The sequence below is a fragment of the Chelon labrosus genome (genome assembly GCF_963514085.1).
Source record: "Chelon labrosus genome assembly, chromosome: 11".
NCBI lineage: Eukaryota > Metazoa > Chordata > Actinopteri > Mugiliformes > Mugilidae > Chelon > Chelon labrosus.
The window spans coordinates 20,959,701-21,103,879 of NC_140344.1; the positions used below are offsets into that span (position 1 = coordinate 20,959,701).

A 144,179-nucleotide genomic window follows, 5' to 3' on the forward strand; every position below is an offset into this window, starting at 1 on the left:
CGTGGTAGCGGTAAATTTCTGTGTCATTACTGCTGGCTAGTTAAGATTGTCAAAAACAAATCAACCAATAAAGAAAAGCATTGACAAAGAGCACTGTCGACTAATCATATATAGGATTACAATTTCTTCATGGGTGGATTATGAATATAATCACATTAGAAAAATCTGTTTTCTAATTTGCTTTGAGCTTTAAGTTTGGGCGCAAACAACTTTCTGTTAAACTACTAAAATTAAACGAGTGTACGCACAAAGACAATCTGAAAGGTAGGCTAAGTCAAGGTGCACAAGAAACTGAAACTGAATTGCTGCTGCACTTTAACATCTAGTTCACGTTTTCCGGCAAATCCAACGTGGATATGCCTTCATTCTGTGACAATATCTACATTAAAGTCTATGGTTTTCATATATATTTAGTTTAACATTTGGGTAAATAAGCTTGGTTGCTTTAATTGGTACCGTATTCTCCTGTTAAGTAGAAAGTCAGTTAGCTTAGCGTAAAAGCCACAAACTGAAAAAAGTCTCTGCCTTTAACCAAATAATAGTTTGATATATAGCACAGTGTAAAACATTATTTTCCCACAGATTATCACTCAGATTCTAGCTTTGGGCCAAGACAGTTTTTATGCTAAGCTAACTTTCTGCTTGTGGTAGCTTTGTATTTACGATACACAGACGACAACATGATGTTGTCCTGAAAGCTTTGTTTAGAACTTCATCACAACATCAGTTGTACTGTTCTCATGTATTTTTGAAGGGAAAATATGCCATGCCATCATTATGGGCTTGTTATGTAGAAAGTCTAGAACCAGGAGATGATTAGCGTAGCATAAAAACTGGAAAACTAAGATGCGACTGGTTCTGACCAAGAAACTATTTGCTAAAAAGCACAATGTAAAACTGTAACTTTCATTTTTTTTTTTCACTTTGGATTTTGTTAATGTCAAGATTAAATCTTTCAGAGGTGCTGGTAGTGGGATTTTCTTATTTTTGTACCAGGCTAACTTTGGGTCGAGCTAGCTGTTTGCTTACATTTTATGCTAAACTAACTGGCTGCTAGTTGTAACAAAAATAAAGGGAAGCGCACATACCCCAAATGTCAAGCTAATAATTAGGAATCTCCTTTACACCCATGGCGTCGTCATGAAGGCATTGTTCAGAACTTCAACACATTATCAGCCAGTTGGCGAAAAAAGAGCAACCCATTTAAAAGCCCTTGGTACAGCAGGTTAGTAACAAGGTAAAACCTAATCTAAATTCACATATCCAACTATATGCAAAGGTACAATGACAGTTGCTTGGCTTCAAGCACATTTACCGTACAGTACTAAGAGACATTCAGAAATGTCCAACAAAGCGGTAGGTTGATAAACTGGATTAAACGAGTAAGTGTGAGGGGGTCATAGGTTGCTGTGTCTGATGACTTTGTGAAGCAGTGAAAATCCATAACTTGAGGTACATTCATAAAACGTCAGCCCTTCGGCTTGATAAGTTCAAGTAACAGCCTTTCCAACGAGCGAACAAGACGTGTAGTGTATCTGTACGTAGCTTTCGGTGAACTCATTTCCCTCGAAAAAGCCCTTTCACACATCTTCCTTTGACTTTTCTATATCTTCATTTGGTCTTCTTGAGAGATTCAGATTCATTTAAGCAAACAAGGGGCTTGCTTTGTTCCTCCTTATCAAGAGAGCCAGCAGCAACTAAGAATTTAAAGACTGTAGAAATGCAGTATGTAAACACACAGATTTCTCCGGATCTAAAAAGAAAAAAAAAAAAGCAGGACGCAATCGAAAAAGTCCGGAAACAAAAAAAATCAGCCGAGAGGTAAAACCGATTAACAACTTTTTACAAAAGGAAGAAAAAAAATTCACGAGAGAAAAAGAAAAATACAAATCATTTTGAACTGTAAAGTGCAAGTATAAAAAAAAGAAATCTTCCTACATTTCATCTCAAGACAGAGCCTTGAGACAGGGTCAATGGTCTTTAGTGGAAAAGTGCAAATTGAGAATAGCACAAGTATATTTAAAAAAAGAAAAAAGAAATTGATTCAAAACAGTAACAGGATAAGTCAGGTGACTCAGTAGATCAGTCATGTGACTCAGCTTCTCCGTAAGAAAACAGCCACCTCCGCCAGGGGTACAGGGTAGTCCTGTAGAAACGTCCCCCCGTCGAACACCTGCGCGTTCCGGCTGTCCTGCCATTGGAAGCCCCCGTCGGGTAAATAAATATCCCTCTGCACTGCCCCCTTCTCCACCACTGGTGCCACCAGGACCTGGAAGCACACATGCACACGTAAGTTTGGTAAAACAAATTTCAGATGTCAAGGAGATTGTACACTTAATTAGCAAGACATCAAGTTACAGCCGGGGGGTTGATTCATGCCAAGTATATCAGACGCCGAAAGAAGGAACTCAATCCCCTCCCACCAGAACACCGTTAAGTCACCTCGTCTCCGATGAGGAACTGGTCATCGATGGTGTAGGTCATGGGGTCGTTGGGACTGAGCCACCACATCGGCCGGTAGATGGGGTTTCCCGTCATCTGCCACTCCTCTGCATACTTTTCTATCAGCGGTACCACATCCCTCTGGTGCTTCGCTATGTAGGTCCGAGTTAGGTTTAGCACCTATGGGTCACCAGTGGAGACAAGAACATATACTGTAAACTTGAAGATTTATCAGGAAGGAAGTGCTACTTGTTCAGAACTACTTGTGCCTTTCGCTAATATCCTGCCAAATATATTTTCAAGAAATCTAGAGCAACTGAGAACATGAAGCCAAAAAAAACAAACTTTTCTTAACCTGAATCCTTCGCCACATGAAATTCAGGACGAGAAAAATATTGACAATAAGGTCTGCTAAGGACATTTGTGCCCTGTCTACGGCCAGACTCGCAGACGGAACCTAAGAGCAGCTCATTGTTGACTTAGCGGCTTCAACAACTGTCCAAGTCTTCCTCCTGTCTCCCTCAGCATTCCTAGAAGGGTCACATCCTCTTCGCTGTCCCATGACAAAAACAAAACTCGACCGCATCTATAAAAAAAATGTATTTTTATGAGCTGGGATTGAGAACATTTGTAGGAATGAGCTTGAATCACAGCCCGGGTTTGAGTGGATCTTTCTCTAATTGAGAAGCCAGGCATGTGTGTGGGTTTGAGGTTTTTATTGCTATTTGATTCCAGTGCTGCCGCTGTGACCTGTCTATGACTGACTGAAGTCTCACCCCTGCTGGAAATAAAGGTGCGCCACGTTTAAACTTTAACGGTAAAATTCCCATAAAAGAGCAATTTATCACGTGCAATGCGGCCGCCTATTCTCCGCTTACTTCCTCTGGGTTTATAAGTTGAAGGCCATGCAAGAGACCCACATGGAAAACATTGCTGCTGTCAAACGTCTGGCTGTCCAAAAGGCCTATTTTTATCACGCAACACAAGTCACAACCAATATATTTTGCTGCCTCCATCCTCTCCTCGTGGAAAAAAACAAAAGTACAGTCGATCACTCCCACTTGTCACACTTGTCAATTACTCATGGAAATCTTAATTGCCACAATAAAGTATTTTTCCAAGACTTGTCCTCAAATTCATTATCATTCCTGCTGAAGTAGCTCTTGAGTGTGAGAGTGCGCCATAAATCTAGAATAGGGATTGTAATTCAGAACAGATGGGAGTCTTCATCCTTTCAAGGAGTAGGAACCTGAGCTCCGGTACCACATTGTCAAACGTATCAATACCTGTCACCAGAGACTGCTGGTTTTGTTTTCCTGCTGTGTGCGGCCAATAGCGCATTCCTGATATCCAGCAGAGAGGGACAGGGTAAAGTCCAGCCTCCCCCTGCTGACGGGGAGAGCCAGGTCTGAGTTTTGATCAGGTCTCAGCAGTCCTCCGGCTCTTTTGCAAAAAAACAAAGGTGGGAACTTCCCGACACTCACCCTCAAATCTGAGGGGAGTCCGCAGGGTCAATACTTCTCTAATGTCTTTTTTAATGTGGGATAATCTCCCACTCCCTTTTAGAACATCTAATTGCCCCCATTCTTCATTTGATCTCACCCCAAGTGAAAATCTTGTTAACAAGTCCGTAAAAGAATGTGAACCCACCGTGTTGTCACTGTTGTAATTACATTTAATACCAATTACGCAGCTACAACGTCCCCTGTGACTACTCTCGGAGTCCTGAGTGGATCATAGCCGGTGTTCTGGTTCACGGCTGCATACCTGGTCTTCTCCGCAGACCCAGGGTGGTGTGTGGAAACTGATAACGGGGAGAAAGGCCGCGATCTCCAGCCAACGGATGAACAACTCCTCATCTGTGACCAGGTCCCCAGACAGAGAGCCACCTACATAGAGATAGACAGACAGACGGACAGAGTTGGTACACTTACTGGCTTTTGAAATGGCCAGAACTAGATGTAAACATTATTATGATGTTGTGTGATCTGGGGAGAAGTGAGTCTCGTTTCCTTGTGATTATTCTTTAATTGGTATTTATTTTCCATCATTAGATGAAACTTATGAATACACATCACATACTTTCATTTCAGTGTCCCAGTCAGGATTTTGTTATTAAATTTATTTATATTTATTTTTTATTCATTTTTACAGATTGTCTTTTGGACTACTAGCATTGCATGTCGTATTCTGGTGGCGTTTTTAATAATGAAACCTTTGTAAATGCAACTTGCACACATTTTAAAATTTTAGTACTATTCTCACGCTAACTGAGAAATGTCTAAAATGTCCGTCCGTGCGCAATTATTATCAGGCCATTTATTCTGCCTGTGCTACTGGCAGCTCCCTGTTTTCTCCACTTCAAAGTAAATAGTTTTCTCACAGACATCAGCTGTCTGTCTGGGTGTGATCCACCATCGGAAGAATTTGGATTATTTCAGGAATACGCCAGAAACCAGAAGATCAGATGTGTGTTCTTTGTCTGCTGTAAAAAGGGGCACGTAGAGGCAAAAATGTCATCATACGATTACGAGTGAGGAAAGTGACCCGTAGGCTGTGGTATTACCTACTGCATCAGGAATGAGGAAGTTGTATCCCAGCAGAGTGTGGTGCAGCAGGGAGGGAATGATGGCCCTCAGACCCATCGAGCTCCAGTCAGATTGCAGGGGGGTCATCCTCACAAACAGCGGCTTGTGGCTTGACCTGCGTCGCAGAAGGAATCACAATAAACATGCTTTAATATTCCCGTTGACGGAACAGTTGACAAATATAATATGATTAAGGGAATTACCGTGTCCCTGCCGTCATGATGGTGGACTCTCCTATCCTGGTGGCCAGGTCGGCCAGCAGGCTGATATACTTGTCTCCAGTCAGAGCCTGTGGTGGCCGCAAGGCCTGCTCCTCGAACAGATTTCCCTCACCCCCCTCCAGCGTGATGTACTCCATTCCTAAATGGGCCTGCAAGGATCCCACCCTGTCCAGGAACCAGCTCACGGCTCCTGGATTTGTGATGTTCAGCTTTACGCAGAACTTTCCTCGCCACTGACTCAGCACAGGGATCTGTAGTTTGAAAGGACAGACGGATTTCATTTTACACTGGTATTATTTTCCTCTACAGCTCATCATCAAATTGTTAACCTCAATGTCTTTGTTGTTGTAGTTAAAGATTGTCTGGGTTAGCCAATTTTGAACTGGATCTATTTACTGAAACTGGTGAATGGAGACGGCTTGCAATGCACATGGAACGTATCCACCTTGAAAAAAGTCTATGTCTGGTTTCTCGTGAGCTGAGGAAACCTCACAGTAATGAGAACTGCACATGACATGAAATACGCAACTCTGCACCACAGTGACAACCAAATAAAGAAACATCAGGTAGAAAAGTTTAAACGTTGAGTGCCGTGATCACAGCTTAGTGCTTTACAGGATGATAGATCTCACCAGCTGTCCCTGAGGGGCAGAGGGGAGACTGAGCCAGTAGGCCTCGGTGCCGTCGATCAGGGAGGTGTGGAACTGTGTGGTGTCCACGCCCAGGAAAGGGGACAGGGTGATGGAAATGTTAAAAAGCTTGACAAGTGGGAGGTCCCTGGTCAGTCTCTTGGACATCCCCCTTTTCCTGCTGTTGAGGTAGTCATGGTCCTGCAGAGACAGCGAGATACACAGAAATACTATATGACTGCACCAACATGTGGCCAGGCATGTGATAATATAACCCCTGCAAGAAATGTTTGACATATGTTATAATCCTCTGGGATTTAGACATTAGATTTCGGGTTACATAACAGTGGAACAAAACCTCTTAGGAATATAAAGACTGGTCACAGGAGGTGAACTAGCTGTGGGAACAGTGGGCAGATTAGCACATATTGTGCAATTTCCCAGAATTTTCCCTGATCTTTTATTTGTTCTGTTTTTTTTGTGTGTTTTTTTTTTTTCTCACTAGAAGTCAAAAACAAAAGCTAAACTTGGGGCTATTTAAATTATTATTATATTTTTTTTTAGGGAAAAAAAGCTACTTTATTTAGTGTTTCACTAATAAACTCCTAGCCGTGGTGGACTTATTAATAAGCCAAATTTTCCAATGCCAGCCAGTCATTCCAAACTAATATGGAAACTGGAAAAGAAAGATCGCAGTGTGACTGATAATTTAAGAATACTTGTAAAGCTGGAGTGAAAGAGGGGGATCATTGTTGCCAGTCACACTTCTGTAACAGCCTTACACTTCGCGGACAACTCAGAATCCATAAGTTTCCATGCAGGCCTATACGCTTGATTTCTACCCTATAGCTGTAACTGAACACAGCTGGAAGATGTAGAGCCAGCAAAAGTGGTGGTTAAATATCTTTGATCTACCAGAAAATGTGAGATTCTAAGCAAATGGTGTTTCTCTCCCTCTCTTGGTCGTTTCATACCTACAGAAATGGTAATGGTAACATGTTATTGCATTGTACGTGTATATAGAGATCCCTAAACTCCTATTTGGTGGACTAATTGTGTGAAACTCCTCTGTCTTTTCTTCTGTAGCGGGGTCAGGGTCAGATCACAGCATCGAGTCCGCGCCAGGATCACCTGCTCAAGTTAGTCTTGGCTGAGATCCCTTCGAATCTCAACGCACACGATTCTTTGCCATCCTAAAGTTACCACACTGAGAGCAACCTGAGATCTGTCAGGAGAGGCTCTGTTTGTCTTCTCTCAACTATATTTGTTTTGTAATGGAAACATCACTGTGTGTTGACATAGATCCACTTCACTGTAGTCCGATGGTTTTGTTTCAGAGTGGGTCGCAAAAACATTTGAGGTGAAATTATAACAGAAAGCTCACATGTCGCAATGAGTAGAAAAACATCACATGGTCCTAAAACACACTACCTGTGGAAAAAAACACTTGAGAAAACTGAAAACATATGCCGTAAGATGACAACTACACCAGTCAGGCATAACATTATGACCGCCTGTCTTATATTGTGTAGGTCTCCCTTGTGCCTCCAAAACAGTTGTGACCCATCAGAGAATGGACATGGGCCTTCTGAGGGTGTCCTGTGGTGTCTGGCAACAGGATGTTGTTAGTGGGGGCCTTTGGGTCCTATGGGTTGAGGGGAGGGGCCTCTGTGGATCATCCCACAGATACTTGATCAGTTTGGGATCTAGTGAATTTGGAGACCAGGTCAACACCTTGTGCTGTATTTCATGTTTTTTGCGTTAAACCGTTTTTGTGTGTGTGCTGTGTCAGGCTGCATCCTGCTGGGGATGGCTGCTGCCATCAAGGAGAGGATTACTATGGGGTGGTGGTGCCTGGTCTGGTCTAGATGGGTGGTACATGTCTAAGTAACATCCACACGAACGCCAGGTCCAAAAGTTTCCCAGCAGAACATTGGATTATCACAAGATGGTCAATGATATTTACTTCACCTCTCAGTGGTCATGATATTGTGGCGGATCAGTGTATATATCTGGGGGTATAATTCAGGTGTAGTTTGCAATCTGAATTTGGTTTCTGAACAGTGACATTTCTGTGAACCTCCCTCCTGCACTGTTCAGCGCTCTGGAAGAAAACTCTATCATTTCTATCCCATGCCAATTCTGTGCCTCTGACCAGTTAACCCTCACCAACTTCACAGCACTGATGACTGAGGAGGAGGATTAAGAGAATCTACAACTACAGTGTGCAAGAAATTAAGAAGACGCCAAGGAATACCATCCCAAACACGAAGCAGCATCATGTTGTGGGGGTGCTTTGCTGCAGGAAGGAACGGTGCACTTCAGAAAATAAATGGCGGCATGTCAATATATTGAAGTAACATCTCAAGACATTAGTCAGAAAGTTAAAGCTTGGTCGCAAATGGACTTGCACAAGGACCCCGGGCATGCTTTCAAAGTTGTGGCAAAAGGCTTAAAGATGTCGAGGCATTGGACTGACCATCACAGAGCCCTGACCTCAATCCAAGAGAAAATTTGTTGGCAGAATTAAAAGAAAAACTTGTGAGCAAGGAGGCCTACAAAGCTGACCCAGTTACACCAGTTCCATCAAGAGGAATGGTCTAAAATTCATGCAACGTATTGTACGAAACTTGTGGACGGCTAATGTAGTGATCCTGGGATTCATTGTCAGAAATTGTGACAAACTGTGTGGAAAAAACAAATAAATGAGTTTGGCTAAGGTATATGTTTCTATTTCAAAATTATTAGCACAACAAAAACCCAATCTGTGGCAGAGCATGTACCATATCAGAGAGGAGGGTGGTGGAATGTTCATTGAGGCTGATGACTCCCTCCCCCAGCTGGTGTCTCCTCAGACGATTAGAGAAGGTCCTCAGCTCCCTCTCCACCTTCGGCCCCGAATCCACGTTGGCGAGCAGCTTCCAGAACGGCAGCCTGCAGAACACACAGAGGGATTTTAATCACACGTCCTGCTGGTCTTGATAAATTCTACTCCATGGCTCACTAAATACCCACAAAAGCCTCAGTCATTGCTTAGTGACCCTGCTGACGCACCACTGTTTGACACGCTGGTATTATGACAATAAGAAATGAAGCTGGGAAATCTCCTCTAATCTGGATCGAAAACTGAACTAACCACAGTGTTTTCATGTCGGGCAGCTCCCTGCTGTGCTCGAAGAGTTGTTGCACCGCTTCCTGGTGAGCAGCTTTTACGTTGTGGGCCACGCACACAGTGTACTGCAGAGGGAGTCGCTCCATGCTAGGCAGCGACTGGAGGCAGAACTGCTGCCTGCTGTCCACGCCGATCTGCAGGGGAATATCAGGAGATACAAGCACCGCGACACCTGCGTGGTAGGAAGCAGACAGGAGAGTGTACGGGACATTAGTTTAGTACACTGTGGTTTTTGAGAAAGGAATAAATATCTATTTAGGGAGTCACAGTGCAGGTAACGCAAGGTTATAAGACCTCAGAGTGTTTGAGTAGCGCGAGCCTGAGACGGTCCATCACAGATTCCTCTTATATGACATAGTGCGCAAGTGTTACTGAGACCAGGATGAGTATGACGGATGGAGTGTTGTGGGAGGTTGAGTGTACGCTGTGTCAGCTGATATTGCTCCACTCAGATGTAAGAAAAAACACTCCCCAGAATGAAATATAGCAGTATGCGGTTGGATGAGTTTACCCTGGGACTGCTGGCCACTTCTAAGTAGGCAAGTTACAGCTTACACCAAGGACAGAAGAGTCAGGTAGCGAGGAAAATCACATGAATAGTAAAAACTTCATCTGGCGTTATCTGCCCATTTTCTTTTGCTCCTGCTTGATCTCTGCTGTGACTGAATTAGACAACTTTAACCTCTTAAATCCAAACCTCCCAGATGAGGGACTAACTCGAGTTCCCTCCACTGTACGCAAAACGTTTCAGAGGCCTCGTGAAATGATTATACGTATAGCAGAAAATTCTGTCCACAGATGTAGGTGCCCTGCAAGGAATGCCTTGTCCCTCTCAGGTTACCCATACCCTCCCCACTTCTCCCCAACCTAACTCCCACCTTCTTCCTCCCAGTTTCAACTACCACCTCTTTCTCTCTGCTCTGCTCTGCTCGGTGCTGGGTCTGTGTCGTTTTGAGGTCAGCAAAACCCACGCCAGTATCGATCTGAGCCACCGGCCCAGACTCTAACCCCCGGCCCCTTGTGTGACTTTGTTTTTTTGCACAACAAATCAAAACTGGGATTTGAGATTTCTAGCTTATCAATGGACAGATTACAGAGTCTGAGAAGCCGGTGAGAGTCTGTCTCACTTGAGCCCCCTTCTCTGGTTTCAATGGGCTTACTGTTCTCATGCGGCCAGGGACCAGGAGCGGGCAGGATACTCATGTACCAGTTTATAATCAGATTAATAGTTTCAGAGATCAGTGTTTAAGTGCTACATAAAGCCCGGTGAAGAGCCTTCGGCCTCGGGGCGATTCTCACGTGTTTGCAACGGATAATGTCAAAGAGATACTGGTAACACCTCAGCTGCCTCTCACAAGGTATTAGGTCACCTCTCGACTGCTTCTTACAGATTCATAAACGGTGGATAAACTTGAGATTTTTGCCGGGAAACACTGTTATCTTTGATAAATTTTGTCCTTGTGTGAATATATAATATAGTGCAAGGAATACAATTGTCAAATAAAGCAAAGGTGACATGAAATGGTATATTTCTATATAGAAAGTGGAGAAAACGTTATAGCTTAATGGGAGGATGATAGTGGAACGCAGGCAGTGGAAATAGAGGCAGCGAGAGAACACAAGACACCGAGCAGCCTGGTAGAAACAATGTGCAGATACGTCGAGCTGCAAACAGTGTGTTTTACCAAAGTGCACACGGGGTGGAAAGTGGAGTTTGGGTTTGCAAGCATGGCTTCTCGAGTCATATTCCGTTTTGATGGGAAACGACACTGCAAAGCCTCAAGGAAATGGGACAATCTGATCCAGAGCTGCTGCATCTATTATTTCCATCTCTGATTAAACATGCAGATTTGGAAGTTAAGTATACTAAATCCTTCCCTAGTGTGTTTATATAATTCTAGTCAAAAGACTTTGCATGTGTGGGTTTTTGCTCTCATGGAACTCACATAGAAAAATAATAATAATTCTGACCCTGGTTTTATGAGTGTTTGCTGGATGCGCATACAAGACGAGAGCTATTGGTGTCATATAAAGAAAGTTAAAAAGTTTTGAGGCAGTCAGCTACAGCCAAGGTGGGTCAAGTTAACGGAGAAACAAGTGGAGACCCTGTTTTTATAACAACAATATCTTAAGAACATTTTCTTTTTTCAAAGATCCAAGCTTTCCATAAACTATTTTCCACTAGCCCTCGACAGCGAAATTAAACGCCCGACTGAAAGTACACTCTCACCTTCAAAGCGACAGCAAATTTAAAGATGAATGAAGTTCATCGGGCACATTTGAGTGATCTGACACACGCATTCCTCAACTTTACAGCTGTTGAGCGAGCACACAAATCAAACGGCCTTCACAGGCACGTGAGAATACATGCATGCGTCCTCTCACTCATTCACACGCACATTTTTATTTAATGGGGAACTGCAGACTTCCAAGAAAAACAGAGCAGGACTTATGGGACCATAAAGGCTCTGCACTTCCTCTCACTCAGTCTGAGCTGAATGTTCGGAGGTAGTAGCTGAGGGTGACCCCGTGCACCTTCTCGGGGGTCAGGAAAGTTTTAATGTGGCATCTAGGCCCTCTGAGAACGTCTGGAAAGAAGGAAAACGCTGCCGCCTGACTCCCTGCTGCTGTGGACCAGATGGGCCGCGTTCCTTTACCTGTCATATTCGTACTATTATTTATGATGCCCGTGCGTGCACGCTTACCGACCTGACTGGGCTTGGCAAAATGTGCATTCAATCGCTAACTCTGTGTGTGTGAAAGTGTGTGTGTGTGTGTCCAGGCACGCATTTCCTTAACAATGGAAATTTCGTTTCTGTGCCCAACCACAAGAAATTGATGGCCACAAAACTGGGCTCTTGCCATGGTAGTAAATTTCCAATCCCACTTATTGAAAAAATAATGAAACACTAAAGAGACTTTTCTCTGCTCTACTCCTGTCATCAATCAGTTTTATTGTTTTAAGTGTGAGACACTGTGTCCTGCACACACATCGCAATGTGTCCTTCTCTCTATCAGTAGATTAGAAGAGACGATCCCGGACATGAATACTCGAGAGCTGATGTAATATAAAATTTTCTTTTTGCTCCAGCTTGAGCTGTTAAAGCCAGCACACTGTTGAAGTCATATCAGGACATTTCCTGGTCTTTTGTACTGAAGAGAGGAAACAGAAGTGACTTCAACAACAACAACACACAGGTTACAAGTAGATAGAGACTGTTCCAACTATCTAAAAGTCTCTCTCTGCTCCCTCTTGCCTTTTGTGCTTGATGGAAAGTATAAGAGGTCGGCTGTGGAAAATATTCTGGGGTGATTTTCATACAGTAGCTCTCTCATGCGGGAGATGACAGCTTGTTTCTAACAAAGCTTTAGTTGGCTAAGTGAGTCATTCTTGAGGTGTTTCGCATCGTAGTCGCCCGGGAGTGCCGAGGTTTCAGGGGCAGCTGCCCAGGGTCCTCCAAGTGACCTCTTTAGCAAAACAAGGTAGTGTTTTGAGGAAGTGCTTCTTTCCTTTTTATTTATTTCTTATAAACTCATATATGTGTGGTTGGTATAAACACAATGCTGAAGAGATTTTCGACCAGAGGCTTCATAAAAATAGATTTTGATCTTCGACATTCACGTGCATCTAAAAATTTGATTTTTTAAAAAATCAAATGAGTAGTTTTTAAAAACTTCTTCTCTAGGATTGCTTTGCACGCACAGACAACTGTTGAGTAACGTTCAAGTTTCGACTATCGTTTTTGTCTTCTCGCAACCCCGCGGTGGAAATATATTTTTAGTTTATCGTTCCCGTCCTTGCTTTTATTAAGCTGATTGATTAAGTGTCATTATCTGAAAGAGAAAATCGAAATCCGCGACGGCTGCATAACTTTTATCCCTATCTCTCTGTTGTGCTTGGCCGGCTCCCCCAGAGACACTCAAGTCGAGTATCATCCCACGTGGAAAGACTGAGTCAGAGATAGAACCGAAGACAAATTAGGGAGGTAGTGGGGTGAAGATGAGAACAAAAAAAAAAAATATGATTAATCCGTCGGCACATAGAGAATATGCGAGTACGCATTGTATGCACGGCCATACACAGTGTGAGTGCATGCGATTCTAATATATAAGGGCTGTTTCATAAAGTCTGCATAAAGATAGAGACGGTAGATATATTACTAGCTGACTGAGCACAACAGGGTGAGATAATATCAAAGGTTAAAGTTGGCGCTATCAATTCTTAAGAACCCAAGTCCTCCGTTTGTACGTCATCTGCTGAGGAACATTTCGTGAGAGTTACGCGTCTCGTGCAGCACAAACCGTCCGAGGAACAAGGAGGTGGGATGAATGCTTGTATTAGAAAAAAAAAAACCAAGAGAATGGAAAAAGAAAAGTTGGCAAAATATGCTGGTCATCGTGCGCCAGCATCCCAAAGTAAGCACAGTGTCTAATCTAATACAAGCGTTCAAATTCTTAAATCTTTTGTACGTTTTGTATATGCTTCTTTATTTAAATAAAATGCATAGGAGTAGCAAACGACAGAACGGTTAAAATGTGAACCAGCCATTGCTTCTGTTTTCAATGCAATTCTCTTTAACACTGTATTCATGGACGTGGATTTTTAAGCACATATAAGAGCAGAAGTAAAGCTTAAATTTATGCTGGAAATACAGCCTTATATACGGTAGTACACTGATAAAGTTGTATTAAAACGGCTAATTAAAGACTTGAATTGATCTCAAAGTCCTTCTTCTCAAGGGTTCCTCTGCTTCCAGTTCAGGTTGTGGCCTCAGTGATACCTAATCTGCCCAGTTGTTTTTGTATGGATAAAGACAGGTGGGACTGTGACAAGTTCCTCCAGTTGGCAACACTCTCAAATGTCACTCTTCTTCACGGGCTGCATAACTCTTCTGTCCCTTCTCCCTCTGCTTTGTTCTTCTACCTCTTCCTCGTGTTCTCTCATCCCTCCTCTGTGCAGCGCGTTGCCTTCGGTGTCTGCTCTGTCGCTCTGTCACTCTGTCAGGCTCTTTTTTAATCATCCCCAGGAGTGCTCTTAGATTAGTAGTGTCAGTCACAGCTCCGTAGTGCCTGCCGCATTTATAATGCGCTCCTGTGACTAACTAGAGCCGGTGAAGACAGGTCCAACCTCACGTGGTCAGTCAGTGGGTTCAAGCAGCTTAATATTACATCGAAACTGCAGTATGTTTGCTGCCCCAAAAGCAGATTCAAGAAGAAGATCGGAGGCTTCGTCCTGAAATGCAGATTTGTCCGTCCATTCGTTATAAATAATATTCACTAAAATGATCATATAATGTGGTGGTTCTTTGACTTTTTTTATTACTTCTGGAGAACTGCCTTCTTTGAAACGGTTTCAGGGAAAACTTTTTTTCACTCAAATGAAAGCCAGTGCAGGAGAGGTGCACTGGGCTTTCTCTTTATTAGTCATTAGAGTTAACTGTGAGCTCAGCTGGAGCGGCATAAGAAATCACTTGCAGCATATTTATAACAGTATACACTATATGAAATTGCACGCTTAATTCAAAACAGCGGTTCGGATATTTAAAACGTGGTCAAACACACCAGATCCTCCCTTTTACAAACCACTGTTAGAGTGTGTCAGGTGAGGTCAGGATTTCTGGATTGCTATCTCCATAATATTTGATAATCTGAGCTCATGCTAATATACATTTACCCCTTATTATTTTTTCAGCCACTCTAAAATCCCATTCTCTGCGTATTCTGTTCAGTCTTTCTTAGAAACACAAACGCCTAACACAAAACGTGGGTATAAATCACGGTTAAAAAAATAAAATAAAAAGATTTATTTTAAGTGACATTTCGTTGCTGCATTCAATTACACTCGGTCGATTTACGAGACAAAATAATAACCTTTTCACTGCCAGAAACTAGGAACAAATCAATAATTCAATTAGGTCTTCACACGGTTGCATAAATTCACAATTTCCCATAATGATCTTGTTTACTATCCAGCCATAAATGTGGACTTTTCTTCCATAAAATCAGCTATAATTGTTTCCTGTCCCAGCACTATGAACCATAACAACAACGCAGTTATGCCTCCACCGCACTGTGCTGTTCTGTTTGTTGCAGCCAAAGTCACACTACGGTCTGAAATGCGACAGATCGGATTGTTTTTCTGAGCGACTGGGCAGAGGATGAGGATGAATCCTGCTGTTTCTGGCTGGGATAAAGAGAAAGAACTGCCAGTTATGGCCTTGTTTATGTAGCAAGGAGAGACGGGTTATGAATATTTATGTTTCAACTCTTAATGGAAGTCTCATAACCTCTCTTGACTTTCTTGATGCTTGGAACTCTTTTAATGACTAGTCACGAGTCTTCACAAACAAGTCTGACGAGCATGGATCATTTTTATTGTTGTTGTTGTTATTTCGCATAGATTTTAGTATTGTTCGTAGTGGAGTTCATCAATTATTTATTCAAGGTAGGCAGACAACATGATGTGCATAATTGCACTACAAATAAAACTGAGATTGCAGTTGGAACATATAGCCCTAGCAAACCCTGGCACTCATACGTCATGCAAACTGCTGTGATTGCCAGTAAGAAATGAAGGGAAGTCATTGATCTGCCATGTTGGTAATAATCCATACATGGATTTAAAGATATCCTGGTTCAAATACATGAAAAGTGATTAGTCTGAGGTAGAAAAGGTCAGTTGTGTCTTGCAGTGTATCACTGGACTGGGCCTGGTGCTCTATCTATCATGCCTGTCCTATCTGGTGCAGGGGGAGAAGGAAAAAGAAGAAGAAAAAGTACAAAGCAAGTTTTTGGTGTGATTTAAGCACGATTTATACCTCTGCAGGACATAGATGAAGTAACTTACGCACGTAGCCTACGCCGGCGCGAGACATTCATACTTGTGCGCTCATCAGTCTGGCTCGCTCTGTTAAAACGGTAGTCGACACTGTGTCTTTTTTGTCAGGTCGAGTTATTTTTTTGTTTCTACTTCCTGCTTCACTTTCAACAATGGCCGAAATTTCGATGAAGACGAGTCGTACAAATGTTTGTATCTCCGAACCTCCTCAGTTAACCTTTCCTCGTTATATTCCATCTTTATGTATTCAAAACAATCAATTTGAAAACGGCGGAGATGGAGAAGCAGCTGAAAATACTTAAGCAGAAACACGCTACTACCAAGCGGACCAATCGCAGCTCTTGCGGTCTGCGACGCCGCGACGTGTAGTTACATTTCTGGGGAGGTGCGCGCCAAGCTACGGCGTTAGAGTCTAAAATCGCGCAGTGGCGTACATTCAATCTTGGTGATTTTTATCTGAATACTTTCAAGCACCTTGCAGGGTCTTCTAAAATTTGGTCCCATTAGCTGAATCTGAAGCTCGACAGCCTGCGCGTCCTTGGGCTTCTTATCATTTCTAACTGTAACAGTCTGCAAAAAGAAAGAATGAGACATACTACAACATACATCAGCCCTGCCCGGGATTTTTTAAGGAAAGCTGCACGTTATGCAATTCTTACAGCCAAACAAAGACATCCTTGAACTTTAACGCAAGCTGTCATGTTAAATATACCTTTAGTGCTCCAACAGGCATCGCTGCCATTGCTGAGCATCAGCTTGCTATGTCTGGGGCTATGCACAGTATGTGTCTGTGAGCGGTTACTTGGCAACTTTCAAACTGTTGTCCTCCCTGGGATCTAATCTCATCTGTGTGCGTGTTTTTTTTGTTTGTTTTTTTCTGTGCAAAGTTAAACGGAGACACGAAAGGGTTACGGGGTGCTGATAATTACTGATGTCCTCTCATAAGGTGGAAAAGGGCTTTAGTCATGTGACCCTCTTGTTAAGCTGTTATGTAACGTCCCAAAATGTGCACGAGTGTCACGTGTGTTTCGTGTGTGCATTTCTTTCTGTCAGTACGTGAATTAATGTGCGCGAGAAACAACCAGTGAAGTCGGAACGGATGCTTGTTTTTACCACCTGGTTGCCGGATGTCCTGTCCCTGATTGTGGAATTTTAATTTCCCACAATTTTTCAAGACACTGACCTTCACTTCAGGCAAACCTAACCTTTCCTTTAAGCCAAATAAATCCATGTATGCACAATAGGATTTTTCAGTCAGTCTAATGATAACTATTAAAATCTTTGGAGAACACAGATTGGTCAGTTTGAGCAGTAGCTCTGAAACCAAACACCACATTAAGAGAACTGGAGAGTCCAAAGATCCTGGGGTTAATGCTATACTCTACCACACACTACACACGTTCCTCATCAGTCACATTAACCATTCACATCCGCTCGAGGTCCCTGCCCCCCGAACCCCCACCTCTGCCCCCAGGATAAAAATCTAACACCTCCAAAATAACCTGGTGAGTTATAAGAGTCAGCAGGGCCCTCATCCAAACTGCCCTTTTAATAGAAACAAAAGGCAATTACCCCAGTATCCCTAAGAGTTAATTTAAGATGCTAAAGGTGGTTTGGTTCCCTTTGTGTTCTAATCTCTAAATTAATAAACCGAGATGCCGCAGACGGTTTTGTGTTACGTTCTATTTGTGGGCCAGCCGGCCTGTCCGCTCACTGGGGTGTTTTTTTTCGGGGGATGCTGCTTCTGGAGCCATTTTGCTCAGAGCACGCACAAACACTTACACGAGGTTGTGAGGGGGTAAGAAAACCCACTACAACATCCACAGGGATTCCCTCATGCCCAGGGATTCACACCACAAACTGTATACTCACTGATGTGGCGTCAGATTACCGAATCCCTTGTTCTAACCCTGCACCAATGGCAAGTGTGGACAGACAGCTGACCCTGAGTCATTTTAAAGATTTGAAATGCTCTTTCATCCTGTAGTAGACCTACGTGTGGAGTGGAATCACAACAACTAGTAAGTCTCAGCTAGATGATCAATCCCACACGAGACCTCCTACCTGACGAGCCCAGGAAGTAGCGTTCCAGGGCGGAGCCGAAACCAGAGGGATTGTCCTTCAGGTCGCTGACAAAGAAGGGCTGCATCGTGGCGTTCTGATCGTTGATCGGCCAGGTCTGACCCCGCACACTGGCCCCTCCATACCAGGACACGTTGGTCATGGAGAAGCAGTCCTGAAAGAACACATGCACGCAGCCATACGCAAAAACAAAGTGAGAGAGAAAGGTGCATTAGGAGCACATTCAAGTGTGAGAATGGTAACTAACATATGAAATCGGTGGAGAGCAGATTTGCTGAAAAGAGCAACTGTGCAAAAGGAAATACTGTAATAACTGAGAATTAAAAGAGACACATACTTCTGACATACTCACATTAAATGCTCAATAACATGTGAGTGTGTGCCAAAGTTTGTAAGCACACTCCATGCACTTAAATTATGACTCTGAATTTAATTTCTGAGTGAGTATATGGTGGATTTATTTCCAGTGCCATCGCATTGTAGTTGATATCTTAGAGCATGAATGAACCCGGATTTGAAACACGAAGGCGAGACGGATTAAATGACTAAAGTTTTTCTAACAGAAAGCTCCAAGACAAGTGTGCAGACTGGAAGCTCGTTTATTTCACATCAGCAAATCTGGCCGCTGTTTTAAGGATTCTCAAAACAGTTGCCAAGTGGTCACCTGAGAGAGCCCTGGGCAGGATTTTCAAAATCAGGAAAAAATAAAGGGGACTTTGGTTCGGAAAGATTTACTGTGAGCAGTCGCGCCACATGACAGGGCGAGGAATGTTCCAGTGGGGACAGATTAACCTCCTCAAATGCTGCAATGGTTAAATGCCTTTGATAATTAAGCTGGTGGGGGAAAGTACAGTAAGTACCATGCATGTAGGAATCCACAACAACTGGGATGAAGCAGATTTAACATGACGGTGTAGTCATTATTTTGGTGGCCGTAAATGGGGACATAAGCAATAACATCATGTTAATTCATATGAGGCATGATTCTGTTGTTTTAGACCATTTTGTGCATATTGGATTTCAAAACAACAAATCAAAATCACAAAAACTAAACAGAATTCGTCTAGAATCATATCTGACTAATTGTTTAAAGCCAGATTCACTCATTTCATTAGTTCTTCATATTAAACGTGTTGTTGAGGGATCAAGAAGTCTGGTTGGAAAATGAATAAAGTTGCCAGGTTGATATTGTGTTGCCATATTTTACAAGAAGCCTGCATCACTATCAGAAAATAGCAGCTGCAGCAATGCACCATCATCAGCCGGTTAACACAAACTGAAAATTTAAAAGACACGAAAAGCTCCCGAGTCTGAAACGTGCACATTCTTGCACTTTACATTTTGCGTAAATATTGCATTTTACTGTCTGGACTGGCTCCCGATTGCACACCTACCTTCAGCTCCACATGACAGTGCACCGGCGTCCAAGTCATACTGTAGCACTCCGTCTCCTTCTCCTCATCCACCTCCAGCGAGATCTTCACCTCGGCCACCGAGTCCCACGTATAGCAGAATTCGGTTTTATTAAGCCAGCACAGGTTCCTCACGAAGGGAACCTCGACGTCGGGGTTCCCCACGTTCCCCACGTCAATTTCCACGTATGTCTTTTCCTCCGTGAGCGTCTGTATGACCAGAGAGTGGGTTCTCCTCTCCCAGATCAGTCCGCTAAAAGTCCCCCTGAGGATCCAGTTTTTGTTGGGCTGGTCCACCACTTGCCAGTATATGATCCCGATGGTCATTACAAAGAAGACGGCCACCCCGAGACAGGCTATAGCTCCTTTCCAGGTCTCGTTCATCTCCTTCAATCCCGTGTCCCATGTTACCTCTGGGATGGGGCTAGGGTTCCTATTTCGAGCGTGGGGCATGTTGTTTTTGAGATCAGCAAAGAATAAAACACAAAAAAATGCTGCAGAAATCTATGTGCGTCAAAAACTTCTGTTGCCTCATCATGTCATGGTGTTTTTCAGTGAGTGTAAACCAGTCTACTTTTGATCTTTACACCGTTTACACTGCTGTTTTTTTTTTGCGCAACTGTGCCAGCAACAGAGACCTGTCATGTAAAGAAAGCTGTGAGAAAAAAAAAATAATCCCAGCGAGGAAATAAAACGGCATGAATGAATATTTGACTTACCACATGCTGCTGCTGTTTTAAAAGAGCTGGATTTGTAAATTGCATTGGCTGCAGTGAGCTCATGAGCAGCCCCAAGTCGGGTTTGGCAGCAATGCCTACGAATAGCTCCTAAGACGCCGTCTTGCTTGCCCTGCACTTTCTGACGTAACGCCGGGTTGTTTCTTCAGGGGAAAGGTAGAGAGAGGGAAATGGGGGATCAGGAGGGTTTGGCAGAGTCTTGGAGAAGCCCGCCGGGGTGAGGAGGCCACGGGCGGCGTGGAAGGGAGGGACCCCCATGCGTGCTCGCAAAAACTCTCCGTGCGCTCTCCGTGCGTAAAGACTGTGCAGGCTTGTCATCTGGTGGTTTGGTAGACGGCGAGGGGCGCCAATTGGACATGGCAAGCTCCGGGCACATGTCATGCCCCATCCAAATTAGATTCAGCGGTGTTTAACATTTTAATTTAATTAAAGGGTGACGTCTCGTACTGATATTGAAACCACAAGTGCAAAGATCGAGCTGTGGGATATTATAGATCAGCGATGTCCTCGTCACGTGCGTTTAGTTTAATTGGGTCTATCTAATAGGCTTATTAATCAAATTGGCCAATAAGGTTAAAATCAGTTTTAAATGTCAACTAATACTTCCATCTGTGAGTTGGACACAGGGACATTCTGGCATGTGGACGTTAAACAGATTTGGACAGTTTGTTTTGCCCAGCTCACAAATTGAGATGAGTCCCTTTTAAACCATGAACTCTGGGCAACCCATAAACTGTATTTCACTTCATACTCAAATCAGCTGTATTTACAACACATGACCCCCGCCCCCCAATCTTATACCAGTTCCCATTGAGAACCCAGAATATAAATATAAAAAAGCACCAGTCCAGACCAAATAAATCAAATGACTGACACCAAACAGCCTACTCCAGAATTGACTTCTTCATATCCATATTTCCTATTATTGTCAGTTATGTACAGTTTATGGTCTGTTACCAACTTCTGCAACAACAACAACCCCGTAAAACTGTATGGAAACATCACATTGCAACACTGAAAGGTGACTCAGTTGTCAGGAAAACCACATGTGCAATCGTGTAATTTCAGAACTTAAAAAAGCAAAATAATTAGCCCCTAATAAATAACGTGCAACGAATGAGACAGACTATATCTGTGTCACATGCAACTTGTTGTTTAGCCAAATATTTCTCTGGCTTGTTGTACGCGTGTTGGATTTATAGTGGCACTGACAGGTTCTAGGCATGCTAGAAGAGTCACGTGCAGCAAAAACCAAATCCCGAGGCAACGCTAATATCTGTGCTGGATTCGGGGTGCGTTGTGATTCATCACAAGAGGGCAGGAATGGTGTTTATAGGTGCCTCAAGGATAGCGGGTGATGCTGCGATTGGTCAAAGGTGGCATTCGCTGGCCTTCGGACTGTCAACGTCTATTGTGTCTGAAGTACTGATGTCAACACAGTATAGCTGGACTACCTGGCACCTTCATGGACGTACAATAACAAAAACATGTTTAACTCCCAGCTCTCACAGAAGCATATCATTAATTATAACTTTGTGAAACCTAAACTGCACCGTGTTCGTGTTGATTTATCTCAGTTCTGTGTCACTGTCCATTTATTTCAACACGCCTCTCACTCTAGCATGGCTCTATTGGTATCCAACAACAACTTTATCTGACCCAAAAATAAGACAAGAGGACTCATGGCTTGAACAATGTTGTTATGTTTGTAGGTTAAAGTCCTCCGTGGTGCAGCGTAGCAGCTATCCCAAGAGTGTCAGTTGACATACCTTGAAGATCAGTTGCCCCTGTCCCTGTTTATGCGTGTCAGTCCCCCCCCCCCAACTCCCGATCCATCACATAACTCTGGCAGAGGCAGAGACACTGGATAAGGCTGTGGGAACCTGTGTGAGCACCCTACCGTATTAAAGCATTCCAAGTGTGGTCTACTTAAAAACCTCTGGAAATCTGTGTATGACTTTGGGATGATTTTGTGTCAAGATTTCAGACACTAGATCGTGAATTGATTCTTGGCGGAGAAACAAATATTCTGCCCGTGCCAACGTTGAGTGTGGGGGACAAAAAAGCTTCACAGTCGGTTAGTGTGTCACTCTTTCTCATGTGATGGTCTTGGCTTTCTCACGGTGAATGAATGAGGTCAGCATCTTCGGTGACAAAGAGCTATATCGGCCTTAAGCAGTTTCAAATGTTGCACATCATACGGTTTATCCGTGCATGCGTACTGTACGTGCTCTGTGGGTGAATAAGCGTTTGCGTGTTCAAACTCGCATTCATTCCCCCCTGAACTTCAAGTTCAACGCAGGCCCTGTGGCAGCCAAGCTCTTGGGTCAGAGGTCAGGCTGATGACTACAACGGAACATCCAGGGGGGGAATGTCTAAATTTACTCGCCATCCAAATTGCCTATAGCTATTAATAGTCAGAGGACTGCCGCGTGGCATGCACCCGCTCTCTCTGTGTGTGTGAACATGGGACGTGAAAAAAACAGAGGAATCTGACCTGAACTGGCCACGAGCTCCGACCACTGATTTAGCGTTGATGGCACAGGGGCCAGGGTTTAATTAGGTGTGGGGTGGACGGGCTAATGGTTTATGTTTGGAGTGTCAAGTGGAGTCACTGCTTCATTCAGGCTACAGAAAGTTGAAAGTTGAAAAGTTCTTGGGATTCATTTTGCAGCTACTCAAGGGACAATTATTCTTTATATATTCTTCTTATTTGACTGTAAAGTGTTTTAGTACAATAAAAATCTGCTGAAGTTTGCTGATGACTCCTCTTCTTAATCACAACTAGCCACCAAGAGTCTGCAGCCATGTTAGAAGCTTGAGAAACTGTCCTTGAACACAGTGGTTGCACAAGCTAAATGCTAAAATTAGCATGCTAACACATATTAAACTACGTGTACCATGTCAGTTTTGCATGTTAGCATGCTAATATTTGGTAATAATTAGGACAAGATAAAGGTAATTTTGGCACTAAATAAAAAGTCAGCTTTTATCAATAGTTTTTCATTTTGTCACTGTAGGATTTATCTTACGGAAAGTGATACTGTCAGGTAAATCACACCAATCTCTCCGGTGGATGTTAAAACATCACAGGAAGAGTAAAAACTGAAACTCATCCAGTGGCTGTCGCTAGATTTTGGCTTTTACCATAGCGGTGGACGGAACGGCCACCCAAAGAACGGTGCTAATCATAAAGCCGCGACACCAGCATGGCTAAAACCCGAGTGCACGCTGACATGCTCGGTGAATGATGGATAACAAGCCACTGCCTCATATCTCTGAAACATCTGCTACAGATTGTCAACCAAGGATGAGAATGGTTTCATAAACAACTGCTGCCAAAAATGATAATTGGCTCCCCCGATACAGTCCTGCCTCATCCCTGACTGCAGTGCACGACATACATAGCAAAACGTAGTCCCTGCCACAGCTGAATTGATTCTAGACGTCTAGACGCTCATTCATTGCTCTCTTTGTCTTCGGTCTTGCAACTCTAGCTGCATTGTCACCTTGCAGTACGTGAGGTGTTGATTGTAGTAGGTGGATTTTGGATTTTTTTTAAAAATTCAAGTTGTCACATATTTGAGGAAGAATAGCGTCCATTCTCTAAGGAAGGCTACAGTGGCTTCAGGAAACACTCAAACAGCGGATCCTCTTACAAAACTATTCACTTCAGCTGACAAACTTTTCCATCTTCATGTCTGCATCTCCAATTTACCGTCTCTCTTTTTTTTTTTTCTTCTTCTTCTTCTCTAGGTTATTCAATACCGACGACTTCTCTTATGACTGCCTGAGAGTTAGAGGGGGAAAGTTTCCATGCGGCCCCAGTGCCCGAGTTTGGCGGGACAATCCCACTGTAGACCCAACTCTTTCCGTCTATCCACCTCTCCTGCTAGAGCACTCCCTCCTCCACCAGTGCTTTCTCCCCTTTTTGTTCTGTCACACACTTTCCACTGCCCCAGACCTGAACCCTCTCCTCTTCACTCTCTCTTTCTCACTCACGCGAACACACCTATATCAAAGATACAGTTAGTGTCTGAATGAAAATGAGTAGCACCGACGGAGCATACTGTGTTATCTGTGCGAAAGACTATGTGCATGAGTGCATCACACACCAGTTATCGTACTGTAGCCATAAAGGCCTGTCAGTTAAGCAGCCGATACCAAATAAAGAGAATCTGACATCTGCAAAACTGCACCATAAACAAAAGTGAGCAACATTTTAAAAATTAATGAGAGCAGCAGAGCGATCGCAAGGTCGTGCCAAGTCATTTGACAAGCGATAAAACCCCATTAATTAGGTCTGTGTTCTTATGGCAACCGCTGGAATTAGATAATACAGTTTTATTTTCCATAAAATAGCCCAAATGTGTGCATGAACGAACGGGCTTGAGTCGCATCTATAAATGGCAGAGCTGGACAACAGTGTGAGACCAGACCTTTGGCTGAGAGCTGCGTCGGTTCGTGTTGCGAGCGACCTACGCTCCCCTTAGATCTGTCCTGCTCTGCGCTGGCGAGAGGGTTCGCTAAACATTGGCACCCAAACAGAGGTAATGGCTTCAGACATTTATACTGCACCCAAAGAAAGCTCCCGTTCCCGGGCCAAGAGAGAGATAAGAGTGATAGATTTTATATGCATAACAAATGCAAACAAATGCCTTTCTGCAAGATATGTAAGTGATAGATCATCCACTGTATATGTTATTTTTTTTTATATAATTAATCATACAAGCAAAGCAGATCATATTTGGCTATTTGCTAATATACTGTATGCATTTCTTAATATACCTCAAAAGGCACTTTTTGTTTTCACAAATACTTGTTTAATTTGTTTGTGTGGGAACTAATAATTATTGGATTATGATGCCATTATGTGATTCAGGGATATTTGCCGTATAAAACCAATGTCAATTAGAATAGAATATCATAATATTAAAGCTATAGACTCAGCTTGCAAGGGACCACTGCAGAGCAGAGTCTCGGGATTTGGTAATACTGAAACTGGCATGTTCCATGTTCACAATTAAAAAGAAATGCTTCAATGTTTTTGATTTCAAAACATTTACCATGCATTTCTTGCCACACACTAATATTGGGGTATATGAGATCCCTAAGGGGCTGAAGAGCAAGCCAAGTTGCCTCATCTGTCCAGGTGTTATCCGGCCTTGCAGCATGTTTATAATTCTTTTCATACCGATAGCTGATGATACATGAGTTTATATTTCTGGAAATATGACCCTTTAGCGAAGGGATGTAGAGTGTTTACAGCGTTTACAAGCTGCATACGATAGTGATGAAGAGAGGGAACATTACATTTCTGGTTGATCCGTGCATTTCAAGTAGCAATCGTTAAATCACAAATAAATAAAAATAAAAAATGACTCTTCAGTCGTACGTAAACAATAACACAACCTTACGGGAACCATTTGCACATCAGGGTCCTTACTTTAGTAAACACTCTGAGTGAATGTATAAATCTGTCTTGTGAATGAATCTAATGTATTTTAGAGTTAATGGAATTCAATTTACCTTAATGTTTTATTCTATCGAACCATCTGATATTGTAACGTGTAATAACCAGTGGCCAGTAGACATTACACTATATGTTTTGAGCGTAACCTTCCCACCTCTGGCTCGCCTCCTTTATGACTCTCTCACTCTCATATCAGCTGTCAGATGAACCAGTTCCAAAGCAGCAAACAAGTAAACAACCAATGAACTCAATGGTACCAAACATTTATGATCCACACAGAAAAAAAAAGAAAAAAAAAGAAGCTCAACTAGATGACTTTAGGGACGACAGGGCATTCTGTTGCAGTGTGACAAAAGCGTCAACTCTTACCGCATAATAATAAAATGCCTGACTGCCCCTCCAGCACCATCTGCACACACATACACCCACTCTATGGCATCTTAACTGATGGAAACTTCCCTCCCGGGCACAGTGTAGGCTGTCAGTGTGGTCCATTTCCTGCCAAGTCTGAACCAGCTGAGCCAGGGACTCATGTTCCACTCAGGGGGCCTTCAGTCATTCTTACCCTCTGCAGGCACATCACACCAGTGAGGTGAGGCACAGAGGTCTGAAGCACAGATGGGACGAAGTCTCCCTCTGCTGCTGCCTTATCACATGTGCCTTGAGAAAATACTCGCAGCAAAGGCCCAAAATGAAAACCCATTCTGAAAAAGATTACACGCCTTGTAATAATAAGAGGAGATTAAAGAATCTAATCCAAAAGAAAACTGATCATTGTCAGTTAAATATCTGGCACAATAACCCATTTATATACGCTCATAATCAGTATTCAGAGTTTGTTTATGCATGTATACATCTTTATCCTCCTCTAATGTATGTTTTTTTCCCCATGTAGTCAAATATATTGTGCATGTGGATTTGTATAAACATGCTTTAGATTAAATTAAAAAGATAATTTCAAAAATGTACCTCTAATTCACAATGTGTTTGGATTTCAAACAGGCTGCCATTCCCAACTCTCATGAACTCTCCTTCAAGGGCACGGAGCAAATCCACTGCGCTTGCGCAAGATAATTGTTCCCGGAAGTAAAAGCATGCACGTGTAGCACTTGACAACCTTGAAAAACTACAAAACACAAACTGCAGCAGCGTATGTCTTTCAACAAACCGTCCTAGCGATGCCAGTAACAAGACTACTGTGAGTATCAGCTGATATTTAAAAAATATTTCTAGCGACTCTTTAGTTAAATAATACATCACAGTTAGCCTCCTTCTCTGGCAGTTTAATAACCTAGCATAACCTGCCTCCTATGGTTAGCGTGTCTCAGGCTTTCAGCTATACTGTTATGAATGTCTGAATGTAGCTATTACCCCACGGTGTTGTCGTTTTATACATTACCAGCAACTTTCCAGTTTCTACTTATTGTGCTTACTGTTATTAAATGAACGGGGCTCTACAAAGGCGTAGCTAACAGTATGCTAATGCTAAAAACAAACCAGTACCGTTAACCGTACTTGTAATGGTCTGTAAATGGAGAAGCAAGTTACATGTCTAGGCATTGGCTCAATAATAATTGTTAATTGGTGATTTAATCTATGTTTGGAAATACCTCTTTAGAGATGCTGCTGTGAAATATAAAAGGGTAAAACACAAGGGCAGATATATGATCAGAAACGAACAGTGGTACCATATAAATTAAAACTATTTCATTTGAAGGTAACATATGATGTAGTGTAAACAATGCCCTACTGTAGTTACAAGAAAACTGTGCACGCAACTTCATATTTTGAATCTCGCCAAGGTTAGTCCAGCGCTTAAAATATGTTCTTTATGCAGTGTTTTTTCATTCTAGTTTTCGTTCTTAATCAAATATGAAAAAATCCCTCTCTTTTGCATGGCCGCCAAACATTTAGTCATTCATTCATCTTCTGTAACTGCTTGTCCTGTGAAGGGTCGCAGGGTGGGGGGGCTGGAGCCTATCCCAGCTGTCATTTGGCGAGAGGCAGGGTCACCAAGTCTATCTCAGGGCTAACACAGAGAGACAGACAACCATCTACACTCACATGCACACCTACGGCCAATTTAGGATCACCAGTTAACCTAACGAGCATGTCTTTGGATGGTGGGAGGAAGCTGGAGTACCTGGAGAGAACCCACGCAGACACAGGGAGACCATGTAGACTCCACACAGAAAGGCCACAGTTGGCCTGGATTCAAACCTGGAACCTGTGAGGCATCAGTGCAAACCACCACTCCACTGTTCCGCCTAGGCCACCAAATAGAAATCCAAAATATATCATTTTGTGCTTTCCAGTGAGCTTGACACTTGCATGAAGAGATACGAAATATTCCACATCTTTTTGGGTAAAAAGCTGACTTTTAGAGCCACTGTACATTTCATGGGCACCACCAAGCAGCAAATATACAAAGTCGTGCAGCAATAATATTTCCCTGCTAAAATGGATTGTAACAGTATCTTAACATTCTCTCAGGTACCCTCTTTACCAGTTGGGTAACCCCCAGCTGAGGCTCTTCAGACCCAACTGGTTCCTGACTTTAGTGAGGCCGGGGAAGGAGCAGCCTCCTGATACTGTCCAGTTTCGCGTCCCAATGGAGTAAGTGTTTTGCTTTAAACGTCTTCTGTCATTGTTTTGGACATTTTGTGTGTTGTCATGTGACGTGAGCGTTGCTTGCATCCACGGCCTCAAAATCTTCAGGTAAGTGCACTGTACTGCATATGATGCCAGCAAAAAGCAATGACTGTTCTCTGCACAAATATGACTAATATGTGTCAGTGCAAAGTCCACCTTGCACATAGGCTGATAGAAGTTCATTTGTCATTGATTAGGAAACTATGAATGAGAAGTTGATTGTTTGCAGATGATATTTGTCTCAATCTGTAACTTTTCCTGTTGTTACAAAGGTGTTTGTGACACAAAAGAGGTATGTTAGTAATATGTTTGTACATTAGATTATATCAGTTTACAGAGACTAATATATTTTTAACCTCACCTTCCATTTTTGTTTGTTATATATATTCAACTACAGCACTACAATGGTCCTGATACGATGATGTAATTGTATAGAAGGGCCAATAAATAATGTAATTTCATTCATTTGATTGTCCTGTTAAGATACTACTTTATTTTCTGTAGCTTTTAGCAAACACTATTTCAGGCCAGATTTAGAACATTTCCGACATGCTAATTCAGCGTCTCTAGTATCTGTTGACGCTCTTGTTAGACATTAGTAATACCACTAATTTGTACCTGGAGTTGGGTCTCGTGGCCACCAGGTGGCGTGGCAGCCTCAAGAACCGAAAACAGAGACATCTGTCCTCAACAGTGTACACAGTTTGTACCACCTCATGGCTCCTTTAATGAGATTAGGTGCAATAATGACTTGCGATAGGCTGTCATGGGGAGTGACGTGGGAGTCGAAGTCTAGTGTTTTTGTTTGTCTCTGCAGTGGAAGTTCAGGCCAAGTTATGGACAGCAAGACGTCAGACATTAGTCACCCAGTAGAGCCAGTGTCTACACAGAAAGTAAAAGCTGAATGTTCTTGATCTTTCTCCAGGACTCGTGTCCCGTGGAGTTTGCCACATATTACACCACTTTTCTCCTGAATTTGCACGTCAATGCCCCTTTGATGCACCCACAGAACTCAATAGCAGTGTACTGTATGTATTGTACACGTTGGTCTGAGTTTGGTGGGTTTGGACGACGCATGTGCTGTCATATAACGCAACAGGAGGTCCTCACCAGTCAGCACTCAGTTGTGATGAGCTGATTTTGACTGCCTCTGCGAGCCAAGGTCACTGAGGTTAGCAGTGCTCCTCAGGCGATGAGAGGCCCAGAGCCCACAGTGGGGAGAAAAATTGAAGTTTGAGGCAGATCATCTATGTGTCTCTGGTGGGTTTTAGACCATAATCTGTTCATCCAGGTGCCTGGCCTCCCACTCCGATTTTTGCGTCTTGTCTGCCAAACTCCTAGGGTGCTTATGTAATTGTGTGTGTATGTGTGTGTGTGTGTGCATGCATGCGAGTGTGGGTGAGTCAGTTTGTGAGAATGGTGTGTGTCTTTGTGTATATATGCACAAAAGTGGGTAAATGCAGGGTGCGTGTGTGTTTATAAGGGTGTGTAAGGTTTTCTTTTTTTTTTTTTTTACTTGCGGTCTTTGATGCCTGTGAGAGGTGGGTTGCTGATTGATACGCTGCTGGGGCCTCGGTGTATGCTTGGGACACTGTCATATTTTTATTTATGTTTTTTTGCTTTTAGTGCCAACAATGTAGTAAATAGTCACGCACAGGGACACAATGACACAATCCAAATATCACTCCCACTCTCAGCTTATTGATAAGTCTGAGTCATTGTGGCAGTGAAAGCTGTTGTAGTTATGATTCTCGGGGGTAGGCGGTGTAAGCGTGGGTAAATTGCAGAGCCGAGCAGCTGTTAATGAGAAGCGGTGATGTTGGTGTTCTCAGGGCAATAACACAAGCTGGCCTTTATCTCGATGACACCTGGGAGCTGGATAGCCCTTAGTTGTTTCTCTTGCTTCTAGTTTTCATGCTTGCCTGCGGTATCGCTCACTTGCTTAGCATCTGCGCATGTCCTCCTCTGTTCTTACGCTCTGTCCCACCCTGGACTCGGCTGTTTATTGTGCTTTTCTTAAACACTTTGCTGCGTGTCCAAAACCAATCCCTTTTTGGCACTTGTTGTTTGAGACACCTGGGCTGTGTTCTCTGGTAATTCTCTTTTCGCCTGCTAGAGGGAAGTGTTTGTTTGCCTTTTTGATTGTTCTCAAACCTTTTGTGCTATGTAAGTATTCCCTCTCTGCTCTAGAACATCATCAAATTTCTATTTTACACCCACACACACCTCTTCTACCTCACCTGGCATGGCCATGTGCCAGTACTGACACACACGCACACAAAGAAATGAACACGCCATTGAATTTTGTGTTCAATCCACTACTCAGTCACGTTTCATGCTATGCAGACTAATAACTATGAAACCAGACCGTGCTGCGGTTTCTCACTGTAATCAGACTTGAACAAACTGACCCTCTCACACAGAAGCTCACAATGTCTTTTCCAATCTGACAACTGTTCAGCACCTGTTGGGCTGTACTAAGTTATGATGTCTACAGCAGTCACTCACTGTTTCTGTTCACCTGTTCCATTTAATAAACACATGGAAACTGGGTCATTTGTGTGGGAATTAACCTCAGTTAATCTCATATGAAGTAATTTAGCCAGCCAGCAGATGTGTATAACTGACTCTATTGACCCGTTTCTCTGTATGGAGTTTAGTGACTCACGATGACCTGGTCTTTGATCTATTTCTGTTCTATTGTCAGACCAAAACCCGAACAATAAATGTAATCCTTCACACGCTGCTCTTATACTCTCAACTTCTCAACTGTCTCTTCTCTCCAAAAGTCTCAGGTTCCTCAATGGCTCTCCCTCTAAACTAAGTCCACTATTATGATCTTGATACTTAGTGTTGAGCAACTTCTTTTGCATGCATTGTCTGTGTGGATGGGAGGGTTAAAGTGGAGAGTGTGCGTTTTTCAACCCAAACCTGACAATGGGTAGGCCGACAATGAGGAGCGGCTTTCTTTCGCCTTTCATCTGCGCAGAAAACAAACTCTCCTGTTTCATTCTCACCGCTAAGCCACTCTTACACAATGTTCTTTGAAGTTTGTGTGTATGAACTGCTCGGTGTACCATCAACGTTTACCCTGTAATGTGTGTATAAAGGTAACCTTTGCGTGTTGAACATGTCAAGAAGGCGACACATTTCAGTTGCTGAGCGCTCCTGCTCATTTGAAACCTTAGATTGTCGGTTAAAGTTGCCCTCTTTGGCACTATTTCTCCTCTTTTTTTTTTTTTTTTTTTTTTCTTCCTGCGTTTGGCAGGTATATCATCATAATATTTTCCATTTGTATCATTATATAATTTTACAGTGTTAACTGATGTTGACAGACCGTGGATTCTGTCAGCAAATTAAGAAATCTGTGTCAACTTAAGTGAGGTTTGGCAGTTCCCGTTTTTATAAATGTTTTTTTTCGTGGCAACATGATGTAAGTTACAGGAAAAAGAGGCCAGTTGGATTAAGATGTTGTGTTGAGGGAATGAGATTGCTCCAAACTGCAGTGAGCTCCTGTTGCCTGCAACTCTCCATCTCCTCTATGTGTATCTGCATCCCCTTCTTTTCCATTCCCTGGTAAGTCTTATAGGTAATCTGTCAACCAAAAAAATGCCCTATGAAAAGCCTCAAAGTAGATTCAGCCCATTTTCAATCAAACGAGGAGCCACATTAAAGGCCTTCCAGTGGTTTGCCAAGTCAAGTTGCTAAAACAAGCAACCTTTCTAAGAAGGATTCATGGTAGCCACAAGAACCCCGATGGTCACTGAATCATTCCTATATAAAGTAAATTTCATCTTAAAGCATGGAAGACGAGCCTTGGGAAGTCTTGAGCGAACCTAAGAATGGAATCACCTAATTACAAATGTATATTGACGTGCATGGAATTCGGTTTATACAGTGGAGTGCACACACCATTCTTCCGACATGAATCACCATGATGATCTAATCAAAGATAAAACAAAGCCATCGGATCAACATCGTTTTTCACATAACATTTATTCAGTTGCCCGCTTTCGCCGCAGCTCAACCAACTGTTTTCTAGCTAACCAGATAAAAGGGTCTACATCAGTCTGTCTGATGTGCTGAGGCAAGGAAACCAAGAAATGTGCGTTCAAGATGCGCAGGAAATAATGTGAGGGACGAGGAGATACGCTTCATTAGCGTCGTTTTTGATGCGAAATCAGTTTTAGTCAGTATTTGTTGTTTTATTATTTTTGTGTTCTTCATCATTGCGAGTGGGTGCAGCTATAAAGTCCAACCTCCGTGTAGCACAGAGGCACCACCCGTTCACCTGGCAGACGTTCTTTTAGCACTAGCACATTAGTGGCATGCAGTCGTGTCTGAGCTTTGAGAATGCATCATTGTCAAACGCTGTCAAAGCTGCCTCTGTCCTGTCTCGGACGTCTCCAACTGCGCCCTTTCACCTACTTCTCTCATATGCTTTCGGAGCGCAGGTGTAAATGGACCGCCTTAAACTACGGGAACTGATACTCCTAATCTTCCCGGCTCAGTGTAGGTTAGCCCGCATTTAAGAATAGGAAATATCCAGGAACATGTGGATTCATTGCAGGGGAGGGATTACATTTGAAAGCAGCTGACTGGGGCTGTGCGGGCTAATCTGCAGATTGACGAATCTGCTATATTGTCACACACAAACAATTCTGTCACAGCGGCCACGACAAAGGCATCAAGTTTAATCTGTTTATGTCATCCATGCGTCAAGCCCCTGTTTCTTCAAACATCACATGATATTAGATTTAGGTTTTGCATCAAGGCCGAACAATATCACTTTTTAAATTGTTTTCTGACAATGAAGCCTGTGTGCCTGCTTTAAACCTGCTTGGCAACAACGCACCATAATTGAATCTAATCCATCGTCTGCGTCATCCGATGCCCTTCTAGGTTTTGTGTTTGGAGTTCTTTCATCATCTTGGCCGAGGAATCTTTGTAGCATGTGTGTTTGCATATAAATATATACCAGTTGCTGAGGAACGATGCCCTTAGCCTTAGCAGTTGCTGGAGAAAGGTTTTCATTCTTCCTGAGAGGCAGAAGTGTTAAAGGTTAGCTTGTGGAGTCAGATGGGTGTTTATACTGGGATGATGATCAGATGCTGCCTGCATCACTGTTGGAGACACCACGCCCTTTGTCTAAGTTTAGCCTTGTTTATGTACACGCTTAACTTGACATTTTCTCCTCAGCTTTCAGCCCAAGGCTTTCTCTCAGACTGAATTCTAGTTTGTAGCTAAGATAGGAATCATGTATTGAGAAGAAAATGCTATTTAAAGTAACCCCTGTAACTGTAGTGCATAGTATTTATATGTGTCTGTGGGTGTTACATGAATATCTAGTATTGTGCAAATGTTTTAGGTACATGGGAAAAAAATATTTAAAAAAATTGCGCCGTGAATAGTTTTGTGTATCAATTAATTTCATGTAAACTCCAATAAACATGGGAAGACTGAGCGTAATCAATATTTGGAGGCCACCCTTTGTGTTTAAAACAGCCCAAAGTAAATGTGAATACTGCTTTTAATGTATTTGGCTGGTACGTTAGATAAATCACCTCGAAAAACTTGGAAGAAAACAGTTTTTTCTTAGGACTTAAATGGTTTGTGTCTTAACCCAAACTGACGCAATGATGAGATTGCGGTCCGTTGGTGGGAATACCATTTGTTGAAGGACTCTCTGTTCTTTTTCTCACTGAAGGTAATTCTTGATGGATCTGTGGGTAAATCACTATATGCTTGAGGTTGTTGCCATTCTGCAGAATGAATGTTGGCAATAACAAACATCTCTGTGATGGTTGTGAAATAGATGAACGTCTACCGGCACTTCTCAGCATTATTCTCAAATGCGCCAAATATCCACCATGCTTCACGGTTGCCTGCAAACAAACAGCCTTGTTGTGATTTCCAGCCCTTTTGCAATTAATTTGTTAGAGGGAAATATTTCTCATTTTGACTCATGGGCCTACAGCACCTCAGAGGGAATACTTTTTGGCTGCCCGTCTCCCATTTAGACCGCTTTTAAACAGAGTTTTCCAACCCGCACATAGGTGTACCTGAGTCCTATTGAATCAAAATCAGAAAGCTTTTATTGTCATTGCATGTCACATGCAACGAAATTACAATGACTCTCCTTAGAAGACACAAAAGACAGAAACGGTAACATAAATTACACCCCACCCACTGTCCCCGACCCCATATATAGGCTCTGCATCCACAAACCCTTACACTTCCTGCCTCACCCGTGCACATACCCACTCATTATAAATATAAAGTGCTTAGTCTAAAGTGACATTGAAGATGATTTTGCAGAGGGGAGGGGTAGAGGGGAAACAGAGTTCAGTGCAGTGATGGCTGTTGGATAGAAACTGTTCTTGAGTGTAGCTGTGCGTGTCTTAAGTGACCTGTACCGTCTTCCAGAGGGTAGCAGAGTGAACAAGTGATGGAAAGGATGTGTGATGTCTTTTACAATGTTACAGGCCCTGCTGCACTATCTGGACTGGTAAATGTCTCCAGAGGTGGCAGTGGGATACCAATGATGCCCTGGGCAGTTTTTATTACCCTCTGAACAGTTCCCAAATCAGACAGTATGTTAAAATACTTCCTATCGAGCGGCAGTAGCAAGACTGCATCAGTTTTCTGGGCAGATGGGCCTTCCTCTGTGTTCTGAGGAAGTAAAGTCTCTGTTGAGCCTTCTTGACTCTAGCAGTTGAGTCCTCTTAAGGTCCTCACAGATGTTGACCCCCAGAAATTTAAAACTAGGCACCTCTCCACTTCTACTCCCCCTATTTCCAGTAGCCTGAGCTTCCCTTGACGTCGCCTGAAATCAATGACGATTTCTTTGGTTTTATTAATGTTCAGAGAGAGGTTGTTATGCTCACACCACTGAGTGAGATTGTATACGTCATCTCTATAGAGATAGAGGTGCTATTTGAGATTAGCACCACCACCGTTGTGTTGTCATTTGAATTTGATGATTCTATTTGCGGGGTGGAGAGGCATGCAGTCATGGGTGTACAGGGCGTAGAGGAGAGGACTGAGCACACAACCTTGAGGCGCTCCCGTGCTGAGGGTTAGGGTTGTTGAGGTGTGGAGACCAAGTCTGATCTTCTGTGGGCGTGCACTGAGAAAGTCTAGTATCCGCTGGCACAGGTGCCATGTTTTGTCAGTTATGAGATGATGGTGCTGCTGTTTTTGTGTCTTTTTTTCTGCTGCCATCAGCTTCTTTGGCCAACTGCGTCTTATCTTCAGCCTCAGCCATTGTCATTGAAAACTGCGCATGAGAGTACCTTGCTAATGCAGGTTATCCACCTAGTGTCTGCTTGCTACATTTAAGAGCTTGCTAAGAGCTTCCTACATTTTATAATGTTTTTCTCTGTCTTTTCAATTGGTCTTTGATGCATGTTCAGAGGTTGATACTAGAGGCCAGTTGTAGGGGTGTACCCGAGCATAATTTAGGAATATCACAAGTGATTTGGAAGCCAGTCCTTGTCTGAAAGGCCGCTCGTATCCGTTTGATTCAAAAACATGATCAGTCTTTTAGTGATGTAGAATTCATCTTCTACCCGACAGCTGAGCTAAGCTTACAGTCAAAATATATTTTCAAAGAATCTGGATTTTTTTACTGAGGGAGGAGGTGCAGATGTCATTTTAGGACATATCAGGTAATTAATGATTCTTATGTGTGACGGTTCTTTGGTTGTCATTTGCTTGTTCATACCCATTCACTAAGAATATTTGTACGTGCATGGGTGTCCTTAGCAGACTAATAGACGTTTCTGTGCTTTGGCTTGATTCATACATACTGTCTCTTTGTTTGTGCTGGCTGGATAATCGGAGTGGTAAAAGCGGTAGGGATTTAGCAAACGTTCTCCTCATTAATCAGGATCAGTGTTCCTCTGCTAATGATCCAGAAGAGACCTCATAGTCCCAAAGCCACTTTCCTCTCTTCCAATTCCCCGCCCCTGCTTTCTAGGAAAACCCGCTTCTCAGCGCAATCACTCTTTCTTCCTCTCTTGATCTCAAGTACCCCTGGTCACTCCGCTCTGCTTCACAGCCCTCTGGCACACAGACACACTGCGAGAGGGGGGTTATGGAGGGAGGTGGGTTCAAATGGAGCAGAAAGGCGCATCTGCATGCCACATCTTATGGAACACATCTCTTTCCTCTTGACTTGGTAAAAGGAGGCAGAAAGTTTAAAAAGGGCCTTAAAGTATAACTGGAGGATTTTTCTTTTCTTCTTGTGTATTTGAGTGTAAACAACTGATAGGGATTAAAGTCTTTGTAATCAGTGCACTGTTGAGTAAGAGTGGTATACGTGGAATTGCGAAACGGCTGCATTGTAATCCTGTGGACAAGCTTGGTAAATTATGTCCACTAAAATGCTTGTTTTTGCAACAGATTGACAGTTGATAGACTGGACATGCAAGTCAACCATAACTTTACCTCCGCTGTGCTTGCAGCATATCTCATTAATCAGCTGTTTTCGTCAGCCAAAAGGGCTTTGGTGTGGTGTTCCATTTGACTGGAACTAGAAATCTTGGTTAAAATGGTTCTTGAACATACAATGGTCTGCAAGGTGCCCCAATTTCAGTATGCCGCTGTCCTATTTAGTCCGTGAAAGCTCGTGTTGCCCAAATGTTTTGTGGCACGATATAAAAATTTGCAGATAGAAACCATAGCAAGATTTTAAAAGCTTTTAAATTACCGTTATCTAGACTTTCTGTACTCCCAATGTGTAACATTACTTCACTCTTCCCCAGATGGATCTTTCTCTTTTCCAACAACAGCTCACCTCCCAAATGAGTTTGGGAGTAAAAGTTTAATTTCTGCGAGCGAGACTTCTGTTGCATGACGCACATATCTCTGTAGGGATTCTTTCCACAGTGTTGCCAGACGCACACTGTATAAAATAACATTCTGATTAGATCCTGATAAGTGGCAAAAGAAAAAAATTCCATACAAATACATCGTAAATGGTTCAAATAGCCTTAAATGATCCTGTAACTGTAAGCTTCTTTGCACCTTTCTTCATACAGTAGATCAATGCAGAAGCCCTTCCCCACAAAATCCCTTGTGGTATTGGACCATTATTGTGAAAGATTTCTTTGCCCTTTTCCCAGAATGAGCTGTCTGACGTTGGTGTTTGGTAGAAACCTTTCCATACTCAGGAGTCGCCACTTCAGACCATCCCGCTTCGTGCATGGGTGGAATCAAATATGGAAATACTTACTCAACTATCGCAAATATAAGCTTACCTCTCTCAATACACACAACTTAGCAGGTCAAATAGGAGTGCTCTATTTCTACATCAGTCAGCTTTGCCAAAATTTAGACTATTATGGAGGGAAAGGCATTTGTTTGTACAGCATGGAAACATGTATTACATCACTGTAGGTACAAAGAGTCTTTGTGTTCACAGATAGGATTTTCCCATGCAAATGTTTAGCTCACCTACAATAACTCAAGGTATTGTGCTATTTCCTCTGAATATTACATTATTCTGCCCTACCAAAGAAACAAATGAGGTGATAGAAGATGCCATATCCGAGGCTCTCATGTCGGACCACAGCGTCGCTATTAAGCACTTTGTCAGACGCATTTGGGAAGTGCTTTCTACCAGGCTAATCCAATTGGCTAGATTGATTAGCAGTTAAAAGCCTTTCTTCCTCTGGTCAGAGAAATCTGTTCCAAATGCTGCCCAGTGGGCTAGCTAGAGCTGGGCCGGCCCGCCAGATCGGTTGGTGCCAGGCCCACTTCCTGTGTAGGGTTTCACTGGGCGCGATCAATACTTGCAGACAGCTAATTGGATGAACACTGACACTCACATTTCTCCTCTCTCCACTTTATGGTCCATAGAATAAAAGCTGAATATGGGTCCGTATGGGAGTGTCCTGTCTCTTACAGCCGATAATGTAACAACAGAGTTTATGGGAATGCAGTGTGGAAATGGGCTGAATCATTTGTATGTAGGTGTCGATTAAGTGAACGGGGTGTTATATGTAACCTTGCAAGTGCTGGACTGCATCCTCAGACGTTATCCCTGACTCCATTATGGTCCTACATTAACACTGAAATCACTCTTTACAGTTCCTGTTGCTGAAAGCCTTGCATAACCTCTGTTCTCCTTTCTTTTTTTCTCATCTCTGTTCGTCCTGGACGTATCTCCACAGAATGACCAAGTATGACGTAAAGAACTACTTGGAGAACATTTACAATGTCCCCGTGGGAGCAGTCCGCACCAGGATACAGTTTGGTGAGTGTCTTCACTACTTGGCACAAGCACCTTCAAAAAGCTAGTAACATTCATCGAACTTGGAGTGGTTGACTTGACCTCATAAAATACGCCAAAGTGAGTCTTCGTGTTCTCTCTCTGACTGCTTATGTTCTGCTTGACTGTCTTTTGGGTCGAGTTTAATTATCCCTCTGCCTTTTTGAAAGTCGGTCCAGCTGTTTATGGATCAAATCTGAATCAAGTCCAAAACATCACATAACATTTTTAGGTACGATTAATCGCTAAGAATGATGCAAAATTGTGAGCGTGTTGTTTAAAGTAAAATTATTATTCAAACCATGTTTCCACTACAACTTATTGAGACAAACTTAATTTTTGACATGTAACTGAAAACCCCACACTGGCAAGATGTGAGTAGAGGCTGTTCTTTTGGTTTCCTGTAAAGAATGTCTTTTATTTGTCACATCATATTAATTGCAGTGAGTATGAGGGGTTGAGAGTGAAAAAAACTATAAAAACAAACTACTAACTGCCTTAGTCACTGACCTTTATACCAAAGAAAGCTGGTGGTGGAAGAACATTACAAACACTGTGACTGTATGTCTATGTAAAGACATGGAGTCCATCCACACTGTTGAGAGAGTGGTGAAAACACTTGATTCATGGAATGCAATACCAAGCCACAAACATCTCGTCCAAATTAAAATCCTAAAGTTGTACTGCAGCTGTCGTGAGTAAATCGAGCAAATGGTGCACAGTCATTCGATCAGACAAACACATTCAAACACACACACACACTCTCTCTCTCTCTCTCTCTGTCGGCATGTAAATGGTTATTTTGAACATATTAATTACTTTCCACATGTAAGTTATATTGTGTGATAATTTGATTTAAAACCACTTTTACTGTTAAACACAAGTCTTAGTACACTAATTACAGCAAGGATTGCGGGTGTACACTCATCATGCATGACATTGTGACCCCTGACAGGAGAAGTAAACAACATTGGCCATCTTGTGACAATGCAATGTTCTGCTGGGAAACTTTTGGACCTGGCATTCATGCGGATGTTACTTAGACATGCACCCCCCACCAAGACCAGACCAAGCACCCCCACCCCATAGCAATGACACTTGATTCCTTCCAGCAGGATGCAGCCTGACACAGGCACACACACAAAAACAATTTAGGAACAACTCAAAAAAACATGAAAACCAGCACAAGGTGTTGACCTGGCCTCCAAATTCACTAGATCTCAAACTGATCAAGTATCTGTGGGGTGATCCACAGAGTCTCCTCCCCTCAACTCATAGGACCCAAAGGCCCCCACTAACAACATCCTTTTGCCAGACATCACAGGACACCCTCAGAAGGCCCATGCCCATTCTCTGATGAGTCACAACTGTTTTGGAGGCACAAGGGAGACGTACACAATATTAGGAAGGTGGTCATAATGTTATGCCTGATTTGTGTATGTAAGAAAAAATGTCTTGGTCTCCATCTTAAAACTGACTTTGAAGTATCAAATGTGCTTAAAACACTAACCATCTCACCAGAAATGCCAAAATTTTGAAGCAGATTATCATGTTTTGTTCTTGTTTTTTTCAATTTGCAATACAAAGTTCAGGATTGAGGAACCTTTTTGGTGGATTTATCCATCAATTATCTACATTCTGGACAGGTTACCTGTTGCCTATAACATCACAGGGCCTTTATGATGGATATACGTACTAAAATGGAGTTAATGTTTTGAAACTGTCTGACAGAGGGTTGTTTTGTTAGTGTTGACCTTCTGGACTCAATGAAAGATATTCTATCAGTTCTATCAGTTTCTTTTCCTGGGAAACTCTTTCACTTTAATCCTATAGGTTATATCCATCTTAATATACTTTTAGGGTGTTGACAGTTTTGCAAATTAGATTTCAGTTATGGTGTATGGAGTTCACAGAAAGAATGTTTTAGGAAGCATAAAGTCTAATTGATTCTGTTTTGGAGACTGTCAGCAGTGGTTAGTGGCGATTAGCAATTTTAGCTCACAGCGTAAACGGTCTTCCATTGACATGTAACAACGGGAGTGTTTTCCAGCGGCTAGTTGCGGTAGTGGTTAGCGTGCCTGGCTCTCCTTTCCCCTTAACACACACAGCTGCTTATCTGACAATCTGCTGCTGCAGCACTCCAGCCTCCAGCTGTCCCAGGACACCCCATGCTCCTGCCACACAAACACACACTATTCACTTACAAACTTCCCACTTCATCCCCTCCGCACTCATCCTAACCCCAAATCCCTGCTCCTGCCCCCTTGTCAAGGATGATTATGGAGCCAAGAACAGTGTTATATCATTGATTTAATAATCTTCTTGGCTTTTTGTGGGGGGAGGAAAAACAGCTTAAGTTTGCATGGACTGATTCGGGGGCTCCATACAATTCAAGGAATTTGCAAGTTCATGGAAGAACAGAAAGAGGGAGCGTTAGGGTGGCTTCAACTTGGAGAGATGCTGCAGAGCCTGAAGGGCCAAGAGGAGCCCCCTCTACCTCTGGAGGAAAGACTGGGAAGGAGACGTGGAGGGAGGAGGAGAGAGGCGCCTAGCTTAGCCTACCCTACAGTGTGGAGAACCAATTAACACTGTTTATTAGGGTTGTGTCATTAGAAGCTTGGGGGAAAGGAAAGCCCCTCGGTGGAGTCGGTGGACGGAAAGCAATGAGCATGGGGGGTGGGGGGGATAGAGTGGGATTGAGAAGAAAGGGTGGCTTAGGGCCCCCGGTTATCCCGAGGTGCGTCAGAGAAGGTATCCCTGTCTGCGTCAGGGGTTCCACTCCATTGGCAGTGTAAAGACGGGAACAGGCTGAGGAGAGTGAGGGGCGCAAACAATCCTTTCTTCCCTACATGTGCGGCAGGGGTATTTTGGAAGGAGTTGCCATGGTTACCCCTCCGGTCTGGGATTTGTAACGTGATAGCTGGCTGCCAAACCGCAATCTCAAAGTGGGAGAAATTGTGCTTGCGTTTGCGAGTGTTGTATGAAAGCTCTGTCTGTGTGTCTATATGTGTTAGGAAAGCGCTGCACAAAGCAGTTGTGTCTTTTCAGGTTGCGTTTGCGTGCGTGTCTCGCGAACTGTGTTCAAGAGGGGGACGCATCAGGATGTTACCTTGCTCTTTCAGTGGTTGTAGCATTTCCTTGTGGATTTCCTCAGCAACCTAATCACAAACACACACACACACTCAGGCACATACACTTTGTTACCTCTGTCTCCCACCCACACAGGGGCCTCCACTTAGCTAGGGTGGTGTGGAGGGGGTTGTTTTACAACCCTGCTCAGGGCTTTCCCTGAGCAGTGGGCTGCCTTGCTAGTGATTACCAGCTACACGTACCACACACACATAGACACACAGACACACACACACAAATGACTCATTACAGTGGAATGTTTCCCTTGTTTTTCAGGTCATAAACCGTTCCCATGGCAATGGCAGTTAGTCAGGGAGGCTGTTGACTTGACCACCAGGGTCTCATTGAGATTAAAGTCGTCATGCTGAGATGAACCATATGATGCTCTAGTCATTATATACATCATTGATAGTCTTCTTTTTGTAACGTAAAAGTAAGATACCTGCGTGAAATATATCTAGTAAAAATGTCCTTTTATTTAAAGCCAACCCACTGGTCTGCTAAAACACACACAGAGCAGCTTCCCGAGTCTGCCGTCTTCCAGACTTGGAGAGAGAGTGAGACAGGAGAGAGGATGATATCATCATCATCTCCAGGTGGGGAAGAGGTTAACCTGCGTTTCACGGTCAACAAGATCAGGTCCTTCTTTACCACGTCAACACACAAAGTATTCTCTGTTCAGAAATGAACTGAATTAGTCTTGAGATATTCTTTTGTCCACAATGGAATGCAACGTAATGGTATAGTTGCTGTGTAGGTAAATGGATGTAATAATGGTCATTTAGTCATTTAGTCAGTGTCATCTGGTGCAGCAGAAAATATGCACTGATTATTTTCTGATGTAAGAAATAATCAATTACTTCTTAGATCAGAAAACAAGGGCAAATGATCATCACTGTGACTGAGCCCCTAGTGATGTCATGAATGCTAACAAATACAAATGATTTCAGTTGTTTCACTAATCCTTTAATAGACCAGAGGGATCAGCAATATATCAAATTTCATTTGTTTAATTTGAGTTTTTGTTTTTCTTAAATGCCTGTATCACAAAATTGAGATTAGTCCTCCCTTCCGACAAGTTCTCCGAAGCAATCCAGGCTGTCACCAGTTAACTACAATTTTTGAGTATTAGCAGATGCAGCTGCTAAAGACGACAAAATGACCCAAATACAGGCAGTCACAACACTTTGGTTATATGGGGAATGGTTTGGTTTTGTAAAGTCTGATGTGAAACAGATCACTGTGCTTTGTAAAGTTTGTAGAAAGCCTGTTAAAACCACAAACTGCAGCACGACAAACTTGATGCAGCACCTGAAACAAAAGCATGCATGGAAATGGGAGACATTTCTTTCTCGATAAAAGTTTCTGATGCTAGCTCCTGATTCATCTCAACAACTAAAAACCAGCAAACCTTAGCTGCCTAATTTTCTGTTGCCACCTTGTCTACAAAAATGGCACCGACACAAGGAAATACAGTCTCATCTCATCTACACGGTCAGAACGCAAGGGCTTGCAAAGATGTTAAACAACTGATCACACGTATGAACCGTCAAGCTGGAAGTATTTTGCTGAGAAAGCGCTGTCCCCCATCTGTACAATGAAATGAGAGAAAATTGCGGTCCAGCTGGAGTTGTATTACTCAACAACAACAGATCTCACAACCAGAAGAACCATGCAGCCTGACATGAACCCGACCTTCGATTGCATTGACGAGGACTGTAAGTGGTGCTGTTCTTATGTCGTTGACCTTTTGTTATTCTTCTGCTCAGCACGGGCACTCAATAATAGAAGAAGAATGTTCACTTGAAGTGGTGTTGCATGTCTGCTTACAAACACTTTGTGGTGAAAGAATGTATATTACAATACGGTTTACATATTATATGGCATATTGTATATATCATTTTTTTTAATGTGAAAACACTGAGAAAAATAGATTTGATTTCTTGTCCATATAACCCTGTCCTACCTAATTCTTGCAGCTCTAATAGTGAGACCTAGACTATTACTGTTGTATACACCAGTCAGTCACAACAATAAAACCTTTGACAGGAGAAGTAAATAACATTGACCATCTTGTGAAATACAATGTTCTGCTGGGAAACTTTTGGATCTGCCATTCGTGTGGATGTTATTTAGACATGTACCACCCACCTAGACCAGACCAGGCACCCCCACCGCATAGCAATGACACTCCTTGATGGCAGCAGCCATCCCCAGCAGGATGCAGAATGACACAGACAGACACACAAAAACAGTTTAGGAACAGCTAAAATGAAAAACAGCACAAGGTGTTGACCTGGCCTCCAAATTCACTAGATCCCATGGTGATCAAGTATCTGTGGGATGATCCACAGAGGCACCTCCCCTCAACCCAGAGGACCCAGAGGAACCCACTAACAGGACACCCTCAGAAGGCCCATGTCCATTCACTGAGTCAGAACTGGTTTGGAGGCACAAGGGAGAGCTACACAATATTATAATAATGTTATGCCTGATTGGTGTTAATTACATAGTATAACATAATATAATATAAATCAAATGATAATGCTTGTCTCATATCTCAGTTTTATGAATTTAATTTCTACCAAATTGAGGTTCTTCATTCCATTGATGCTAAACCTCTAAAGTTGCTTTTCTCATCCATTTGCAACATTGACCACCAACACTGAATACAACTAGTTTCAAAGGGAACGTGACCTGACAGTGTACCAAAGTCTCTACCACATGAAGCGAGAAAAATTGTATCATCTTCACTCTGCACTCTCTGATTTCCCAGGTCTTCTCTCTCTGTATTTATACATGTCGCCATCACTCTGTCCAACTGTCTGCTGCAACTGGAATTTGCTTCATCATTCTTGTTTTGCCAATAAAAGCAGTTTCTGTTGTTTTGTTTGTTTCCCAGGCAGCAACAAGAAGAGGAATCACCTGAACCAGAGGGTTAAGAAACCGGACTATAAAGTAGCCTACGTTCAGCTGGTGAGAAGACATAAACACACACATCCACTCAACCTCCTACTCCCAGTCATTCTTGGTTAGCGTGTCGTGTGAGTAGCATTAACTCCTGTCCAGTACACAGTAGGAGGCGGACCTCACCACAATAACAATCTCTCTTTCCCACTAACACCTAGCCCACTGTGTTGTTTTATTATTGTGGGGCTTTGTAGGGGAGGGGGGTGAGGGGGGATTGAACCTCCAGCTTTTGTGTCATGGCCTATTTTTGAAGGGGTTGACTCACTGTGTGAGGGAGGTAGGACGAAGTTAGTTGATGCTCCCTCTCAAAAGTCCCAAGGGGCAGTTGGGCTTGGGAGGTGAGGCCTCGAACTCGCTCTTCCTCGCACACATACGCAAAACATTTAACAATTACGTTTGATTTACCTGCCATCGTTTCTTTGATCTCGAGAATGAAGAGCGTGCACAAATCACATGGCTCTACCAAACATCTCTCTCCTGTGTTCACACACTCTGGCTGCCCTCTTGAGAAAGCAGCAGTTTGAGGCTCTTGCAGGTCCTCGGGGTGAAAGGTTCCCTTTGGTTGCATGCCAGACTTATTACAACAAATCTTGAGATATGGCCATCATCTGTTATAGCTCTCCTTTCCATGGTTGTGCATGGTGCCATCGATGGTATGCGAACAGTCATGTGCACTTACTGCGTGAGTGTTTGATGGGTGTCAGACAAAAGGAATTCTCAGATGGTGGTGTGTCAGCCCAGACTCTCTTTTTGCATCATGGCTATTGGCTCCACACCTGTGTTTGAGGTGAGCCGCGGGTCAGGACGGACCATTCGTGCACTTTTTCCACCTAGTCGGTCTTTGAAATCACGTAAGCCTCCCCCGAAAATGTCAGAAAGAAGTCACTTTTTAATGCGCCTTTGATGCAGACGTGAAAAAGCGAGGGACCTTTGTTTTGTGCCTGGCGTTTTGATCTCGCCCAGATAAATCAACAGCGGTGTAGACACTTGTTTACGCCACACCACCCACCCGACTGGGAGCCATCAATCTTGAAACGGATGAATAATGAAAACTGTCTAAACACGACAATTTGAAAGAGGATACATAATTGAAGCGGCAATGAATCTTTTAAAGGGGAGACTTCCTCTTGTCTGACACCAAGGAAGTGGCTTGTGATTTTGTGTGCGTCTGGAATTCCCAGCGGAGTCAGTAGTGATGCTTCTGTCTCACCAGACGAAAAGACAATGATAGGTGTGAGGGTGCGGAACAATGCACAGACACACACAGACACCGACACAGACACACACGTATACACACACCTGTGACATGTGTGCATCGCTCATGCATGCTAACCCCGTGGGAGAGATGTTTTTTTTTTTTTTTTTTTTCTTGATTGTCACTTGGTTTCTCCGGTTGTGCTCATTTAAGCGGGCAGCAATGCTGAGATGCAGGCTCTTTACACATAAAATGGCTTGAAACAAAACCGAATATCCGGCCTAATTCTCTGGCAGGTTTTCGGAAAAACATGCTCTCTCAACTCCCTTTCCTACCTCACTCTCTCTTATGTACACACACACTCGCACAAACTCACACACAAAGCCCCAGAAAACCCTCCTTTCTTTTGCAGCGGTCGGTAGAAAACAAGATTGTTCCTAATTGACTCCACATGTGGGAGAGTGTTCTGTGGGTAGATGCTCACACCACGGTCCCCCCGTTCTACTACCCTCATCCTTCCCTCTCCCCTCTCTCTCTCTCCCCCGTGCTCCCTCCATCAGCTAATATCGCAGCAGTAATACATTTGCGCTCTCTCTCTCATTCCTTACTCTTGGTTTGTGGTTGAGGGGAGGCCTCCCGTTAGCGGGGTTCCGTGACGGCCATTTTCCTCAGGCTTAGGGGGGACCCCACTATCAGGGTGGGGAGGGGGGGATAGCGTCTGCATGTGTGAAATATGCACTGTGTGTGGGAAAGTGTGTATATATATATATATGTGTGTGTGTAGGGGAGGTGACTAAGGCCATGATGGAGTCATGCCAGAGCAGGGAGGTCCAGAGACGGGGCAAAGCAATCGGGGGGGAGGGATGAGAGGCTGTGTGTCTGTGTGTGTGTGTGTGTGTGTGTGTGTGTGTGAGAGACAGGGTGGTGGTGGTGGTGGGGTGACAAAAACAGCAGTACAAAATGAAAAATCCTGAGTCTATCAGATTGTTTTTAGATCTGACTGCCTTTCAGTGCGACCGCAGTGTTTAAACTCAGACGCCTTTGATGCACCGCTAGGCCTAGTAGAGGGCTAACTCCAGCCGCTATGCTCAGGGTAACACTTGTTTCCGATTTTCGCAGTCAACTCATATTGTTCCATCCGTTTGATGCTGTAAAGGGCCGATGTTGGAAAATCTAATTCTGGACTGCACTTTTTGACCTCTGTTGTAGACATTACTTCATGTACAGTAGGTGTAATTAGATTTCTTGTCTGGTTAAAAATACCTTTGTGAAATAATATTTTCCTCAGGATTTTGGGGAATTTACTATAAAGGTCCCAACACCTTTATTGTCTGGGAAAAATATGTAATTTTTGCAGAAAGTCCTCTTTTAAAGCGTATTTGATTTAACATCAGGATGTGACGAGGAGGCATGTTCATGATGCCATCATGCATGTCAGACGATGTGGTCTACCCTCATTAAATTGTCTTGGCCCATCTCATCGCTGAAGTGCCACTGTACCACTACTTCCTGGTAAACCATGCTTCTATTTGAAACCTTTCTAAACATCATCTGGTGCTGCACATAAAAGAAAAGGCACCCCACTGCTCAAATTATAGTCATTTTTGAATGTTTTCAGTCATTGTTCAGCGACATTATTGTCAGTCAAACATTTACGATAAAGTTCCTCTGCCTGGCATGTAAATGAAACGGTTGTGGTGAGTTTTGGCGGGATAGGAGTTATTTTCTCTCTTTGCAGTGGCAGATCGTTTGCAAGCAAGCTTGCTGGCTGGTGCCAGCTGCAGCGCTTCAGTGGGCCGAGTGCTCAAAGTGCATGTTGAAAGCTCCTGCAGGGCGACACTAAGAATATACGAATGGGATATTTGACCGTTCTCAGCATTTCAGTTTAGTGCCAGATTGTGCTGTAAATGTCAAAAGTAATAATATCCATTCAGCAGTTGGTCTAAAGCATGTCAGATTGTTCATCTGATTGATTGATATGATTATTTTGGCAATTTTGGGTGGCTCAGTGGAGTGGTGGTTAGCGCTGATGCCTAACAGCAAGAAGGTTCCAGGTTTGAATCCAGGCTGACTGGAGCCTTTCTGTGTGGAGTTTGCATGTTCTCCCTGTGTCTGTGTGGGTTCTCTCTGGGTACTCAGGCTTCCTCCCACCGTCCAAAGACATGCTGGTTAGGTTAATTGGTGATTCTAAATTGGCTGTAGGTGTGAGTGTGAATGGTTGTCTGTCTCTCTGTGTTAGCCCTACGATAGACTGGCGACCTGTCCAGGGTGTGCCCCGCCTCTCGCCTGATGACAGCTGGGATAGGCTCCAGTCCCCCCGCGACACTTCACAGGACAAGCGGTTACAGAAGATGAATGAATGAATGAAATTTACAATTTTGTTGTTTCTCCTCTAAACAATAACGCTCAGACCATTTTGTGTCCTTTGCATGTTGGGCACCCCACGGTATGTTCAAACGCCAAAAGAATGCTTGCACTGACTTGAGTATGAAACTTTTACCGCTGGCTGATCCAGGCTTTTTTTTTTTTTTTTTTTTAAAGGACCCGATCGATATCAGGCTTCAGCCAAGCCCGATTTTTTGTAGTTGATTATTTTAGGTCTGCTGTAAACCAATTTATGTCCCTGTAGCGTAAAAACGCCTTCGTTTATGGCAGTTGGCTAGCATCAAACCTGCCAAAAAGTGAGCGAAAAAGAAGACTGCTACTACTACTACTTCCTCTTCTGTTTAAGTGGCGGTTGGCTTGCGTCAAAGCATAGTAGTATTGGAGATTGTCATTCAATATGGCCTCTCAGCCCCCTAAAAAAACAGAATACATCGAGTACACTCAGGCAAAGGCTGAGAAAAGTTTATGCTGTTGGATGACCAGAACATTTCTGGAGTAGAGAACACAAGATTTCACCGTCTGCTGGAGCTTCTGGAGCCAAGGTACGAGCTATCCTCTCCCCGCTAAATAAGCTTTGACAGCCCTATTTATTGGAGTTAATACAGACACGGTGCACATGTGATGTAGGAGAAAACAAGTAAGATGATAAAAGCCTTTAAGAATCTCCAGGGGAGAACATTGTGTTCGGGACTCAGATCAACCGACACTGAACATTAAAATATCTGTACCGGACCGGGGGATAAAAAACCTGACCGGGATGTCCCTGTTAACAAGTCATCTGGGCTCACAGGGAGCCTGTAAGTATTGCCATAAGTCCATCTCTTTGTGGGATGTGATTGTGTAAATCCCACACAAAAGCTCGCTTCACACAGTCAAGAGGAGAGTCTGCATAGTAGTGAAAGTACCGTGGATGATGAGTGAAAACACTGCAGCAGAAGGGAGAGCAGGCACACAGATGGTCCATGGTGTTATCACGATACCGGCCTTTAGTCATCATGAAATGAGCAGCTCGCTTTGTTTACACATAAACCAATGATGTCACTATTTTGATAGTAGTCATGGTGTTGTTTTCCATGTTCGAGTCATTTACACATTTTGTAAATGCTTTTAATTCAATAGATATGTCCCTAATATTAAAATAAAGCTTGAAAATTATTTTGTCCTGAGTTGGTTTTCCTGTATACATAAACGTCATACCTAAAAATATTCATTCTCTAATGACATTTTAAAAGCTGGCATCTTCACAGTTAAATGTTCTGTTTTTGTTGGTGCATTTTCCCGTATTAAAAGCAGAGCTCTTTAACGCACGATCAGCTCATTTAGCAGGGAAAAGGTCTCTACTATTGTTTATGTGCCTGCTGGCCAAGTTTTCATAGAAGTAGTAAATACAGTGTTGAGGTTTCTCTCTGGGGCCCTGGCCGCTGACAGCAGTGCAGCAGACCAGATGCACCAGTCGCGTTCAACTCTGTGCCCCGAAGCACTGTCCCGACCCGACGACCACAGAACAAAACAAGATATAGGGCTGGACCAACACTTACACACAATAAGTGGTAGCTTCATTCAAATTGCTCATTTCCCATGTTTCTTTCCGTCGCTCTCTCCACCCCCGGTCAGTCCGCCGGGGCAGGCATCACTCGGAGTGAAAGGAGGAACAGGGAGCAAGGAGGAGAGAGACAAACAAACAGAGTTTAGAGACTGTGTGGCAAACATGGAGGAGTTGTGACACAGCTCAAAAGGGGGAAGAGAAGGGGAGAGGAAAAAAACAGCTGTATTCGGAGTGATTATGAGAGGGAAGCTGTGGCCAAGTCTGGCTCGATTCTCTGTTTGACTGACACTAGATGGCAACATTTTGCTGTATTGCGCCTCTCACTGGTCTCCGTTCATCCCCTATCTGTTATTGACTCCTTGTTGCTTAATCATAGACACTGAAAGGCTGTGTTTATATGTGTGACTGTGTGTATCTGGCTAGGCTAAAGGGTGGTGATGGAGAGGGGTACATGGTGGGTGGGGGGGGGGGGGTTGCAAACCTCCCTATACCCCCCCCCCCCCAAACCCATCCCCTCCCATTCCTGCTCTGAGCAAATCCGGGCTCTATGGAGCTGGAGGTGCTGAATCAGGCTGAGGGGGGAAATCTTGCTTATCTGTGTGGAATTTTATTATTTTCAACTATTTGGATCATGATGGCTCCTGCTCTCTTTCCCTCCCTCTTCCTCCTTTTCACCTTGTCACGCGAACACAGGCTTTCCTAACACAGTGTTGCCTGTCTGCTGCTTTGCTTCCTTCCCTTCCCGGTGCTGCCTCACCCTTGCTTATCACACCAATTAACATTTTTACTTCTGCCACTTTTCCCCCCGGTGCCCTCTTCCCCTCTGTGTGTCTCATTTTTGTTTCCTTTCCACTTACGGCTGGATGAGTTATCGTATGAAAATTTCAATTAAATCCATACTCTTAGTCATTCTTTTTTTCTTTTCTTTGATTTTCACACTTTTTAAATCTTAATTCAAGGCACATCAGTCAGAGGAAGCGGACAGGGTCCTGGAAACTTTAAACCCTTTCACTTTTCATGGAAAAGTCCATCGGCCTTAAGTTAATCTTTGCGGGTATTATTAGTTTAAGGAAATGTACAAAGGGGTTATCCTTCAAATAACTTTGAAGTAACTGTTCAGGAGAAGAGTAATATTAAAACACAGAATTCCTCTGCCCTCAGGAGCTGTGTTTTATTAATATGTACGGCATCATGGCTTCCTGCTACTGGCTTTTGGGGAAAACCGTGTAAGAAGAATATTGTTTGTTCTTAAATTAGTACAGCCCTGTACTTTTAATATTTGCTCCGACTAGCGTATTAAAACAAGCATGGCCCAAGATCCAGTTGTTATTCGACAAATGGAATAATATAATGCTCAAGTTCTTTCTGGGACTGTGCGTTAACCAGAACTGACAATTTTAGAGTACTTCAGTGTTCTTCCTGCAAAATAATTTTCACATTCTTGTCTTGGGTGAACTGTCGGTTGTGAAAGAGATGAAAGGTGAAATCAGGGTTGTGCTCAGACCCAGAAGAAGAGTACTGTATAAGGCTAGTTTGCAGTGCTGTTAATGTCCTATTAATGTTAATGAAGAGTTAGTGATCCGCTTGAAAAATAATAAAGTTGCTACTGAAATGGAGCAAGAAATAAGTATTGAAATGCAAATATTAGGAACTGTTGGCTACCTGGATATTAATATTAGGTGTCAATTGTTTTGGCTGCTTCACCAACCTTCACTTTCTTTAAAAGAAAATTATCCGATATACTGAAGAAACCTTTCAGTAGAATTTTGCATATTCATTAATCACTTGAGTATTTTGAAGGAGGTTAAGATTCACTTTACTGAATTAAAAGGGAAAGCTCTGGCCTTTGTTCGTGGTTTAGTAATGCCCTGTGCCGGGAATCTGTACGTAACTACATAAAACACTAATAAAATGCTAAATCGCAAGACCTTGCAATTAGTCAAACCCACAGCCGACACAAATTTACACCTTAAATAATGCCAAAACGCCTTGTGATCGGTTAAAGATGGCTAACAAAGCTGCTATAGAATGATCGTATCCTGTCAGATTACAGGGGCAACGTTATTAAATGGATTTATGAAAAGGAATAAAATAAAAGAAATGAAGCCCTAAGTGAGAAAATTCTCCTTTTATCCTGAGTCATGCTTCCTTACTTGGGCTTAAACGCATCTGTCAGCATTCTGGGCGTATAAATCTTAGGAAGGAATGGACTGATATACTAATTAGTATGTGCACAGATGTGTGTGTGTGCTGGTGGTGAGGCTAATAAAAGGAGAAGCTTTTCCTAATCAAGCTTCTTTGAAAAGCTCCACCATCTCCCAATGTGTCTCCTGATTGAAAAAATTCACTTTTAAGTAAAATCTCGTGTGTGTGTGTGTGTGTGTGTGTGTGTGTGTGTGTGTGTGTGTGTGTGTGTGTGGGGCTGTGTGCGAAAGTGTATGTGTGTAGGTTTCATAAGAGCTCAGTGGAGAGAAAGCATGAATTATAGAGAACAGAGCAGGGTCTTAACCATCCGGTTTGGAATCTCACACGCGAACCTTCCTTTGAACGGCTTCAGTCGGAGGCCACCGGTTGTTTCTCTCGCACGTTTCGACTCTTTACCTCCAATTCGGTTCAGATGTTGCGAGCCCTAACGGCGTTGACTGCGCGACCGCGTGGACGCATTTCCACAGCGAGGCGTTGATATTTATCGGGGAAAACAGATTAAGGCGAATGCCTCAAAAGCGGAACGGTATGAAACGTAGTAGTGCAATCGAACGACAAACAAACAGCCCCGTCCCGCTGCACGAAAGACCCTCAAGACTATCCGTCTCCTCTCTCCATTTTCCTGCTTCCCTTTTTTTATTGATTCTTATGTCATCTCCCTCCCTCTCGCTCTCTCTCTCTGCAGCATCTTCTCCTCACCCTCATTTCCTCCAGTTTCCCACTTATCTAGATAGCCAGGGCAACACACACACACACACACACACACACACACGCATACATACACATGCCCACAAACACAAACACACACACACACACACACACAAACGCTCATGCTCGTAACCTTTCCTTGATTACCCCTGACCCCGTGACCCGTAATGACACAGCTGCAACTTTGATCAGCCAGTCGGCATGCGGCGCCACCCATGTTCTCAGCAGGGCTGCCACTGGCCTGATAAAGCCCTCTGATAGGCCCCTGCTGATGCATTTCCTGTTTTGGTATGCGTCTTCGTTTTTTATTTTCTCCACCAGCTGGTCCCAGCATTCCTCAGAGTTGGGGAGGGGGGCAGGGGCATTGCCTGGATGTTTATGTTCGGGGTGTTTTTTTTTTTTTTTTTTTTTTTAAAGCAAGGGTTTGGTAGCCTAGATAGTTGGGTCTGGTACTGAGAAGGGGGTGGGGTCGGTGGAGGGGATGCTTGAAATTGGGGGGGAGGGTGTTTGAGGGTTGTTTACATGTGTTGGCAAGGGAGAAATGGGGTACATTGTGGGGGTTGTGGAGGAGAGTGACATACATGGAGGGGATAATGATCATGAACAGCTGTTTATATATATATATATATATATATATATGTGTGTGTGTGTGTGTGTGTGTGTGTGTTTGTATATAATGGGGGGCGTACTGTAGAGAGATAGTAAAAGGTTTAGGTGTGATCTGGCTTTGAGGTGCAGAGGTTGGGTGGGTTTCTCAAACGATCTGACGCGATACGATTTATCCCTCGTCACACGTTAGTGATATCACGGACAGATTTGCTTGTGTTATTCTTGGCCGCTTCTGATGTTGTTGTTGTTATCTTCCGAGTGTCCAGTTCAAGACCAGATGGACGCAAACGTCTTTGTGGGTGGCTGGGTGTGTATTTAGGTAGTGATGATCTTTTCCTGAGAGCTCTGTTACCAGGGTCCAATGTCTCCAGTAACAGGCTGGGAGCAGACATGCCCAGACATGAAAACTACCTCACGCGCACGCACACACACACACACACACACACACACACACACACACACACACTCTCTGTCTGTGTCACTCCCACCGTCCGTTTGTCTCTGGGCAGAAGTACGTGCCTATGTATCACTGGACGCCCTGCACTAGTATGTCAGAGGGTTGCTGCGACTGATCTTTGAAGTAATTTTTGTTGAATACCGGAGGCTTTGTTCATACACCTGCCTGACTCCTATTCTTTGTCCCACAAAGCCTGTACACGGTGTAGAGGCGGGGATCTCTTTTTTTTTTTTTTAACCTCACAATTAGATGCATCTACGCATCTGGATGCATTTCAGTTTGGGTGGTTTTTCTCACTGTATGACCTCATTAACAGTAGTATAACTTTTAATGTCTCGAACATAAAACAATTATTTACTTTTATTCAATTAGAGCAGTCACTGATGTGCAAGTTTAACTTTCTGTTGTTGCCAATATCAAATCTGTTATTTACTTGGATAAGGTACTTGCTTATTACCCGTATGATGCAAAATGTTATTAAAAAATGGGAAACCATGTCTCGCTATGTGGAACTGATTATGATGCTGTTGTGTGTGTAAAGCTATAAAAAGCGCACCCTACTTCATGCATCATCTCTTTTTGTTTTGATCTAATGTCGGCATGTAAAAAAAGAGGCGCAATGGATGTAAACATTACGTGCATGTGCTCTGAATTAAGACTCGCAACAGCTCACCATAATGCACACAAAGTGTTGTCAGCGTGTCGTCGGCACATCCGCCGTTAATGCGAACGGCACGGAGGCAACGCACAAACGTACGCTGCTGGAAGCCAAAGCTGACCAAGCTATTTGACTCTTGCTGTGCTGTGGAGGAGATGTCATTGTAATTGGAGGGAGGGCCGAGGTCATGACCCTGGATGAACCCGCAGCAGGATGCTCTTGGTTAGTGGCCTACTCTCACTGCCACTTATCTGTATTTTACAGAGAGCGAGGGATGATTTCACTTTGCTGTGTCTCTCATGCTCAGCACTTATTTTGCCAAATGTTTTTCAGGCCCTCACATCAAGAGTTTGACTTATTTACCTTGACTCTTTAACTCTGTTTTAGCACCCCAAATTGGTTCAATTTGTATTCTCTCACGTCTTCCTACCAAATCATTTCCATCTCGCTGTCCTTCCTGAGAGAACAACAGTCCAGTTTTATCTGTCTTTCTTCACCCCTTCGCCCTCCCTTCTCCTCTCTCTGTCTCCGATCTCTGTCTCTCGCTCTTCTGTTCCTGGAATGGATTTTTACCAGGCGATTTGGACGGAGGCACAGTGGGACAGTGTGTGCGTCTGTGTGTGCGTGTTTGTGTTTGTGTGTCAATGAGATAAAGTGAGAGTGAATGCGTGGCCCACCCAGAGGCCTGGCAGCGAGAGCTATTTACAATCATCAGGCTACATCTCCTCTCCTCTGCGGCCCTCTTCCATTCCCTTCCGTGCTTCTCCCAGTTTTCTTTGTCAATGGAAAACACTCCTTAATTATTAATTAGGCTAAGTACCTCCCATCACCTACAGGGTGGTAATGCTAGGCATCTTTCTTTTTTTTTCACATTTTTAAATATATATTGCTAAAAATCCTTGATTTTGGACAGCAGCGATTGGTACAGCAAGTATACAGTACTATTCCAGAGATAGTCAATAAACAGGAGTGATGAATTATTGCTCAGTCTTATGTGAAATATAATAATATGAAAGACATTTTATGTGGGTTTCTTTTTGACATTTGGTGCAGACCTTGTTGCACAATACAATAACTCCCTGGAAGTGAGACCTAGACCGCTGTTTTGATGTGGACGCAATACAATTTCATCATTTTCAAGTATGAAAAGACCCATCCTACTTATTGTCATGTTATTTTAGTCAGCTAGAAACTGTATAATTTTAAGAAGCCAAGTATGTCCAGGTGAAATGCGTTTGTTAGGACAGTAAAATGCATGAAAAAAGATACTCTGAATACTTTCTCCTGACCGTGCTGCCCTTTGCCTGGTTATTTTTTTCATATGATTTTATGGTTACATGGAGACAGATGTTGACATTTGGTAGCCAGCAATTACTCATGCTTGGAAAGCCTAGAATAACAAGATGAACTAAAGGCAAACTGCAACTTGAACGGACCACTGTAGTCAGCTATTTCCTTCCAAGCTGGTAAAAGGAGCAGAAAAGCAAAATACTTAGAAGAAGCGCAGACAAGTCCGCAATGTTTAGGTCAATCTCAAGAACTGCAGGCAAACATCCTAACTCCTTGGCTGCCAAAATCTATAAGCATGTGGGATGACGGTGTGCCAAAACTCTGTCCAGTAAACAAGCTACTTGTGAGTTCATCTAAGTTTTGTTTACAAGCCCCAGTTCACTTGTAATAGGGTAGTTGGAACTTAAATGAACCAAAAAGAAATATACAACAGAAATTTTATCTGTGATTGAGAACAAGGAGAGCAGAGTCGCAGAGTTGTGTCACACCTTTTAAGACATTGGGCTTGTTCAGACTTTGCGTTAAGATCCGATCGTGTAAAACACAGATGTGAACAACCCGGGGACGCCTTGAGATCGCATTTGAGATATCCGACCTCTGGCCGCTTTTCGGAGGTGTGTCAACATTCCTTTGGTAGTTAGTGTGAACGCAGTGCGTCCTAATCCGTATTGAAGACCACTTTAACAGGATGATCTACGTGAGAATTTACAAATTAAAGCATTTAATGTGAGTCTACAAGTGTGATTCTGTGTTAAGTATTGATGCGTCCTGTTGATGTACAAGGAGCCCTGTTGAGTAAAGTGTTTCCTCAATCACCTATGTCTTTATTTACCTTTATTACTGGAGATTACAGTGCGTATGGAAACTTCCAGGGTTTGATATAATCTGAGTTTTGTGCAGGTCTAACTAACGTCAGAACGGCGATCAGTAAATAATAACATAACGTGTGAAGCCAAAGTCATAAAACATGGCTGTTCTCGGTTCTGGAGCAGCGGTAGAGATCCATTAGCTGTTAAAATATTCTCTTGCGCCCCAGATGATGTCGAGGTTTATTTGCGTACAGAGCGTGAAACTGAGGTCGGATCTGTAGAAACATGTCTGATGCCAGGTCTGACCACACATACCTAAAGCTGGCCACTTGCTATCGGATAGCCCAGTTCGGATCTTCATGCAAAAGGTCTGAACGGTAGTTTCCCATCAGCAAAGACACGTGACCTCCATTAACTGGCCGAGTGGAGTAAAATATGGCCGTTTTAATCTGCAATTTAGAGCTCCAAGCATGTGTTGCTAAAAAGAGAATGATGCTTGCTCAGTCAGGACGGATAAATTGGGTTTGTGCGTGCTCGCTAACTCACAGATCTATATCCCACACACTCAGCAGGGGGTTGCCCTCAGCTCTAATCCTGGTAACCTCACCACTGTGGTCGCTTCCACTGTAGTCTGCCAGGCTCTCCTGCCATGTGGTCGAAATGGATTCTACCGCAATGTGAGCACCTCTCTCTCGCTCTCTCTCTCTCTCTCTTTCTCGCTCTCTCTCTCTACCACACACACACACACACACACACCAACACAGACACACCACCAGTACTCAAGATGCCTCTGCACTTTGCTACGGCGTACCCCACCACATCGCCGCATGAGCCGCAGACTCGTGAGAATTTGCTCTGTGTCGTCAACACCTCTCCGTCTTTATATACGGCTCACATTTGTCTTTACTTGAATGTCATCCAACCGACATGTCGCCGAGCTTTGCCTGGTTCTGTCTTCTGATGCCTTCTGGATTGCCCCTCATCAAATGAAGGCAAATGTAGTCTGTTTGATGGTCGTGTGAACAGCTCCGTTTCAAGTGCTCAGACCATTTAAAGCCCCGTCGGGCTCCCTGACCACAGTGAGAGCCCCGCTTTTCTTTAATACTGTCAAGTGTGGTCATCCCCGTTGTCGGTGTACTTGGCCCCCGCCCCTCCGTCACATCGTATTTCGCTCCACAATAACTCTCGGTGCTGGGGGTTTTGAGAGAGCACGAAAGAAAAGCTGATCTCAGATCGTAAAAGAGCGGTTACACTGTATTTTTTGATGGATTCAATTCTTAAGTTCATTCAGATCATCTGAATGGAAGTCAACATTTGACCCGGAGAGTAGTTTTACAGCTGTTGAATTGTCTTCAAAATAATAAAACTTTGCTCCAAGCTTCTTTCATTTCAGAGGACATAAAATCTGATACATGAAGCCCGTTCTGTGGATCAGGGGATATTGAAAAATGAAGTCAAACCTACTACAATAGGGTTGAGTAATCGTCTTTTGGATCCGTCTCTAGGTTTTTTCCTTCACATTTGTAGCATAGTTCTTATCCTGCACTTACCGTGCAGCCCACTCTGAGACTTCTACACATTGTGTGTATATCATCTATCACCTTGCGACGTCTGGTCCCTGTTCAGTTCAGTCTATTCATATTCGGTGTGTTTTCACTTGCAGAGCAGCAGGTTGAATCATAATGTTCTATTCAGCTTTCAGTTCGCAAAGTGCAAAGTACACCATCTTGTTCTCACCAAAGACATTTTTAACACATCAGTCCAGAACAACTATGGTTTTCATATTTAAATTTGCGCTCATGAATTTAAAAATAATCAACCCTTCCAATTTTTCCTGTTTTGATTTCACGTGTTTTCCAAGGCCGTGTGCTCTTTTAACATTTCTCCTCTTAAGGGCAAATTATTATACATACAAACACGCAAATGCACACACAGGGACTTTTCCAGCAGCTGTTTCTGAGTTACAACTGCATGCTCAGTGTGTTGCAGCTTAGGAAGAAAGGTCAGTCAGATTGAATACAGTTGTCCTTTGTGTGTGTCTTTCCATCTTTCACCTGGTCTTCTCTCTTTTCACCCTCCTCTTTCCCGTCAGGGGCTGCGAACAGAATTGACTCTGTTGTGACCACATGTGCATCCACGCGCACGTTGGACAACCCAGATTTGAATGTAACTACTAAGAAAATAACATTTTGCTGCCATCCACAAGCAAACAGTTTCCCGTCAATGGCGAGCGTCACACCTGACAATAACATGCATTCTGAATGATTGGTTCACAACTAGCATTAAAATACGTCTACACGTGTGTCTCCAGCTACCATTTCAGATCCGATCACAGCCTTGTATGTAAATGAACACAAACATTATTTGAATATTGTAACAACTAGCAGTGTATCGCTAGCGTTGTTTTCAGAACAATGTTTGTTGTGTGTGCTCCCTATGCAGCGATAAAACGAACTGAAATGAAAGCGTACTCAAATCATTATCTTATTTATCTCCACTCTGACGTTAATTATTTTAGGGACCTTCACAAAGCTCAGGTTTGAATCTGTATGTTGCAGCTGCACAGTTTGCGGCATTGAAAAAAATCTCTTGTAATAAAAGTAAAGAAAGACACTGGTCATTATTGAGAAAATACGTAACTCTGCAAAGCTACTTTTAAACCTAGCCTACCTATATTTAATATTCTCATATTTAACTAACTTGTTTAGATATTTTTTTTATTAATTTAGTTAGTTAAACAGCTGCAATAACTAAATATTTTATAATGCTCCCCCTACTTATAAATAGACATCCCTTATTGAGATTTTTCCTTTCTAATGATCAAAATAGCCTGTGTGTATTTTTATTTCTAAGTGAATGAAGCCAAGCTCTGTTTATGCCGGAGTATGTCAGTGGAGAACGTAGGCGGGTCGTCAGTGTGGTCAGGACACCTACTATGGGAATGGGGTCAAAGAAGTCCAGACCAACCTCCAAATATGACCGGATCTCGTATTCATCCTGAATGTGTCTTGGGTATTCTCTGACTTGTCCTTAAAGCTAGTCACTTGTGACTGGATTACTCAGGACGGGACGGATGATAATACCAGATAGGGCCAAACGACGGTCTCCAAATGTGGCGCGCCAACAAAGAGAGGTTGTCTTTCTATTTCCATTGAAAGGGAAACTGTGGGTGTAATGGGATGTTCGTGTGCGTAAGAGGAGTGTGTTTACATCGCTAGCAACGTTGGGCCTTTTCCCAATACTCCTGGATGGCTGCTTGATTCAGTTGGGAGCGCGGTGAAGATGATGGCAGCGAAGGAAAGTATCCACTCCTTCCATTGGTTGTCTAGGAACAGAAAGAAAAACCCTCGGAGGCACAAAATGCCTGACTGTCTTTCTCCACTTGTATACTTTTGGCCAGGCCTCAGTCTTCCCCATAAATCTCTCAAAATGCACTCATACACATACTCCTTGCCCCTCACACACAAACACACACAGAGAGAAAGGCAGACGCACAGGAAAGATCGTTTTAGCTTGGAGCGAACGGAGATGGAAGGGACATGGGCTTTGCCTCTGCTGTGGTGTGATGTATATATTTCAAACAAAAATATGAACGCTTTCTGCCAGCACTTTCTCTCACTGCGGAAATGTGTCCAGCAGACGTTTGACATATGCGCACACACACTCACACAGGGTGCGGCCTGCTGCCAACAATAAGACTTGTTTAACGAGTCTCAGCGCTTTGTTGATTTCAGTCTCGGGGCTTTGTTGTTTTTGTGAATCGCGCTCTCTGAGGCCGATATTAATCTTCACAGTGTGTATACATAAGGTGTCCAGGGCTGTGCTGTATAACTGGGAATTGTCATGCGACAATGTTTGGTTCAAGTTGGGTGAAGTCCTGTTAGGTTCACTGCTTCATTGTTCATCTTGTTGCCAGGTCTGGTGTTTATAGTTCTGGGGTAGACCCCTTCCTCCTTCAGCATTACATTGCTCTTCCTCACATCCTGCACCCCCTTCTTTCTCCACGCTGACTCCTCCTCTGGATTCCTCTTGCTCCTGCAACAATCTTCCCTTCGACTAAGTGTTTGTGTTCTGGATTTTTATTTCCTCGATGGCAGTGTGTACGAGTGCAGAGAGACATTGGCCTTGGCTGTGGCGCCGTTTTCCAGGTGCTTCTCTGGTGTTTGGCAGCGCAATTCCTGCACCTATTCCTCCTGACTGGGTGTGTGTTGTCTCTTTTCTTTTGCCCTCACAAGAAAACCTCCAGCAGTTTGAAATACAGGCTTTGCCACGAGGTAGAAACACAAGAAAAGGGTGGCATTTCTTTTGATTGATTTGCATGTTTTGCACCAGCTGCTCCTGAAAGCTGGTATCGCAGCGTTTAGACACAGATTGCCAGGTTTTGGAGAGTAACATGAATTCAAGCCTGTGTAAAGTATCATACCAAAATAGTAGTTTCCGTAATTGTTGTCCTTTGGATGGTTGGATGTAGTTTGATGCATGATCATGCCATTGCTGTCAGACTCTTGTTTTTGTTTTTTTGTTTGTATGTTTCTCAGTCTAAGTCTCTCATGGTGTGAGAGAAACGCCAGCATCCTGCCACCGCTGCAGCAAAATGTATGCCTTTAGCGCTATTCACATTACTTTAGTTAGCAAACTAGTATGTATATGTGCTCAGGTTGCAGCATGGGCTCCTGAAGAGGAAGAGAGCAAAGATAAGAGTGAAGCTAACCCCGCTTTGACCTAAATCCAGGTTTATGGTTGTGTGTCAGATCTACGGCGTAGCCTGACGTGCACTTCCCAAAACTATAACTACACATCTCAGCGATGCATTTCATCGTTCAAGACTTCCAGTAGTCGAACTAAGCGGCAACATTCACCCTTCACCCTTCTGCCTACTACACACCTTCTACTCAAATGTCTTCTCGCTTTCGTGCATTGCACTGATTTCCGTAAAAGTAATGGTCATTCAACATTTATTCGCTTCAACTCCCTTTCGATATTGGGCAGTCAAAATGTCTACTGTTTGTGGGCAAAATTGTAAAAGAACTGCATTGTCTACGCAAGAGCCACAGGAAAACAATGGTTGTCATACGCATGAGACAAGTCCTTCTTCTTCTTCATCTGTTAGAAGTGTGTTTCCATCTCCCATTGAGCATCAAAACCCCATCAGACCAGCATGATTCTTCAGTTATTGTGCAATATTCTTGTTTCCACAATCCCCTTCTAATACAGACTTCCCAAATGGTATCACAATATATTTTGGCGAGATGGTAACTGGCTCAGTAGGGGTCGTCGATGTTTGTTCTCTTCACCGCTTTGAGAAGTTTATTAAAAGCAGTCCTTGTTGCAACATCATAACCTGCTAACTGGGGTTGACGGCGCTGCAAAACTAGTTCAAACTGATTCTGCTCATTATAAAAATGTTTTTCTGTGATCTTTCTAAAAATACAAAGCTGAAACGGGGACGACATGACTTGTTATTTTTGGATTCACCATGACCTGGATCACTTTTTTTGTGGTCCTTGGTTAACCAGAACTTTCACATAGTGCACCAGGTTAGACATTGCTGGTTATATTTTTAGTACAGAGCCTCTAACCAGCGTATCCAGTCACTGTTTTCACGAGTTGAAATCCACCAAACATTCAGCTCTGATTTATCTCGTCTCGCTGCGTTCCTTTGTATTGTATCGAGGTTTTTTATGTCCTCGCTAGTCGCGACCCGAAAAGCCAGTGACGAAACGCGCGCCACCCTGCAGAGCAGTCATAATAATCCAAGAGTCCTGCTATAGATTGTCCCAACTCGAGCACGTTTTACAGTAGACAGAGTGAGCTCCATTCCACATCTTTGGCTGAGCGAGCTTCATGTTGTCTCCCCCTTTGGGAATTAAACCATGCTATGCGGTAATTATATGCATGTTTCTCTTGGTATTTTGGGGGTTGGAGACAGACAAAGTAACATTCACATCAGAGCCAGACCATTCCTTAACGCCTACACACTGACCCCAAACAAAATATTTCACATATTTAAACAGAATAGTTGATTGACATTTCTGTTCATTGAAACAATTTATTTTACAGCAATCGGCCTCTGCATAAAATAATTCAGAAGTTTATGAGTCACATAATGACAGTCGACTGTTTGTCATTATGAGATGGAAGTTGTTGGTGTGAATTACAATGTTAGTGATACTTCATCACCTTGGGAGCATTTATGAGCCTTAGCAGTTTGCTTAAAACCCAGACGGTGATTTAAAAATGACACTTGCAAGTGCAGTTTCATCATCAGAAGGTGGAAATGAGACTTTAAGTTAGTTAAATATGTCAGGGATTTGACTCCAGTTGAGACAAATAACAGTGAATTCTTGTTGCCAGGTGTTCATGGGAGAGGCTGAGAGGGATAGGCTATAGATATGTGTGCATGCCTGCACCCACTGACCTGTTATTTTTGTGTGTGTGTGTATCTGCGTGTGTGTGCGTACTGTATTCGACGGCAGATACAGACTACAGTTGGGCCAGTGATGCATTAGCCATGGCTAGAGATGGGCTGGTATGGAATAAATAATGGATACCATCCTTTCCCTCTGAATAAATCAAGACCAGAGAAATGGAGAGAGATGAGAGATTAAATGTGGGAGAGCGTTGGAGAAATTGAATGCCAGAGAGAAAGAGCACGTTTGTGTAACTGGAAGAGGAATATAGAAGGAGAAACAGTGTCCTGAATTTCAAATATGTATTTCGCTTCTCTTTGCCTTTGCAAGAAAAAGGGCCGTAGTTTAAGGAACGTGCAGTTTGATGTGTCTTCTGTTGCAAAAACAATTGTGTATGAAGTGATTGTGTGCGAAGTGGGTTATAAACATCTAAATTAATTTATCCCGTGGGAATAGAATGTTTTCTGAGCTGATTTTTCTCTCTGTGCATCCCTCTCAGGCGCAGGACCAGACGTTCACCTTCCCTGACATCTTCCCAGAAAAGGAGCAGAAGCCATCAGAGGGCTCCGTGGAAGAGATGCAGGAGAAGTTCATGGAAGATGAGAAGCAAAGGCAGAAACTCGACCCCAGGAGAGGAGGGGTCACCGAGTGGTTTGGACTCTGAAACGTAGCCCGCTGACCGCAAACGTTATGTGTGTGCGTGCGTGGGTGTTTCACTGGGAGAATGCGACTGTTGTGATGTCACTTCTATTTCTGTAAAAAAACACAAGTGTGTAGTAAAGAAGAACGATTATGTGTGTGGGAGACATGTGTTTGGTGTGTTGTGAAGCAAGGCTTCGGTCCAGTAACCAGAGCCAGAACAGAATCGGAGGAGGAGGAGAGTGGCCCAGCTCCATTTTTGATGAAACCAGCCCACCGTACAGAATCTTCATCACCTCAGATGACCTCTTCTCCTTCCTCCTCCCATTCTTCTGTCCCACCTCCCTGTCCTTTTACTCCTCCTCTTTGGCACCAGTGCTACTGCACCTCCTCTTTCTTTGTCTCTCCTTTTTCCTCAGGAGTTTTCCTCTTGTCCCTGTACTCCTTGTACCTCTCCTCCAATATTTTTCTCCTGCCACACTAGGGAGTGGTATAGTGTGGTATCCCTAGTAGCCCTGACTCTCAGCCAGTTGGATCCAGCTACCTGGACAGCCCACATCCTTCCCTCTTTTATGAGTTTGCCTTGGATTAATTGACCACTTTGGGTAAACAACAATTGAGATGTTGTTTCAGCAAAGCAAGTACATGGAATTTGCAAGAGTGTTATATTACAGTATTTTGCGGTAGCATCTCTCGCCATAACTCTGAGAGGGAAGGATTGTTCCCAGTGTTTGTGTCTGTGTGTTTGCCTAGCGCGTAGGCCTTTGCCAGCGAATCTGTGTAATTGTAAGTGCTGTTGGAATAACTACTAATAAATGGTCACTTGTCCAAAAGTACTCCGCTCTCTTTTTCTTGTGTTCTCCTTGCCTCATCTCCCACGACTGCTGCATTGCAGAACTGGCACTTTGCGACGCTGTTCGCCACACAAGCCGACCCGCGCAAATGCCAGCATGGTCTGGTAGCTGTTTTGACAGAGTAATGATCTGTGTTTGAACTGGGCCAGTGGAGGACTGAGCTCTCTTACCGTAATATAGCCCATAAAGGGGAGGGACCTCTCCTGGGCCCGCTCAGACCCTCCATTATGCGAGGCCAAGGTTACAGTAAGTGTCCCCCAGCCGTGACCACTAATGCTGGCTGGCTAATACAAAGGTCCAGTCCCTGACCTCACCCAGCCAACTCATCTATCACTAAGGAGAATGTCAATATTGATCCTGTTGGCCCATTGTCTGCTGCCTGGAACTACTCGCCCCCTGCGTCGCTGTAAAGCAATCTGATTTGGAACGAAGCGAGCCTCCAGTTACACGGCCACTCCGTTTCTTTCTCTCCCTGCCTCGTTCTCGCTTTTTCACTTTTTATTTTCCTCTTTCCCCGCACCTTCTCTCTCTGTTGCCCAGTTTGAACCTTTAGTGAAACACTCATAGAAAGAGAGAGAGAGAAACCAAATTTGTTTTTTCTCTCTCTCTCTCCCTCCTCTCTTAGTCTCAACAGACCGCACAAGAAAGTTGGGAAATCAAGTTCTGGTGTTTGCCAAGCGGTAATCTGTCCCTGTTCTCCTCTTGTTCTTTGTTACAGGGATACCCTGTTCCTTCTAAAGTCAGATACTCACACTTTAACATACTTGCCACAATTGTTCCCTATCACTGAACTGGCATTTAGGAGCCGATAGTAAATCCTAGTTTAATGCCTGCTGACAACGGTGGATACAGTATGCAGTGTTTTGTGATATGTTTTATAGAGAACACACTGAGACACACTTGGATAATGAGCTCATGATTTGCTAGCACCACAACATGTCTGCGTCATCTTGGGTCTTTCATAAAGAACAAGTAAACAGGAACAACTAATTAACTGTTACACAGAAAAATATAACAACAAAAAAAAAAAACATCTAGTTGCAGAAGGAATAAAAACAAAGAGGGTAATACTCTCTCAATGGAGCGGTGCCAGAATGATTTAAGTTCTTATGGAGCTTTCATGATGATTCTGATGACGGCCTAACTTAAAATATTAACCCCTGCAATAAAAAGTCTGTCCTCATATATTCATTCATTTTGCTGCTTGTCCTGTGAAGGGTCGCTAGCGGGCTGGAGCCTATCCCAGCTGTCATCAGGCAAGAGACGGGGTACACCCTGGACAGGTCGCCAGACTATCGCAGGGCTAACACAGAGAGAGAGACAACCATTCACACTCACCCACAGCCAATTAAGAATCACCAATGAACCTAACGAGCATGTCTTTGGACGGTGGGAGGAAGCCGGAGTACCCGGAGAGAACCCACGCAGACACAGGGAGAACATGCAAACTCCACACAGAAAGGCCCAAGTCGGCCTGGATTCAAACCCGGAACCTTCTCGCAGGAGTGAGGCACCAGTGCTAACCACCACTCCGCTGTGCCCCCCTGTCCTCATATAATTAAATGGATTTTCTACTTGGACTGTCCAAACCTCTCATTTGTCCTCCGCATTAGCTACAATACATGCAGCACCAGGTTCCCCATCCCGTTGGAATGTAACTACGTCCCAACGATTATTGTTTTCTGGCATTTTATGCAAAACACGCAAAAACACGGCCCTCGTCTTGAAATCGACAAGCTAGAACACTCGTGATTTGTTTCAGTTTGCATCGACAGAGCACTATGTTGAACTTTCAAGAAAACTACGGAGAAATAGATTCCTAACGCGTAAATACGCAACCGATTTGTTGCAGGAGGAGCTACAGTTTACGTAAGCAGGTATTTGGAGCTCCTGCGAGGACAGATCAAACCAGTTTTGGCTGGAAGATGCCGGCTAGAGATTCACAAAACTAAGTGCAGATTCAACACTGTTTCAAATTATTTTTCACCTCTTTGATCACCCCTCCACCAGTATGTCCAAATCTGTCTGCACCTTAAATATACTGCAGCAACTTTTCTGCTTTTTTTTTTTTTTTAAAAAGACAGCTGAGCTACATTCACCCCTCCACTCCCGCCTCTCCTCCATGTTTTCCCACTGCCTCTCTCCTCTCTTCATACCCAATAAAAAGCTGCAAGCACAATGCACCCCCCCCCCTCCGCCCCCTTGTCCGGCCTTGTCCGTGCAGCTGGCAGCCATTTCCCTGTTTGTTTATACAGTGTTCTCCTTGTCAGTCAGATGATGCGGCGCGATCGGAGTGTGAAGGAAGGGGAGGACGGAGGTATGCGGCGGGAAGCGGGCGACAGAACCCCACTTCCTACTCCGGCTGAACTCGGGATGACTGTGAGGCAGGCAGCCCCCAGATTGATAGGGATCTGTGCGCGCCGAGCAAGTGGGAGCAAGCAAGCAAGCAAGCAAGCGAAATGCGTCGTACATTGTAATGCGCCGCACGTCGTGTAAGTGCACGGGGTGGGAAAGCCAACATGTGCGTGCAAGCTGCTGCAGAGGGCTCGGGGAAGATGGAGTGAGAGCAGATGGAGGTGAGGGAGAAAGCAAAGACAGGGAAGTGAGAGTGAAAAAGATGACATCACTGAGAAAATGCTGAGCTGGATTTAAGGGCTACTGGATGAAAGAGGGTCTGATCCCATGGTGCACCATCTCTCTCCCTCCTCTCTCTCTCTCTCTCTCTCTCTCGAGATGTACAGTGCAGGTTGTGTTCCCATCCCTACACGGTTAGTTAATGGAAGGGGGGTTGAATATTTTAAGCTTCACTCCCCCCCCTTACTCTTCCTCTTCCTCTCTCTCTCTCTCCTCCCGTTTTTTTTCCTTGTTCGGTTGTGCATTAGTCAAGTGCACACATGACCCTGTTTCTGCTGCTGCAGTCCACATTTGGAATCTGCATGACATCATGTTGTATTTTTGGGATAAGTAGCCTTATAGTGAGTATCCTCCCCTGCCTCTCTATAGCCTCCGTAGGGGGCAGATCTCCTCCCTTGCTCACTGAAGTAAGGGAAGGGAAAAGGAAACTTTCACCTGCAGATGCTCCTCTACAAGGAAATCAGATATAGCGTCTTTCCGTAAATGCCGGTGAGAAGGTAACCTTATCTCGTCATAATAGTCAGCGTGCTGTGCAGGACTCTCCGTGACAAGCTCCACGTAATCTGCCTCAACTAATAAGTAAAATAGCTTTAAATTGAAAACCTTTGTTCCATACCTTTACACAATCCATTGCCAACTGCATTTAAAATTACACACACACACACACTCGTGTAGTCATACCGCTACTACCGCCACCACTACTACTACTACTACTACCGGCCTCCTTTGCAGACGCACAGACAGCCACACACTCACACTTGTGTTCACTAAGACAACCGGGGTTGCCTGCTGAGGATTCTGACGGCCTCTCTTGGACCAGCGCCACACACATTCCTCCTTCCCCAGGTTGCCATTGGTTCATCTGAGCTCAGCCGGTGCACTCTGTCACCCCGTAAGTGTGTGCATATATGTCCGTGTGTGTGTGTGTGTGTGTGTTTCAGTGCGAGTCCATGTACCATATGCGCCCTCACATAAAAAAAAAAAAATGTTATCCTCCTTTTTTTTTTCCCAAGAATCCACACACACTCACACACACACAGCTTATGTTGTGAACCTCTCACACATGCAGAGCGCGTACCCTGATATGGCCCCCCAGTATATATGGTCATACTGTACTCACATCTATACCCTTGTTGGCTCCGAGCCAGGAGCAACAATTGAGGGGGAACATTGTAGAAAACATGTGGACCGGCTGTTTATTGTTACTCAGATTACAAGAAATTGGTTGCGCGTTAACAATATTAAACAAGCACTTTCTAATATGAATAGCAGGTAATCTCCTATATGTCAGTGAGCAGAGCACAATGATAAAACCCAAATTTTCCACTACAATAAATAAAGATTCATTAATATTAACACATCTCACACAGTGTGTTAGTGTGCTGCATGGATGCATCTACAACAAATCGTCTTGTTTTACGAGAAAATTAATCTTACGTGACGAGGAAATATAACTCGGAGCTTTTAAAGTAAAACGTGCAAGCAACAAAGTGAATGTAGCTATTTCGAACAGGGCTTCTCAGAGATCCAAACAGTGTCAGACGCTTGAACATTTGAATATTTGTTCTGTTTATCCTCTCCGGCAGAACGATAACTGATGCATCACGCTGTCAGCTCTCTGCAGCTTTTAGTTATTTTGTGTGGGAATGTCGCCACAGACGACCAGTTGCGAACCCTGTTAAAGACGGGGCTTTCATCTCATATCATCAGCGGGTTACAGGCTCAGTCACTATTGTGTTAGGTCATTTGGCCACAGATACTGACTGACTGTCATTGTAAAGTTGCTCTGTCCACTTCTTCTTCATGTCCTGGTCTGTTTTGCTTGAAGCGTCTTCTATGTTCTCCCACCGCCGGCTGTCAGAGCAACTCAAACGATCAGTCGGTTAAAGCCAGCCATGTACTGGCTTCTGCTGTTTCCTCCAGACGTCCTTCCCTTCTTTGCCTTGTCACGACATCACTTAGGGTAAATTAGAAGTCTTGACAATAGAAGATGGCACATGCCATGCCTTTGTCACTAAACACGCTGTGGTAGTGTCTTTGATCTGTGTTTGCACTGAAAGATTTATTTGTGGTGACCAAAGAGGGGGAGGACCTATCAGGATTTCTTTTCTTTTTGTGGGATACTTTTTGCGAGGCTTGTTCCCAGCTGTCTGTATGAAGGGGAAGGACATATCCTGATACTCCAGTTCATCTTATCTGCTGTCAGCACAATGCTTCTCTACCAGCCGGGTGGTCCCTGTTCTTGCCACCTGTTCCGCACACATATCTGCATTTTAAATAGCTTACAGTGATACATACATGAGTAAAGGAGTCGAAGAGAGTGCAGTCTGTTTCTTACATATGGTCTGCGTGTGTTTCAGAAGGGAGAAGGAGAGAGTGGTTCAAATGGGTTCAGTTCAACAGAAATCAACTGGGGCCTGGCCACCCATCTGCACTGCAGAGAACTCAGTCCTGGTCTGCACACATGCACATGTGTGCACTTGTCAGTGAACCCCTAGCTGGTGGAATCATACTGGCTGGAGGCTTTGCCAAGTCAATAACACAGCCTGATCCCTGATGCTGAACTTCCTGGAAGTCCCGGCTGCTCTCAGTGCTTCATGTACCTGCTCAGAAGTCCAGCTGCCGCCTGGCTGCACAGTAGGCTGAATGGAGATCAGTGAGTCTTTCGCTCCTCTGCGTCTGCCCGCGGGTCGCTCCCACTTGAAACGCGGTTCAGAGTGTGGGAACAATGAGCCTCGGAGATTGGATGAATTCATTTCCTCCGAGCAATGAGATATTATGTGCTTTAACACGAGTCTCTTCCCATCACGCACAATCGCACGCTAATCTCTTTCTATCACCATAGGAGCTAAACCTTGGAGTTAATTGTCTGTCATCCTGATAAAGACGAAGCCTGACATAGTGTGTGTGATGGCCTTGCTCTGTGTGTGTGTGTGTGTGTAAGGCTCACACACTTCATGCTAATGAGATATATCCCAAAAAGGGATATTCTTCTTTAAGGTCTGTGAATGTTGTGCTTTACAGTATAACACACGTCTGAGGCCTGCCTCAGCTGTCATTGTACAGAAGACGCTGGTGTGGAAGCTGCAAAAAATGCTGCCTGGATTTTAGCACCCCTATTATTTAACCACCAGCAGAGTTACATAAACACATTCTTAGAATTGACTGTTTTCATTTCGTTGCTCTCACTGAGTGCGTTCGTGAGCGATGGATGTACAGGGGAGACGTAAAGCACTGCGATTAAGAAGAGTGGTTAGGAAAATATTTGAGAAGGTGAACTGGTGAGAGACAGACTGACAAAGAGAAAAATAGAGTGAGATTTTGAGGCTGTTGGGCTTGGCTTCGGGAATTACAGGGGATAGATGGCGTAAGTCTATTGGTCCAGCTCATCTCTGGTCTAAATGGCTGTTGGCCACTGGCTCTTATGTAAAATGTCTTCTCTCCTGTCTTACATCTTGTTTCATTTCCAGCCCTCAGCTGCGCCGCACTTACGTCAGAGTATGTCACTATTAGCCAACAAATTGACAGAACTGCTCGCCTAGCCAAAGATAGATCAGCCTTTTCTGTCTAAATTTCAGCCAGCACGTGTTGGACTTTTTTTTTGCCTAGACGCACTCGACATGGTTTGACTCCCCTGGCCTAGGTTTGACCGTCAGAGGTTGATTATACTGGCTTGGGTTGAGTAGACAATGAGCTTGAGGAGTATGTCCACACTGGCTCTGTTTCAGCAAAGGGTACTCAACTAGTGCGACCTGGATTTGACTGTCTGGCTGCCACTAATGTGGCCTGGGTTCAGTAGACAGAGCTTGACTTGTATGGCCTGAGTTCATCAGATGGAGTCCAACTTTTCTGGCCTGAGCTTGTCAGACAGGGCTCAACTAGTGTGGCCTTGGCGGATACAGGGCCTCTGGGTGATTGAGGATGTGTTTGTTTCCCAGGCAGCAAGCAGGCAAGGTGGCGGCATTGCTTCTGCACAGCCGAGGACTTGGTGTGGGGGCGAGGGAGCCAAAACAAACTACTGTGATTGCCTCCCATATGCCCTCCTGACCTCAGTGTTTCAATTGCCAGGCAGAGAGGAGGAAAAAGGGGCGAGGGGAGAGGGGAAGAGGTGGTTTAGGGAAGCAAGGAGGGCAGGAGGGGGTATGAGAGGTTGCGGTTGAGGTTTGAAATGGGAAGGGGAGGTGTGCGTGGGGGAGGTTATTGGTGGCATGAGAGGTCACTTGAGTGCTTCACCAGAGAGGGTTGGCTCATAACCCTTAACCTGATTAAACTATATCCCTTTGTATACATGAGTGCGGTAAACACAGTTATATATGATCCGTATCTGTACGGCATCTATCAAACATCTTTTTTTTTTTTTTTAATGTAATTGCTGATGATGACATTGGAGCTGACGCAGAGAGAGATAAAGAGCAAGAAAAGAAAAGAAAGATGGAATAAAGGGGGAAATGGACGGAGAGCGAGAGAAAGGGAGTCTTGTCGTCTGAGAGGTGGTGTGGTTCGGGTTAGGTTGTGGTTGAAGCCTTGAGAGAGCAGGAGGGGAGAGAGTGGGAGGCGCAGGGGGCGAGCAAGGCAGCGCATACCCGCAGCATTCAAATGGAGCTCCCATTGGGAGGTTTTACGCTTCAAAATGGTTTCCTGTGACGTGGATTGTGTGTTTGATTTGAGCTTTGAGGGGTTTGTGTTATTCTCGGGAGGGGAGAATCTAGCACGCTCTCATTTCCGCACTACCAACAGCCAGCAGAAAGTTGGCAAGCCAAAACAGGGGGATTGTAAAGACAGATTTTTCTCTCCCTCCTCGTACGAACCACATTTTTTCAGCTTTCACTTTTTTTGCCATGTTTTTCTGCTGAGTCTGCTCCAGGACTTAGCCTGCATATTGATGGATTGTTCTTAATAATTGGACCTTCTCAGACCTGTGTCCTTCCACGGTTTTCCCAAGCCGCCTGATTTTCTGCTGATCGTAAAAATGCGCAGAAAAATGTGCTTATATTCAGATGTGTGCGCACGTTTGCAGCCTGACGCACACACGTGCATGGCTGCAAAACAAAAAAAAAAAACAAAAAAAAAATGTACAAGCAAGTTTGCACGTATACAAGTACGCATGCTGTCAAACACATGCCTTAGAACTAATTGCAAACAATGGATGCCAGCTGGGCAGTAGGTGTAGCAAGCAGCACAAATGGGCCCAGGTTGATTGTTTTTTCAACTGGCTTGTATGAGAGAGAGAGAGAGAGGAAGAGAAGAAATGGCAGACAAGTGAACGAGGAAAAGTACAGAAGAGAGAGAAGGTAGAAGAGAAGCAAGGGTCACCACAGAGGGAGGGAAGGGGGTAACACTGTGGCAGCAGGAAGCCACCTTTAAGACCATAACAGCCAGTCATACAAACCACCAGAGAGCTTACCCTTCTGCCAACTACTGTACTTCACAGAGCCAAGAAAATGACAAAAATCAACACTGGATGTGTTTGTGTTGGGGGAATATCCGTGGAACCCCAGTTTCTTTCCCGATCAGCAGTTTTTCTTTCTTTCTTCTCTCCCTCTCTCTTTCGACTTTCCCCCCTTCCCCACCCCTCCTTCACCGTCCCTCCTGTCTTTATTTTCTTACTGTAAATACTGTACTGTATATGCACTCCCCTCGTGTAAGAGGACAATTATCGTAACAGCGTTTCTACTGTGTAGCGCACATGGAAAAGCTAACTGCTATGGGCCAATTTTCTCCATGGAGTTATGTAAATAGTTTTGATGGAATGAACGGGCTTTCCCCAGTATGCGGGGGCACGGCGGGGTCTGAGGTGTTCCACTGCCATCCCGCTCCCCACCCTCTGCTCTCTGCTTCAGTAAGCCCTTTGTCGAGCATGTTAGCCGTTATCAGTAATCCTAAGAGCTAAGTATTTAACACAGCAACACGCTGCAGCTCACGGTCATCAATTGCACGATGAGCGACTGTGACTGTGTTATTCTGTTAAAGGTGTAGGTGTATGTACGTGCATATAAAAAAAAAAAATGTAATCGTGTCTGTGGTGAGCAGACAAGTTGAAATGAACAGAAAGTGTTAAAAGCTGCAGTTCCTCGAATGTCCACTGGAGGCAGAATGAGTCAATCCCCATAGACCCCCATGTTAAAATGCCCAACTTTACAGCAGAAACAATGGACTAGATACTGTTCACACACTGGTACAATAACAGTTTTGCTCTCCATTGCTATTTTTCCATTTGCGACCGCTGTACAGAGGATGAATTTGTAGATAACTCACCTGATGGCAGGCCAGGCCAGTGGCTGTCCATCTAGGTGTCACCTTCCAACTTCAGCTTCAGCTCACGCTCCATTTCTTTTCCTATTTGTTTAAATTATTGGAAATTGGGTGGCATCAGGCGCCGACAACGTGCCGACAGTGGGAGCCGCCCACACTGCTCTCCAGGAAACGTATGCATGGCATCATTGCTGGATTATTCATCTTTATATACAATCAATGTAAATGATACAGGAGAAGTGGTATTTCACATCCCACAAATCATTGGTGTTAATGTTGCCAAACATAATTCATTCATCTATTTTTTGTAACCGCTTGTCCTCTCATTGGGCAAGAGGCGAGACAAACAACCACACTCACACAGGGTTAACCTAACAAGCATGTATTTGGAGATAATCCACGCAGGCACAGGCAGAACTTGCAAACTTCACACAGAAAGGCCTCAGTCGGCCGATGGATTCGAACCCAGAACCTTCTTGCTGTGAGGCATCAGTGCTTGCAAAAACATAAGGGCTCGCATCTTTCGGTAAACTTCGTTTGAATTTCGTTATACCTCGAGGCTCTGTTGATATACACTAAATGTATGCATATGTGTTGTGTGCTCCGCATGCGTGCTGCGTCCTAATCTGCTCTGTGTGTTTCCCCACATGCACGTTTTTGTGTTTACGACAGCGCAGTGTGCTTGCGTAAATGTTCGATCGTCTCAACCGTCTCCATATGGCCTCTTGCGGTAGCCGATGACACACAAGAGGAAGTGAGCAGAGATGGTTGTCTCACAGTGACAGAGACTCCTGAGGAAAGACAAAGAAAAAGAACAGTCCCTGGCTGATCTCCCATCCCGCCCCTTAGCAAATTGGTTGTTGATTGTCCACAGACATTGTTGTTGGTGCTCCCCTGTACCAATAAAGCCCGGTGTAGAGCAGAGCACGGGCCCTCCAGGTCTTGTTATTGTAACAGAAGTACGTTTTGGCCAGGACTCCTGTTCCCAGCACGAAAAACAACAATAACAACATCACAGCCCTTAGAGCTGGACCCAAGTCAGCAGCAGGCCAGAGGAGGGTGGGTGTCCTATTAATGTTGTGCGCCGTTGTTCCAGTCTGACACTTCATCTGCGGTTCTGAAGTGACTTGAACTGTTGTCGGTGCCTTAAGTGTACAGTTAGTGAAACGTCCCGGCGCGCTTCGCCACTCAAAAGAAAACCAGTCCACAATACATGTGCGCTCGGGCCTTGGCGCTGGCCCACACTCCCCTTCCCTCTTTCCTGTACACAGATCGGCACAGAGAAGATTCCTAGGTCTCCTGAAGACAAACAAAAGAGAAGGAATCCACACAAGACTCAAAACAAAATAGTCTGGAGTTTACACAGAGACCACACAACAACATCACAGTGGTCTAATCTATTTGTAATTAAAAAGTTTGCTCTGCAATGTCCTCACCCAGACAACAACAGATCCATCATGCCATGGCCTTGTTATGATCGTGGCCAGTTTTTTTTTTGTTTCTGTTTTTTCTTTTCCTCCTTTCCCCTTCTGTTCTCAGTTGTTGTTCCTGTAACATAATATTTGTTTGTGTGTGTATTCATGTGTGCGAAGGATCCCTCTATTGTGTCGATGACATCTTGAGAAGGGAGCCCGTGACCCACTAAATGACTCACAAAAGAGAGGCTCTGATCTACTTTTCTGACCTCGCTCTCCGTCGGTCTCCGAGGCCTTAAACCGTCTGACATAACAGCACTGAAAAGGCAGATTTACAATACACCCTGGCTTGTATTTCAATGTATATGTGGAGTGTGTACATATGCGGCCGACTTATTAAAGGCCGTGTGGCGTGCTGTGAAGGCATATTCTCCTCTGGGTTACATTACAGTATGGATCCATAGCAGTTAGTACATGTGCAATAAAAACGCTGATTTTCCTTTTTTGTTTCAGCTCTCTCTTCTCTGTGGTTACCTCCAAAGGCATCGAGAAGAGATGGAGGGAAAGATGAAGTGATAGATGGAGAGAGCTAAAGGGCAGAGGAGGGCTTAGGTGACTCAGCTTTCCCCCTGGAAGCAGCAGAACGAGGGGAGCTGTGGGTTTGAACCCCCCAAAGTTTTACAAGAACACAGGCTTTTTAACAGGAGGGAAAATCAATGTTATAGCTGCTTCCTGCACCACTGAGTGTTCCCCACTAGTAAATATAACAGGGATTGGGTCATGATGTTATGGTCTGGCATCAGGTGAATACAGTGTGTTTTTTTTTTTTTTTTTTTTTTTTCTCTTCACCCCAGCTTCTGCTCTTTTCCATGTGCAGGAATAGGCTCCAGTGTTAAAGAAATATCAGTCATCAGCGTTGTTATTGCGCACTCACTTGCTCCATCTGCAACGCTGGCACTCAAATGCACTCTTTGTGTGAGTGGACACGGTGGCTGCTCTCTCTCTCTCCCTCCTTCTCCCTATTTCTCTCTGTTTTTTTTTTTTTGTGCCTCTTAAATGCTCCTTATTATTTCCCAACAAGGCGGCCTCGAGGAAACTCTGATGTAAAGGAACCAGCTTACCTACTTACTGTCAGGAGTGTGCGCCCTTTGGAGTTGTGTGTGTCTTTGAGGAGGTGTGTTTGTTGTCTCTCGTAAATGCATGACAATGTACATTTCCACAAGTGCAAATCCGCGTGTGTATTTGTGTGTCTGTGTACGTGTGTGTGCGTGCGTGCGTGTGTGTGAAGTATGAGCTATGTACAGTTTGTGTGCCAGTTTTATGATACAAAGGAGCTCTGTCAGGTTCGGCAGTATGAATCAGGTTGCAGGGCAGCTGAGTGTGTGACAGTAGCAGTAAAAACAAATAGAAGTTCTCCACTGTGGAAAAACCTAACGCTATGAAAATGGCAACTATGGCAATGATGGGAACCGATCCATGCTGAGTTTCCAAACTGTGTTGCGTTTGGCCGGGGAGGAAAATGGCAAAGGGGTAAAATAACATGAATATATCTGTAAGGGGATACTTGCATATGTAGGGTTTACGCAGTAAGTGTGTGTGCTTGTGTGTAGGCCTGCATAGGCTTTCAAAAGCCATTAATGCACCTTCTGTATGTGTGTGTGCACGCTGCCTCTGAGCCCTTCTTGTGTTTATGAAAACCTAACAGTGGATTTGTGTTGATCGTGGAGTAATATTACAAAATGCATTTTCTTTACTACTTGTTCAGTGTTGCATACTTGGGTTTTTATTCTTAGTCCAACGTCCCCTTCGGGTACTCCAAGAATCCCAAGATTGCATTTCATGGGATCCCCTTTCATATGCCTTTCCCATTTGAAAATCTTCCATCTATATGTATATAAATCCAATGCAGCAGACATTAAACACTACAGAATACTGTGCTGGACCATTAGCCTGCAGATATATGACTTGTTTTGCAGGCGGGTGACAGGATGTAGTACCCTGATTAATCATAGATAAACAGCTAAGTAAATGAATGGATGGCGTGTGTAAATTTCCTGTCCACCATATGCAACGGATCACCCGCACACCGCCTCATGTAATTGTTTGGGATTAGATAGGCTATGCCATGGAGCTGGCTGGGGGTTGTTTGTGTACATCTGTTTTTGTGTCAGTTTGTGTGTGTGTGTGTGTTTTTTCAGTTGAGAAGGTAACAGGACTCAGCCTAGGGGGTCGTTTTCCTATGGTCAGACAGACAGTCATCATTGGATCCACGTTATCTCATGTCTGAGGCTTCCAGATGAGAGCTGAGCGGGGAGCAAACACATTCGACTCGCCTGAGTCATACCGTGTGTGCGCGTTTGTACGTCTATCTTTGTGAGGGCCAGTGAGAGTTTTGGCCGTTTGTGGAAAGTGAGGACACTTGGCAAACCTTCAAAGTAACATTTTAGGGTTAAGACGTGGCTGGAATTAGGTTTAGGTTAGGGTAAGTGTCTAGCAATGCATAATGTCAATGAAAAGCTTTGCTAAGATAGAAATGTGTGTGTGTGTGTGTGTCTGTGTGTGTCTCAGTTACTAAAATACCCAGCATATCCCTAGCTTTAAACACACTGACCTCATCCATGGAGGGGTCTAATAAATTCACTGCAGGTGATGAGTGCAGAACTGCTCTAAAATGGCAACACTTGAAAACAACTTTGCTATTTGATTTCATTGCATAGGTATGTTGTTAAGACGGGTGGATTAACTGGTTCGTTCTCTATATCAAGGCTAATCTCCCTCCGTGTAGTTCAGGCCTTAATCATTTTTTTTTAAACAAAAACATCCTGTGCAGCACAGCACATGCAATGATGGTACAGTACATGCATGATGCTATCTGCTGAGATATGCCAGGGAAATCCTCTGAAGTGGACATAAGAGCTTCATAATGGGAACAAGGTGTGAACACTGCTGAGCTTTAGGAACAGCAGGCTCCCGTCTTGATCGTCTAATTCCAAAGAAGAGCACAACCTTCCCACAGCCTCCTCAGAAAGTGATCTCATCCCTGCCTATCTGTTATTCAGAGCAGATTGTCTTATTGATAGTGACGTGGCCGGCAGCTCCTACTGCATTGCAAGAGGAGAAGCACAATGGTGAATAAGAGGGGGCTGTGTTACGGGACATTATCACTGCGAGGACACATACAGGGACTTTAAGCCACACAAAACGCCGTACAAACACGTGCTCTGCTCTGCCTTTTTATGTCAAGGGCTCCTCTGAGGATTCGTGGCTGTTTAGTGGCAGGTGAGAGGAACAAGCTGGCCGGCCTACATCAGTCAGTCCAGTGTCACATGTATCATGTATTCCCAGAGGATGTTTATCCCTGAGAATAGATCTGAAGACCAAGAGCGAAAGCTGAGAATGCATCAAAGGCAATATGGCCAACTCTCTTGTCCAGTGATCCCATTTAGTTCCCTAAGCCTCAAAGAGGGCACGTCTAAGAAACAAACAACAGAAATTGTATAGTGTATCGTCCCAAGAGCAATGTCCCTTTGGCTTTGAGTAACTCTGAGTACGTAAAATATTCAAACCATCGTTATTCGTTTCCGACACGCAATAAAATCGGATAATGCGCTCAGTTATAAGTGTGAAAGTGCAGTGAACTTCTTGCCTGGAATCATCAGACATATGCATTAATACAAATAAGTCCAGAACCTCTCATTTCTCATCTTCCATCTAAGAGGTGCTAGCAATGTGTGCTGACCAAAATGCTTCAGGTGCTCCTATGTACAGGCATTGCACGAAACCTGCCACTTGTTAGATAAATAGCTACGATTAGCCTGGCACAAGGCCTGGGTAAGTCTTGCTCATGGATACTTTGGCACGTGATCCACGAGCCAAGGATCGACACGCTAAATCGCTGGTTCATGGACAACCCATGCCCCACCCACTGAGACACAGCCGTCTTCTTATTAGTCAATTTCGCTATGGATAGTCCGGATAGTCCTACAGTCAGTCAGAGCTATTTTGTTGTAAACAAATTCCACCGATGCTCAGATGACGCGTACGACTATGCCGCTGTTACCCTTCTGTTCATAGCACAACACAAAGCTCTTTGCCAGGGCATAATCAGCTCCTAATGGAGCAACTCCAGACCAACATTCCCCTACTAAAAACTATTGTGGGCAGCTGAAGTGCGGGCCGGCTTCCAGGCTTGGGTTGTATACAAAGATGGACAAACCTGCTGAGACGTTGCCCGTAGGATTCCTGAAGAGTCATTTCTTCCTCGTGACCCGATCCCTGGTGACGCCTCCTTGTTTCCGGCTAATGCCAAAATCAAAGACACGAGAGGGGGATAAGTGGAGCCGAGGCGGGCAAACCAAAACCAACCATTTGCGTACCAGCTTGTAAATGTGTAGTGGCCATTCAAGGAACAGTTTTTGGCACTTCCGCGTTGGTTCCATCTATCACCCTCAGAGGTTGCCAACTTGTCCATTTCTTTTGCACTTTCTTTCTGTCGTTTTTAAAATATGCATATATCAATTTTTAAGGGAACCAGTGAAATCAAATTTATAGAAACCGTTATGCTGTTCTTGCCTACCTCACATCAAGCTATTCAGTGGTAACAAGGACACCATTCCCAGACCCAGATAGTGATCGGGGTTTGCTGACACATGTGGAGGCTGTAATCAATCAAATTAAAAGGAATAAAATAAAATTACATATTGTTCATTATTGAACATCGGAGCTATAAAGGGAATACTGAGATAATAATAAAAAATAAAAGGTATTAGATGCAGCAGAGGAAATGATGACAACCAGATAAAGTCATATGAAATAACTTCTCCTCGCCCTGGGCACCACACAATCAGACCGACCACTATTTATAGACTAATGTCTGGGCTCCTCCAGGCCTCCTACGCTATGGCAGCCAGGTTGTATTCTGTTTGTACATGCAGTGTGTGTGTGTGTGTGAGAGTGTGTGTGTGTGTGTGTGTCTGTGTGTGTGTCTACATGAGACAGAGTACGTTCGTGTGAGTTGTGGGAAGCCCTGGCAGAGAGGAGCCGAGTGTTTGGGAAGTTGCCATTAAGACACAAAGCAGAGACGTCCGAGGTGGGCTAATGACCTTACATGGATCTGTGTTTGGCAGAACTTTCTAAAATGTGGGGTGGGACGCGCACATATGCATACACACAAACACATACACACAACTCAGATCTTTGACAGGTTTAGTAGTGGAGTTGGGGGACTCTCAGGGGTTTCAGTGTTTGGTTTGAGACCTTGGTCACTCTGTTTCCTCATGTTAACTCGACTGTAGCGCGGCCCTCCGCTCGGCGGGCTTACATTTATCAAGTAAAACCCTTACAAGTTAAACAAAGAGCATTTTTTAATTGAGCACATTGCGCCTGCATGGTTCATATGTTCAATATGTTTTTTTGGCCCTGCTTTTCTTCGTGACCTTGTGTTTTACACGCAGGGTACTCTTGATTAATGTCGCCCATTAGGTGCAGAGTGGGATTATTAGCCTCTGTGTATGTTTTGTTGTATTTGTATATGAGAGCGAACTTGTTTGTGTCACTCGGATTCTTTATGTTACATCCCAGCATCTGGCAAATGTTCATAAGGATTTGCACTTACTATGGAGTTTTGTTCATCTTGTAGATCCTGGGTGTCATCAGTGTCTCTCAGTATATTTGATGGCTGTATTTACTTAGTAGTCTGACTCTCCATCATTCCTGTGTTGGTTTATCTTTGCATTTCTTGGAAGTGCTTTCTGTAAGTTCATTCATTCATTCGTCTTCTGTGGCCGCGTGTCCGTGTGAAGGGTTGCACGGGGGCTGGAGCCTATCCCAGCTGTCATTGGGACACCCTGGACAGGTTGCCGGTCTATCACAGAGAGAGACAGACAACCATTCACACTCACATGCACACCTACGGCCAATTTAGAATCCCCAATAAACCTAACCAGCATGTCTTTGGATGGTGGGAGGAAGCTGGAGTACCCGGAGAGAACCCACGCAGACACAGGAAGAACATGCAAACTCCACACAGAAAGGCCCCAGTCGGCCTGGATTCGAACCCGGAACCTTCAGTGCTAACCACAATACCACTGTTCCACCTTTCTGTAAGTTGCACAAGGTAAAAACTATCTGGTATGTTTCTGGTTTCAGGACATTACTTGATGATGTTACATTGGTCCAGAGGCAAAGAGGGTGAGCTGCTTGCCTTTGCTGGGACGCCTCTGCCTTCTTTTTTTTTTCAGTGTCAGTGTCAGTGAGCTCTTCTTGCATGCAGACTATTAAAGAGGATTTCCTCTTAATAGACATCTCTTTGGTATTGGGTGGCCCAGGGGTTAGAGGCCCACCTTGAACCCAGCTGCGTCCGCTGGTCCCACCCTCCTCCCTCCCTCCCCAGGCATGAAGTCCAGGATGCAAATCCTGACACAAACCTGCCTGTTATCTGGGATAGTCTTTTATCAGCGGCTGGGTCATCGAGGTTTAATATTAGACAGGATGTGTTTTCGTCCAGAGTTTCTTTTTTAGCCTGATGGGGTTTTCAGTCGCCTTTTTTATTTTATTTTTTTCCTGATACAGACCTATTGTGAAGAGAGGTGTTGAGTTTTTCCAGAAGGGTGTGTTTACCAGTTCAAGGCCCTGACACGTTTTTTTTTAGAGAAAGCTGTGAAAAGAAACACCACTGCGAGGTATGACATTTATTTTTGTGCTTTTCTGACACGCCACCGTGTATCCTGTTCAGAGCAGTGTCATAGGTTGAATGGAAAATCACGGACATAAAAGTTGCTGAGTTCAAGCCGGTCACATTACCCCAGCCTTGACAGATTCTCCTTCCTGTGTCCCTAATACTTGGACTGACCTTCAAAATGTTTTCAGGACTGCAGAGTCGCACCCTGTCCTCCAGCACAAACTGAAACCTCATCTCCAACACCAACACCAGTCCGTTACCTTCTGGGTTACATTTCCCCTGCTCCTTTTACAGCATGTCCAGCAAATAATTGTATTAATATAAAGGCTTTTTTATAGGAAAATTGAGGAGCAAACATATAAATATAAATGGATGTGCGAACGTTACCTTTGAGCAACTGAACTTTTTGTACTCGTTATAAAGAAGGCAGTGATATTTCAAATAAAACAAAATCAAGCCATTGCAAATCGGCATGCTTGTTGAATATTTTCACTTTATCATAAAAATAGAATAGAATTCCAGCAACTGATCTCTGTCGCTCATAAATATCAGCCACAACATTATGACCACTGACAGGAGACGTTAATAACATTGACCATCCTGTAATAATACAGTGTCCTGCTGGGAAACCCTTGGACCTGGCATTCATTTGTGTGGATGTTACTTAGACATGTAGCACCCACCTAGACCAGACCAGACACCCCCACCCCATAGCAATGACACGCCTCGATGGCAGCAGCCATCCCCAGCAGGATGCAGCAAAAACGGTTCAGGAACAACAGGATGAAAAAAAGCACAAGTTGATCTGGCCTCCAAATTCACTAGATCTCAAACTGATCAAGTATCTGGGATGATCCACAGAGGCCCCTGCCCTCAACCCATAGGACCCAAAGGCCCCCCACTAACAACATTCTGTTGCCAGACACCACAAGACACCCTCAGAAGGCCCATGTCCATTCACTGATGAGACACAACTGTTTTTGAGGCACAAGGGAGACCTACACAATATTATCAAGGTGGTCATAATGTTATGCCTGATCGGTGTATATTCTAACCTGACTTCGTCTTTTGCTCCCTTCATTATAACTACAACCACTAGAGGGCTTTTTGAGTTCAGTGTGCTTCTGAGTCAGCAAGGTCAGTCTCGCAAATTGACGTGCCATTTTTTCCAATCAACCATATTTTCGCATTAAAATAACTCTTTAAAAGTTTCTGTGTGGCCTAGAAGCAAGTCAAACGAATATGAAATAGAGCAGCAATTTGTATCATAAAACAGACTTAACATTTCTCGATCCAGGCGACTGAAGGAGGTTTCAAGGATTCTGGGAATACCTTCAAAACAGCTCTAAATTAGTGAGCGTCTGGTGATTCTTCGCTTTATAACTTGAATTTAATAACAACACATGTGAGGCTCGAAACTGGGGCTTGATGCTCGCAGTAGTTTTTCAGCCGAGGCTGAAGTTATGGCATTCTGTTTAAATCCCTGTTTTATTAGAGCATCAGCTAAAAGACAAAGATTAAAAATGTTTATTGAGTGATCATCCTGGTGGGTCCGGTAGCTAAGAATTCCACGTAGGAACATTGTTGCACGACCCCCACCACTTCATTTCCAGTCATCTCCGTCTTTCCACAGAGGATCCACAATAAAGAGGAAATGCTTGTGAAAATCAAAACTGCAATGTAAATGTTTAGACTCTTCCACTTAATTGGTATGTTTGACGAGGCCGGCACAGATCCTCATGTGAGAAACAGAACCCCCTCGCCGGCTGGTGCTTAAATCAGTACCAGTTGTTGTGTTGTGCTGTTGACCTTGACACCTAAGTAATGAACAGCTCGCGTCTTACGCATGCATGCGAACAAACATACACGTACACTCATGCATACATCAGACCCAAGGGGGACGCCCTCAGGAAAAAACACATCTCTCTCCCCCCCCTGTCGATTGGACAGTGTGACTGGATAGTAGCAGGGGTTCATGAGGTTGGAGAGGGGGGGTTGTTTTTACAGGAACCACATGTTTTTCGGGGATGACTGGTGACTGCTGAGTATCTGTTAACGTAGCTCCCTTCAGACAGCGGCCTCCAGTTCCAGTTCTATTCAGAACCCGGTGACTTGTACTTTCCCTGATAAAGTCCTGCTTGTTTTTCCCAGGAAGCTCAAGGAATCCAGGCGCTTTTTTTATTTTTTTATTTTTTTAATTTTTTTTTCCCCCAGCAAGCTGAGCTATAAGAGCCAAGCGGTACCTCTTGCTCTCCTTCATATAAGTTCCCAATAACTCATAAATACTTTCATGGGACCCCATAAGCTGCGCATTACAAGGAGATTTTACACAAGCATTTGCATGAACTTGTTTCTCTCCTCATAGAGTTTGTAGAGGAGGGGGAAAAAAGCGAAATTAGCCACATTATGGCTCTCGGTAAACTGTTGTCTTGTATTTATATATCACGACAATGAAACTTTACACAGTTCCACAAGAACAATGCGGCGCATAAGGAATTTTGGCTTTTACTTATTTATATCAGTCTCCGGTATCCTGCAGGTTTGAAAATGTTTTCAAATACAGAGACCGAGACGGACAGCAGATCTTTAAAACCAGACCAGAAATGCAGTGTATTCCTTTATGCAATCAGTCTCACGAGATACGCTGTGTATTCTTTTGGGATAAAGAGGTTTACGGGAGAGAAGTGCATGCCAGGTTATGTTTGGGCTTACACTTCCCTGAAGAAGCTGCTTGGACGAGTGGTGAAACGTCTTCGAGAAAGTCTAAATCGGATTGTTTTTTGGTTATACCATGACTAAGAACCTACACAGACGCTCCCTGTGTATTTAATTACCCTGCATTTATCAGTTTAATATAGTATAGTATAGTTTTTGTCTTGTATTTTGTTCTTATGTTGAGAAAATTGCAATTTAAAATAGATTTATTACTGCGACCCTCCGCGTAATTTGAATTCAACCTCTTGTTGTGTGTTTCTCCAGATAGAGCTGCTGGTGTGTGTGTGTGTGGAGGGGGGTTATCAGGTAGGAGGGCTTATGACCTCCCCTCCAGCCGTATCGCTCGTATCACCCCGTACCCAGCAGGCCTTCCCTCAGCTCTCTACCTTCCCCAGGGGCTTGCTGCTAGGCACTGGCGGGCTACTGTTGGTGGATACGGTATCTATGGATGGCAGGCCCTGGAAAACATGTCTGAGTGAGACAGATTGGGAGAGGATGATGAGAGAGAGAGAAAGAGAGAAAAAAAAGAACCGAACACACAGGAAGGAGAAAGATTTAGGAGATTTAAGTGAAACAGAGGGGGAGAGAAAAGAGAGGGAAAAATCACAGGAGGGAGAGAGAAAAGAAGGAGGCTCATTCAGGGGAAGATAAAGTTCTCCCTTTTTCCCCCTCTTGTTTTTGACGGGCCAGTTGATGTTTTTTCTTTCCCTTCCCTTCCTTCTTTTTTTTTTTTTTTTTTTTTTTGACACAGGCAGTCAAGACTGGATCACCCGAGTGAAACCACCTGGTGTGTCACCCTCCCTCTCTACCCCTTTTTTCCTCCCATATATGCACTCAGTGACCATCTTCATCGCTGGCTGCAGGCCAGGTCACCTTGGCAACTCCGCCCCATTAGAATGTGAGAGGAAATATTTTGCCCATTTTTATTATCTCTTTATTTGCTGCTGACGCTGAGCTTTTTAATAATGCGTGTGTGTGTGTGTCTGTGTGTGTCTGTGTGTGCATGTATGCTAGACTCTGCTTGTATCACGCAGGAGCGCAGAGAAAATGTGCAGCTTGCTTTAAGTGGAACTTTAAGAGTCACACAACATGCAGCTGGTCTTTATTACTTCCCCTTTGGTTCATTGAAGCATAATTACATTCTGACTTCATCCCAACCTTAGCATGACCTCTGCTCTCCTGTCAGACATGCTGGCAACCCCGCGCACACACAAATGCACCCGCAAGCTCACGTATATTCACCGCCCGCACATGCAAGCGTGGATATCGCGCATGCACATTCTGCACACAGACACAAACGAACCGAACGCACACTCGCTTACACACAAAATCCCACCTACAAATAGGCAGACGCAGACATTTAGCCTCAGTCTGAGCTGAGATCATACTGGACCAATATAATAGTGTAAGTGAGCCCAAACACAAATTGGGCTCCTGCTGGAAAACTCTGCTCCATGCGAGTACTTGTTTGTGTGTGTGTGCGTGTGTGTTTGAGGCTTGCCGGATGGAAATGAACCCCACCGACCCCGTTCCTCCCTCCTTCTGGTTTTCCTGTCCTCTGCTGTTCTAATTGGAAACGGTTGCTAATCAGTCACAAATTAGGACTTTTTACTGTCACTTTTCCGTCCTCCTCCTCCTCCTCCTCCTCCTCCTCCCTTTCGTCCCATTTGCCCCCGCTCGGCTCGTTCTTGAAGGTGTGTCTACTTTCTCTTTTTCTCACTTTTGAAGTGGTGATGTTATGGGTTTTCCAGGCTGTCGTTTTCCTTCTTTTTGAACTATCAAATAAGGGTTTCCACACATCAAAACAGCTGAGCCAGTGTCCTTCAAAAGGCCAACACTGAACAGCCCCTGGTCTGCGACCCAGCGAAGGTGAGAAGGTCCAAATGAGGTTACCTTAAAATAACATGCCAGGTTAAGTGGGTGTTGGGTTCTATTGTGCTCCAAAGTAGTTGGACAGGGGTCTAAGGGTATATCAGGGTTGTTTATGGGGTGATGCTGGACTGGGTGGGCTTGTTAAACATCATTAGGGCCTCCTGACGTCACCAGCCTAATGTTTGGGAAACACAAAATGTCCCTCTGATGTGCCGATGCCATGCTACTCAACTCACAGCAAATATTTACCAGCACAAAAGCCGCACTGCTGGCAAGGACAAGACAATATAGAGCCAAGTAATCTGCTTGATTACTCTTGGTTTATTCCATGACAGCAATTACAAAGATGCCCCTTCCTTCAACATTTACTTTGAGCAAAAACTGCCACGAGACATCTACGCTCTACTGTACATGCAGTGACACATATGTGTTCCGATAGGAATGAAACCCTTTCGCTCAGATCCGTCGATTTTGTGTGATTAGCGGACTCACTGGCACCAAAAAGCAGCCGTGGAGTCAGAAGCTGACATCATGTGGCATTGCTCTTTGCCAAGTCTTTGTAAAATCATATCGCTCAGTGTTATGAGATTATTATCATGCATGACAGAGACATTGGGGTGCCCCGCCACTGCATTGTGTTCCAAAGTATCCATCAGGGTTTCCCTCAATTTAGAAATGAGGTCATTTTCATATGGCAACACGATTCTAACTTTAAACCAGGTTTGGTCCACTGTTTCCCACTCCACCCTTCAACCACACCAGGGATATCACTCACTCGCCTTGTCTGAGAACTCTCAGCAAGTGTGAGCGCGCGAGTGTTTTTGTGATTGCACATTATGGTGAAAAAGGAGTGAGTGTGTGGAAGTAAAATAGAGTGCTAGACTATCACGTTCTCAGAATAAAACAGAGCTCAGCTTGTGAGATGGAAAAGCCTCGGTAAGCGATGTCAGGCGCGTTTTGCGCAGGATTCGGCTGTAAGGTCAACGCTTGAGTCGCTCAAAACCATTTCAGTGGCTCCTATACTCTCCTCATATTTCTATCACCGCATTAGAAACTGTGCAGTATAGATTACACATATATAAAAATCAGTTTTCACTGCTCTCTCTGCAGAGATGGTTCTCGCCGTGTCAGTGTCTGCCGCACGCGCGTCCAAATTTAGCCGCCTTCTACGGTTGGCTGATCATTTTTGATGGTGTGTTACTATCAGAGAGAGGCAAAGCTACCTTGCACTGGCAAATGCTCCGTGCAACTGAGTCTCCTCCTGCCTGGTTGTATTCTTTCCTTTCCTTCTTCTATTTCAAGCAGCTTACCACAGCCTGGCCCCATTACTGGGAGAGAAACAGTGGTTGAGTGTAAAGCCGGATTTATACGTCTGTGTCAGGGGTGCTGCAGAGGCTACATGCGAAGCACTGCTGTGGCATAAAATATATTTATGGGCTGCAGGAGCGACGGATGTATCGCGTGGAGATCACAAAGGTTGTTTCTGGTGTCAAGAGCTTACTAATAATCTGCCTCTTGATAACAATAATTATAGTTTGTGATCTATACGAGAGCCGGCGACCTGTCCAGGCTTCTTGCCTCCAGCGTCAGCTGGGATAGACCGCAGTACCTGCAACCCTCTGCAGGATAAGCATTTATAGGTAATCGATGTATTGGTTGGATCTACACACGTGACACAATTCCCAGTGGAAATCCTCTCTTCACCTCAATCCTCAAAGTGAATGAAAACATTTAATTACAATTACCCTCTTTGGGACTTTTTTTTGGTGGCCGGACACATTTTCGTCCTGTGATTCAGTGGAATTTCCAGAGGGAACCCGGCGTCCACATTGTTGTTCACATCGTGATGCGAATAGAATAACATGCCGAAACCCTGCCCGCGTATGGGCGTGGTTTCTGCTCTGTTTCACTTTGGCCCGAGATGCACCGAACTTGACCGAGGACGACCTCTCCTGATTTGTAAATAAAATGTCACATGTGGCAGTGACGTGGAAAGGTACGCCAAGCAATAAAGGCGTGTTTATGGCTTAAAAACTGAGAAAAGTAAAGAAACTAAAGGTCATCACAGCGTCTTCACCAGTCGCTGCAGTTTGATTGCTGTATAGGGCTGCTCCCTGATAATGGCCTGAGTACAAATCCAGCGTAAGATGCCTGCTCTTGTGTGTGTGTATGCGCTTGTATTTATATTCATGTAAATATGTGCATGCGCTGGGGATGTGTGGGTGTGTGGTCACGCCATGTAAGTGACCTGTGCTGCAAAGACTGCTGCTTTGAAAGGGAATGACGTCACCCGATGAGAGAACATGATCTAAACTATACCCTCTCAGATGTTTCTAGTAGTTGCCACAACTAAATTGCGCTTTGGCAAACTCTCTCTCGGCTAAACTGAGCAGCATGAGTCTCCAGCGCGCGGTGTTGTGTACACCCATGCAGTAATTTAGGTCATCTCTCAGTGAATTCGATTTGGTTTTAAGACATTTTATAGATATTCCCTGGGTTTATTTTTTATGTTCTCCTTCTCTAGACATTTACCATCATGCTGTGTTGTATAGCTGCTAATAATGTGAGAAACTGTGTCGGCCCACAGACCTGAGTTTTCCCTTTGGGTGTGAGTCTCTCAGTCTGCAGGTCTGGGGGCCTTGAAGGGAGCTGCAGTTCAATCCAAATGAATGGGGGAGTTATGTAAGTGCTTACAACATCGAGAAATTATGTAAATGGATCCGTTGCTACACAACAATGCTCCTCCTGTCAAAACATAAACAACATTGTACAAATGGCCAAATGTTCACAATGTTGAAATATGATGAAGTGCGCCCCAGAGGTGGTACACACCATTATATGTACACACACGAGGGAAGCGTCGTCTGGTTTACAAAAGCCTCGTCTGAAAATTTATGAATCATAGCCCGCTCCCATGAACGCCGAATTTCAACGTGATCTGGCTTCGACGGCTCACGTTAGGAATTATGTGTTGCGAAGATTTATAAAGAGCTCAAGTACTTCTTAAGTGTTTGAAAAAGGGGCTTGATATAGGATTATGAGTATCTGGACTCAGTTCATGTCCAATGCCGTAGGTGACGCGGGGAGGTCCAGCTGTGAGCCATCATCGAACACAGTGCTGTCCCTCCTCGTGCACCCTTTATGCGTCATGAGCTGTTTGAACTTCCCTGGCTGTTTTTATTTGGTTATGCATCTAAATCATCAGGGGTCAAGTAAACAGCTCTGGTGAAGGTAAACAGCCTGAGGGATAGGCTTTCCTCTGGGGCCTTCAGCAGCTGAACTTCTCACACACGAATCCGCTCTCGAATTAGGGCGCAGATACAGCTCACACCTATTCCGCGCTCACCATTGAGGATTACTGGCCGCTGCCAGATCCAGCCGTTCTGTAAGGGCGCCGAGGGCTGCTGCGGGCGGTGAGATGATGTTTTCAAGGATTCGTGATGAACTCTCATCGCACTCTCCCAGACGCACACACAGCCACACACAACCACCTCCTTACTAAATCAGGGTAAGCAATAGAGAAAGAAGGGCACAGAGTGAGAGGATCAAAGCCACTGAGTGGGATGGATTCTCTGAAATGAATAGTGCCGGGGGATATTGCTTTAACCTTTGTCCAAAGCGCTGTGCTCAGGGACCTCCCTGTTTGTTTTAACGGCTCAGAGTTAGTAAGGGTCTCTCTAGCTGGAGAAGGAATCTGGGCTAACAAGACATATTCACTACTTTTAAGCGGGTGTTTCATGTCGCGGGAGGCCGTTCATCTACAAACCGCCCCGCCTGCTTCTTCCACTATGGCTGACATGAGGTCAAATGACAACGCATTCTTGTGGCGAGCATAAAATTTTGGCGTTTAATCAGCATCAAGGGGTTTGATCACTCGCAGAGTCAGATGTACAGTAGTGTTTTATTTCAGGGGAAGATCAAAAGTCTCCTCATGCTGTGTCTAACCACAACCAGGATTATATTAGGATTTATTTGTTTTGGGCCTATCCACTTCACAGGCCAGGCCAGGCCATCAACAACTCTTCCCTGCCACTCCCTGTTTTGATCAAAATGTCACAAGACGAATCTGGATCTGCATCAAAACGTTCATGTATATTACTTGCGCACTTTTCACTGGGGGTGCAGCGCCGCTCTCGTTTTTTTAAAGTTTTTTTTTGGCTCGGAAACGTCCCCCAGCGCTGCCTTGAAGCGGAGATGATGCTGTCGGCGAGTAATGGCGGAACCCCTCCTCTCCTCTCATCACTGTCTGTGTCATCGCCTTCCCCTCCCGTCCCTAAAGGAACCAGCGGAAGGATGTTTTGCACGCCGCACACACATTACAAAACCCGCGCTGAGCAAAGTGCCTGTTGTCACATGGTTGGCCAAAAGCTATGTGTCTGTGCGTGTGTGTGGCACAAGCGTGTTAAGTGTTTGCGTGTCTTTGGGTGACTCACTGAATGAGAGTTTGCAGTATTTCAGCTGCCTTTGACTGATTCAGTACCTTAAGGACTGAAGGATCATCTGCGTGCATGCTATGCTAATCATCATAAAACACGAAGGTCTTATTGAATATTTCCCCACACTTGTGGCTTTCAGTGAAGTTTAAACCTTCTTGATTCATGTCATGCACCGCAGCTGATCCCTTTGGGGTGAAATAACCGGGAAGAAGATGGTGTGTACAGAGGAGCGTAAGGAGGGTCTGAAGATGCTGCCGGGAGTGGGTGGTTACAATAACAGTCTGTAAATGCAGTAAACGCAAACACTCTCTCCTTGTGGCTGTCTAAATAGGGTTTTCCAACTCCTCCTGTCCCACTTGAAGTGCCGTGGGACATGTTTAAACCCTTACTTCTCTTTCCTTCTCACTAATAATCTGACTCTGTCTTCTGGGCCTCCCTCCGTCCTCTCCCACCATCACTGCCCCTGCTCACCCATAGCTGCACTGCAGCACTCAGGGTGGGAAGGAAGAAAAAAGGGGCAGAGAGGGAAAGAAGGAGAGCATTCCAAAAGATTTAGATGTATAGATAGATATGCGGCAGGTTGGGTTGACGCAGCGTCACGGTGAAAAGATTAAGGAGCAATGTGTGGGAGGAGTGAGCTGCACAACTGTGGCAAAATAATAAAAAAAAATATGATGACAAGACGAGCTGCCTCTGTGATTTATGATCAGTAATTACATTGAATATGGATTGATATGGAGGTTCTCTGTTCTTATGCAGAGTCTCTCTGACTTCCTCCCTCTTATCTCCAACCTTTTGGAGGATACTGTTCATGCCTGTGGTCATGGCTTTGGTGACTCTGGTTTCTGACTGCTAGACAGTTCATTGACTTCTCCTGTGTAAATCTGCCTGGGTGGGAAACAATTTGTGGCTGATGACATGTTTCTTGCGTTCATTTGCGCTCATTCAGCACACGCCCACCGGATTTATATTTCAAATTAGTTCTGCCCTGTGACATCTCCGTACGGTTGGCATCTCAAGCATCTCATTGATTGCTCAAAGCCTCTACAGGGACATGAAGAACATTTTCGACTTTTGGGTTTCTAATTGGGATTTCACCGTCGGCTTTGACCTGACGTTGAAACATAACTCATTCCGAGCCAGGTGTATTCAGCCGTTGCGTGTATAGGTCTCAGAGGTTAGAGAGGGTCTACGGTGAAGGGCCAGGGTAATAACTCACCGAGGTCTCACACTCCTCTCAAAACATCACAACAAGCCCCACATCAAGGGAGCTTTGAGAAGGAAATGAGCAAAGAAAGAAAAGCACACAGCAGGAGCCGGAGAAGCCACATCTCCAAATTATTAATATTGTTTTTCAAAGAAAACCAAACACTCTCAGGGGATTAGGAGAAGGGGGCAGGGGAGGAGAAGGAAACAGGTAGATTATCTGTCCCCAATTTTTTGGTTCAAGTGAACTGTCAACATGTGAGGGAAATGGAGAAAAAAAAAAAAAAAAGGAGTAGTGGCCTTGGTTATATAAAGACTGAAAGCTGAATGAAACACTATCTTTATGGCGGCGTTACAGCAAGAACTGGAACTGGTGCTTTGGCTGTAGCTAAAAAAACATCCTCAGCTCTGAGCTTGTCGTTTTCATTCAGACTCTTGTTTTCTTTCAGCTAAAAGCAAGCTCCCCTGCCCGGAGAGCTGGCTAATACTGGACACACAGTCACACAATGTGTTCCTCGCTCTCACACTGCCAAGCCAGAACCAGACACAAGCCGCTATGGTACTGTTCTAATGGCCATAACATTACCCAGCGTGGAAAAGAGAAGGGCTCAAACACAATGCAAGTAATGTAACGCAGAGGGAGAGGTTGATGTGGTAGTAAATAGCCGTCTGGAGTTGTTTCAACAATAACAGCCCTCTGAAATCAGAGACATATTAACAAACCCCCTAGATTTCCCTCATTTGAAGGGATGTTTTTCTCCCCAGTCCGTTGGGAAACACTGTTGTAGTGATGGGATAAGTTGTCACATTTAGCCAGTTGTGTACAACGTGGAGGTCCATCTTGCTTCAATTAAAATCTCCAACGCGTCTGGTTTTGATTAGGGGTCCTGGCAAAACCAAGGTGATTCCTTTCTTAATGAAAACCACCAGAGAGGTTGAGCAGTGCTAAAAACTGGTTAACAAAGAATAATAGTTGAGCGGGGAAGGTATCTCGCTCTCATCCTCCTTCCCCTGCCATTTCCTTCCTTCTGCCCTATATAGTCTACATGCCAGATGGACAGACCTAACCTTGGACGGCTGCGCAGCGTGATGGGGTAGGGGGGAAAGAGTTTATGAAATCAATCCCTTTTCTTCGTAATACGTCTTTATCCATTTTATTCCTGCCCTTTTTTTTTGTAATGCTTGCTTTTCTACCTCCCTCTTTCCCATCCCTTCGCCATGTGAGGATTTCTGTGAATCCACAGTGTCTCAGCAGAAGCAGAGTCATGTTTCCGCTCCGAGGGGCTGAAGATTTACTCCAGAGCGGAGGTCTGTTTGCTGTGATTTGAAGTTGAACCATCGCTTCCCCTCCTTGGCCACACAATCACCTCATCCCTCATCTCGAGACCAATGGTATTTGTTATTTACAAGCGCACTACATCTTATCTTGCGACCTTGTCACTCTGTAAGTTCAAATTCCAGATAGGCTGCGACCACAGATGCTGACTTGAAACAATTAGGCCTGTTGCGCAGCTGAGACACAGCTCTTCAGTCTGGAGTATCTTGAGCGGGGAGGGAGGAGCGGGGTGACTGACAGTCAGTGACAGCATAATGTATGCCCCTCTACTATCATCTACGTCACAGGATGCTCCGGTAGCCCACAAGTGTGCCTCTCACAATGTGACTTGGCCGGCGTGGAGCTCATGGAAATGTGCTGGTCACCAAGAGTGCAAAGATGCACAAGGCGAGCTGGTGCCAAATGCAGAGAGAAAAGTTGGACGGGGAAAGATACACACCACCCGGTCTTCTCATAACGCTGGGCGTTCCTCAGAATGCGGTCTGATCTAATGAGCAATTCAGCTGGTGACGCAGCGATTACCTCCTTTCATCTTCTCATCTCTTTTATTCTCTTATCTTTGATTGTCTCTCCATCCTTCATCTCTGTGATCAGGTCGTCTGTGGGGCGGCTCGTCTGAGTCTCACTCCCCTCCGCCTCAAAGGAGAGGAAGCCTGGAGGAGACAAGCCAGCAAAATAAAACGATGACAAACACACAGACGGACTCCATCTGATAGACCTAGAGTATTACAGAGCGTTTCCTGAAGATGTGCGAAAGCCCTAAGTGGAAAAATCTATCTCACGACAAAAACAGTACAGCTGTAAATATAGACGTTGAAGTAATGTGAAAATATTGAATCGGTGTTCAGTAACGTACAAACAATGATTCTTATTTCTCATTTGGTAAAATGCTTTGCATTTTGTTACAGCTATTTGTACCAGCAGCAGTTTTTGTCATTTTGCTTTAAGCAATATTACACTAATGTGTATCCAACTGCTGCGCATGCAGAGCAGGCATCTGCAAGTTATGCAATACAATGTGATACGCTTTGTTTCTGAGCTTGTGTTCTCTTGTGGTCAGAATTAAAATAATGCACATTAAACTTTAAAAAAATAAAATAAAAAAATACAGTAAATCTGCTGCTAAATCCCCTGTCTGACACATATCATCCAAAACTCAACTCTTGTTACAAAATAGATGGAGCTGTCAGAAATGCAAACACACTCATGAAGGCTTAATCTTCTGATTAATTAGACAGAGGCCAATGGAGGTTGTTTTTGCACCAAATGATATATGTCTGCTGACATTTTACTGCAACCCGGGTGTTATAAAGCTTTCTGTCGGCTGCCAAAACCATACAGCAATTTCAAACCATTAGAAGTTTGACATAAGTGCACCATAAATAATATGGCCTCTCACTCTCTTAGTAAATAAAACAACTTTTATTTCACAGAATGTGTGATAAGTGGCTTCCTATTCCTGTTAGGACACAGTCAATCCATCTGTCTATTTCCTATAACTGTTTATTCCTGTTCTTAATCACACCCTGACTGGAAGCAGTCCCAGCATGCATTAGGTGAAAGGCCAGGAACCAAGGAGCCAGTATACTGCAAGTCTAACCCAAACACAGACAGCTTACATTCTCACTTGAGCTGGGATCCCCCAGTGTTTTTTCTCCCTTGTATGGTATTGAGTGTAAGTAAAACAACAGGCTTCATTGTGCCCCCTAAATATTAAGCTGTGTAGGCGACGTATTGCCGATGAATAATCCTCAAAATAATTAAATCACTGTGGCTGAACTTACACATGAATGCATTCATAGTCAGACTATCTCACTTCTTCAGGTGGGAAGCGTGCTTTTGAGTCATATTGCAGAAATTACACAGAGGTTCCAGACAAGACGTATTGCATTTTCTTTTTTCTCTTGAAGCTTTTAAACAATATGTTTATAACCATTTCCAGTGTTTGCATGAGAATGGAGAGCAAAGGAAACAGATCAAGTGAGTCATGACATAGGATTAATTTCAAACATATGTATGTAAGACACAAAAAACAATCCGTATTTGCTGAAGCGCTTGTGAGAGAGATGGTCATGGAGTTTGCAAGAGACAAAAACAGTTTGGGTTACCTATGGCCATCATGTTTTTTTTTTTTTTTTTTTTTTTTTACTGCGCATAAGATCAGTGCTTTTCAGGATGGAGCAGCTTAGCATCATTGCTCACACTTCTCATAACTGGTTCCATTATTGGATCCAGCTCAAGTCGATTTATTACGTTTTCAAAACCATCAACCATTATCTACATATTCTCTATTTGTGTTGTTCCTCTGACTCTACTCTACGTATTTCTCATCATAGTGGCGACTTTTCAGGAAGTTAGCTAACACTTTCTCTTTTTACACAGCTTCTGAGAATCCTTTTCTGGTTGTTGTTCACAAAAACAGCCCACACCTGTTCTACCTTTTGGAGGCCCAAAGAGTTTTAGGGATGGGCTTAAAGATTGTTGATGCTAACTTAGACATTTTTGAAAAGCCGCTTGAATAGTGTTGCACCTGTGAGCCCTCATAGCTGTCTAAAGACGTCTAGCCAACGTGCGATTGCTCTCAACAACTTTCTTCTTCTGCTCCCCCCAGAAGGGTTTACATCTTGCTTCTGACTCGGTTGCAGCATTTTTGAAGCAATTTCCCCTATTAACCTGGAATGATGTGAATTCTGATTGAAGCGACCAGACTCTCTGTGCCTTGTTTTCTCGCCACAACTGCTCGAAGGCAAAACATAAATCCGACCGCTTTAGCTGACTCCCAAGGCGGCACAAAGTGTATCTCTGCGGGAAGCCCAGAGGAAATGAATGATCAGGGCAAATAGTTTAGTAAAAGTATGCAAAGGGGTTTTTAGAACTTCCTTTATTTCCTGTTGGGAGACCAGTGACAGCTGTTTGCAGTGGAGGAATAAAGAATTGATGCTGCATGCATGGGAAGGCCGCTGGGCACCAGGGGACAGGAGAAAGGTTCCTTATGAAATATTGAAGGAGACTGGAGATGGGGGCCAGAGCATGTCTGCCCTTCCTCCTCAGCTGCACCAGCAGTCAAGAGTGTGAATGTTCTGGAGGAAGAACTCACAGTTCTGCCAGCTAAGATAAGTGGATTTCTGAGAGTGTGTGTCGAGGTGGGGTCTATCTGTGTATGACAGGAAATCTATATATTTAAGAGTTGTTCTGAGTGCAGCAGCAGAGATTTGACTTCCGCAGGACATGGAACCTTATTTCACGACAGAAGAGGGGAAGATCATGGGGGTCAGAGCCAAACTGCAGACTAGCAAACTATAGCATTTTAACATAATGAGTTGTCAGCGTTTGCAGAGACGTTGCAGGTATTCCATTCCTGACATTTTGTTGAGCAGACATGTGCATAAAGGTGCACGGGTGGTCAAATATCAAATGTTATGAGTCACTAATCAAATTACCCTTCAGTGGAACAGACTTTTTGCCTGATAAGGTCAATGAGGCAATTATCTCCTTGCAAAGTTCTTCACTCTGGATCAGCTTTTACTCTCTGCAGAAAATGTGCTTCACAAGGCAGTTGACTCTTCGTTGTTGCTGTTGTACTTTATTCTAATAAAACAACCAGGCAGTAGGCTGAATCCCGTTTTAGTTAAAGCAAGTTTTAGTCTGTCACTGAGAATCTCAGTCGACTTTGGGGGGACCATAATGCCAACAAGGCTGCAGCCAGTGTTGCCAGCGTGTCCATGCCAAGGTTTAATAGCAAAATCAGCTACCTTTGTATTATGATGTGACCTATAGTTACCTTAAGATGGACTGCACCTAAAATAGACTGTGATCCTCCCGCTCGTAATCTCAAATAAGTCAATAAAGTTATTAAACATGAACAGATTGCAGTTAAAAATTGTCGCACATAAAACTTTTAGTGATGCTAAAGTTATGCAATGCAAAGTACTCAAGCCAAGATCAAGTCTATGTCTGAGTAAGAATTTGTTGTAAACTCCAGGCCCAATTTGTGCTGTCCTCCTTACAGCAATAGTTCCTATAGCCTGAGGTCCAAGCTCCCCTAAGGGTAGCAGCAAGAGATGATTTCTGTGTGGTTTGTTTCTGGGGTTGTGACGTTGCCAGAATGTTGCATCACATTGACGCAGCATGAATTGTCTTTACAAATATGCAAAAGGTGACCTCTATTCCCTTCATAATTTCCTCGGGTCACTACGTTTGAGTGCCACGACCAGTCATCTTGTGACAAAAGCCTTCTCATGCTTGTGTGCTATCATAAACACAATTAAAGAAAACATCCTCATGCAAATAAAGCAAACTCGACAACCGTAATTGCCGGTAATTGCTCATAAACATCCCCTATCAACTGGCACATGCAATGGCACGAACTGGGAGAATAGAATCAATGGCAGAAGGACCAGGCAGATGAAGCGTACGGGAATGGAGGATGTATTTGTTTGGGTCATTAGGAGCTCATGGTGACCCAGTGAGCCACGGCATTATAGCAGCGACAAGGCCAAGGCTCCTGCTTGCTGTGCGTGTATGTGTGGAGCCAATTGGCCTGCACTGACATCCAACTGTTCCTAGAAACTTGTTTGCATGCCCTCAAACCCCAAATAGGAGGCAGAGTGAGGGCAGTTTTTGGCAATTTGCCTTTGGAGTGTCTGTTCACTGCAGACATTTCCTAATGAGCAGTCATCGTTAAGTAAGCAATAAATGTCTAGAATTTGTAAACTCACTGTTCTGATGTTTGGCATCATGTTGAGCAGATATTGAAGAGTTTCGCTGCTTTAGCTTGTTTACAAGGTCAAGGGGCGCAGCTAAGGCTGAATAACAGCTTTATTGTATGTTGCAGCAAACAGACCCTTTGTGAAGTCATTAACCGTGGTGTTAATTTGAACCAACAAAAACATCCCCTTGAACCATTCCCCAAGGGCTACTTTCTCACATGTCACCCTTTCATGTGAAGTCAAATCGGTCGCGAGGACTGCCATATGTCCATACTGCGGCATACGTCAGACGGCGGCTTGCTGGAGAAACCCTGGTGCCGGATATAAATATAAAGCTTTCAGGGACATTGCGGTGTACAAGGTTAGACAGGAAGACCCGGGAAAGTTGTTGCCAAATCCTCGAAAGCAGCCAAGACGAGTGGGCGGATGGAGAGTAAACAGAGTTTTGCAATCCCGTTGAACATTGCTGAACTGATACAGCATCGCCTTGCAGCTGCAATGCCTTATAAACATTTGCGCTATGGTTTTTCCGCTATCTTAGGTTGTTGTTGTCTTGGAAAGAGGCTTTTGTTGCACCATTAAAGCTTTATATGGAAGTACAAGGCCCAAATTATGGTGTGAAAACCGAGTACACAGAGAGCGAGGTGAGAAACCCAACACCTCCACCAACCCAGCGGTAGCACTTTGACAAAGGAGGTCATTGCAGAGTCAGATAAAGTTTATTTATCTTTTTCTCTTACTCCCTTTCATCGGTGTCCGCGGCACGCAGATAGCATCCCCACTTTGCTTATTTACCCAGAGAGTACTACCTCTGAACAGCTCTCATTCAGCACTTAATGTCCATAACGCCTTTGGGTAATTGTTGTTTTCCTCTGCCCCTGAAATCTCACCACTTCACAAGACTAAGCCCCTCTGTCCTCTTGTTTATTTTCAAAGGCCTGAACCAGGACAAATACCCTCAGGTCAACTTCTTCAGCGGGCTAGCGGCCTTGTGTGCGCCTCAAAAGTGCCCCGAAAATCTGTTGAGCTGACATAAATTTGTTCCAGTTGCATGAAGGAGCAGGAAGAATGCAGACGGGTATGAGAGGGAGAGAGAAGAGTCCTGGTGATGGGACTGACTCAGGTCTTGCCCAGACTGGGGCTTACAGAAGGGATCACTCAGCTTTGGTCAGCTCTTCCTCGCTTCAAAGGCAAGGCAGGGAGGAGAAGTTCTGTGAAATCATACAATAACAGTGAATATAACCACCCTTTCAAAACACAACTGGCCCAAACTGGATAGGTGGGAATGAGACAGGAGGAAGGGATGGAGTTTCGCTGCCGATACAAGGAAAGATAACAACATGCAGTACTTGCTTCTGTGCTGTGGGAACATACATGGAAAGTACAAAAATATTCTCTCTCGCATATTAAAAATGACATTGAAACACCCTTGCCAACACCCTGCCTTACAGACGGTTACATATTCACACGCGAATGATGCCAAGATTAACTGCAAAGTTGCAGGGCTGGCCTCTGAGCCGCTCCTTGGAGCACCCAGTTCGTGCCCAAATGGAACAATTATTACTCAAGAACACCTCAATAATAGCTGCTAAGTGTTTTTTCTTCTTCTGACTCACTTACTGGTTCTTGCGTTGAGTCATGTCATGTTATTTGCCGGGTTGGACGCAGAGGATGCGTAAAAGTGGAAGCCAGCGGGGTCCTTCTTCAGTCTTCAGTCAGCTTAGTGTCTTTAAAGAACCAGTGTCTAGATCTATTATTATATTTCCATGTGTGTATAATAACCCGTAACAAGAAATCAATGTGTCATTGTGAGCTTAGAATGAGCCCTAAAAATCGAAGCCAGTGGCTTTAAGAGCCGTATCACTGATGACCACTTAGGGCTGTCTTCAAGTAATGTCTGAAGATACTAAATCTATTTTTTTCCTCAAGTCACTCATGGTGTCATTGGCTGAGGACGCTTTTATTGATTTGTGCGCTGGCGGTCCTTTTAAAACGTAGATATTGACGATTAAGTTACAGTCCATCGACGATTGACGAGCCTTGACAAGATCTACCCCTTCCTTCCCGCCTTCTTTCCTCTTGTTCCAATATGCAGTGACGTCAAGATAAAAAGTGCCGTGGCACGTCGTTGCTGTGCCGTGCCACATCTCCGGCTATGAGTCACTTTTCTATCTCAGCATGTCTCCAAATATAACCACTCCAAACTTGCTCCAAAAAAACAAATGCTGACCAAACATCTGAACAAATGCTTCAAAACGTTCCACAAAACAATGACGTCATCAGTGGCTATGTCCGACTTTCACATAAAGTCTGTGGTTTCTTCAGAAGCTGAGAAGATAGAGAGTGTTCACGTTGAACCATTTATACGTTGAACCGTCATAGCTTCTCCTTGCTTGTTTCATTGACTTCAGTCAGTCCCTACCAATTGATCCGTAAACAACATAAAAGGCACATTAGACATCAGCGACAAGAATTTCAGAAGTCGAACAGGAGCATAATGTTTCTTCCTCCTCTGGGGCGGCCTTCCAGCTGGTGGCGCGCCTAGGTGGAAAAATGGCCTTAGAACGGCCCCGATGATTTAGACAGTTGTATGAGTCTGTGTTTACCACTGGGGTAACCCATGACAAAAATATATGACCTCATCTCTCTGAACGCTGAATGGTTTATGGTTTTCTTTTCTATGGTGACTTTTTCACAGAAGGAGACGTTTTGGGGGATGCCACTGTGTCGGGTCGCCCTCCGTCTACCATGGAATAAGGTAAATTTCACCACTCATACACGACACATGGAAGCCATCAGCCATCGTGGACTGGAAGCTCGGGGTGTGGAGACTATAAGCAGGCGCCTGCAGACTCTCACACACATACAAGGGCATATGAGTATAGGGATATCGAACATTGAGTACACAGAGGACGCATAGTGCACAAAAAAATGTTAAAAGATGGCATGCGTCTGTGGAGTGTGTGTGAATGAGTGCGTCACTTGTTTTTGAAGTGTGTTTGATGTGTGTGAGCTCCTGTTATTCTCTCTTTGACAGCTAAATCGTCCCCCTCCTCCCTTCCTTCCCTGTGTGTAACCTCAGAGGATGATTAGTTCATATTTTCCCCCCAATTGTATGGACTGGTCCCTGGTGACGCGGCCCGTAATGTGTTTTATAGATATGCAACAAGTCACCCCGTAAATAGGTCAGCTGTCTGAAGTGTGATCTGTAATGTGCTCTTTTCCAGCCCTGAAATGTCTTCTCTAATGAGCTCTTGTGATTTTGGAGAGGAAAACACCACAGCCCTTTTTTTTTTTTTTTCCAATAAAGCTTCTTTCTGCCTCTCTGAGCCTCGCATGACAGAAACAAAAGCTGTTTGTCCTTTTGGGGATTGGTGTATGTGTGTGTTAGTGTGCGTGTGTGTTGTATGTGCACGTGTCTGTCTCTGCCATTCTTTCTTTTAATTTGTCTTCTTCAATCATGCTGTCTCTTACGATTTCATCTGCACGGTGAAATCTTTACTACGTGCTAGCTTTTAGCACTTGAGGCTGGTCATTATTGTCACAGAAAGACTGCGTTTAAAAAAAAAAAAACATATTTCAAATGTTCATTTGAGCGTCATCTGGTATTCTGTTGAAATTTCAGTCATTTTTTTTGTGTGCCATTTATGTCTATATTACTATGTCAACCACTCATCTGTTCTTATTTTAGGTGAAAGCCTGGGGTGAACTGAATTACAAACCACTGTAGCCAGATTGAGAGGATATTAAATAAAGCAATGCAAAGAAGACAGTAACGGGGACCACAAAAGGCTGCAGATTGCATTTCACGGGGACCCGGGAATTGAGGCGACCAAATATTTCAGGGGGTCTTGCGTAGGTTGAACGACTGGGGCGCTGAGAGTGTCAGCCGGGTGTCATTCCGACGCGAGGTGAGGATCTGGAGGAAGAAACTGTTGGCATGAATGGCGCTGTAATGTACTGTAACCATGGCCCCCTAAAAACACGCAACAATAATAAATCCTTCTTTGTATACACTATTTGAATACCATCAAGCGTTATCAAAACCCAGCCCTGATTATCACCGTGCTCTCTCTCTCTCTGTTGATGAGTAACATATGCTTGATTCCGCCCTCTTTTTTTTTTCACACTCTGTGCCTGCTTTCCTTTGTGGCATGGATTCGCAGGGCCCCATTCCCTATCTCTGCACCCGACACAGCCTCGAGTGCACAAAGAGGGCACAGTATCAATCCCGTCCGACTCTATATCAGAGGCATTTCCCCGCATTTCGGTGACTCCGCATGTTGGTATGTTCTCCCATCTGCTTTGTGTGAACGGCATCTTTTGGCACTGGAACTAAAGGAACACCTTATCTTCTTCACTATCACGGCTGCTTACGCGCAGGCCACGTGTGACAGTAAATAACCCATCGGATGCTTCTGTATCTGACACGCTGTTTGCCGCTGAACCATGACTACCAGCTCTGCTGCTAGACTTACTTCCCAGAACTTTTACCACTGGCCTGTGACAGAGAGGATGATGATGGGAAATCTGTGTTTTCCTTTTGATAGTTGATGTTTTCTTTTTTCCTCTGCCTCACATTTTTTGGGAAAGCCTGCAGGATTAATCAGTGACGCACACGTGCGCGGGGTTCCCAGGAGCCTTTGGTTCAACAGGCCCCGCAAAGAATTTCCAGATTTTATTCTGATTTGCACGGAAATGTGGAAGAAAACAACCTATTACTGTTACCAGATGATTCTTAGGCAAAATCTGACCTTTGTGTAGTCATCACTTTGACCACAACATTTCTTTATGCTTGAGCAGCCCTTTGGGATCCCTCCTGTCTCTTATACAATGAGCCAAATGTTATAAAAACTATGTGGAGATATAATTACGGTATGAATCGCTCATTATCAGATAAAGGAGACATTATGACTCAGATTTGTAGTGAATAACAACATTTTTAAAGTTGAAATAACACTCATTACACATAATCTTACATGTGGGATATTACAAAGGTTCAAGAATTCATATGTGGTATCTACAAAAACAAAAAAAAACAACCACCCCCTGATGTGACTGTACCTAATGCTCATCATCAAACCAAAGCAAAAGAAAAGAAGACTGTTCAGCTCTGTTGTCTTTGATTAAAGGATACAGGATTAGAGGATAAGTGGTCAGCCCTCTGCCAGGTGCTAGAATTTATTTATTTAAAAAAAAAACACGTCGGAAACAACGGAGGGAGCGCTAGGAATTGGCTCTGCATGACTGACTCACCGAGTCAGAGGAACGTGTTTGAAATTCATGTTGGGGCATTCTGACGTGGGAGATAACAAGGGTCCTTCCTTTGTCACGATGACCTCCTGGACGTATGGGCACATAAAGCTTTATTGCCAGTCAGGAATGTGGCTATTAAGCACTGCCCATGACATGAAGTGTGTGCCAAACCAGCCAAGCAGTACCTCGCTGCTGGCCTCCGCACAACGTATGGAAGAGGGACGACAGGAACTGAGTGCACATGTCATTGCCTTAAGGTCACAGAGGCGCTGAATGTGAGCCCCTATATTTACACAGAGGGCACGACATGGTTGAATAAATTTCTCCGTTGCGCAGCTTTTGTGTATGCATCAAAAAATCCCAAGCGCGTGGGCTCGAAGCTGATTTTGGAGGTGCGAGACACCGGATCTCACCTCGTAGCGCCGCGGAGCTGTGTACATTCAGTTCATTACCTGACACATTAACCTCTAAACAGGCTCTGCTGTAGAGACCTTAATCTGTCTTTGGCCACACAGACACTTTAATTCCCTCACACGCGCTCACAAACAAACACACACACGGGCACACACACAAGCGCTCACTGGCACACTCACACAGACTCAATGAAAGGCACCAGAGGGGTCAAGGGGCAGGATTTGACCATTAGTGCTGCCGACACTGAACTCATTTAACTCCCCGCTGAATGATGTGTGCATTGTGGGTTTGTCTGCGTGATTGTATGTGTGTATGTGTGTGTTGTGATTGCATGTGTGCCAGTGGAGGTTGAGGAGAGGTGAGGAGAGGAGAGGAGACGAGAGGAGAGGAGAGGAGAGGAGAGGAGGCACTTTTTATATGTGTGGGGGAATTCACATGTATAAGATGCTTTGAGCTCCCATAGTGTTGCAGTCAATGGAATTTTTGGTTAATCCTCATTGAAACTGGGAACTCCTTTCATGTTACGACGCCAAAGTGACCCACCGTGACCTTTTGTCCTCTCTCTTTGAGGCCTCGCTCTAACGATTAGCCCATGCTCACAATGCTGACGCATGGAGAGGCAGAGACCAGTGTTCCTAGGGCTCCAATACCCCTCCAGGGTCTGGGGAGCTCCATCCTCACCACCCAAACTGGCACATCCTGAATCAAAACAGGCTACAAGAAGAAGAAAAGGAGAGAGAGAGAGTGAGAGTGAAAGCAGGGAAAAGGGGAGAAAAACAAGTGAATAATAGAGGAAATCCTTGAGACTGGTGATGGAGGGAAAGGAGGAGGAAGGAGGGAGGGGAAGAAAGAATGAGAAACAGAAAAATACCAGAGCAGCAGTCGGCATGGCGGATAAAAGCGACTCTTAAGATAAGGTTGGCACAAATATGTTTTTGATCGCGTCGCAGGGTCCACGGCAAACTTTAGAGGGATTGCCAAGTCACAATCACAGACACGCACAGATGTTTGAGATATTAATGTTCACAAAAACACGTGTCCAGGATGGGTGAATTACCTTACATGGCTGTGTCTTAGGCAGAAGCCTGCGACGGCATGTGATGGAAACCACGGCGCAGACAGACGCACACATCCAAAGCCCCATTTGCACAAATGATGCAGACAGACAATATCAGCGTCCTGATCAACCTATCAGAAATCTTTGACCTTTCCGTTCAAAGATCAGAAAATCGAGACAAATTGCCCTCGCGTCTGTTTATTTGTCGAGTGCCGTGTGCGACCGGCTACGTGTAAAGCTCACAAAGAAAGTGAAAGAGTGTGAAAGTGTGTGTGTGTGTGTCATTGTGCAAACACACACACACACATTCATTATTCATTATTCATGAATGTGTGTGAATGCCTGCCAAAAACATATCGTTCAAACAAAGGCCGTTTCTCAGTGTGTGGGTGTCTGTGTGTGTGCACTTCAAAAACACATTCTCGCTGAACTCCTGTCATACCCTTCCAACATATGCTATGAGTTTGGCCTGTGTCCCGAGGAGCACTGCCATATGACTGAAAGCCCAGACAGCCCCAAACAATCAAACAATCCAAACGCTGAATTGCACTCAAGCACTGGAGGCATTTGAAATGTGATACGGTGGAGTATAGAATTCAACCATATAGCCACAGATTTTTTGATGTAAATTAGCCCTCTGGTCCGATTGGCTTTTCATCCCCGTGGCTTGAGTGCCGGGAGGAGCATTTTTCAGACCTCGGTGGAAAAGAAAAACCTCAAGTTCTCCCCGGTATCACTCAAATTTTATCTGAGACCTAAATATTTCCAAGAGGCCTCGGGATGCTTCCAAGTGGTGCACAGGCTTACGTTGTTTTACCCTTTTCTTTTTTTTTTTTTTGAGGAAAAAAAATGGTGAATCGATGACGCGCGGGGTTACAAAGTATGTGTTCGCAGACACACACGCACACACGACCAAATTTGATAATTATTTCCTGTTTTCCCTTGAATTTTACTTTCAGAAAATTAGGGAATTTTCTCACAGTGTCAACTCTCAAAACCAGCACCGACCACAAGTGAGATTCCACTCGTGGCAAGAAAATTAGTAAAAACTGGTGAGCAGCTGCTAGAATTACCTCAACCATAGTGGCAGTTTGTTCACCAGCAAATGCTAAGATTTACAACTGACTCGTTATAGTGGATCCTTCTGCAATGAGTGAGAACACGTCGAACACAGTAAATTAACGAGCGGGGTCTCGGAATAGTGTCTCTGCACTCCCGGCTGCGATACTTGATACTTGTTTTCGGCAGGAGAAACAATGAAAGTATTTAGTCAGATGTCACGCAGAGTGAGTTTGTCTCTTTCGCAATTCAAACCTTTGTTCATCAGGGCTTTCTCACTCCAAACATTCACAAACACATGGGCACACACACTCATGCACGCACATTGCACCTTCCCTTGGTAGCATGGGCTCTCTGAGTCAGTGCTCTTTGTGTGTTTTCAATTACTCGCCCTCTGATCGCCCTCTCCTCTGCTGCAGATTCCTCTCAGTCTGAAGCCAGGCGAACGGATATGCAGCCATATTATAGGTGGAGAGAGGAAGGGCAGGATTAGAGAAGGGGCTGTATGGTAATAAGGTCTGCCAAAAAGCTCTCCCCTTGTCTCTCCCGCTCGCATAAACACACATGTTCACAAAGGCGCTGTTGTTTCCTCGTGGTGCTGCAAAGCAGGTTGCGATAACGCTGCTGCCAGTACAGCTGTGTGTACCTCACATTGTTCTGACATAACCTTGAACAGGCGCATGAATGCACGCGGGATATGGTGAATGGGAATGCACCTTATGGGTTTCTGTGGGCATCCACATCAGGGACCTCCCCATTCACCATTCATACCTTTCAGTGTTTCCATTGTTTTTTATTTGTTTTTTTTCCATTGCTCATGAATCAGTGTGTCAGGATAATGTTTCAGCGCCTAATCTGAGACTTCAAAGATCACCAAATCTCCTTTAATCGCAAGGAGCCATTGTGTTGATGATATGGTTATGACATTACGCCTTTATGATAAATCTCATCAACGCCAAAGACAGTTAAGACTGATCCACTGAGCACACACGCTCAGCAGCATTACTTAACTCGCTCGGCAGCTCAACAAAGCATGGCCTGTCTCCTCACTTTGCTTGTGTTTTCTAGCCTTAATGAAGGGTTACTGATGCATCAGCTCCCCCCCCCATGTGCATTTGTGTGCGTACACACATGCACACACACCCACACACACACGAGAAACAAGCGTGCGCCCCTGTTGCATTTCTGTGAATGAATCTGATAAATGCGCTTTGTTCAGCTCTTGGATGTTAATCAGCAGCTATTATCTGAGTCAGTACAGTTTGTCTGAGAGGGAGAAAAAATGTCTAAATGTTGACTGAGCCACTTATCGGCGTTTCGAAAAGTAATCTCCTTAGCCAAGTTAAATATCTCTGTTCACATATTCAGACAGTTTTATCCAGCTTTGACTCGGGGAAGCTAGGAATACATGGGCAGGCTAACATGTTGTTTTCATCTGCCCCTCTGCTGATTCCTGCGAGCACTTATCTGTGCAGCACCCACCCTGGCTGACTCCACTGTACTCTCTCCACCTAATCCTCAAAGACCAAGCTGAGGAATTGTCATTCGAATAGGAACATCTCCTTCATTCACGGCTAGGAAGAATGAAACCCCACTTTGATGAATAAGTCCATTAAAAACCTCTATTTATGGTAAGTTATTCAAAGGGAGCTTAGGTGTATGGGGGGATGAGTTGTTCTTACAAGCACACACTGTACTGGGTGTTTAATGGCCAGGTCTCCTCCTCTTTCCTGTAACTCCCCCTCTTTGCTTGTCAGTCCTCATCTTTCTCCCTCTATCGCTTTTTCAATCTATCTGTCTTCATGACCTCCAACAGCCCCTCTGTCCCCTCTCCTTCCATGTCCTCCCCTTATCTAACTTTCGCCTGACTACATTGCCAAGCGCGAGCACCAAAACTGATTTATGCAGTGGCCATCACAAGACAGCAACCATTCTCGGCTGTGGCCGGAGAGAGATAAAACCACACCATAAAGGCAGCATTGTTCCCAGTCCTGAAAACAGCCACAAGTGGGATAAATACTGCAGCCTTTTTTTTTTTTTTTCATGGCCTCCTCAAGGACTCGCATCTGCGTGGGCTTGTGACTGATCTTCCCCAGATCTCATGGAAGCAGCTGACCGAGGCAGCATCTTCGAGCGGTTATGCTGATGTATTGATAACCTGGAGCATCAAAGGGAGAGGTGGTGTCATCAGCCTGATAATGACTAAATACTGCAAAATGTGAGCACTCCTGAAAGTGTGAACATGTGCAAGAATAGAGACCGGAACGATGCAGCAACATTAAGATAGCCTCCCGTGTCCTGTGTTCTATTTCTTTCACTTCATCTCTTGTAGGTCGGTTCCCAAGAAGTCAGTTTCTTTGAGTGGTTAACAAAAATGTTTCATTTATTTCAAGTAATCCCTCAATTGTTCCTCGAAATATCCACGAGAAGGTTGACATCTACAGATCACATTTTGATTAAGACCAAAACAACATGATAAAGCAGATTTATAAGCAGAATAAACCACAACAGACTCTGGGTCACTGTTTGTGGGCTCATTTTTATGGCAGCAGAAAGATTGGCGCAAGCCGTGCTATGAAATTTTGGTATTTTCCTAAACATGCAAACATGGTAGGGAGCAAGGCTGTTGTTTTAAATTGCGGACACGGTTCTTTGTACTAAACAGCTTCTGGTGGAAATGAGGCGTGCACATCCTACTGTTATTTGTGTTGTCCAATCAGTCTACATGGCAACGCTGATCACTTACTTTACTATGTGAAGAAGTTGTGAAAAGCATAAACACACAGAACGAATGTTATTTGTTCCTTTTTGGGAGTATCATCAGCAATCGCCCGCCTGTTTCAACAAATGAACACCATTTACAAAAAAGCCAAAGAAGGACATGGGGGAAACAAAAACAAGCGCTGCAGCGTCTTGAACTATCCTTTTAAATCAAAGTATAATTTCAGTGCTGCCACACAATTATGAGCTTATCTTTTGACAGAAGATTCTCTTTCATTCGTCATGCCTCCTTCACACTATTTTGCCATCCTGTCATTCTTGTTAAGCTATAAATGTTAAGCCAAAGATATTTCACAATAAAAGCACTCCGGGGAAGGGAAGGGATTATGTGTCCAAACCACTGGAAGGGTTTTAATGTGAAACAGATGAAGGAAGTGTTGAATTTGTGTTAACAGAAAACCACAGCGCCTGTTTTGTTCTGATAAAACACAAAAAGTGTGTTGTTTTTTTTTATAGAGTATATCGTTTAAGCTAACAATAGTCTGGTTGTCTCTTTAGCCGGTGCACTTAAAGGTAATGTTTGTGAAACTGTTTGAGTATTTAGCACAAAAGAAGGGTTCCATATACTTGACATTAGCTGTTTTGCTTGCTTGCTCGCTTGCTTTTAATTACAGGTTTGCATGACTGCTGCCTCGTGCAGCTTGCATCCACAAAATCAGCAAGATGTGATATGGGCGTTGATGGGAGGTGCTGTGGAGGAGCAATATGGCAGAAAGTTTGGAAAGTTTTCTCGCCACTGTGCGTGATTAAATTTTCAAAAGCCTGGGTGTTACATGGGACGGAAGTTGTTGGGAAATACTGAGCTGAAGATGAATTTTGTTATTTTGTCCATTGTTCATTCACAGCCTGAGGAGTACAGGGAATTCTGTCACTCATCGATCCATCAAATGAAAAATAATATTTCTACAGTTCTACATGGTCTTACTTCTCTGGTGTGGCCTCTAGTGGAGTCCTCAAGTAAGATGCATACACTGTATATAAATATGGACAATGCGTGTCCACTTCCTTTCACTTTGAGTATGCATCGGTATTAGCTACCTAAAATGACAGAAACCATCACTGAAAATAAATGATTTGATGTGTATTTTTAGTTTGTCCCAACTCCCATTCACTAACATGGAGGGGGTGGAGCTTATGATATATACTGCAGCCAGTCACCAGGGGGAGCTCTACTTGCATTGGCTTTAAAGGGTGACAATTTTTCGGGACTCCCGCGGGTCACGGTATTCCCGCGGGAGTCCCGCGTAGTCAATTTCACTGTTGGTAACTTGATAGGGACGGGATAGAGCAAATAATCAACAGGAGCGGGCAGTAGCAGGATGGAGCCGGAGATTAAATTAAAAAATGATAGCCTAAGTGCAGCCTAAATTTCCGCGGCAACCTCAGTGATTTGACTGCAATTAACCAAACATGTTACAGGGGGGCAAGTTGGGCAACAGAGTCTGATAACTTTAGACAACAACATAGGGAGCGGGGCAGGATTTGGGAGTCTTTCTCTCGGGATTTTGCGGGACAGGTTTTTTTGGGGGGGGGCAGTCACATGACCAGGGTATGACGGGAGTATTTTTGTGGGCCTGGGATGGGATGGGAGCGACATTTGATTCCCGTGTCACCCTCTAGTTGGCTTCATTTTGCCGGAGCAGTACCGCTGTCCATTTTTATTAATAGTCCATGACGCCAACACAAAAGGAAAAAAGTTTTTACAAGAATAACAAGTGGAAGAACCTTGCGGTCATAACCACTTCCTGGCCAACTGCTTGCGTGAAGTGGCGCTGTCTGTCGTAGTGTTGGGAGAATTTAGATTTTCTCCAAAAAGCTAAATCCCAGATGATCAGATGGACACGTTGTTTAAAGCTAAGATTTTACATGTCTTAAATGACGGAGAAGATGATTTATTGCTTGTTTGAGTGAATTTATAATAATAGGGGAATCTTGTTCATGAAATCTGCAACCACCGGCCATGACATAAAAATAAAAAGGATTTTACTGGGAAATTTAGCTCCCAATGTTGAGATGAGCTGTCTCGTACAATGACAACCGGGAGATATGGCATAGATACCCCCGACCCCTCGCCCAAAAAAGGTCACCATTTTTTTTGTAATGGGATGTGTGTTGTTTGCAGCAGCGATGATTGCTTCCTCTGTCTTGGTTGCATCCTGTTGTCTATGGGGTATTTCTGGAGGTGTGGTCAGATCCGGTCAGGTCCGGTCAGTTCCGGGTGGGTCAGTTGTGTGGTGTTAATCAGACCTCTTAGAGACTGCAGAGGTAGACAACAGATGCCGGTAGGAGTGAATCACTCAGTGCTGAATGTACCACATGTCTGGAATACAATGACCACTCAGTCCAGACACAATACCCACACATAAACACGGCAAATACGCCAACTCACTGGCGACGCCATCATAAAACACACTTTGGTGTATGATCAAACACACACTCGTACATACGCGCAAACAAACAGCAGAAGGAAAAACAGGAGGGTTGCCCCATCATCGCATCATGATTATGACATTCGCAGATGCCAGACATGTATTGGTTTGTCTGACTCATCTTCCCAATGCCAACTATGTCATTCCTTTCCCTCTTTTTCTATCCCTTGTTTGCTTGTGTTCCTGGAAGATAATTTGGAATCACAGCCAGACAGCAGTGAATCAGCTGGACAGCTAAACCATAAGGTAAATGCCAACCCATAGTTTTTCATTGCTCAAATGTTGCTCGTGCTGGAAATGTGGGGGCGTTGGGTGGTCAGGAGGTGGTCACTGTGATGTCTGCCAACACGGAAAAGACCCTTTTACCGTTACCCTGGAGGCTCTAAGTCATTTCCAGCCCCGCTAAGAACATTTCACACATTGGTTAAAAAGGGGCATTTAGTCACTCGCACACTGAAGCAGACACACAAACACAATTGCTAACATCTTGCATATCACCTCCCCTCACCCACCCCCACTCGCAGACTAACAGGCATACACACAAACAGACACATATGCGCGCACTCACACACGACAGCCTAATTATACACAGAAGTTGCTAAGGCCATTTCCAAGAGGATATTTACACTTGTATTTATTTGTCTTTTTTTCAAATATTCGATTTATGTCTCAGACTTACTGGAAGCGCCTGCTAGGAACTGCCAGGGAAAGCATTTGGGTCCACTTTAAAAATGATATGAGGCCAGACAGACTGGGAGATGAAAGGAGTCACGGTGAAACAAACAAAACACAATGAAATACCATAATACAGATCTGAATGGGAAGGGAAGAGAAGATGAAGGAAGGAAAAAAAAAGGAGAGGAAGGAACTATTTGCTGTAAACGTCTTTGGTAGTTAAATCGCAACCAAATGGCCTACAGAGAGAGTGGCGCAATGGTGAAAGTGCTGAGAGATCTTTTGCTGTGATGGCTGCATGGATGGATGAGAGGGAGCTGCGTGAGATAATAAACTGTTAAAAAGCTTGCCCATCACTTTCCAGGAATTACAGCATTCAACAGGCAGCATTGTTAACACAATCTCTGCCAGGGGTGGCTGGCTAAGAAGCGACCGTAATTTGATAGGCTTGAATTTAGCACAATATGTTGAAAGTGAATGAGGGCATGTGTTTGTGTCTGTGTGAGTGCTGTATCCCCTGTCGGCTGTTCAGACCTCTGCTAACTGTGTACTGCGTCTACAGCAGCGAGTCGGGTGAGTCCCGTGGCGAAGTCTCTCCCCCTGAGCTTGGCAGCACACACATACACTCACAGGGGAGGTTCAACAGTGGCTGGAGGAGGGCAAAATCCAGCAGCATTTTCTTATTTATGGCCTATAAAATCCCATGTAATTTGGTGGTTAACTTTAATGGGTAATGGGTGAAATCCCTCTTTGTCTTCCTCTTTAATCGTTTCCACATTAAATGGGGCAACTGTCAAAATAAGATGATGTCATTATGTTAGGTCACCACTTGTTGCCACCGTCCAACACTTGACTTTAAGTACTTATTCAGAGTGTGGCTTCTGGGAAAAAGAAAAAAAAAATAAGTGAGTTTTAGCCCTTTTTCGATTATGTTTCTTGTGCAAGCGAGGAGGAAATTGTGAGGAATGTTTGCGTCATTCCTTTTTACAGGCCAGGTAATTTTCAGTGTATGAGCTGTGGCTTTAATGATCGCCGCCAAACCGTGTGATCGAGAGGGCTTGAATGTGTTCTCGTCGCGCTACTGTAAAATGAAGACTGACATGTGCAGCCTACAGTAGCCAGTCGGCTGCGGCATTGTGGCCACGGTTCATGTTATTTTTCTCCATCAAACGAGGATGAGAGAGATCCTCGGCGCTATAATGGTAGCTTTATGTGGCCAGAATTCTGCTGCTTGCGAGCCGGCTGCAATGGTAATATGGTGGACGATTTTATTCATAGAGACATTCAGGAAATACTTGTGCACAGCTGAACTTAGTTTTCCATCTGCAAATGGTCTTTAGTATGCTAATGCTGCAAGCCTCATAAAAACATCTGAGTGCTCTTTCTCTCCATCCAGTTCACCGTCATCCCATTACATGGATCAAATGGCACTGTCTTAGACATGTCTAGTCCTGAAGCTTGTGTGGACTGAGCTAGTGTAATATACTACTGTAAAATTATTAGCTTCTTTGCAGGACAAAGCATTCGGGAAAACAACATTAAACCTATAATTTGGGGTTCAGAGTGTGTGTGTATGTTACATGATTCTTGGAAGGAAAGGTGGATTTTTGTATTCTGAAGCTCAGCTGATCACTGCTTGATTTAATGACAAAAAAATCAAATTACTCAAACGAAAGTTGCTTCTTGTATGTACCATCTTATTTTAAATATTTGTTTCTATCTGAGTCAGCTGTGGTAATAAGATTAACCTGTCTGGGAACCTCTTAATCACCTCTCTCCGCTTTTTGCAACTGATGTGGTCCTGTTGGCTTGGTTTGTGGTCGAGTGTGAAGCAGCTGGGTTGAGAGTCAGCAACTCCAAGTTCAAGGCCACTGGGCTTTTGCCGGAAAACGGTGGATTGCTTCTCTGCAAGTTGGTGGTGAGTTGCTGCCCCAACCGAGTAGCTTGAGATGCAAACTGGAACAAGAAATGCCGTTGTACTGACCGTGCCTGAGTCGTTACCAGTCCAATTAAGTTTTTTGGTCGCTGCCGTAGAGATGGGTTGTGAAGATCGGACATGCGGTGGGAGCGTCAAATGAGGACAGGTGAGGTGGTACAGGCATCTGATGAAGATGCCTCCCAGGCACCTCTCCTTGGGGGATCACAGGCCACGGCCAGGAGAGACCCCAGGCCTAACCCAGAATTCACTGGAGGGATAGTGTATATCATTTGGCTTGGGAACACCTCGCGAGAGCTAAAGAGGAGCTAGAAAACGATGCTAGGAAAGGGGACGCCTGAACTACCTTGCTAGTCCTGTGACCCTTTCCTCTTATGTTCATGCTTTTTATTTTGTTTCATTTTGTTAGATGAAGTTTTTGGCGACATTTCAGTTACCTGCCAAGGTGCTCAAACAGGCTTCAGTCAAAAGGAACCAATATATTCCAACTTCTAGCTAGTAAAAGAAAGTGTGGGTAAACATAACTTCTCATTTACGTGTTTCCATTAGAGCTTGAAAAACTACTTTAAAATTCAACTGTGACCCATTTAATTTGCTGCAGTATGCATTCAGACTGCAGTCCATAAGAATTTCTGTTTTGTTTAACCACAAGAGATGTTTAAGCCAGTCTAATGCATACAATGACCTGTTGTCTTCCGCTGGGCATATCTTGAGTGATCTGTCTTGTGAGTAAAATATCAATATATGCACAAAAAGTTAAGAAGCATTCATTGAGAGACTTAAAGGGGAACTACTGTTATTTACAACCTGGGCCTTATTTCTGGCATAAAATACGATCGTTTACTCACCCATATAACTTTTGTGTAATTTGCAGTCGTTTGGGAGATAATTAGATCAGCGTATATCCATATAGTGGGAGTGAATGGGGCACCGAAACGCAGCCTCTAAATAACACATCTCGTTCATTTCACCAGTATTTTGTTATCGTACGCTAGTGCTATTCCCCATTGAGTCCAGAGTTACCTGTTATCAAATTACAGGTAAACAAGCCGACTGTCTGCTCAGAGATGGCATCATCCAGGTTAGAAGACATCATCCGGGGTCTGTAGGTCACTCTACTGACCCCGGATGATGATAACAGGTAACTCCGGACTCAACGGGGAATAGCACTAGCGTACGATAACAAAATATTGGTGAAATGAACGAGTTTCGCGGCAAATAATGCGTTATTTAGAGGCTGCGTTTCGGTGCCCCAGTCACTCCCACTATATGGATATACGCTGATCTAAGTATCTCCCGACTGACTACAAATTACACAAAAGTTATATGGGTGAGTAAACAATCGTATTTTATGCCAGAAATAAAGTCCAGGTTGTAAAAAAACATTAGTTCCCCTATAACTTTTTGCGTGTCGCCGCCCTCCCCTTCGACCTGATAAATCCATACAGCAAACATAAAAGGGCATACTAACTGTGGTGATATTAACAATGAAGTCAGCCAGCTACATGTAACCTACACTTGACCTTTTGTTGGAGCCATGATGAAGCATGCATGACCACTCCTGGGTGTGTTTGCGCCCATTGTTCCAGGGCTCGTTGGCGTAGCATGTTTTTCCTTGTGGGTGCTCTCTAGTCTGCATCCAAGAAGAAGAAATAAATTTGCCCTCAAAAAAATTGAGAAAAAACTGTTCTTCTAAGGGCCCAATTCATTTCATCTATTCATCGGAAAGGCAGCGTACACTGTGAATCATCGTATTGACCTATTTGAGGGGCATTCCAAACTTGTAGATGCTTCATGTGGCCTGGGGGCAGCCGGGCCGGACAACAGCTCCCCACTCACCATTCACTATTCACCACCGACCGTTCACTAGTGATAGGAAACTTCTCAACGATGTCTTTTCACTAGGCGAAAGATCTGCAAAACCCCCTGAACGTCTGACATTTTTCTGCTTTTAAAACTACATCATGTCACGTTACCTTGTGTTGAGTTAAAGGTCATGTGGAGGAAACAGCAGAATAGTTAATACTGCAGACATGATTACTGCTACCTCTCTTTAGGTGAAAGTTCACAGCATGAGTTTTCCCTGCTCAAACACGAATAGAAAGAAATACTTAGTCAGAGTGAAGCTTTCAGTGTAATAGCTATTAGACATGGAGTTTCCGTAAATTACAGACATTATCAAAATGTCATAAATCAGTCTGGCCTACATGGTCTGTTTCCAAATATTAACTTTTCCGTTTTTTTTTGTATCCTCCATGGACCAAATGCAACTCAGATTGCAACACTGTTCTGACGTCCACTTTGTATTTACACGCACAACACAGCCTAAGCCAACTCAAGCACAATGGTGTTGAAAATCGAAAGATAGCGTGTTATTTTACTAATTTCTTGAGGAGATTTATTGTGTGTGGGAGCTGCAGTGAAAAACAGATGACCAAATACTTGCTTCTGCAGAGCATTTGGTCATGACAAGATGAAGCATGTATTTGACATTCACCAGACATGAAGTAGGAAGAGTGCAGTTTCTTTTAAATGTCACGGCTTTCTCGAAATGCAACTGTGGGCCCGGACGGCACAGATCTGATCAGTGACACACTTTGATTCCGAGAGAGGGAACAGTGACTGAACATAAATGTAGGAGGACGATGTCGCACACCTGCATGCGCACATCTATAGTTGAACACACACAGCAGGAGAGAGTGAGAGACATAGCCCTGTCCCATGTAGACAACTGCAGATGGCAGCATACCGCTATGGCCATTGAAATCAAGGAGGCACTTCTCCAAAACCCATCAACTGGAATGCCATTAATGAATTTCTAATGTTACCCAATGACACGGAAAATAGTTTCACAGCAGTTAAAACTAGACGTTTGTTGCCTTTATAAGTAAACAGACGACTCCTTTCTACTGCTGCTGCTTGTTACAACTCCCACGAGACTTCAGGTCACCATGACCCAGACAAAATCCCCAGAGGCAGCCAAAGAAGACAGAGTCTGCATGGAAATCCTTTGGCAAGACTGTTGAAACATCAGCTTTCGTGGTAGGAAATTTTGTCACGTTTCATAGTATGATGAAATCCACCCTGGTTTGCTTACAGTATGGGGTGTTTTTTTGGTTAGATGATGATGATTATCATTGACTCGACGGCGACCAGCCTCAGGAATGTCTGGGCATCATGCAGGTGATAGCAATTATGTCATCTGAGCTGTTTGAGGTCATATCCTAGCTGACATCATGATATCATGATACTTTCACTGAACAAATATGCCTGGGTATTAATGGGGGAAAGGATGACTTCATCCTTAAATATTGTTGTAGTACACATGGCAAAAGAATGAGGGCATCGATGGGCTTAGAATGCCACAAAAAACACAGGTCCTCCAGCTGACATTTTAGGCCCTCTCCTAACAGAGTCAGAGCGATATGATTCAAAATGCATCCTGTCCGAATAACCACACTATCATGTTCTGTGAAGAGACTTACAAATTCATTTAAATATCCGGTGAGCATCTTAATTTGATGTTTCTAATTTAAAACTACAGTGTCGTTAAATTGACATTTATTTCCCAGGCCATCTCTGAACCTAAAGTCCAAAAAGACTAGCAAATCAAACAAAAGGTTATCTGCTCAAGGGCAACCTGTGCTAAGCAAAGTTTTTTGCTCCCTGCCTGGAAGTATAATTCCCATGAAAGTCACTGATTGCCGTGGAAATGTGTGCTCATGGGTGTTCGGCGTGTGCACGTATGTCATGTGTCTATGTGCAGGTGTTTCGGGTGCAGTTTGTGCAGGTATGCACGTATGTGACTTTGCGTGCATCAAAGTGTGTGTGTGTGTGTGAAAGTGTCTTAGAGAAGAAAAAGTCAGACAGGAAGGAAGGGGTGGGAATAAAGGAATCGCTCCGTGATAACATTAGTTTAATCGTACAATTAATCGTAAAACATTCAAGCTTGATGGACATTTTTGAGTTCGCTTCACATAGTTTTTAAACCACTGCACTTGTCAGATGTAGTAACGTGCAGGAACTTTCCATTGACGAGAAGAATTGCAGTCGCCGATGCTTTTTTTCCCCATTTTCTTTTGTTTAATTTCAATTTCTTCTCGATTAATCGGTTGTTTTCTAACAGTAGTGTTAATAGGCTGGCTGAAAATGGAAGTCTTCTTACAAATGATAGTCTAAATGAACAACTTTACGCTTTTCTTTTGGAACATTTTAGTTTTATTTTATTCTACATATTCATTTATTTATTTTTTATTATCTGAATTAGGCAGTGGCTTTTGATAAATTAGTATTAAAAACATTGACTAGATGGCGCTTACTTCCTTAGATTTCTTTTCTTTTTCCTGTCAATGAACCCTAAATTTATGAATGAAGGCTTTCGTAGGTCCAATTAAAGATCAAAGTCCGTGGCCCTGGGAGGGGGAAGCTGGGCACTGGAATGTGAGCAGCTGGAAAGCGTATTAGCAGAATCATTTCCTGGAGGTCAAAACCACGTTGTCAGTTCGGGGTGGAGTTTGGCTCCTCTTTTTTCTGGTTGGTCCCCAAAAGTGTCTGAACTTCCTGTGTCCAAATGTCCAGTCACACGTCCATTTCCCAGGAATGACAGCCAGGCTTGTGTTGTTGGCCTCAGACGTTTGGGTACAGATCCTGTTAATCTCTGCTCTATGATCGACAGAGCGGAAAAAAAAAAAAGAAAAAAAAAAGGAGATGAAGGTGAAATGGCGCAACGATTATCAAGTCTAAACTAGTTGAACATACTTCCGATTTTTTTCATTCTAAATGAGTTTCAGATAGGTGTGGGTTTATTTAATTATGTCTTGCGGTTGCCTCCAGAAAAGTAGATTTATGTAGAGATAACATTGCTCATACATCCGTGAGAATAGTTAAAGGTTGCATTTTCTTAAGTGGGGAAAAAATGTGTTAACATGAGCTATTAAAATCAAGTCGAGTAAAGTTTGGTTAGCAGCCATTCAGACTAAAACCATGCAGGTGCTGCTACATGAAGTATGATCCAAGAAATCCAGTTGGATGCGCAGATCACACGTTTAAAGGATTATTCAGTGGCAAAAGACCGAAAAGTGTTAGCATCGCTCACACAAAGAGTTCAGCGGCCATGAACAGTTATCAGAGTTGACACGGTCCAAGTATCACGGCGACGCAAACACAAGAAGTACGATATTCACAATACAATGTGGTCCGATGGAACGTGTGCTTGCATGTGTGTATGTGAGTGACTAATGCAGCGCCTTGTCACATGGCATCTCGTTATGTTGAGCAACAGTAGAGCCCGACTCAACTTTTTTTTCGCCCAATGACCCTGCCAGGGCCAGAGCCCCTTAACTGAACCCTAATTGAACTGACCCAGAGTGGCTCCATTCAAATGAGTGAGGGGGTCGGTATTTTTTTAATGCAGGGCTTAAATCCTTTCCTGAATTCGGTCTCATTAGTGTGTAATATCTTTTTCCACTGACAGCGTTTCCTCGCTAGCTGCAGGCGTGGGATAATTTTGCGCTGAAAAGACTTTGGAAGGTGACAATTTGACGGTTGGGACCTCAAATTAGTTTAAGACAGAACTTGGATTAAATTCTGCACAGTAAACCTTTGGGGACTGTGGATGAAAAAATGGCAATCTAATCTTTTAATCATTCTAAGACCCTCTCATTATTTGAAAATAGGGACGCGACAGTCCTACACATAAATCCAAGTGCCATGGTGGGGATGTTTGGAGATTTAAAACCATTACACAATTTAGAAACCACATGGATATATGGCAGAAGCCAGGACAGCCACAAGGGATAAATCTGCACGTATGTAAATCACATAGAACAAATACGACATGTTCGGAGTTTGCAGAGTTTCCACATGATACGAGGAACCATTTTGATGGCAAGGTTATGGGGTTAGAACGGGAGAGCAACGATCACGCAGAACATCTCGCAGCGAGAGAGAACAGAATGAATCAATCAGCCGTCCACTTCCACGAAAAGACAGGTTGCTGCCGAAGCCTTGGGGTTTCATAATGCTGAGTGAGTGTCAATGATCTCCTCTTGTGCTTGACACGAGAGGACTTATCAGCTCAGCCAACAGATCTTATCATGACTGTGGTTAATCAGTGACCGGCCACAGCAGGTTGGAGCTTATGATATTGGAAGGGTCAATGCTGAACACTCGCATACCCCGTTACATTGTTCCCGAAGCCTTGTGAAAATCAGCTGAATCCAGCGAGCGCTTTAAATGGTTCAGTTTTAGAGGAAGTGCAGGGCCGTTCCAGTTAAAATCAGGTGACCGCTCGTACAGTGTGTGCCTCCATCTGAGCGGAGGTCAACGTGGGCTGAGCGAGGTCGAACGCAAACTGAGCTTTTGGTCAGAGCGTCTCCTCCATGTGTTTTGTTCGTCTGTGTGCAGCAATGTGCTTGTGTGCGACCGTGGCATTTTCGGGTAGTTTGGAGAAAAGAAAACCAAAGGTGTCGACAAAAAAACAAAACAAAAACACCCCAGCTTCCTGTCTGCTGTAAGTATAGTGCATTATAGTTATCTCTAGAGATACAGAGTCTACGGTAAAGGATTATCTGTCACGGTGACAGACAAGAAGAACAGTGATACGGACTAAAGATAAGTTTTATCATAGATATTTTTTTGATTTATGGCCTGAATGATTCACAAATTAGCTCACACATTGGCAAACAACAACATTGTCTATGCAGGAACTCCATTTTTAATCAGCCTGTCAACACGAGCTATGAAGTAGTTTGAGTTTTACTCACGCTGAACCCCCGATACACTGGACTGTTTCATTCATTAAACATGACCAACCACAGTGATTTTATCTTGGACTTAAAGCACCTCAAAAAAGCTGGGGACTATGACTCAGGGACTTCCTAAGTCCACCGGACTTACCGCTTGTTTCATTGGCACGCTGCACTGCGGTACACCTTCTGTGCAGACAATTCAAGCCACTGGTCCCTTGGCATCTGTTGTAATGCTTGTTAGCACCCAGGAAGTTTACAGTGATGATGTTTACTGCCCAAAAGTCTTTAATTTTGAGAGAAAATAAATAAAATGAGGCTTGACATTTCCAGCTAGTCCAAAGGCAAACTAGCACTAATGCTAAATGCTAGAGTTTATCACAGTTTTACCATTAGCAATAGCAATAGCAATAGCATTAGTGGATAGCTTCCTAACTTTTTAATCTTTCCTACTGACCTGTTTTAAAATATTGGGGCTGTAAAACAGTCTAAAGTCAATATGTACGATTTAAAAGGATTCATTTGTGGAAATTGGAATCATAATTACGAATTAATTAGTGTGTAATGAACTGTTCGTACATATTTTTATCCAGAACAGAAAAAAACAAACACTTACTTACAGGGCATTTCCAATTTTAACCTTGAAGTGTTGGCCACTACGGGTTCTCCTACACGCTTGGAAAGAGAGGAGTGTTTGTGTGTGTCCACATTACCCATCCATCTCCAGCTAAGCTAGCTTTCCGTTATTCACCGCCACAGAGTCCAGACGCCATCGGGTATGGCTCACGATGAGTGGCGACCTCCATAAAAGGATGAGGGGTCAGTTTTCCAAATTAAATATCACAATAAACTGTTGATTTGTGCTGTCATGGACATTTTACACCCCTATGATCAATGGGGTGGTTAGTTTGAGGCACAAACGTCTGCGGTGTTAGTTTGTTTGTTTGCTAGCCTTAGGGCGCCTTTGTTGTCATGGTTACAACAATGACCGCTCGGTTACGGTAAGGGGATGACCTTTACGTTAACTGCTGGCAGGAAAAATGCATTTAATCGGTCTCCCTTGATTAAAATACAAATTGTTCTTCAGACTGACCAACAACTATTATTAGATGATGAAGTGTGTGTGTGTGTGCTAGGACTAAGTTTGAGCGAGGTGGATATTATTAGGGTGGAAGGTCAGAAGCTCACAGCGGGTTTATGGCCCATGGCTTGAGGTGAGTAAGACACATACGCACATCCGCAGCGAGTTACAGGCACCCTGTAAAAACTGAAAAATTTGTCTAATTAACAGATTCGGTTTGAGGCCGTTTTTTTTGTTTTTCTCTTTTAGCTGTACGCAGCACACTCTGTACCCTGGCTGCTCGTATCTGTGTTAGTCACACACACAAAAACTGGCTCACGGGGCAACTTATTTACAGCATGTCACTGAACTTTCCGAAAGCAGGATGTTTCGTAGATTCAAACACTTCCTGTTGCGTTGTTTACTGAGTGTCATGGTAGTGAGTTTAGAAAGTTTTCTGTGAGCTTGTTTGTTATTGGTTTTGTCGTTTTTGTTTTGTGGGCTTCTTCCATGTTGTTTCGTATCCCGCTTCACTTCCTGTCTATGTTTTCTCCTTGTCTCCCTCATTAGTTTCACCTGTGTCTTGTTGACTTCTCAGCCAATCTGTGTATACACAGTCCTGCCTTTCCTTTGTCAGGTTGTGTATGGATTTGGATTTCACCTGTTTTCTGTCAGGCTGCTCTGCCTACCCCGCAGCGCTTTTTGTTCCTGTTTTGGTTATTTCATTAAAGTTATTTTGTTTCCTGCCTCCGCTTTCGTGTCCTACCTCACCCTCCTAAACACAACGCTGAGGACGTCTCCTCATGCATTATGCGAGTGGATGCCATTTAAGATGAGTGCTCTGTTCTTCCCGGCACACTTACATCTTTGACATCTCAGGAGAGGGCAAGAGAGGATGAAAACAAAAGGAGGACAGCGTGTTCAGCCTGGGGAAGAGGACAGAAAGCAATGGGAAGTTGTCTACCGGATAGCTTGATCTGTTTACGCCATACTTTTAACTTCATAAAGTGAATCTTTACATCTTTGTGCTGGAGGCTACTCACACAGCGATTTATCAGCAAGTATTTTCTCACATTTTTATACAGTAGTATTATTTGGTAATTCCATATTCCAGATATTTTGTCATGACAGGCATTCAAAAAAGGCCACCTAAATTTTTTTGGGTGCAAAAAATTAATCTTGTTTTTTGATTGCTGGTTGCTCCCGTTTTTAACGCAGCCCGCTGATAAACATGTCCGGTCAGTCCGTTCTACTTGCTCTAGGTCTATGGGTGTAGATGAGTGGTTCAGGACCATGGACAGAGCCTCAGACAATTGCACAGTCTGTTATTGGATGTTCTGCTGCTGGAGCCTCCCTCTTCCTGTTATCATCACCACTAATATCATAATAGGTCATTACTATAGCGATTAAAACAAAGCCGGGGTTAGTTGTAAAGTGATCCCGCACGGGGAAGAAATCAATTTCAAGCTCAAACCTTCTTTATGACGTATTTTTGTTTTTAGATTCACAAAATTTGCAAATTTAATTACCCACAACCTGCCATAACTGCATTAGAGCCTGTGTGTTGACAGTGAGTGTGTGTCACTGTGCCAGAGAGTAATGTTCACATTTTCCCAGACAGACCAGCCAGTCAGACAGTTTAACCGTGGAACAAACTCAGATAAGATATTTGTTCTGAACGGTCTGCACTCACCACCTGTTTGACAAGCCCTGCACTGGGCCAAAGTTTATACGCCAAAACTGTTTTCAATTGCCAGTTGCCAGAAACTCTGTCTGGCTTGTATAAAAAAATATATATATATATATCTAAATTAGGAAAATTGTTATTTCAAAGGAAGCAGCAGATTCTCTATAAAAATTCCTTTGTACAAAAAAAACAAGTGAAGCGGATCTGGCTTGTTGAATGTCACTCTCTCACATGATGAATCACTAGAGAACGGACGCTATCTTTAGTTTTGTCACTTGCAACAGTGACTTATTGGGGAAGTGAAAGCGCATTCAAATAGTCACTGGATGGTTACTCAATAGCTTGTGCAAGAGCTTAGCTTTGCTGATCTCACAGATAAAATGAGCAGTTGCAAAAAAAAAAGGGAAAAAAAAAGGATATCTTCATTTTGGAAAAAGTGGTCATGCCTGAGCATCCGGTAAATTATGATGACTTTGCATTAGCTTATTAACTTTAGGTGTGTTAAGTATTTTACAGTAAAGGTGACATGCTGACTTAAGATATGTTACCTGATAAGGATGCTAGCAGATTCTCTAAGATCCTGAGGGGCTCCACCGGGACCAGCGTTGACTCAAACCCGTGGTGCAAGGGGAAATTAGTCACAAAGAGCAATAACACACATTTTTTCCTTCCTTTTATTCGCTCTCTGTTTTTCCCTTTCATTTCCCCCTCTTGTCTTATTCTTATCTCACATCTATGTATTCTAGGCCTCGGTGGGGTACGGGTTAAAGTCTGAATCTTTTTAGAAAACTGTCATAACAGCAAAACTCCTCTGAGGACTCGCAGGTGAGCGTGAACAAGATGTTCTGCACCTGTGAGAACAGGAAAAAAATAATAAATTAAACTCCTCCTCTGCCCGAGTCCTCAAACAAGAGTCTCATCTCATTCAGCTAATTCATTTGACTCTCATCATCCATCTCTTTCTCTCTTCTTCCACGTCTGGGCACAGCGAAGCCCTCTGTTCATCACTGCGTAGTCAGTGCCAGAGCCAGTGCTCATTACAGCCCCACATCTGCACTCAATAACAGGCCACACTCCGCATGAATAACAGCAGTGTTGCAGACATGAGCGAAATGTCAGTGGAAGACTTTATTACTGGTGGGCAGAGAAGTGTGTGTGCTCTGTGTGTGTTTGTGTGTGTCTGGTAGGCCTCTCTCCGGGCCGTTGCTGCTCTAGTGCAAAGACTGAGGGTAACCTAGCTTAACCTCTGACCCCTCTCTTCCCCCTGTGTGACCCTGCCCCTTGCCCCCGCCTGAACCCCCTTTTACCTTCTCTGCCCCCTCGGCTTCTGGCAGAGATGGATGAGAAGGAGGCCGACAAGAGATCACACGCATTCTGCACCCCTCCTCAATGAAAACAAAGCATGTGGCATTTAAGGAAGACTGGGAGAGCGGAGCTTTAATCTGACAGGCTGACAGGCCACAGTGGCCTCAGACAGACCTGGGGAACAGCTGAAGAACACAGCGGTACCACACACAGAGGGGAAAGACGAGGGTGGGGGGTAAATGACCTCAAATAGAGACGTTCACTTGCATTCCTCCTGTTGTCCAAGTGAGCTGTAAATATTTGTCAGCGGCCCGCAACATGCCTTTACCTTTCCCTACTGTTTTTGTTGAATGAGCCACATATCGGGGATGCCTGTCTGGGCATCTTGACCTGCAGTGTCTCAGGTGGCAGCCTGTGTCCCTTTATTGAAGTGTTTGGTTTCCCCAAAAGCACCTCCGGGTGCTTGTTTGCCCTTCAAGTAAAGAAGTAAAACATGGCCTTTCACTTTTACAACATGAAATTGTGGGAATAATGGAACGGAGGCGGAGAAGGATGTGGAGTGGTGACCCGCCTGTCAGGGCGTCTAAACAACAAGGGAGTGGAGGGTCAATCAGACAGACCTGATAAGCCTGGTCCAGGCCGCCACTGTTTACTCTGCAGACATACCACTGACCCACAATCATTTCCTTCCAAGTTGGCCTCGGAGATGGAGAGGGATGAGAGAAAGACGGGACGTAACGAGAAGGTGTTGGGTGCAGCTGCCACTGGAGTAAAGAGTCTCGAAGTTAAAATTAAAACAAGAAAAGTATCGAGCTTCTACTGCAGATCTGGCAAAAATAATGTTTTGGGTCATGAGTCGGAGAAAATTAGATTTCATATGCTGAATGTAATGGAGATGGAGAGAGTATGAAACAAAAGGAGAGGAGAATCCAGCAGCAGCTGAGCGCTGGTTTCACTGTTTGGATCTGGAAAGGTGATGTAATTTAGAGAGAATGGTTGCGGTTGCCTGTACAGAGAGAGGTTTACTGGCCCCAGGCTGGCCGTCTAGAGGGCACACACATCTCTTTGCAGACAACGGGAAACGTAGCGCCATAAAACTGAAAGAGCTCGTGTGTGGAGCGCCTCATAAATTAGGCCAAATAGCAATGAAAGAATACCCCAAAACAACCGTAACAGGAGGAAAATCTGTAAACATCGTTTATGTCACTTCGAGTAAGAACCCGGCAACCTCTTGACTTTATCAACACTCTTGGTAATTGTTTTAGTGGGTGTCCCGGGAAAAACTATTCAGTCTTTCCTCTCCTCTTGTCTGCCCTGATGCTTTAGATTATGACTCCGCCGACTGACTGAGTCTCCCCTTTCTGTTTTAATGATTACCGCCATGGACAAAACATTTATCACTAAAGAAGACATCTCACTTAAAAGGTATTTCCTCACTCACATACTGTATATTTTCTTCTCTCACCATGAAAGGCAAAGGGGGGGTGAGCCTCCTCTCATCCCTGATGACATATTATCTTCTGGCTTAAGACGTTGACAGGAAACAAATTCCCAGGGATGACAAAAGCCTGGAATGTGCTACAAGGAGGTTGTCTCCCACACTCCCTTCAGAGAACCCACCCCTCCCCTCTTCACTCCCCCATCCCCTTCCCTCTCAAGGATGTTTTTGTTGGGTAATTGATGCAAAGGTGCTATTGATAAGAAAGAATGAAACATCAAACCACCTCAGAGAGAAGTAGACAGGTTGGGAGGGGGGACGGCATGCGGCTGAATCAAACGTCTTGAGAGCACCACCAAAGGGAGGATTAATCAGTCTTTCTTCCACATTTCTGTTCTCACGTTTTCTGTTTTCCTTCCCTCTAACCCCTCCTCCATCAGTGTCTTTTTCATCCCTTCGTGTGTGTGTGTGTGTGTGTGTGTGACCACAACCGTGTGTTTCTGTGTGTGCGCCACCGGGACCTCGTAAAAATTTTGGGAAATGAGCGCAAGGTCTGAAGCGAAAATTGCGCATGGCTCATGGTATATTTCTCCACCGCAAATTAGATTATGTAACAATGGCGGCAATTCGAACATCTTGTGTTCATCATATTAATGGTTACCCAATGCTTAAGGTTAATGTGAGATTTGGGCGGTAAAGGGTTTAGCTAAGGTGAAGAAACTGAAACAGTCTGGTGCAGGGTTTAGGTTTATGGTTGTGGTAACGGTTTTGAAAGCCTTTGGTCGTGGTCAAATACGAAAAATTCGCCACAACAACATTCCTGTGTGTACCTTTTGTCTGTTTCTATTCTGCTCAGTCACGTCATCTTTTTCCCTGCTTTGTCTCACTTTTCAGCTAAAATCTCTGGAGATATTTTTCCCCCTCTGTGCGGTTTGCCGGCGTGTGTAACTGAATGAGGCAAAGAAACACGGATGATTACTTATAAAGGAGGTTTAAAACAATACGAATCTTCAAACTTTTCCACCTGGCCCACGCCGGACAGACTTTGGCCTCTTTGCAGCAGACTGATGTCATAGGTCGAATTCCTGTGCAGAAGTAGGCCAGGGCCCTGTACGATAGCAGATTGCTGACTAATCATAGAGAACAAGCCGGGGAGGAGACAATGCTCAAGCTCAAAGGAGCTTTGTATTGACAGAGACTCAATGAGCGCCTCAATTCCGCTGGGGCCTCAGCGACGGACGGTCCCTGTCCGGAGAGGCTGTTTGAAGTAGCCTAAAAGTGGCTTTATCAACATTTCAGTTTGATAGAAAGGGAGTGTTTTATGCGTGCATTTGCTGCTCCTGCAGGGATTTGCATGCCTGCCTCTTATCTCTGTCTGTATCTAAGAATCATTAGCCGACTTAAGTCCAAGGTAGAGGCAGAGTGTAGCCAGTATAGATTCTGTTTATTGTTCTCCTTCTGAGCAGATCTCTCAATGTGGCCTCTTAGAAAGTGGAGATGCCTTTCTATTGTGAGAGGGGGAGAGGAGAAAACAACAACAAAAGGATAGGGGGTAGGGGACTGTCTGCTTATTGTGTGTGAGTGCATCTGTCTATGCGTGTGTGTGTTGGAGATGTGTTGTGTAAGGCTGAAGTTGCCCAGAGGGGGGTTTGGGCTCGCCTGATCTTAGGGCTGGGCATGTTCCTAGAATGCCGACCCTGGAATTCCACACCCCGAGGTCAGGACTTTTATTTGCACCCACCTTAAACAATTCCCCAACACACACACACACACACACACAGAGAGAGAGAGAGAGAGAGAGACACACACACACACACACACATTCTTGATATTCTGCTGGCCAGGGGAGAGAAATAGCTTTTGAAACTGAAGTATTCACTCATATGCTAAGGCAGGTTAAAAGGAATTTGCTCCAAGCAAGAACTTCTCCACCAATCGCATGTACCAATGCAGCACTATCAGATGAAGCGGTGCAAGTTCTTTCATGCAAATTATGGTGCAAGGGGTCACTTTGCAAAGACAAAAAAACAAAGAAAATGTGGAATTTTTTTTTTTGTGGAATTCTCTGACAGCGAACTATTGACTGAGGCTGCCTGTTGACTCTTAAAGCAGAAACATTTTGCTGTGTTTGCACAGGCAGAAACAGGCATAATGACTCCTAATGACTGAAAAACAAAGCAGGCTTGCCTACTGAAGCTGTAAAAGTTCTTTGTCAAGGCATCATTTGTCCTTTCCCAGAACACCATGTAAATAGTTAAATTTATGCACCACATGAAAATGCTTTGTAGGACTTACTGTATACGTCTTCCTGGGGAACTTAAGGTTGAATCGTGTCCTTCTGTGACCCACACCCTCCTCCGACATGCACAGCATTAAAGACAGACCTCAAGCTGCAGTGAGTAAACTTCTGTTTATTTGCTGCACCACATTCAACATTTGTCTGAAAAGATGCCAAATCTGACTTTGTTATGAGTATACTGTCAGGGTAAATGTAGACTAAAGCACCAAACTTAAACATTCCCCTGCTGTGCTTTGGGGCTGTTTGGCCGATCCACCTGCTCGGCAAGACATAATTCATCACTGATGTCTTGGTTGTTGTAGCGCAGTCCCACAGCTGCATCTCGTGTGCTATACATCTTTGGTCTGTGAATCACTGTAAGATGAGAGGTTCTTGTAAATGTCAGCGTTAGGCAGGCCAGCTGGACTGCTGTCTGTGTCGGAAAGCTTTTTGGGAACTGTTGTAGAAGTGAAACTCCCAGTAAACTGTGCTGGGGGTCAGCCAGCTCAGCCCAGTCGCATCAGGACAACCGAGGGTATGTTAGGAAAGGTACCGCCTCAGTTTCAATAACGTCGACGTAATGCCTTCGCTAACAAGCAGCATTTGATGACAAACTTACTCTGAGGTTGGAGTGTTTATTGTATGATCTGGCAACCGAGGCCTTTGTTTCTGAAGGAATTCAAACTATATTTCAGCATGTTAAGTGGAAATACTGTATATGTGTGTGGCCTTTTAAATGGGTCAAGGCACATTAGGATCTAATTTATCTTCCCTTTACCTCGTGAATTATATTCTATACACTGTTCTGCCTCATTTCCCTGCTCCCCTGAACTATATCCTGAACTGTATAGTGCATAGAAATGGCTCAATTACCTCACTAACACAGAAGAAAACAATCAGTTAATGACTGCTTGCGAAAGGACGTGTAAAAAGATGGGAGGGATGTGATATACGAGGAGGTTGAAATTAAGTTTATGCAAAGCTTTTTGCATGAAAACAGCTGCAAGATTCCTCCCAGAGTTACGTCAGGAGACACAAGCAGCAGCAGCAGCATATTGCGTGAATACCGTGGCCCACACACAGTAAATGCTGTGTATAGCATACTCAGGGAGGACTTTCTGAAAGGACATGCTGGCTCTCACCCCTTCGCTGGATAACATAGTTTCACCACAAAAACGTGGGGCCCAACATTTATGTCACTCTCCGCAGAGACTGCAGAGAAATGAGAAATATGATCTGTCAGTTGATTGAGCCAAACAAATGTAGGGTAATCCGCTACAGCGTCAGCATCTGTCTCATGTCTTACTGTCAGTGATGTTATACTGACAATGTTGACAACCGAACCTCAAAAGCTGCGCAGGGAACACTTGCCATACCTCCTACTGTTTCCCAGGAATTCGTGTTTAAGCAAAGCAAACACACTCCATCACACAGACATAGACACACACACACACACACAGTCCAACACGCGCTGCAGCCTAATGAACCTAGCAGAGCAGCAAGCCATTACACATACCTCATTCATTTCCCCCACACTGTTTTCGCTCATTGCACACGTACAGCTGCAGACTCCGCACATACGCATCCACATGTGCATCCTCTCGGGCACACTATTCATCAGACACACACGCAACATCACACGTAGTCACAAAAATCACACAGGCACGCTCAAACTTACGCGCCGTCCCATTTTTTGTTTGTGACACGGCGTTAGCGGGAAGCCCGGCTGTGAGCTAACCCCACCATGTTTTTCTCCTCTCCTCTGTTATGCTTGGCACCTGTTGTGCACTTAGCATGCACGCGCGCACGCGCCCACGCCGCTCACACACAGTCCCGGGCACGACTCCTTTGGCCATGGGCTATTAATAAATTGAAGAAATCAAAATTCTTTCCATTCCTGCGCGAGGATCAGTGCCAGGGGTTTTGGACGTATCCTTTGTCATCTCTGGCCTTGGATTAAATATCACCAAATATTTTCCATTGTTTGGAATCAGAAGCTTCACCTGCACCTTGAAATATGGGCGGCGTGGGGAAAACACGTCAAGATTCACAAAGACAAAGCAGCTGAACTGAGAGTGAGAGGTTAAGACTCGAACAAATAATCAGACAAGCGGCAGCAGAAAAAAGTGACCCCTGGGTGTTGTTTTCCTGGGGTTGTTTTTGTGGTCTACGTGCAGAGTGAGACTCATTTTCACACGTTGAATGGACGTAGGACAAAAAAAAAAAAAAAAAAGTCTTACTGGGTGCTGTAATCTCCCTGTTTTTCTGCTTTTGCCCACACTCCAACACACACCTCCCCCACTCAACAAAAACCCCACTCTGATGACACATGGGAGCCGAGCTGAGCCGGCAGACACATCATTCCTTATTATCCACCCCGCGCACCCTCCGGACTCTCCCCGAGGGGTGCACAGATGAGCAGGTGATACCGCTGGAATGTGGACAGGTGTAGGGGGACTTTAGGGGAAAAGGCCCTGTGGCGTCACCGCCTGTCCCCTGCGCCGCACAGTTCGAGAACGTCTGCTGGCAAAACTCTTGTCAACAACTCTGGATCCTGCCTTCTGTTTTGTTTGGCCGCCTTGATTATTTTCATAGAAAGAACATCTTTATTGATAAAACTGTGTCTGTTGTCCAGGGCTGTTTTGCTCACTTTTTTGTTTGGTTTGCCAGTCTGTGGCAAGAACTCTGTCTCCCTCTTGACTTGAGGGAGATACATAATAGTAAGAACAGTGTTTTTGTTTTCGAAGAAAATAATACTTGCTTTAAAGGAGAATTTTACTAGAACTGAAAGAAAAATGAAAACAAGAAATACCACAGGATGCTCCAAGTTTCGGTTCTGAAATGATAATTTTGTACATATTTTAAAGATTTGCTCCCTTTTCTCTTTTTGCTTTGTCCAACCTGAAATCATCTGCAAAAGGAATTTACGTGAATCAGATATCTCTGGCGGAATTCAAGACTATCATAAACTCTGTGGCAGATGGCAATTATTGTGTTTTTAAGCTGCTTTTAGCCTAATTTTCGTCAGTTTTTTCGCATTGTTCATGTGTCTCTTTTCTGATTTTGTAGTTTTATCTGAAGTTAAAGGACAAACTAGGAGAATAGGTGAAGAAATTAAGCTTTCGGGAATGAAACCGCCTCCTCCCAGCTCTCCTTCTCTGTGTCTCAATACAGTCATAGTCCAGCTGAGCAGCTGTCTGGGCAGTTACATGTGTTAAAAGAATCTGAAGCCGAAGTACAGGTCCAGTTTGTCGCGCACACAAAAAACCCACACTTTCCTCTCAGCGCTCGGAGCTGAGCAGCCCTCATTGTTTATCAAACTGAGGCCTGCAGGTGGTCAAACCTGCAGAGCTAATACATAAGTGACAACGTATCCGCACGCAGTGCACCGCTGCACGAGAGAGACGGACGAAACCGTCGGCTCGACCTTTTATTTTCAAATTTCTGAAAAATTAGCTTCAGCATGGAGGTCAAATAACGACAAATTGTTATTTGCAGGGATGACCGGGCAGTAATTACTACCAGGGAGCAGTTGATTCACTAAGCACACGTGGGATAAACAGCAGTTTGTCTGGAGGAACATCTCCCTGTTCGACCTGGCCTCAGACAGCAAACTAACTCTCGCTTTAATGATAATAATAAGGCTAACTTGGTATAGCCTCTCTCCCTCCGAGCCCACAATTACTAGCCTGGCACACTGTGTACGCACAGTCTGTCTGGGGAGCAAGCCACTGGATAATTCCTGGTTACCTGTCGCAGCCACTTCTCACAAACACACTTAACGTACAAATACCGGGAAGAGGAAGAAAATGGAAAAAATGTTTATGGTTGTGAGCGCACACTGAAAATGAGCACACATGCACGGACATGCATCCAGGGACGCGTGCGCGCACCACAACTTGAATTATCCGACATGTACAGGAGCCCAACGTGGATTTGCAGCTAATTTTCTCACCCAAAACGCCTAGTTACGGTGAAACCACTGCTGGCTGTTGCGTCATCTCTGGGGGTCATCCAAAAACCCCAGAAACTATCAGCATTCACACAGAACAGGAAATTAATAATGATGTTCTGAGTTTGTTACAATTAAAACAAAGCCACATGTGGTGCGTTTTACAGCTTTGTGTCTCCAGCAAGATTATTCTCTTGCAGCGGCCTGCTAAAACCCTGACTACAGGCTTGCCTGTTTGTCTGTCTGTAGGGAAATACTAATAGAAAAATATCTAAATTACACCTCCACCAGATTTGTTTTTGTCAATGTAAAGTTGACCGTTTGCATAGAACAGTTTCATTTGGATTAATTCTGACATTTAATTACAGTCCTTAAAACAAAAAGGGCTGCCTGAACGCTCGCACAGACACATACTGCAAACAGACCGAAGTGGCACTGTCAAAAACAGTGAAACCTATCCAACAATCACACGAGCTCGTGTCCTCATTACCACCAAAGGTCTGCAAATCCACACATTCTGCTGCTTTTACAGCTCAGCCACATCCTCTTACACCGCATCACGTGGCTGATCATTAATCGGGGCCCATCCACTACGCCGCACACTCGCCTCATTTATCTCCAACCATCTCTTTGCTTTTGAGCGGTTTTTGGAACCCGCCAGGCGAGAGCGGGCGTAGATACTGGACCATGGACCTGGTGTCCCGTGCGTGCCGTGCCGTTAACCCTCGTCACTCGCTAGTGCAACGTGGGCAGAAGGGCAGAATGCACGCACGCACGAACATGAGCCAAAGGCTGCACGCGTGCTCATGCAAGCTTAAGTGCAGAGTGATTCATTTAGCTTCTCTCCAAAAAATTGTATGCACTTCAAATAGACAACACTGAAAATAAAGAAACAATAAAAAAAAAGACAGAGCTTCATGTTTAATATTTATATTTATAGTCATATTTTTAGACTCTCATTGAGATAATCTTGCAAACTGTCTTCCAAAAATATCAGTGCCAATGAGGAAGAAGGCTCGATATGAGAACGGCATTATAATATAAAAATAGTTTTACTAGCAGTACAAGTAGACCTTAGACGCCTTACACACATGGTGATACTATTCTTTCCTGTTATGGTCGCTATATCTGTACGGCTTATCAGCCTTTTTTAAGTGGTACAATATAACAGCAGATAAAAGTTATTCAACAGAAGTTCTTTACAATACAATGCTCCAGGTTTATCGCCTCGTGGCCATGAGCGCAGCATATTTTGCTCCCTCTCTGTCATGTGTACTGTATTTTTTTAAATTTTTTCTAACACCGTCCTGCAGTCATCTACACGCTCTAAATTTGGCAACCTTGGCCAGGATGGTCTAAATGCAATCAGCTGAACCCGGAACACATTCCTCCTTTCTTTCTTTGATGTGTCCTGCAATAAACATCAGTCGTAATACAATCTACCCCTCCTACGTGTACTTAAATTATTGTGCATATGTTCTACACCGTGGCACGGTTTAATGGTCTCCCATAGGCAGACCATTAATTGCTTGGCGCCTCTAAAGAAAAAAAAAGAAAAAAAGGAAAAAGAAGAACAGGAAAATAGCAAACAAAGAAACAGTTTTGTTAATAGCCTGCTGCTGTTGGCTGCTGATTTGGCCCAAGTAGTAATGCCAATTCTTTTGGAACACACACAAACATCAGACTGCCACCCATCATTAGCAGGGCTCCGTGATGTGTGTGTGTGTGTGTGTGTGCATAGGTGCATGCTTGTGTTCCTATTTGAACATGTGGAAATGTGCATGCACGTTTGCTTTTATGCGTGTTTCCGCGTGCATGCTCATTTGTAAACATTTGTGAATGTGCGCGTGGGTTTTCACAGGGAAAACTTTGTCTTCACTTGACACCGTATGTAACAACACACACAAACACTGTCTATATACATAGTCTTTCAGTCGTGGTATTTTTGGATGTCTTCCCATCTACTTTACTGAACCATGAGAATGAAATTGACAGTCTTGGGCTGAACGATGGCACAGCAGACAAACAACTGCTGCCAGCTTCCATGGCATGTCTCAGTAGACAATGGTTTGGGGCAGCCAAATGGCACAGTTGCAATGTCCTTCTCGAGCAATTTCCTCACAAATATTTTCACTCTCGCGTCCTTGTCTTTGCTTCCGTGTCTTGGTGCATGGACGATATCCGAAATGTCTTTCTGTCTTCCTTAGAAAAGGATGTCATTTCCAGGATGAACCGAACGCTTCCCGCCGCGATAGGTTTCCAGATCAAACAACAGAGAATTGTTTCGATTTATTATCGGACACGGTGCGCGCCGACTGCGTCTTCGGAAATCCTTACCATACAAAAACTGCCAAAAAAACAGAAGTTGCACAAAAAAGCAAAAGGTCAAGGAGAGGAAGAGAAAGAGAGCAACAGGAGGAATGAACTCCGTAACCCTTGGGCCCCGCTGAGGGCCAAAGAAATGGAGCTTATCTTGTTTATGTGGGGAAGATAACTAGAATCCTCATCTGGCCAGAGAGAGAGGAACCACCACCATAGCTGTATGCTGACACTGTTCACTGGGGAGACTGGAGCTGTTTATGTGTGTGAGAGCATAACAGCTGGACACACATGCTGGAACTCACTCAAGTGTTGCACAAAAGCCCAACTCAACACTTGTCACTCACTAGCACATAGTAACATCCATGGGGATCTGTGCATGGTGTATAAAACTGGAAGAAAAACACGGAGAAGAGAAGTGAGTGGAGAATTTAACATTTTTAGTAAACTTAGGAAGTAAAAATCTTTTTTTATTTTTCACTTGCACGGCTTGCTGTCTGTTGGGGCTGTGGCCCTTTGTTTATCTCTACCTGAACAGAAGTAATATTGCCAGCCGCTCCAACACAGAGTCATCCAGCAGAGTTATTTGAAGTGAGGGATAGGTATGGATCATGGCCTGCCTTGTAATTAAGAGAGATTGCTATTTTCCCCTCAGAATGGGCTCTCCTATCCTGATCTGTAATTATATGTTGTTCAAACATAGAGGGGAGTGTCCCTGGTTATTGTGAAGCCTGCTTTATTGTGCCTCCACTGCCACAACAAGTGCCAGCATCGCTGATTGTTTGCCTTTGGTTTTAAAAGTTTCAGTTCTTTTTTAGTTTATCTTTTTAGTCATTACAGTGTATCCCGTAGAATTCCTTCATCTGCCCCAGTTTTGCACCCATCGCCGTCTTGCCTCTGATATGCCAAATGCTTCATGGCAGGAAGGCATTGCCTGTGTGTGTGTGTGTGTGTGTTTGTGGGTGTCGTCTGTGTGTGCAATCCCAGGTAGTGCCCCGGTGACCTCCACATAGTGACACTGACGTGCAACAATGATGAATGCCCTGAGAGAGTGAAGTAAGGACCCACCTGGATAATGTTAAAGCTAAAAACTCAGAAACCTTAAACGTTACAAGATGCTGACCTCCTTGTTTAATTAAGTGCAGCGTTTTGCTTTTAAACATTTACTGCCACCCACTTCACTCTTCCTGCAACACCTTCAATTAAATTTAGCCTTAAACGGGTCCGTGAATTTTTCAGAGATGTCAGAAATGACAAAGATGGACTCTGCTGCAAAACGCCGACGGTGTGCGCTGATTTTGTTTGTGTGAAAATGCGGATAGATTTAAGTCTCAAAGCCGAGAGGCCACAGAGAGCAACATTTGACCCCTGTGAATAAGTATAGCCCTGGCAGTCTCTGCACCACACACAGAGTATACTTCAGTGTAAAGCTGTGACCCCCTTGTTTTCCAGTAAGAGGAAATTGTCATGCAATGACCCAGTGACCACACTGGAAACCACTTCCCCCTTTGTTATGATTTTGTATGGCTTAACCACCTCATTTCCCATGTTCTGGCCCTCCAGAATACAGACTACCCAACACTTTTTGTCACATGCTGTTTCTAACATCTCTGACCTTTCAGCGTGTGTTGACAAAGACACCAAAAGCCTCAAAATTGCAACACTTCACAAATGCAGCATCCAAGGCTCTCTATGTTTAGTGCTTGAGTGGGCTGTATGGATCCTTCTCATGCTTTTTAGGAGCTGCTCAGACACGGAGCAAAGAAAAACACCGGCATTGTGCAGTTGTTTTTGTGCGCCCGAAAGAGTTTGTTTTTGCCTCATCATCACACACTGGAATACAGATGTTTTATTTGACACTTTACAAGCTTGCACCGTGTCTATAAATGTATGAAAAGGAGAAGACTTATGGCTTTGACGGTTTAAGCCTCGTAAACAACGTAAACATAGATGCTCCTGACGCTCCTCTTTTCTCCTGGCGCGGATTCATCCGTAGAAAAACCACTAGAACTTCCACTTCATTGTTAATATGTCAGAACCTACGGTTACATAATTAGGAATGCCTCGTCACAGCTCCTGGTTGATTAGGAATCAACAATTAGGTAGTTTTGTGGGGCGCTGAAGAAACACAATCCCCTCTTTATTCACCCCGCTTCTGCGGTAACCACCTCAGAGCCTACGCAAAGACCGAATTATATTTTACATTATGAACTTAAGCTCTTAGCGGTGAAATTAGCCAATTGGTTATGTTTCTGTGTAATTAACGAGAGTGAGAGTGCTGAATGCTTGAACCCCTAGACACCACACACAGAAGTTTTGACTATTTCAGGGGGCCAGTACAGTTTGTCCCGGCCATGGACGTTCTGTGGTATGACCCCCTTTCCCTCTAATTCTCCCTCTCACTGTCTCTTTCTCTCAATCTCATTGCCTTCCCTCCATCCTCTTTTCAGTCCACAGCAATTAGAGAGGCAAAGTGGGAAAAGAGGAATGTGTGAGCACGCTTTGTGAAGATCGAGAGAAAGAGAGAGAGAGTACAAGAGAGAAAGTGAGAGATAAAGAGGGAGGGAGAGATGAGAGATAGACGGAGGAGGAGAGGAGAAGAAAGGAGAGGAGAAGGCCTGTCTTAATTGGCCTGTGTGGCTACGCTGGGCTGTGATGGTCTAGGCTTGCCAAACCCTGTGCCTCAATAGTTGGCCTGGCCTTACATGCATCCCGTGCATCCGGCCAACCACAACTAACTCTAGTGTGCTCTTTGGCAGTTTCCAATGTCAGGCCTGGGAGAGTTGTGCCACCCACATCTACACTCTGCTCCACAGTTCAGGAGGCCTCTCTGATGGGGATGGATGCGTGGGTTTGGGTTTATGGTTTATTTGGCTCCACCACTTTAGGTTGAGGTGGCATTTCTGCTCTCTTTCTATTGTTTACTTATTTAGGATAGTGATTTTATGTCTTGGCTCCACATTTAGATGCAAACGCACATTTAAATTTGACAAGTTAAAAATGCACTTACCCAAATTACATGCATACCTTGGACAGAGGGAAAACAAAAGTTCACCCTTCCACATATTCAGTACTGTTGAGGTTCTTGAATAACAAAGTGATTAATACTCTGCAATCCAACGATGCATCCCTTTGATCTGTCAGCAATCAAATCTCTGTTTTGGGACACCGTGGTTCCACTTTGAAGGATGTTCTTGTTGCTTTTTGATCTGGTTTTGCTTGTTTCAGGTGACTTACGTTGCGCAAGACGCTGCCCTGTCAGGCACAGTCATTACGTGACGAGCCCTGAGGACCAGAGAGTCCCTGATCTCATCTCTAAGCTGGAGAGTCATAGTATCTGTAAACACCTGCAGGGAACAGGTTCGAGCCCAGAGCATGCACGCACACGCACACGCACACGCACACGCACACGCACACGCACACACACGCACACACACACAGGGTTTGCGACAGTAAAAGTTTTTTTGTCGTGCATCAAAGCAGGAGGTGACATATGTGACATTTTTTGTGCGTTTGCATGCAAATTGCAGATTGCATGCAAATCCAGCACTGCTGTATGGGAACTTGTGCAGCCTCCAACTATTTTTGACAGCATGCACTCCCAGTGTTTTTCACTCGTTTTGCAGGGGAATGGACTCCTTAGTAGGGCAATAAGGTTTCATGAGACAGGCAAAGGTGATTTAATAGAGCGATTTATGACCCTAAAACACAGAACATGAGCTCCTCTACAACGATATCCGACCAGCGTCTCCACTTTGCCAGAAGCAACACATGTGCAACTCATCAATGAAAGACAAAACTTTGCACTACAGCCAACGAAAAAAAAGAGATTTCACCACCTCTTGCTGTGAAGTTCAAACTCTTAGATGCCAAGCTAAAACACTGCTAATAGCTATAGTAAACTCTGCTGAACCAAGATAACCCCAGTGCCCCAAACCATTCCATTCTGGGAACAAAGATACTAAGCTATAAATCTGCCCGGCAAGAGACATCTCATGGGTGGGTATGTGCATGCATGTCAACAATGAAAGGTTGTGCCATTTTCAGAATATGCATGTGATAATTTGAGACATGTCGGTTACTAAGCCACTGAAGTGGAGCTCGCTCCAGTAGTTAGCAAGCCGCTGGAGGATGGAGGGATGGATGTACGGATGGGTGTGTCAGAGGCAGCGGGAGCATGTCAGGTTTAGTGTGGCATGCAGAAGAGGAAAGACTGAGGAGTTGCGGCCAGTCTGCTTCTCACTTATTTCCACTTTGGTACACTTTTCCCCATCACAGAAACAGGATGGAGGAAGGGTGAGAGGAAGAGAGAGGGTGCTAAAAGCAGCTGGAGATTGTTTGCAAGGCCTCGAGATGTAATAAATCATTTACAGGGTACATACGGTTTAATTGATATGAAAGACTTCAAAAAAGTGGCCCTTGACAACACAGGGAGAGCGTAAGCAAACATCCAGGACGAGGCAACACACAGCAAACGACGCAGTAAACCTTTCAGGCATTGTACGTTTGATAAAATGTTTTTTTATTGATATTAAAAATGAAAGTACATGAATTGTGCATTTCGGACGTTCTAGCGTGCAGAGGTTAAATCAATAAAATACACACAGGCTGAGTGAGCTACTGACAAAGAAAAAGTTGCCATTTGCTCGGCAAGGTATCTCTTCATATTCAGCGAAAAGAAGTGGTTGTCTTTCACGCCATTCATAAGAACACTAGAGTAGCCTGTTTGAACATTACAATAGTGAATGAATGCAGTCCTAGCAGGAAATATAAAATAAAATAGAAAATATAACAATAATAATAATATTAATAATATAATAATAATTGCACTGCCTGCTTTGTTGCACAACTGAAGTAGAATATAATTAGACACAAGATGCAGCCTTGAAAATTGAGATCTCTCTGACAGAAAAAAATAAAATAAAATAAAAAGATATAAGGAAGTATTCTCTTGACTCTTCACCACAGGATGGCGAGTATCCATTAAGTCTCCATTTTCGCGGGGCGGTGCATGACATGATAGAGGCGGAAACTAAAGTGTGGCACAGAATGACCTTGTTTCTGACACGGGCTTCAGTGGTTTGTCGCAGGAGAGCTGTGTCATTGTGGCCAGGTACGGGTAACAGCCTCGGCTGCCCTTCCAACAACAAGATTATCAGTTAAACTAGGCAACTACTCCACTCGTCCCTCGGAGAGCACAGGGTTTGGGGGGGGGGGTTGTTTTCCTGAGTGCTTCAGAATCGGTTCAGCGTGATAGCCCTTCGTGAAAATGCAGATACGTATGATGGGGGTCATTGTCAAACAGAGACATAGATAGATAGATAGATAGATAGATAGATAGATAGATAGATAGATAGATAGATAGATAGATGGTCTCTCTTTGACCGACAATGACCTTTACGTGACCTTTGATGGTTGCTAGCATCTTAGCAATCATTGCCTCCAATTAGGGCATCACTGTGACGACTCGGTTGAGTCCGATGTAAGCTAAACCCTAAATCTACAGCTGAGCGGACGTTTATGGCCCCATTACCCAACCAACACGCAGCAGCAGCAGCAGCAGCAGCGGCACTGGCACATGCCATATGCTCCTCAGAAGATCATAGGACACCATGCACAATTACGAAGACATGATTTAATGAAGGACTGATCATATCACCCCCACCCCACCCCTCCACGTCCCCCCAGCCCGCCCGCCCGCCCGCCCGCCCGCCATCAATACTAAAGTGGCTTCAAAAACATAGTGGGTTTGAGTACAATCAATGTTGAACAGTTAGTTTCTTCTAATGATGAAAAAGTCACTCGCTGTTGCTTTCCTTTTCTCAGACAACCCTGACAGGCTTCTGGGAATCCATGCAGACCGACATATTCAAGAGTATGTGCCTATTTCTGTGACATAACATGCCTAAGCAATCCAGGCTATGCTGCTGTTAAAATATTAATTTAAAGTAACTATGGCAAATGAAAAAATAAAAAGGGAAAAAAAAAAAAAAAAGACATTATTTTTGGTACAAAGCATCTACAAAAAAGCCTTACAACTCCAATTGGAAAACAGAGATCATACAAAATAAATCCGTCAGTTGAGCATCAGTGCTACGTATATTATTTGGACCAATTTCTCAAATATATTTTATAACAAAATAAATAATGCCTTTATACAGTGCCCTTATCTGTATTTCAACAAACAAACAAAAAAGCTTGGCGGCTCATTACGCAAGATACAGCTCAGACTAAAGGAAAATAACACAACGTCCCTGGAAACTAATTATATATCTATATATCCATATATATATCCATACATCAATACATATATAGATATATATATATAGACGTGTATATATATATTTTCAAGTATTTGTTTTCAGGCAAAAGCATGTGAATACTACTGATATACAATAAAAATAAAATGTTAGTTAACATTATTGCTGTTTTTTTCCCTTTGAATTGAAATTTTGTGCCTTTCTTTAAAACTGTAAAATAACATCATAACAATAACCATGAAAAAAAAATGCCTAACTTGGAAAAACAGGAATGTCACGGTACCAGAAACTGAAAGGGTTTTCCTTTTTTTTTTTTTTTCTCATTGAAACATTGATATGAAAAAGACAAAATAAAATATGATCATCATTATCCCACTCGTTCTTTGTCCTTGCCATGTTACTTCCTGTCAGAGCAGTCTGCAAAGCCATGGCGAACAGGAAGTACAGTCCCAGAACTGTAGTACTGTCCCAATCCAGGCGGTCCACGGTGTCCCATATGTGTCCCCACACTGCTCCGTGTGTCCGGCGGCCTCAGAGGGACAGCACTAGCAGGGACTAGGTCTCAGGTCCCCCTTAGCCGCTTTTGCTGGCGAACTTGTAATGAGCAGCCGCTAGCACTCGCCATGAGCCTAGATGCCAACACAGCCCATTTTTTTTTCCTCAGTGACTCTTCCCCCTTGACATTGCCACTGCCAGGAGCTCCCCCATATCCTTTATTTTTCCTTTATTAAAGTCACACTTTCCTTAAAACGGAAAGTTTTAATATTCATTCAAAGAAAAAAAAACGTGCTTTTCAACCTCATCTTTGAGTCCATTCCCAAAGCTAGCACCATGACATTTTTTTAAGCTACACGTTCATTGTTCATAAAAAAATAGTGCCTTTTTTTCTTTACTTTGACGTAATCCGTGGCAATGTGCAATTTTGCAGACTCTTTTCTGCTTTTTGTTTGTGATCAAAAGGTGCTGGAACAGGAATCTAATTTTACAAAATAATTCCTTACAGTGTGGAAGTCCCTTTATAGGTAGAGGTGCAAACTAATAAGAAAAAGTACTAACAGAGATTTTCTTTTTGCCTCAGGAAAAAATGGTGTGGAATGGATTCTTTCATGCAAGCTGCTCTTCACTTTCAGTTGTCTTCCACAAGGACAAAAAAAAAAAAAACATTCCGCTAGGTGTCCTCTTGACACTTGCAAACCACAGATCTCTTTCATCTTCTTTTCTCTCTCTTCCCTTTTTCTCTTTTGCTTAAGGATCCACCTGAATTGCATTCAGCCGAATTGTTAACATTTTGTTCAACATTTGTGTTTGTGCCTTTTGCATCAGTGACTGAAAGAGAGAGGGAGCGAAAGAGTTCAGACAGGAAGAATGTGAAGGCATGTTTGTGTGCCGGAGGAGGGTGGGTTGGTTGAGGGGGGCATTAGAAAAGGGCCATGGGTTCAAGACGTTGTGGACGAGAGCAGGGGGAGTGGGGGGGAAGAGGGGATTGGTGGGCTCGGACAGGGCAGGGGAGGTCAAAGAGGACTGCCACAGAAATGACGTCAGAGACAAAGCTATAATCCCCTAGTCTTTTTTTTTCACCCTCAAAACTCTTGTCTGTGCAAAGGGCTGGCAGCGGGCTCATTTGTGGTTGACAAAGTTGTCCGTGGTGAGCAACACCGGAGGAAGTTTGCTCGGCAGGCTGATCAGGGGCCTGTGGAAGATTGACTGCTCCTGGGCTTTAATCTTCTCCGCCTGCCTCCGAAACTTTTTGGCCCTCAGGATGGCAGGGACGCCCCTCCGGAGCCGCTGGGCCGCCTTCCTCTGCCACACCTCGTATTTGGAATACTTGACGGTCACATGCTGCTTCCTTGTGATTTCCTATTGTGGCGTGCCGGCGAAAATAAAGGAAAAAGGGAAAAGAGTGAGTCAGTTCATTAGCGGGTGATAAGATATTGTGCTAGTGCTTATTACAATGGAGGAAAGCCGTGTTTGTTCTGCGAAAACATTCAGGCATTGTTGGGAGAGCAAAATGGAAATCAAATGTCATTCTTAGAGCGCGGGACGTCATAACAGACTCGCCTTGCCCTTGTTTTGGTTTCCTCGACTGAAAGAAGCTGTCAACAAGTGCTTAGTTCGGCCTCTTTAACATACTGTCAAAGGGAAGGGCGGTCACTCGCCTCATATACATATGAGGGGCACGTCGTCATTCAGCCAGCGACTCACTGAACTGCGTAACCTCCAAAGGCCGAATGAAAGGACACATAAACACATTGTCATTTCAAAACTTCTATTCTTACACAGCAGACCCAGTGTTGTCCCGAGCACCAGAGATTGAGACAAAGTGGGAGTGGTGGCAGCGAAGCTAGAATTTATGCGTGAGTAGCCAGTGCTCCATCTGAATGGCTTGTTTTGGTCCTGCCACTTGAAGAGTGTTTATCCCCCTTCATTCACTCTAGGCCTGCTCAATAGCCTAAGAACAGCTGGCCCTCAGAGCAGGCTGTACCCATCAAGTCTTCCAACACAGACAAACTAGGGACATGTCCAAACTAATTCCCTAGCAGCCTGTTTTTTTTTTTTGGTTTTTTTTTGCATTTTACACAGAATGACCGCTAGTTTGGGCATTTGCAATATTTATTTATTTATGTGTTTTACATCTGCAGCAATCTTAATGCCACCAGCACGCTCAGCCTCTTACTGACAAGTTGAACGCACAAGCATTATAAACATCTTTCTAGGCTCGTCTAAAGAAAGTTTCAAGGGATTTTAAGAGGGCTGGCCAGCAGCCACGGCTCAGTCCTGTGACTCCAGTGAAAGGGCTTGAATCTCTTTGACAATTCCCTGCAAGTTTGTGGTCTGTTCCGCAAAAAGTTCCTCTGGCCAGGTCAGGTTTTTTTTTTTGACCGCCAAATTTTTTTGGAGAACTCGCTGTTCCGTGACTAATAATCACACAGTTAGCAAGCGTTGTTGTGTTACGCACCAGCAGTCTCCACTACCTCACAGACACTTTGAGATGCAGTCTGTGACTATGACTGTTGCCTAATATATTGTGCTGTCCTGAGGTTTTCCACCGGGGTCAGCACTTTGCGCGGCAGGTAAATGCTTACCGTTGACCATTTAACAAGATAAACCTGCTTTTCTGCGGCTGTCAGTCTGTACTCGGTGTCAGTGACATAGGGGTGAGGCTCAGGGGTGAATGGAGGCGCAGGAGATGGGAGGACAGATAGAGATGGGGATTAGCACTATTTCCCATACTGGTGTGTTGTTGTTGTCGCTCAGACGTACCGGTTTTAGTGCGGGCATCATGGGTATGACCTGTACGGAGGTGGCCGACACGTCCCTTTCGGACTTGGCGGGTTTGGCACAGTACTGCTCCAGCAGGTTGAGGTCACAGCTACGGAAACAACACTCCTCTACGATCCCACGGGTCTGGGTGCGCCGGTTGTTACCCCTGCTGGTTGGCCTACCTGAGGAGAAACACAGAAAGGAACGAAGATGAGGAGGGTGAGGTTAAAGCCTTAAAACGCAACAGTAATGAATCTAGGTTGTTTTTTCGAGGATTACTTCGACAATCATAGGAGCCCTTGGAGCAAAGAGGATAAAAGGAAATCTATGACCAACTGCAACAAATCTTTTTGTTTGTAGAGGATAATCTGATTAGGGCTATCTGGAAGTCCTTAAATGAGTGAATACACAAGTAAACACCCTGTGCTGTGGAGACCAAAAGAGAGCCAAAGAGACAGCTAAGCTCTCAGACAGACCCTGGGGTGAGCAAATACATAAAATGGAAACTCTTCTGTGACCTTGTCCTTTGCCAAGTCAGCAGAGATAAAGAGGCTGAGGAAGGAGAGAGGAGAGGAGGGGTGGAGAGGTAGAGAAAACAGGAGAAAATGGATCAGTGCAGAGAGGGA

The 144,179-nt window shown here is 44.0% G+C and overlaps 3 protein-coding genes across 3 annotated transcripts in view; 1 reads left to right on the plus strand and 2 right to left on the minus strand.

Annotated features, from left to right (window-relative positions):
* Positions 1–2,092: 2,092 nt before the first annotated feature.
* On the minus strand, positions 2,093–19,837 carry LOC311495410 (SITS-binding protein; the record flags this gene model as incomplete). Its single annotated transcript, XM_084554837.1, has 10 exons — positions 2,093–2,269; positions 2,443–2,622; positions 4,210–4,331; positions 5,009–5,145; positions 5,234–5,502; positions 5,884–6,081; positions 8,664–8,814; positions 9,017–9,224; positions 17,955–18,126; positions 19,367–19,837. 10 exons carry the CDS (start codon positions 19,835–19,837, stop codon positions 2,096–2,098), a joined length of 2,082 nt encoding a protein of 693 aa, XP_084410963.1. The 3' UTR covers positions 2,093–2,095.
* A 6,679-nt stretch (positions 19,838–26,516) lies between these two features.
* On the plus strand, positions 26,517–64,360 carry mrpl23 (mitochondrial ribosomal protein L23). Its single transcript, XM_084555873.1, has 5 exons — positions 26,517–26,792; positions 28,088–28,210; positions 38,425–38,507; positions 44,554–44,627; positions 63,393–64,360. Exons 1-5 carry the CDS (start codon positions 26,773–26,775, stop codon positions 63,555–63,557), a joined length of 465 nt encoding a protein of 154 aa, XP_084411999.1. The 5' UTR covers positions 26,517–26,772; the 3' UTR covers positions 63,558–64,360.
* Positions 64,361–139,962: 75,602 nt separating this feature from the next.
* Positions 139,963–144,179, minus strand: part of igf2b (insulin-like growth factor 2b) — a 6,663-nt gene continuing 2,446 nt past the window's right edge. Inside the window, exons 3-4 of the mRNA XM_084556101.1 lie at positions 143,554–143,731; positions 139,963–142,149 (exon numbers count right to left, since the gene is read on the minus strand). Of these exons, the coding sequence (XP_084412227.1) occupies positions 141,910–142,149; positions 143,554–143,731 (418 nt within the window). The 3' untranslated portion in view covers positions 139,963–141,909. The remainder of the gene's footprint in view (positions 142,150–143,553; positions 143,732–144,179) is intronic.

Excerpts from the sequence above, each read along its gene's own strand:
- mrpl23 (XM_084555873.1), top strand. The coding sequence starts at position 26,773 with ATGCCAGTAACAAGACTACT. Across the intron at positions 38,508-44,553 it reads CCGCACCAGGATACAGTTTG|GCAGCAACAAGAAGAGGAAT; the intron begins GTGAGTGTCTTC and ends TTTGTTTCCCAG. Across the intron at positions 44,628-63,392 it reads AAGTAGCCTACGTTCAGCTG|GCGCAGGACCAGACGTTCAC; the intron begins GTGAGAAGACAT and ends CATCCCTCTCAG.